Below are 136,971 nucleotides of genomic sequence, written 5' to 3'. Positions count from 1 at the left end.
TACGTTTCCTATACAAATTAAGTAATTTGTGCAGATGAAGAACAAGCTTGAAAATAATGTCTTCGGTGTTATATGTTTGTTTGTTTGTTTTAATATCGCCCAAAGCTACTTAAGGGCTATCTGCGCTAGCTGTCCCTAATTTAGCAGTGTAAGACTAGAGGGAAGGCAACTAGTCATCACCACCCACCGCCAAATCTTGGGCTACTCTTTTTACTAACGAATAGTGAAATTGACCGAAACATTATAACGCTTCTACGGCTGAAAGTGCGAGCATGTTTGGTGCGACGGGTATTCGAGCCCGCGACCCTTGGATTACGAATTGAATGCCTTAACCCACCTGACCATGTTTGGCCGTTCGCTGTTATATGCAAACATATTTTTCATTTTGATATATTGTAGAGAAAATTATAAAAGCGCAAGTATTAACTACAGGAACGCGAGAAAATATTCATGTATCATTCAGTATTTATTCCACATCTGAACATAAAACACGTTATAAGTTGAAAATAATCTTCAATAAATCATGAAAGCCTCTCAAAAACATTTATTGATGCAACGTCTTATATTTATACTCTTAAGTTATGGCTGCTTGCGCCGTCCCTAATTTTGAACTATTAACCAGAAAGAAAGAGGTCAAGCAACAAAATTTCTAATCCACCTTCCACACTAAAAGATTGAGTTTCACACTTATAACGCACCCAAGGCTTAAAATACGAAAAATATATTGTGGTAATGCACGATTTAAACCTGATTTACCACTTATAGAAATCCATAGCCATACCACAGGGCCGACATTTTCCAATCAAGGTAATATTAAATTATGGTGCATTTCAAAATTTCTACTCAAGTTTATTTTCTACAAGATATTTTGTTGTCGATATATATAAAATATTTAACGTGTATGTGTATCTGTTTCTGACATTGCGGTTTGATACAGTTTGACAAATGTTAATTACAACTACACTGGTCATAACTCTTAATTTTTATACGAGTAACATTAATACATATCAAAATTTCTGTAAGAACATGATTATTTAGTTTGGATTTCTTTATCACTTTATGTAACGGATTTACTATTACGTATTTATTTTAATGTCGATGTTTGTTTTAGTCAAATATATATTTAGAAATGCATGTAACTTATACTGTTAAATGAGTATTGTGAAATTCCCGCCTATTCCTTAAATTTGTAGAAGATTTTCTAGCGGTAGAATCAACAACATATGTTTTACGAAAGCACAAGCATATCATCAAGTATTATTGCCAACCGAACTTTCGAGAACCTCTCCTAACGTTTATAAATCGACGCGCCAAGAGACAGTTTTATATTGTCAGTTTGTTACAGTCAGTATACTATAAACCTCGGAAATTATAACTATGATTAACGCTTATTAATCGGGAAGCTACAAATATATCTCCAGGAACATTTATAGATTCCGAACATCACAAACCATGTAACTTCAGTGAATTAACCTCGGACATTAGTATTTCTACGAGGACATTAGATATTTTCGTCGGAGAAAAGTCATCTGGTAAACAGCGTGGGACCAGCCAAGAATATAGAGCTAGCTAATTAGTCGTTACGCAAACTGTACTGATATCAACTCTAAATTCATTCGTTTATCATGAACCGTCGATAAAATACCGAGTTACAGACCAGATAGTAAGTTTGTAAAACTTTTGTGTACAAAGCGTTATTTGTAATATGAATTGTATTGTTGTTTGTATATTAAAATATATTTGTGTTAAGAAAGAAAATTGTGTGTATTAATTTTGTTGGCAAATATCATAAATTTGATACATATTCACATTCAATGAACTTCTCAATTGAACTTAAAATTTTCTGTTATTTGAAATTGTAATACGTAACACAATAAATCAGAAACTCATTCGGGATAAATTATAATACGTAACATTTACAATAATATGAACTTGAAATCTTTATTCAGTAAGATTTTCAGTTTATTTCAGTGTCATACATTTTATTATGTTTTATCTGAAGTTAAATGTTTAAAATCAGTGACATTTTCGAGTAATTAGCAAGATAAAAGTGTGTGTGTGTGTGTTTTTCTTATAGCAAAGCCACATGGGGCTATCTGCTCAGCCCACGGAGGGTAATCGAACCCCTGATTTTAGCGTTGTAAATCCGGAGACATTCTGCTGTACTAGCGGCGGACAAGATAAAGGAACTTCATCAAACACATACACATACAGACTCTGAGTCGTAGGCAAGGAGGGTGTTTTAGGGATAGCTACCCTCCGAAAACAAGAAAGAGGGAGGAGAGCAAAAACACTTTTATCTATAAATTTTTAGGTGTTATATTTTGCTATATCACTACATTATTTTGTTTTAAAAAATTAGAACTCATTTTTTTAGAAAGGAAAAATACACAAAATGTTAACTATAAAGAAAATGGAGTGCTTGAAGTTGTAATTTTTTTTCTTCGGAGAATTAATTTTTCAAGACGTAATCCTTCTCCTGAATCTAGATCCTGGTAATGACCTCTGTATAAATTACACAGACTTGCAAATTTAGACTTCATAAAAGTTGTTTTGGGTTTTTAATAATGGATTTTCCATAATTCAGCCACGCAGATTTTGGCAATAATATATATTTCTCTATCACGTAAATATTTTTTACAAGTCGGGAAGAAAAACTCTTACTTATATTATTATTTCTCTTATTTCAATGAACATATATTATTGTTATATTTATTATATTTGGGTTCTAGAACGATCGATAAGATTCTCACGCTGTGACTGTAGAGAAATCTATTTCCATTGGTTGTCAGCATTTTAAACATAACAAAATGTGATTCGGTTTCAATAACAAATTGTGAAAAATTTGTATGTGATGAAGAAAAATGGATACCATTTTTGGATTCAGCTTACAAGAATCACTGTTGATAATAAACCAATCATAGACCTTTCTTACTATAGACATTGATAAATAGTCTGTGTATTTATTTAAAGAGCACTTTACATATTTTATTACCTTTTGATACTGACAACACATTATGTAATTAATGGAATTCCTAGTAATACTTTAATGACAAATACGATTTTTATTAACATTTCGTAAGCCAAATGCGATAAAGAAACTTAATGAAAATCAACCCTTTTGAAAGAATTTTATATTCGTAATTTATCATTGTAGTTTATCTTATTATTTTAAGGTTTAAGATTTTAAAGTTGTGAAACGTTAAGTGAGTTAATTACAACTGCTTAACTTTATTTTTGGTGAGTTATATAATTGTGAAGATGAAGAATTAAGATATAACTAAAGCTTTACAAAACAAATTTAGTTAGTATTGTATACATTCGGTTTTTACTTTCACGTAAATATGCAATGCAATATAACCAGTAGCCTTGTGAAAAATATATCCTCCCAAAACATGTTGCTTAAATTAGTTTTCTTAAATAAAATATACACGATAAAAGGACATTAAATTTATATTTCCTTCTTACTTGATCTAAACCACCTGACTTGGTGGACTCAGCAGATAGCCAAATGTGACTTTGCTATGAGAAAACACCCACACCCACCTGACTTTGTATGCATGTACAAAATACCAGTAGATGTCAGCACCAAACCAGATTTTAAACTTTGTTACAGTATTGAAAAAGTTATATGCAGAAAGATTTCAACAATCAGCTTTATATTATTATGCTGAAGACTTATGGGTTATGGTTTTTCTATTTTGAAATTGAGATTATATATGCTCATAAACAATTAATATGTCGTCATACACTGTTATATATAAACAATATTGTGTTGGTTAATTAGAAGTAACTCCTTAAATTAAAAAAAAAAGAAGACAAAACCCCCTAAATTATATTTGTTTCTATTTCATCTCCAATTTCTTAATGGCGCTTAAACTTGTGCTGTCTAGCAAATAATATTCATTAAAAATTGTGCTCTTCATTTTGCGTTTGTTATAAAAACGGTAGTAGCTGAGGAATTGTCAGTGTTGACTAACTGTTTTCCTTTTGCTTATCCCCTTCAAAATTAAATAGGTTTATGTAGCTCAGCACGTAATCTGACAAGACAAACAGTTCTTCAGTCTCATATTATGCTGAACGTGCTCTAAAACTATGGTACTGATGCAAGAAGTTAATGGTTAATCTGAATAAAGAAATATAAGATTACAATTTAAATACATTGTTTCAGATTGCATTGCGTCTGTTGACCAGTATCTCATAATATTCTTTCATTTATTTAGAATGACATAATTTTAATAAAGATTCTGGATGATTTTAAAACCTTTGACTAAGATTTTTGTTTTGAATTTCCCTTAAAGCTACTCAAAGGCTATCTGCGCTAGCTGTCCCTAATTTAGCAGTGTAAGACTACAGGAAAGGTAACAAGTCATCACCACCCACCACCAACTCCTGGGATACTCTTTTAGCAACGAATAGTGGGATTGACCGTCACATTATAACGCTCCTCCAGCTGAAAAGACGGGCATGGTTGGTGCGACGGGAATTCGAGCCCACGACCTTCAGATTACGAGTCGAACGCCTTAACCCACTTGGTCATGCCGGGCCTCTTTGACTAAGAAACAATCGAGTGCGATATTTCTTCATTTTTTGTCACTGAAATGCGAGTTTTTTATTCATAGAAGAAAGAATTAAGTGTTTGATATTGTATTTTAAGTTGATTTTACGCTCTCAATTATTAGGTGTGTGTGCATATGTGAGTTAGCATCTCTCATAAAGCAAGGAAGTTATGATGACTTACGATTTTCAGAAAGTTTCTCATCAACTACTGAGTTCTGGGAGAATGTTTACTCGTTCATGGTTATAAAAAATGTCTACTATGGTTCATTTACCGTTTGACGATGTTTCTCAGTATATCTAGGTTTAATTGAATCTCTGTAATTCTGTTATAAAGTCCTCAAGTCGAGTAGTTCATATTTTAGCCGGCTTCTAGTATTTAATGATATTGATCAACTTATATTTGTATTTTGGGTCTATTAAATTTCATTCTGAATTCTTCGTATATCGTTAGATTGGTAATTATGAAGAGAAAAACTGTACTTAGAACTACGATTGTGTGTTTATTCCATAATCGGCATGACATACTAAAACAGCTAAGCTACCTCAAATCTTTAGAAGTTTATGTGATTTCCTCGGGCTTTCAAAATATTAGTCAATCTATCTACATTACCTCGAGTTTCAACATTAACAAGGATTTTTAAAGTAATACAAAAATTTCAGCTAGATATTTAATACTCCCTCGTTTTCAGTTTGGCATCAAAATTATCACAATATGCTCTTTATTCATTCGCGCTATTCATTTAAATATTTATATCTGCAAAAACTATTCATTGTCCAAATTCTAGTTTATATTGTTTGTTTTGGAATTTCGCACAAAGCTACTCGAGGGCTATCTGTGTTAGCCGTCCCTAATTTAGCAGTGTAAGACCAAAGGGAAGGCAGCAAGTCATCACCCACTGCCAACTCTCGGGCTACTCTTTTACCAACGAATAGTGGGATTGATCGTAACATTATAACGCTCTCACGACTGAAAGGGCGAGCATGTTTTGGCGCGACTCGGGCGCGAACCCGCGATCCTCAGATTACGAAGCGCACGCCTTAACGCGCTAGGCCATGCCAGGCATCTAGTTTATAAAGAAAGGCATTAAGGTTAGTTCTTGCTGTATAGTTTAAACCACATAATAATTTCATTAATTTCTACGATTCGCTTAGTAACCAGACGTCATGATTATGAATCAGGTAGCGACTGCAAGCGTCGACTTTATATTAGAATTAATAACTAAACAATGTGGTAAGAAATTGTTACAAGAGTTAAACAAACAGTGACTAACACAGATTCTGTAGCCATTACATTGTGGTCAAATATTTTGCGGAAGAATAATTGTTCATTAGAAGGCCCTTAGCAGACGTTTGTTAATTTTAAAAGAATTACACACAACACAATAATAATAACGATCGTAGTAGAAAACCAAATTTACGCTTTTTTATGAGCCCACTTTTTAATCGAATCCAATCATACTGGTATGGCATAACCACGTGATTAAGGCACTCGACTCGTAATCTGAGAGTTGCGGGTTCGAATCCCCGTCACACCAGACATGCTCGCCCTTTCAGCCGTGGGGGTGTATAATGTGATGGTCAATCCCACTATTCCTTTTAGACTCACACTGCTAAATTAGGGACGGCTAGCGCAGATTGCCCTTGTGTAGCTTTGCGCGAAATTAAAAACAAAACAAACAATTCAATCACACTAGAAGTAACATAGGAGTTTTGCACTCGGATCTGATCTTGTTATATCAGCTCTCAAAGACACAATCTATACGATCCACGTACTATTCGTTTCATCTCTGATAAATTTCTGAGGTACCAATAAAGGTCTTCAGTGAGTGACACGATTTTGTATTAACATTTCTTAAGCCAAATGCTATAAAGAAACTTAATGAAAATCAACTATTTTGAAAAAATTTATATTCATAATTTATTATTGTAATTTATCTTATACTTTTAAAGTTTAAGATTTTAAAGTTGTGAAACGTTAAGTGAGTTAATTACGACTGCTTAACTTTATTTTCGTGAGTTATATAATGTTGAAGAAGTCTTCACTTGGGGATGAGGCATTGGCGTTAGGATCCGTCTTTCTCATTATCTAATAACTTCTACGAGATCTGTTAAAATATATGGTACAAAGAATTACAAGTAATAAAAATAATTACGAGTATTCAGCAAACTTCACAAGCCTCTATAAATACTCTGCGTTTAGGTAATCAATTTGGCACCTTCGCTATTAACGGTGTTTTCTGCCCTTAACTTAAGAACATCAAACAAGGTTGGGCCTGATTAACATATTAACACTTGGTTTGAACCGATTCCGTCATTCATACGTTCCACGAACTACCTTTTAAATTCAGACATCATAGGAATTTCCTGTAGTGTTTAAAATTAGGCCTGGAGCCCTTATAGAAGTTAGAGGCTCCATCTGGGAGACTGAGGAAAAGATGATACTTTCACAAGATGAAAATACAAGTATAGTGTTTAGTAAAATCATATATAGAAATGTACGCATGATAACAAGATGATATAAAAAAATCGCTCAAAATTATAATCGGCTCGACATGTTTTTGATATTATAGTGAGTACACTGGTCTCCTACCTCATCAGGACCAAATAAATGACATGAATTATATATATATATATGCAGATGAGACTAGGTCTAAATTAACTTGAGCCTAATGTATTTTTAATAATTAGATGTCCTGATTAAATAGGTAACCTTTTTGGAGTCACGGTTTATCAAAATTAGTGTTAAAATAATATTACGTTTCTTATTGACAGCTTAATCAAGCAAAATGTTTTTTTAGCAATAGAATACGATTGTAGTAGTGTTATACACCTTAAAACAAAAGTCTGAGGTAACTATAAAAGTTGATAACACAAAATTCTTAAAGTGGCCAGTAATACATCGGTCTTGTTTGGAAATAGAAGAATTGCTGTTAACTAAAACATCAAACCTATATTCCCACAGTCCAAACCCTGAGTTGAGAGTGTCTAGAAAGTGTAATACAATTGACAAATAAACCAGTTTCAAATGACTATTCTGTGACTGAAGAATTACTCTGTTTGTTATACATGTAAGTGTGTTAAACATCCTGATAGAACGATCTTCATCTAGTATATTATATCCTGTAGAAAGACCAACTTCATTTTGGATAACTTTAGTTAAACAGGTCAAGTAATACATAAATATTTTAAACGCTAGGTTTCATTTCAGTGTATGGGTATTCTAATATGCACGTGCTTAGGGCTATGCGAGGCAAAATTTAATATACGTGAAGATAAATACGGTTATCAGTTTTTGTAAATATTTACTTGTATTTAAATCCCATGTATATATGGTTTGAGAGAAAGCAGTTAAGTATATCATTTAAAAATCAATTTAATTTAATTTCATCGTTGTATCGAACAATTGCACATCAATACAAAGTCTTGTTTTTAAACTAACACATTTACTTGGTAGAGGTCAGATCGTGACAGAAACGACCGCATCCAAAGTAATGAGTAAATAAGAAAGCTTCTGATTACGTTGATTTAATATCTAACTGAAACATTTGACAAATATTACAACTATGCAAATCTAACATAAACGTTCACAATGTCATTCGGATTTAAACTCAAACTTGGTCAAAATTGTCGGTTATTCACATCCGTTTTGTAGTGTAGGCTTTAATTAAACTGAAGCACACATGCAGTCAAAGCCTAGATGACAATGATCTCGTAGGGTGTTTAAACAATAACAACAACAATTAGAGGCTTGATAAATGTCGTGTAAGAATAGTACTTGATAATGTTTTTTGAAAGACAGGAGTTCAGATAACGAAACTCACGTGTTCTAGCTATCATCAAAGGTCCACGTGATGTGAAAATTGGTGTTAAATCTTCATTATTTTTGTAATTTCCAGAATTCTTTTGTGAAACTTAACATGCAGAAACACATAAGCTACATGAAGGCTATTGACCCTAGCTGTCCCTAAATTAGCAGTGTAAGAAGAGAGGGAATACAGCTAGTCATCACCATCCACCGAGAACTTTTGGACTATTCTTTTATCAACAAATAGTGGGACTGTTTGTTTGTTTGTTTGTTTTGGAATTTCGCACAAAGCTACTCAAGGGCTATCTGTGCTAGCCGTCCCTAATTTAGCAGTGTAAGACTAGAGGGAAGGCAGCTAGTCATCACCACCCACCGCCAACTCTTGGGCTACTCTTTACCAACGAATAGTGGGATTGACCGTCACATTATACACCCACACGGCTGGGAGGGCGAGCATGTTTAGCGCGACGCGGGCGCGAACCCGCGACCCTCGGATTACGAGTCCCACGCCTTACGCGCTTGGCCATGCCAGGCCAATAGTGGGACTGACCGTTACATTATAACGTCCCCACGGATGAAAGGACGAGTATGTTTGGTGTTACGAGGATTCGAACCTGCGATCCTCAGATTACGTGTCGAACGCCCTAACCACCTGGCCATACAGTGACGCAAGAAGCTGTTTAATAAAGGTATTGTTTCTGAAGCCTCAGAGTTTTCTGTTAATATATATTAGATGGCTAAATCCATTTCTTACAGACGGATCCTTTATAGCAGTAGATTGCTCCCCAGTGGCACAGCGACATGTCTACGAAGTCACGACACTAGAAATCGGGTTTCCGTACCCGTGGTGAGCAGAACACAGATAGCCTGTTGTGCTTAATCTCAAGCAAAAATAATAGTAGATTATCCCCAGTACTCGATAAACAGATTATTATGTAAGAACTTGTATTGATTCCCAGTTATGCCTTTAGCAGATATTATCTTCTCTTATCTCCAAGTTATTTCATTAATATATATTGTTTGGTGCGAGCCTGTTCGCTACCGACCGGATATTTAGAATAAATTATACTTATTAATAACTAGATTATTTAAAATGTACGCTGATAATTCATGGAAAATCATTAATTTTTAAAGGAGAATTACATTAAATTAAAATATAAAATTAAAATTAAATAGTGTTTTACAGTGCATGTTGCTTTAAAAAATACTAAATCGTTCTAAACAAATTCAGATAATGAACACAATCCATTGGGAGCGTTTATAGTGATGAACATGAGACTCAAACTATAAGTAATCCCATATAATATTAAACACTTTGGGTAAATCAGCTGTTGCGCAAACTGTAAGAAATAATAGCACCTGTCAATATCGTTGATTTAATTTTTAAAAGCTTCGGCCCGGCACGGCCAAGCGTGTTAAGGCGTGCGACTCGCTATCTGAGGGTCGGGTTTGCATCCCCGTCGCGCCAAACATGCTCACCCTCCCAGCCGTGGGGGCGTTATAATGTGACGGTCAATCCCACTATTCGTTGGTAAAAGGGTAGCCCAAGAGTTGGCGGTGGGTGGTGATGACTAGCTGCCTTCCCTCTAGTCTTACACTGCTAAATTAGGGACGGTTAGCACAGATAGCCCTCGAGTAGCTTTGTGCGAAATTCAAAATAATAACAATTTTAAAGGCTTCTTTTTTTTTTTGTCCATCAGCGTTCATTGCTTTTCCATCGTGTCTTTTATTTTAAAGAGTGCGATGTTTGGCCCTTCGTTACAGTATTTGTTTATATTAGTAGTATTCAAACTTTTTTTTTTAATTAAAGTAATTCAACCTATATGTCATGTTTACTGACTCTCCTCTCCTTGCAATATGAATGGAAAGCTCTGTCTAACAGAATACTTTTTCACCGAGATAGATTTTGAATAAATATGAGGTTTCAATGTTTAATTGAAATAAATTAGAAACGTAGAAAAGAGAGAGCCATTTTTTTTTTTTTTTACTGGTTACATAAAGTCAACATATAGAAATGAATGAAAACTGTCCAGGCATTTTTCATTAGTCTTACTTAATGAGACAGATGGGATTGGCGAGGATTACATACTTGGGTGGGCAGCGGACAATCGCACTTGCCTTTCCTCTTCGACTCTTCTTACTTTTAAGGTTTGTCAGTGCCGGAAAGTATCAAATTCAACAGATCGAATGTTGAAAACTGCAAATAGCACCGCTAAGTTTTCAGTGAAGCATTTAACTAAGACAATAATATAATAGTAAATTATATACACGACTGTCAAACTTTATAACAATCCGTTGGTGAAACCTTTGTATCTAGACACATATTATATTGTGGTTTCGGTTTCTTTTGAATTTCGCACAAAGCTACACGAGGGCTATCTCCGCTAGCCGTTCCTAATTTAGCAGTGTAAGACTAGAGGGAAGGCAGCTAGTCATCACCACTTACCGCCAACTTTCGGGCTACTCTTTTACTAACAAATAGTGGGATTTACCGTGACATTATAACGCTTCCACGGTTGAAAGGGTGAGCATGTTTGGCGTGACCGGGATTAGAACCTGCGACCCTCAGATTACTAGTCAAGTGCCTTAACCACCTGGTCTTACCGCGCCTTATTTATATCGTGGCATCCACATCTGGATACCCATTGTATTGACTACTATGATTAGATACGCATCGCTAATAACCAGTAACGTCTTTATAGCCTCCTTTATTTTAATATGTTTTACGTTATAAATAACATTTTACTACATTGTGATTGAGTCCCTTTATGTAAGAAATATATTATTAGTATAAATGTAAATATACCATTATGTAATTGCTTGTCATTCATACTCACGATTTTCGTTCACAGATAAGAATGATTTAGAAAAAAAAAGTTATGAAAACTGAGACATAAGAGTCACATTGTAGTAGTAATGAGAAATAGCTTTACTCATGAATGAAAAGGATTTTCTAATTTTCGTCTAACATTTATACACATGTTCTAAATAAGTAAAAAGTATATTTTAATTTTTTAGATGATCGTAATGTAAGTGAAGATAAGTAGACATTTCAAATTGTTGATAAGTTTATCTAGTAGCCAGATAAATGTTTTAAATTCAATATATCGCTCTATCCAGGGAATAATTATATCTCACTTTAAGCTACTGAAGTGAAAATGACAAATGGTAAACAAACAAACTGAAATCGAGTGAGGTTCGACTTAGTGTCCGAGGACGTTTTGTGAATGCTTTAAGTTATTGAACTGCCAGAATCGAGCGTGTGTTTTTCTTATAGCAAAGCCGTATCGGGCTATCTGCTGAGTACACCGTGGGGAATTGAACCCCTGATTTTAGAGTTATAAATCTGTAGACCTACCGCTGTATCAGCGGGAGGTGCCAGAATCGAACTTATGAGCTCTAACCTCATATCATTGGTTTACTTAGACCGAGATTCTGAATGATTGGTTGCCGATCGACTTTCATCTTTCAGCTTAGTAAGTTATTCCTTCATCTGAGAGAGTTAACTTTTCCATTCAGTAAGTTATTATTTCAGCTGACTGAGTTAATCTTTCAACTCAGTTAGTAAGACCCATTATTATTAACATGAACAAGTGGAAATTCTTAACAGCCACGACACTTGAAATTCTTTCAGGTATGATTAAAAAGTAAATTAATGTATAAGACCTTTATGCCTTTTTATTAGCTATATTTTTGTGCAACAGCAATACCGAGTCTGGGAAACTCGTACACCCGATTCGGTTTGCTACCCATGAGAATCTCAACAAGCTTACCTTCAAATAGAAATGATTTTGGGCAGAATAAAATGAAATTAATCTGTGAGATCGGGGGCGTGGTTAGAGATATCAACCGAAAGGTTTGACATCCTGAGTACGAAACTGTGACCGAAAGGGTTTGACATCCTGAGTACGAAACTGTAGTTAGACTTCAAATCGATCAAGAGATGACGAAACTATGAGCTTAAAATTTGGAAAAACCTAAAAACAAACAAACAAAGTCGAAGCATTCTGTGAACTGTTAGGTTGGACTTAAAAATAAATCGACTAAAGCGTTTATTATGGTATATTACAATAAGTATCTCTAATTCTAAAAACATTGAAGAAACCGTAGCACTTTCGACAGGTGAACATTTCAGATTTATCTCTCACGAAGACACATTCACCTGACAAGTATTTAAAATTGAAACTGATTAAGTTATTTGACGTTTCAGATCACGATGAAGATGGGAAGATACTTCCTCTTGTGTAAGAAGTACGCGTTCCAATATGTTACGCCCTTCGTTTGAATAGAAAATAAAATAACGATAGCTATCTTGAAGAAAGAAACACGACGCAGCATTTTCAAAAAGGTGAAATTATTAACTAGTTGAAAAACGAAACTTGTTCTCATCATTATAAAAAACTTTATTATATAATTACAGATTGTATTAGTTCACGTACTCAGTGCATAGTTTAATGCTATTATATTGCTTTAGTTAGAGCTTTATTCTTAAATTTGTTTAGCAATATTTTGTTAAATACAGCCCTTGATTAAAAAAAAAGAAAATGTCTAGTTAATCCGAAATTAAATTTCATTCATTATATATCTCGTTTATTATATATATATCATGTATATATAATTAATGCCTCTACCATACTGGGGGCAGGAATGCTAATTTCAAGAGGTAAGTTTCATCTTACTTACCCCCAGACAGTAGTACATTATTTCCTTATTTTTTATTTTTATCTTTTTCTTATTCTTATTTTAACTTGGAAGAGCAGTCACCTTTCCACAACTGTCTGGAGGCAGTGAAGAGGAAGAAAGATGTTGGGCATTGTGGGCTTGAAAACCTACATCTCGCTCTCCTAATTTTAGTCTAATTGTGTCTATTTCTTATGTGAGCTAGCGAATTGGAGGTTAAGACTGACAGACGATGTATCCCCACCGCAATGTGGGTCCTATTTCTTCAGTCACCTCCAAAACCCAGGATACATTTTATTATCTCACGTTGTAGCTTGTACCCTATGATCTTTTTTTTTTTTGATGCAACGTATTCTGTTTAACTTTAATGTGTTTTGTTTTGGCTTAAAATTGTGGTTATAATATATCATGTATTTTTATATATACACTAAAGAAAGTGACACTTGTTTTAAATATGGCTACTTTCCTCAATAAAAATCGTTGTAATAAGGCGTCGGCACTAAGACACAGTCTAGCGTATATATGTGAAGTATTTGCTATAATGTCAGTGTTAATGGTCAGATTAAATTCATATATTTTTGTTTTCTCTATTTATTTATTTTTAAACTACACATTGGGCTGTTTGCACTCTGTTCATGGTGGTTAATCAGTCCCCAGATTTTAGTGTTGTAAGTCCATAAACTCACTACTCTCCTACTGGAGGACCTCATTTGATTTAAATTACTTTTCTTAGTCTGTACACAAGAAAAAATGTTTAATTTCTTCCGTAACATGATATATATTTTCACAGCAAAGTTAACTGTCCGACAATGTATCTCAAAACGTCTGGTATAAGTATTAATACTTATTGATAAGAAGAGAACAACGTTTCGACTTTCTTAGGTCATCTTCAGGTTAACTTTTTGTAAACATGAGATACATTATTATTTCAAGTGAGTTTCTCGTCATCAAGAATTAACTGTCCGGAGTTCTGTTTAAACCACGAATGGGGAGAAGCGCTCAAAATAATTGCCATTCTTTGTGAATTGTGCAAATTATACAACAATGAAAATCATGTTTTTGTTAATTCCTGTTACTGCATTCTCTTTAAGAACACTTAAACACATAATCTTGAGCTATAGTATGCTAGTATAATTTTTGGCGCCAGCAGTTTGTTTTATTTGTTCGAAATTAAGCCCTGAGTTACACAATAGGTTATCTGTGCTCTGCCCACCACGGGTGTCGAAACCCAGTTTATAATGATGTGAGTTCGCAGACATGCTGCTGTGCTAATGGGGGCAGATACCAGAAGGCTACATAGATAGTTTTTTTTTTTTAAATAACCTTTTGTTTCTAGAGGACGGTGTGAATCAAACTTTTGTTTCTATTTAAACAGCAGACATAAAATCGGTAACTCTGCTAATTATTTGGTTGAGATGTTATAAAGAAGAGACATTCATGCACCACAGTTAAATGCTATTTATCTTTACTTCATGCCACTCAGTAAGTCAACGGTACGTTTACGGTTTTGTAACTGGAAAATCAAAGGCTCCCGTAAGACAGCGGTAGTCTAAATGCCTACAACGCTATAATGTAAAGTTAGATCCCCTCTCCTGCATTGGAAACAACATTTAACCCAATGTAACTTCGCTCTAAAAAAACAAATGACGTACATGTACAAAGATGTACATAAGCTATCTAATATTTCTCAAGGCCGTAGATCCTTGGTATAAATATATATATGTGGCCTCGGTATTTTCAATGTTAGGAATATAGTTACACTTTTTAATATCCCAAACAAAGCTCTATTCTGTAAAATTTCGGTTTCACAGCTGAATATTATTCTGCGTGTTTTTATGAAGTGCTCTTAAAGATTGGAAAAGTTTTAGGGATTCTGTTAGTGTAGCTAAAATTGTTCGTTGATAGTGTTTTGAAAGCATGCCAAACAATTAGACACACATAATGTTTGTGTTTACCTTACGCAGCAAGATTTGAGTGGTTCTTCTTTTTATTGTGAAATAGGACACGTTTGTCCAAATTGTTCTGTGCTATGTTGTACGTATTTCCGAATAAAGATAACGAAAAGTTAGGATTATGGGTATAATCTGGAAGTGTACATTGTTACTAGTTTTTGTTTAGTTTGTTTTGGGCCTGGCATTGCCTAGCGCGTTAAGGCGTGCGCTTCGTAATCTGAGGGTCGCGGGTTCGCGCCCGAGTCGCGACAAACATGCTCGCCCTCCCAGGCATGGGGGCGTTATATGTGACGGTCAATCCCACTATTAGTTGGTAAAAGAGTAGCCCAAGAGTTGGCGGTGGGTGGTGATGACTAGCTGCTTTCCCTTTGGTCTTACACTGCTAAATTAGGGACGGCTAGTACAGATAGCCCTCGAGTAGCTTTGTGCGAAATTCCAAAAAACAAACAAAACAATTGGTTTGTTTTTGCGTAATAGCATTTCTTGAAAATTTAGAAGTGAACTAATACATAACCATACTTTTTATTACTTGTTCGGTAATCAAAAATGTTTTTTTCTTTCAATTGAATTAAATAGTTTGTTTTGTTTTGAATTTCGCGCAAAGCTCCATGAGAATTATCTGCGCTTCCCGTCCCTAATTTAGCAGTGTAAGACTAGAAGGTTTATTTGTTTGTTTTCTTATAGCAGGGCCAGATCGGGCTGTTTGCTGAATCCATCCAAGACTAGAGGGAAGGCAGCTTGTCATCACCACCCACCGCCAACTCTTGAGCTACTCTTTTACCAACGAATAGTGGGATTGACAGTAACACTGTAATGCCCTTCATAACTGAAGGGGCGAACATGTTTGGTGGAGTGATGGTTCGAATCGTGTCCCTCATATTGCGAATCGATCGCCCTAACCTCCTGGCCTTGCTGGGCTTGTTTGGTTTAGTATAAAAGCTCTAATGATAATGAATTGTTAACGAGAAAGTAATGAAGCGTATGGTCATTAGGTTGAAAAAATATTTACTTCAATCATGGTGTCATGAGAACGATGTACATATATATATATACATAAATAAACTGATTTAGCACAAAAGTCCTAGTGGTTAAGGATTCTTAAGGAAAACTAACAAATCGAGAATATACGACACAAGAAGGTAAATTATAATAACAAATAACTTTGACTATTTGTAATACATTACAGAGTATTTGAAAGCTTTTGTAGGTTTTATGTTTTTAGTACAGTGAATTTAGATTATATAGAACTATGTTATAGCATTTACTAATATTGCTCGAAACTATAAAAAGAGCTTGAAAATAATGTTTTAACCCAAACCTTTTTTCGAATTGCTATAAATACTAGATTTTACAGAATAGGGAACATTACTTGCATGCTAATTAAGTTTTCTAGAGTGAGACTTCAGATAATGCATAAATGGAAGGCTTTCAGTGTTAACAAGATTTATAAGGAAAGTTGCAGTTAAATAAACAGAAAAATCGTGTCATCGCAAACTTAATGGGTATATCTGATTATACTGACGCCATAAATGTTCTTGAACTAATGTAACAAACCCATAAGTGGATGTGATAAGTATCTATCAAATGATTTTAACTGGATAAATAAAGATATATATTCACAAGTTAAAGACATACTACTCTCGTTTTTATATTTCAGAATTTATTTCACATCAACCACTAATCGTGTTGACGCCAGGAAGTAAGCACTGCGTGTGTTCAGAAAAAAACTAAGTCGAAAATGCAAATGTGTCGCTAAAAATGTAACGAAGCTGAAGTTACACTAGAAAAACTAATAGAAAGAATGTTAGTCAGTGTAATATAGACGTGTAGTTTTAGTAGTAGTTAAAACATTAATGAAACTTACTGTGTCCTACAAAACTAATAGAAAGGACGTTAACTCAGGTATTATAAACAAATGATTTTTTGAGTCACTAAAACTATAAAGAAGCTTATCCTAAACTACAAAACTAAGAGAAAGGACATTCGTTAATGTAATACAGACATACAGTTTTAGTAGTTTTATAAGATGTAATTTTGAAGAGACGTATCGGTTTTGTAACTTGAGGATGAGTTATTTACCAAATTACATAATATGTTAAACAAAATGTACAGAGCACGGTGTTCGACATGTGGATAATTTTTTTATGAATTGCTCCTGCAGTGTTGTTTGGTCTTTCCGATAAAGCTTCAGACAATAACCTAATGAAACATTCGATAACTATGAATTATAGCCCACATGCTGTGAAAGTGGCATTAGTAATAATAATATCAAGGCGAAGATATTCCAATACTGACAAAAGTAATTGAATATCAGCACTATATTTTACAAATTGAGGCAAATGTGTTCTGAAAGACTCAACACGTAAGTTGATCAATTATTAGTTGCTTCTGTGAGGTTTTATACCATATAAAACTTCCAGCCATCAGAAGTAGTGGAGTCTGCCTTCTAGCTCTACAGTTCCAGTCGCGTACTTTAGCATAACTAAAGGGGTGTAAAAAATGTGGGTAAATATATGTGTGTGTGTGTATGTGTGTATATATATATTATATACAAATGTGTATGCATGAACAAAAACAAGAAACACAGTTTTATTAAAGCTTCATCGTCAGTGGTCTTATTTTTTTTCCAAGATGAATTATATACTGCTACTTTTTCGATATGTTTATTTTCAAACAACTATATATCCACTTAAAAGAAACAATGTCACAGTTCTGGTAATCAGATTATTTTACACAGCCATAAATAGACAAATATCACAGCTCTAGGCTTAGATAGGGTCAGAAGAAGAAGTCACATCGCAAACAAGTTTCATGCAGTCTTGAAAATAACCAACTTTTTTCACACTGCATCTGAAAAGTGTCACAAATGTTTTGTGACTCCTAGGAATAGAATATATAAAATCAAGTTTTTATATATATACTAACATAAATAAATGATACATAGCGCTCGAAATTGTTAACATCGATATATGTTATAGGATATACATATATGTTTTATAATTAGGAAGATTTTGTGCTATAACAAAAGGCCCGGCATGGCCAAGCGCGTAAGACGTGCGACTCGTAATCCGAGGGTCGCGGGTTCGCGCCCGCGTCGCGCTAAACATGCTCGCCCTCCCAGCCGTGGGGGTGTATAATGTTACGGTCAATCCCACTATTCGTTGGTAAAAGAGTAGCCCAAGAGTTGGCGGTGGGTGGTAATGACTAGCTGCCTTCCCTCTAGTCTTACACTAATAAATTAGGGACGGCTAGCACAGATAGTCCTCGAGTAGCTTTGTGCGAAATTCCAAAAAAACAAAAACAAAGCTATAACAAATCTTAAGATAGTTACTGGGATACAATAACCAAATTAGATGAACGGTTAGGGGTAAATAATTAATTATGAAAACATGAAGAATTTTATATGCAAAAATGTTTCAACTGGTAACGAATGGGCTATTGAATGAATTAAAATCACTTTAATTATTATAACTGTTGGTTATCAGAAGCCTTTTAGAGCTTCTCACGTTTTTATATTTTTATTACATCTTACGCTATTCTGATATCTATTTTGCGTTGCTAAAACAGGAATTAAAAAGTGTGTTACAGTCCATAAACAGTAGTTTGTTGTTTCTGGTTTGTTTGATAGGAACGACACATACAGCAAAAAAAATTGATAAGTTAACTGTGAAGATTGGAAAAGGCTCTAACTGTCTTTCACACCATGAGTCAAACATTATACTAAACCTCTCCGCGCAGCCTCGTGGCGAGATTATGTTTAACGGCAAAGCTTCGAATGGCAGCGAGTTGGAGGAGATGTTTTTACATATACGTTTATATTTTTCTTGTTATTTGCCTCCTTTAGAACATAGAACTGTTCCTACAATCCCCATTCATCTGGCGCTTAAACGGGGCATCTTCTCAGGTGCTTATTACTAATGCTAATTCCAGCCACAATTTCGATTAATCGATTATCGCTTGAATAAAACACTAGGACAATCTTTTAGCCTCTATCTAACGATTGTTGGTCACTATTTCCTAAAACGGGAAACTGCGATTAAAAAAGACAATGCTGGAGAATCATTTTGATTTTCTCTGTTCAGGACGTTGACGAAAGCCTTACAAGCATAACGTTCGAACAAGAAGCGGTTGAATTGAGATAGAAAAATGAAGAAAAGCAAAGTGAGGTGAGTTAGGCGTCATTACCACTGTAGCTTTTTAGTTTATTTAAAACCTTTTAGCCAATAATTTAGGCTTTCTTCACATAATAAAAACACGCATCACTTATTGGATTTCTGATACTTTCTGTTTTTTTTCTTCATAATAATCATGTTTCAGTTGTTTCTAGAAATAAAATGGTTAATAAGTATGAAAAATAATTTCTTCTCGTATTTAAATAATTCCTTTATAACACTTCAGGTGTTATTTGATCAGCCCAGTGTAGCCTGATTGTAGCCTGAATTGTAGTACCTTAAATAAAACATGATCAGATGTCAGGTTCAAGCATGGTTATCCCTAATTGAAGTGGACAACTATAGTCAGCAGTATCTGCCGTAAGTATATCGTAACGTCCCCAAAACTGAAAGCGAGAGGGGGGTGTTCAAAATTTTGTAGTTTTGGACTTTTTTATCCGAAATCCATTATGTAAAACTCACGTCCAATGTTATTTTAGGTGAATGGTTGTTACATTTTAAAAATGAAATAAAATAAGACTTAGGATTCTTCCTAACAAATTAATAAGTAGTTAAGAAAATAATGTTAGAGAAAACGTGCAGTGTAGGTTGAATAAATTTTACGTTTATTTGAGTATTTTGTGCAAAGTTGCTCAAATCCTTTCGTTGTCTAGCCATGCGTAATTTTAAACTAATTGACTAAAGAAAGCAGTGGCGTAGCTACGGGGGGGCAAGGGGGTACATCTGTCCCCCGGGCGCAGTATCGGGGGTGGGGCGCCAAATTGATGTTACATAATTAGGAATTATGGCCTACATTTTGTCACGAGGGGACGCGAAAACTGACTTTGCCCTCGAGTGCTGAAAACTCTAGCTACGCCTCTGAAAGAAAGTACAGATATTTGGGATACTCCTATCTGAATGAATAATTGGAATTTCACCGTTAATCTTGTAATATTCCTGAAATGGGAACATTGCACTAAAGTTCTAGGCGCATTGCAACTTGTAGGAAATTATGAACCTTTCAACCCGGACACCCTCGCCACGCACGACCATAGTTTGTATTATTACTGAATTAATTTTTATTTGTTTTCTTGCGTTTTACGATTGGTCAAATTGGTAGTAATAAAATTTGAGTTTACGGAATATTTAATATGAATATTTATGTTGTTGTTGTTTTCAATAATTAAAAGACACGCCACTGACAGACGTTTAGACAAAAACAGAAGTAAACACCTAAACTTAGGAACGTGTTATCAACTGCGAATATGTCTGTGTAATATTCAAGCAAAGCTCATCAGTGAATCAGGGTTAGGCTTGAGAGCTTCTAATAGTAAAATTCGACGTTCGCTTTTTGCTAAACGTACAACGCGTATTTTACACAACTATGCGAACAACTTCGTTGTGTACCTGTGCGCCAAACACACAAATCAAACATGCCATCAAGTAAATAAATATAAAAAACACACATTATAAAGGCTTACGTTACTGTAGTTTACATCTAATAGTCTTTAATACGAAATATTTCAAAGCATGCTTTTGATTCGAGTGATTATTGTAAAACTTCTCAGTACCAATATTAGATCTTGATTTTAGTTGAATAAGCCCTAACTAAATGTCCTTATCCTGACCCTTAGTCTATTCTGTAAGTTTTTGTTTGTTTCGACTCCCACTAGGGTGTTTCCAACTGAGATACTATATTGATATAACTTAACGATAAACTAAGGCCCCAGATTTGACTGAACCACTTATAGAAAAGTGTGAAAAAGTAGAGATATAAAATACGTTGGACAAACACAAAGTTCTTTGTTATTAAAGAGATAAAAAGTGCAAACTTGGTGTTTGTTTTATAGGAAAGACAGATCGGGTTATCTGTTGTGGCCACCGAGAGCAATTGAACCCTGATTTTAGTGTTGTAAATCCGAAGACTTACCGGTGTCCCACCGTAGCATCCCTATATTTGCTTTCTTCCTTATAATTAATGATGTATCCATTTAAATAACTGTATATCGAATATAAACAGACAAAAATTATTTGCTTGTTAATGTTAATACGTTATATGGAATTAATGACTTAAATATTTTGTCCATAACTAGAAAAGCATTCAACACTAAAAACAACAAACTATTTAACAGTAGAGAAACACGTTGTTTTAATATTAAGTTTCCACTTATTAGAATTTATTAAAATTAATTTTTTAAAGCAATTTAGAATTTAAATTTCTCAGCTAGAAAACTTTCTCATGTGGTTTAATAACAAGAAAAGCTCGAATTTGAAGAAAAAGTCTGACCTAAAAGTGTTTACCTGTTTACTAATTAGAAACAGTTAACTATAAATTTGATTTTGATAATTATCCACTAGGAGAAATAATAGAAGCTGGTACAAATGGTTAAAAGAGATAAAATATAATTACAATTAGGTAATGAGTTACATATATTTAATAATTTTTGTTTTTCGTATACCACTTTGGTTTCCACCAGCTTACTGTTATGTATAAGAACCTAGCCATGTAAGTGTAACCAAACTGTGAAATTAATTGCACTCATTTACAACCTTAAGGTCCCCCGCTGGTACAGCGATAAGTCTACGGATTTACAACGCTAAAATCAGGGGTTCGATTTCCCTCGGTGGACTCAGCAGATAGCTCGATGTGACTTTGCTATAAGAAAATACACACAAACAACCTTAGGGCAATGGTTGGCTCTGTGGTAGAGCATTGAATATTGGAGGTGGAGAGCTGGGCTTTAATCCATGTAATACCATAAAATACGACTTTCCCACTTTAACTTGTGACAACAAAATAATTAGCGTGGGTGATAGATGCTATCGAATAGATGGCTTCCATTTGACCAGAGCCCGGCATGGCCCAGTAGTTAGGGCTCTCGACTCGTAATCTGAGGGTCGCAGGTTCGAATCCTCTTCATACCAAAAATGCTTGCCCTTTAAGCCGTGGGGGCGTTATAACTGTGATAGTCAATCACACTATTCGTTGTTAAAAGAGTAGCTCAATAACTGACGGTGGGTGGTGATAAAAGGCTTGTGAATAAAGCTTAAATCTGATAGATACTGTGTATCCACTCTGTGTAATAATTTGTTCTAAGCTCCTCGATGTTTCTTCTCCTGAGCTTGTAGCGTAGTTTTTGTTTTTCATATTTTTTTGCGTAACATTCCTTGCATTTCTGTTTATTGTACATTCTTTTTTCTTGTTTTTTTTTTAAATCGTTGTTTCAGTGAATGCGTGTCACTGTTATTAGAGTTAAAGCAGGGTGCATCATCAACAACAGCGCTAATAACAGTGAATTAAACAACTAATAAACTTAAAAAATATCTACACAGGTGGTGTCAGGTATCAAAAATTCTGATGGGATGCATGTTGTTCTTTTAACAAATAGATTTACCAATGACATCGGTCCGAACGTGGTCTGGTGGACTGCGTGTTCGAGAGTCCATGGCTCTCACCTTTATTGCAAAATTATGTTCCGTTCGTGCGTTTTGCAAGAGGCGTTCAAATACTACTGTATTTGAAGTTTAACAAAAGTAGCCTAAGATTTAACTGTGGATGTTCTTGATTAGTTGCCTTTTCAAAGTAAACTAGGCATAAATAGCTAAGATAGCCCTCAAGCAGTGTTGCGTAAATACCCAAATCAAATCACAATATCATATTGCCGTGTGCATTCTCATTTTCCGATATATAGTTACAGTGTTTTGTATTTCAAAGTTGCGAAGATTGTTGTTTACTTAGGGCCAGGTGTAGTTCACTGGGTAATATACTGGAATTGGATTACATATAAAAAAGTCCAAGGTTCGAGACGCAGCCCTGCTGAACACGTTACATAGTCAGGTTATGAAAAAAGACAGTCGGTTCCGTTTTACAATTCAAAGAGTGGATAAAAAGGTTCTTGTGGAAGAGAATGCTGCTGGCTGGTTGTTTTCTCTCTCAGCAATATTTAGAAATTGGGGAGAGTTACAGTCAAACCATATGGGTCTCTGAACTGACCATTTAGTCCACTTTTGCGTGAAGTGCCGTTCAGATTTGTAAAATATGTACAAACACGCAAAACATATATATATATATTTATTGTTGTTGTTAATCGTGAATGAATTTATGCACAGTCCATGATTCTGATGAAGTTCCCTCAGTGGGATAGTGTTACATCTTCTGACTTACATCTATAAAATAAGGGTTTGATTCCCCTTGGTAGACACATCAGATAGTCTAATATGGTTTTGATCTACAAATACTCACACACTATAATGAAATTATAATGTAATAAAAAAAACTGGACAGTTCAAGGTAAGTTATAAGGTTGTTTTACTTTCAAGAATCCAGCAGACTTGAACTCCAAAATATCGAAAGCTCATATGAACAGCAGGTATTATTCAATTATCTTGTAAATAACCATTCAACAGTCTTGAAACCTAAGTGCGAGATTTATAAATAACTAACGGAAAAGAGGATTCTCAATCGCTGTCAAACACGACTGAACCCGAAGGTGTTGTATTGAAAAATGGTATTTTCTGATCAGTTTCAAAACCTAAAATATATTTTTTCTTTCGACTGATTTGTGAATAATTATTTATATGACAGTCTTGAGCATAGTAAAAAATAATAAGAAAAACAAACGGCGGTAACAACTTTCATTGTTTATAACTATAATAATATATAAATTATACCATAAGATATTTGTGATTACACTCTCTTTATGTTTCCATCAATTCACCAAATTAAACACTTGAAAATAATGTTTATATAACTGTGCACGGTACAGTTACAGTATTTTCTATCTTGTTTTTTACAATCATGGTTCTGTTTACAGTAAGATCCAGTCTTACAGACATTACATATATAACTTATCAAATTATGGAATAGCTGTAGTCCACCATATATGGCATCATTTGTCTGACGTACTTCTGAATTCACGATTCATGAACTTTTGTATACAATACTTTCTTTGCATAATCTAGCCTATAACAGTAAATAAAAATATATACACGTGTGAATTCATGTATAGAGCTGGTGTTAATATCGTATTGACGGAGGCCAAAACTTTTGATGAAATGTTTACTCAGGTTATAAAATATTAGCAAAAAGTAAAATCTGCAGCTGTATACCAAGCCAGCGATTTTTATTTCTATAGAAACAAAGAACATTGTGTTTGTCTAACGTGTTTTATATCTCTCTGTGTATTTACACTTTTCTTTTAGTGGTTCAGTCAAATCTGGATCCTAAATTTATAGTTCAGTCGTACTAATACAGTCTCTTGGCTGGAAACACCCTGGTTGGAGTCGAGACACACAAGAGCTTACACCATAGACAAAAGGCTAGGGTTTGGTTTGAATTTCTCGCAAAGCTACAAGAGGGCTATCTGCGCTAGCCGTCCCTAATTTAGTAGTGTAAGACTAGAGGGAAGGCAGCTAGTCATCACTACCCACCGCCAACTCTTGGGCTACTCTTTTACCAAAGAATAGTGGGATTGACCGTCACATTATTACACCCCCACGGCTGAAAGGGCGAGCATGTTTGGTGTGACGGGAATTCGACCCTACGATCCTCGGATTACGAGTCGAGTGCTTTATCCACCAGGCCATGCCGGACCGAAGGCTAGGGTAACCAAATGCATTTACGGCCTATTCAGTTAAAATCAAGATCCAATGTTGCTCTTGAATATGAATTTCACAAGAATCAGTCAAGTCAAAAGTAAGCTTTGAAATAGTTTTACCTATTAGATGTAAAATATAATAAAGTAGACCTTTATAGTGTATATATTTGATAGTTATTTACTCGATGGCGTGTTTGATTTGTGTGTTTGGCGAGAAGAGGCACAAGAAATATCTGCGCTGTAAGCATTACAAGGATTGAACCTCTAATTTTACCGTTAGAAGCCCTCAAGCTTACCGCTCATCCACCGGGAAGCTTTATGATTGTGGATTATTCGCATTTCAAAGAATGTTCATTGGTTTAGACATCCACGTTTTACGTAGCGTTTTCGTCCAAAACGTCTTTCATCACATAACATTCAAATAGATACATAATTAAAAATATTTTGGGCCCGGCATGGCCAGGTAGATTAAGACCGTAATTCAATGGTCGCGGGTTCGAATCCCCGTCGCACTAAACATGCTCAACCTTTCAGCCGTGGGGGTATTATTCGTTGGGAAAATGGTAGTACAAGAGTTGGCAGTGGGTGGTGATGACTAGCTGCCTTCCCTCTAGTCTTACACTGCTAAATTAGGGACGGCTAGCGCAGATAGCCCTCGAGTAGCTTTGCGCGAAATTCAAAAACAAACAAAAACAATAAAAATATTTTAATTAAAGCCACCCTATGACCACTAAAAAAATTAACTCTACCTGCTTCGAAGTTTCAGTGCCATCTTCAAAAGTGAGTTGTAAGACACTATCGTGTTTTATTTATACTTATTTTTGTTAAATATGTCATATGACCTACGTACAGGTTCACAATTCCCGCGTGAACTTTTTTATAGAAGGTCACCTCACATTTATGTACAGATATTCACCGAACCTTCACTTTTATTTAACAATGCATGATTTTAGTTTAGTTTATTTATTTATTTCCAGAGGATTTACGAATTTAATTTGCTACAATAAATTTTTACTGGGACAATATTACAGTTTTTCCTGCAATACCGTGTGCTGTGTTTCAGTGTATCTCTTTTATTAATGAGAAAGGTGTAAAACATTTATATTATCTATCCTATAAATACAATCAATTTTATTATATTCAGTTTAACCACTCATAAAACGCAAGAAGAGAAATACACTTTAATTCAGCAATGATCTTAACAATGGTCGGAATTAGCTAGTGTTTCCATATTGTGAATATGAGGGTTCGTATTTGTTACACGTTGCCCCATAAAGGTCCTCCGAACTTTGAAGCCATTGATGCTAAAATAATGAAATTCAATTGATACTATACCTAGAGATTAATGTGGCTCAAACCAAGTCTTTCGAGATTATTGGGTGTGCTTATAAAACAATGGAGTATCGCTGAATAGATTTTGCTAATACTATTTAGTAGAGTGTGTTAGAATACTCTGGTTAGTTAGATTTAACTAAGACTATTTAGCAGAGTGTGTTAGATGACTCACTCCGACTAGTTAGACTCAACTGAGACCATTCAGCAGTGTATAAGATGTCTCATATTTTCCAATTAGACTAAGCTATGTACTCTCAGCGTTGTCTAAGATTATTTACTCTAAATAACTTATATAAGATGACTCATTCTGGCTGACTTGACATTAGTAAGACCAAGAAGCAGTATGTAAGATGACTCACTGTAGCTAGTTAAACATGAATAAGACCACTCAAAAATACGTAAGATGAGTCAGTCTGGCTTGTTAGTCTGAAACAAGACCATTGATCACAGTAAGTAAGATGACTCACCGTAGCTAGTTAAACATGACTAAGACTACTCAAAAATATGTAAGATGAGTCAGTCTGGCTTGTTTGTCTGAAACAAGACCATTGATCACAGTAAGTAAGATGACTCACTGTAGCTAGTTAAACATGACTAAGACTACTCAAAAATATGTAAGATGAGTCAGTCTGGCTTGTTTGTCTGAAACAAGACCATTGATCACAGTAAGTAAGATGACTCACTGTAGCTAGTTAAACATGACTAAGACTACTCAAAAATATGTAAGATGAGTCAGTCTGGCTTGTTAGTCTGAAACAAGACCATTGATCACAGTAAGTAAGATGACTCACTGTAGCTAGTTAAACATGACTAAGACTACACAAACCTATGTAAGATGAGTCAGTCTGGCTTGTTAGTCTGAAACAAGACCATTGATCACAGTAAGTAAGATGACTTTGGCTAGTTAAACTTGACTAAGACCATTCAATAATATGGAAGACGATTCAGTCTGGCTAATTACATTTAAGTAAGACCACACATCAGGGTATATAAGATGAATCACACGACTTTCATTCAGATGTTTACAAGGATATATTAGTGGCTATAGGTAAAATCCCAATTAGCCATATTTCTATAAGCTAAATATAATGCGTTTTTATGTTATCTGAATATGTAGAATGTTAATATTAGGATAATTTTCAGTCTTAAAGTAGCACAATATACAAATACAGTAAATTCAACTTCTCGTTGGTAAAGAATAACCCAAGAATTGGCGGTGTGTGTTGCCAGCCGGTTGCCTTCTCCCGTAGGTCACAATATTCTCTAAGCAATTAAACCAGTATTAAAATGTAGGTATACATAAAAGTAAAAAATAATTTAATGGGAACGGGATACTACGTTACTTAAAAAAAGGCAGAAATTATCTGTACACTAACGAAATTAAAACAAACAACCGAGCAAGATTCAAAATCACGACCCTGGTTCTCAAGCAGATGCTTAGAAGTTACAAAACCACTGGAACCTGTAAGATCTTTTCAAATCCGATCTGAACCCATTAACTCAACATATTCTCAACTGAAACACCTGAAAATGCAGTGGAAAAGAAGTAGGTAAATAAAAGTAATGCTTCTCAATACAATAGTGGGTGAAGCACTCAATCTATCAGTGTTAGGATAGAATGTTAAAAATGTATACAATTGTTTTGTAATAAAATTGGTCATTCAGCTGGTCCAAAATGTATGTCACTGACGCTAAACGCAGAACAGAACAGGTGAGATAGACCGCTAGATGGTCCGAGGAGGGCTTTTTGTCAAAGCGAAGTGGTCAGTGGACAAAACGTTTGTGAACCACTGTTTTAAATTCATGCCGATCACGTTTCCTTTTGCTTTAGGACATCATACTGACTTTTGTTATAATATCCCACATTACTAACAAACTTGCATGCTTCAAAATGGCGCCTAGTTTACATGCATGGACTAAATGAACACAGAAAAACCAGCCTTAGTCTTTCAAGACAAATAAATAAAAATAAGCAATAACATATACCAGAACAAGAAATAAAACAAGGCCTGTTTATGCGAGAAACATCAAATGTCTAAATGGTTACACGAAGTCACAAGACATGTAGGTCCAGACGTATTTATAATAGTCCTCAAATCGTATGCCTAATCTTTGCTTTGCTTGGGTGGTTCGTTCATATTAAATTTCCAAACACTTGACTGTGGTGACGGCAATTACGGTTATAAAGATTTTAAACATTGTACATTATTTAGAAATATTATTAATTATTGCAGAACCCTTATCTTTACTCTTCTAATTCACTATTATCTTACATTGCTTTACTAAAAGCTTAAGTGTATGTATAGTGCTAGCTATTTGTGTGACTTAATGGATGTTTGTATATCATTAACATTTACCACCCGTATGAAAACAGTGTGATAACGTATGTAGCTGTTTTAATAATCTAATAATTATGATCACTGTTTAATGTTTATACGTTTGTGTCAGTGAACCCAGATGTACTGCAACCAACGATTTGATCAACATCATACTTTTGTTTTTCATAAAATGGCTGAAAGTAAAACACACGCGGAAGTAGGTTACCAGACAGTTAAAGCTAAACTAGTTGTTTCTATGTGGCTTCTCAATAAATTGTTAAAAAATGATTCTCACAATTTAGTTTAGCTGTAATATAAGGTATAGAAACGAATGCTATTATCGAACTTTGTGTGTGGTCCAAAATGGATTACTGTTTTTAATCACTTTTCTTAAAAGCCCATGATATATTACTGCTATTACTCGGTTATATGTAACTCAGTGTAGGATTTCAGGTATTACTCGGCCATATGTAATTCAGTAAAGGATTTAGTGATGTCGAGAAAACCCACTTGTAGAGAAATATATATGTAAAGGATTACTGGTATTATCCGGTTATGTGTAACTCGGTATAGGATTACTGGTATTAGTCGGTTATATATAACTCAGTATAGGATTACTGGTATTACTCACTTATATGTAACTCAGTATAGGATTACTGGTATTACACGGTTATATGTAACTCAATATAGGATTACCGGTATTATACGGTTATATGTAACTCAGGTTAGGATTACTGGTATTAGTCGGTTATATATAACTCAGTATAGGATTACTGGTATTACTCACTCATATGTAACTCAATATAGGATTACTGGTATTACACGGTTATATGTAACTCAATATAGGATTACCGGTATTATACGGTTATATGTAACTCAGGTTAGGATTACTGGTATTAATCGACTGTGAATATTGTTCTTAGCTCCACACCGAAGACACTACTAAGGAATATTCTAAATATGCATATTTATAACTACATATCGTAAGTCATGAACTTTTTCATACATTTGTAGCTAAAGTTCCATGCCAAAGAGACGAATTACTCTCCCTATATATCTGTAGTTAGAGTTTCACACACAAGTTATGGGTTACCTATTATGGATCTATAGTTACAGTTTCACACACAAATTATGGGCTACCTTCGATACATCCAAGTTATAGCTTCCCGTAAAAGGCATTGATTAGTATATTTATATCCATAATAATAGTCTTACACACTAATTCATGGAGTGTTCTACACGTATATATATATACTACGTTTGTAATTCCACTCCCACGTCATGGAATATTCTTTTATATATAGCTCTCCATAACACTTTGAATATTGGATCACATTATTTAGATATCCCATACCAAAATAAAATTCTGCCATATCCAGACATACACTCTCACAGCTCTTTGTTCTATAATGGTGTTAGCTCTCTGCCCTACGTTAAGAGTTGTCAAACGTGCACATGTGTAACTTCCCAGGGTAATCAAAAGTCTTGATTACATTTATCCCGCCCAACCTTAAATTTCCGCAAACTTAAAAATGTAGATAACTTCAAAATTCAAAGTTAAACACGAAAGAGTAAACAGCTGTGTTTACTGAAGTGACTGATGGTTCCAACCAGATCACCGAGTGTTTGGTTACTGCAAAGATACTTTATCCTAAACTTGTGAACCACGCTTATTTGGTTTTTATATTTATCGTGTTCTAAACTGAGAGGTTTATACGTATGTCACCACAGAGCTATAAATTCATCTCGCAGTATGCGAATTTTGAGCAATAAAAATATTTTTAGTGAGTAAAAGTGATGCTTCGTCATGTAAACCATAATTGAAAAAAACGTCACTGTATATGTAGATCTGCTTATAACTGACGGATTACTGGACTGATTGTCACCAAATTTAGAGTGATAATTTTTAGGTCCATAGGTGTGATCTACGTCATGTTTGGTCTCGTTAGTTGCATGGTTACAGTATGTATCGCCTCTTGTGTTCAATGAGAGGGTAGGCTTCAGCTAGTCTCCTTGCAGTTATGGAGAACGGATATTCTACATTATACTGTGTAGACTGGTGGATCTGAAACATGTTTGTTCTAAACCAAATGACGTTTTTTCATCTCGCAGACCATTCTAGGATTTATGCTGCTGTTTCCTTTTTTGTTATTATACAATCTTTCAATGGATAACTTGAAGAAAACTCGCAGAAAACATTGTTTTAAATTGCAGAAGGATCAGTGTAATATAATTTGTGTTTTTAAAAAAACACATTATCGTTAGAATTGCTGTAAAATTTCTGTATCGTTACCTTTCAAGAAATAGTTCATAAAATTTATTTTACTTTTCAAATAAGGGCGTGGTTTGGTCCTGTTATAAAGGTTTGGATTTCCGAGCTGGAGAGCCGAGTTCGAATCTATGTTGTAGCATATAATATTTCTCCCCTACCTTAAACTTTAAATTCTTTATAAGAAGGATGCCAAAACCTCAGCGTGAATGGTGGTGGTAAAATGGTGATGACTGGTTGCCTTCCCTTTGGTCATTAGTTCGAAATAAGAGACGGCGGTTGCCATAGATACAAAATACAATTACTTTTCAAATAAACAAGAAAATTCATACTTTAACATTATGTTTGCTACATTTGACGACTTGTAAACTATTGCATTCAAATTACAGATTATTCCGAAAATCTAGATAAAATAAGTTAACTATGTAAAATGAAATAATTTTAGCAATGTTATTTGTTTATAGGATGTTGGCACAAAGATGCACAAACGGATATGTACGCAAAGCCATCCCTGATTCTGAACAGATAGACCAGCCGAGAGGCACTTAGTTAACCGTCTTTGGGTACGCACACCTGACCAAACAGTGGGATTTGACTGCCACCCTTATAGAGCACCCACGGTACTAAAGCACAGAGAGTGTTTTTGTGACAAGCAGACATGAACTACATAACGTATTAACAGTCCACGCACTGTAACTTATTGATAGCACTTTAACATATATTTATTTTTATTACAAACAGCGAGAAAAATGATCCCATCTGTGATTAAGCACTACATTCAGTGTGTGTGAAGGCTGAAAAAGTGTATGTCAAACAGTGACCTTGGCCAGTAATTCGGCAACTCAGATTTCAGTTACTTAAACCTTAAAAAGTTTAAAACTCGTTATTTGGTGTGTTGGGAAATTTTCAGGGCTTAACTCTTTAATACTTAGCGTTAAGAATTTTTTTGTAACTAACAGGAAACAAATAAATGTGAAATACACACAAACCAAATAACCAACGTAAGTTCCATATGATGAAATAGAACGTGTCCTTGGTTTTTTGTTGTGGTTTTAAGTGGAATACTTCTGTGGAAAATGTGATAATTTTATTTTAAAAAAAAAAGAATGTTAGCGACCAACGCATGGACAAATAGCATCACGAACACCCATCATCACATGATTAGCCTATCTTTTATATTCTGCACTTGCAATACAACTTCATGACTCAACAGTGGTCAGAATCTTAATTTTCATAAAATGTATGTCAGAGCACACATAAATAATGCAAGCACACTTAGTGTATTGGAACTCAGGTAAAACTTTGTATTACGGACTTAAGTTCATAATACTATTATACTAGGGATAACGAATGATTATAGAATGAAGTTGTAAACTAAAAGCACATATAAAAATGAATAAGTAAAAGACCATTGCGGCTAACAGATCTGGGTCGGGTTGATTTCAACAACAAAGCACAATTTGTACTGTTACACATAACGTTTAGCATATTGCTGGGCTTCCTTGTGGCCTGCACAACGAACTGCGATATTTTGGGTAGCGCTGTTAATATATACTGTTTACTTTTAACATTTAAGAGAAAGCTATTACGCCAAGATTTATTCGTTTTCACATATAAGGTATAAATGTAGAGAATATTTCAAAATGATTTGAAATAAATTCGAAGAGTTGGGTAGAATTACATTAAAAACGAGTGTGTTTTCTTGTGTTGAAGCTACAGCTGACTATCTGCTGAGTCCACCAAGGAAATCAAACCCGTGATTTTAGCGTTGTAAATCCGTAGACTTACCACTGTACTAGCGGGGAACCGTTGTTTGTTTTTGTTTTTTGAATTTTGCTCAAAGCTACTCGAGGGCTATCTGTGCTAGCCGTCCCTAATTTAGCAGTGTAAGACTAGAGGGAAGGTAGCTAATCATAACCACCCACCGCGAACTGTTGAGCTACTCTTTTTACCAACGAATAGTGGGATTGACCATAACATTATAACGCCCCCACGGCTGAAAGGGCGAGCATGTTTGGCGCGACGGGGATGCGAACCCGCAACCCTCAGATTACGAGTCGCAGGCCTTAACACGCTTGGCCACGCCGGGAAGCGGGGGACTGTTAAAAACAAACCAAGGCATAATCTAGTATAAATGAATGCGTTTGTTTCATTATGACGTGTGAGGTTTGTCAGTTTTGGATGAATTGTCATAGAAAGAACAATTATGTTTGATTTTCTTTTTCTATTTATCAGCTTCAGAGTTTTCAAAATGTTTGTATAGTATCATGACTGGCTTTAGAGCCCCCTAAGTCTGTTGTAACTAATGTAATTGATGCAAGTAACCTTATTACGTCAGACTTGATTTACATTTAGTGTAAAAAGGGATTCAGCTGTTATAGCGAAAACATCATTGTCTCTCAGTTGGTATTCTATATTAATTTGTGTGGAGAAAAGCTTTTATTGAGTTGAAAATGTAAATACATCAGATGGCAGCACTATTTCGCATACTTTAATGATGATTGGACAAAAGAAAGTGGAGGATATGTCAGATCAGCCAACTTGTTGTTAACTAAATACCATTGATTGATTGGAATTAAGCACAAAGCTACACAATGGGCTCTGCCCACCACGGGTATCGAAACCCGGTTTCTAGCGGTTTGAATCCGCAGACATTTTGCTGTGCCACTAAGTGGCACTAAATACGAAGCTGTGCAAAAGGGTTATCTACACTTTGTCCGCTTAGAATATCGAGTTTCGAGTTTAGCCGTATAAGCTCTAAGCTTACCGCTGAGCCACTGGTAGACAAAATATTCCAGTGTATGAACTGTGAACTATGTCATGTAACCATGCCGTACACTTAGTGTTGACTCTACCCATGGGGGGTACACTGTGTTGATATCGCTAGTATATGTCGATCAGTCATGTTATAACATGTGACTTGTGACTTAAAAACCAAAAAAAACTATGGAAGACGAATGAATATTTATGTATTTACAAGTGAATGAATATTACGTTATCACATAAACATAAATGAAAAAAAAGAAAAAGACTGCTTGACGTCACATATGTGTAACTGTGGTACGGTATCACGTGCTGATGTCGGAAGGTGAATACTGCACATTAAAACTGTATGGCTCATTCAGCTCATTATTGGAATAGGACAACAACCTTACCCTGAACATAACCTCGCTTCATGTTTAACTGACGAACAGATAAACCTTGGTTTCTCTTTGCAATAAGTGCGTTGCATAAACTATTTTAAAATATATGAGCGTTTATTTATCTATTACACGGGATTTCACAAACTTTTCACGCTCAGATGTTAACAACTTACGCTCGAAAATTCGAAGACCACAGTCGGATGTGGCATGTGTCTTAATGTTGTTTTATATAATAAATTTCAAATCATTAAGATTTTAGAAGCCTATCTTGAAGCACAAGTTTCCTATAAACTTTTTTATGAAAATGGAGTTTATAAAGCATTGTTATATGTGAGTAAATTCGAACAGTGTGATTATAAAAACAATCCTTCTTCACGTATACATTGGCCCGGCATAACCAGTTGATTAGAGCGCTTGACTCATCATCTGAGGGTTAGCAGTTCGAATCCCCATCACACATTATCCCCTTCTCAGCCGTGGAAACGTAATAATGTGACGGTCAATCCCACTAGTGGTTAGTAAAAGAGTCCCAACAGTTGGCGGTAGTGACAGTTTTTACTTCTAAATTAGGAACGAATAACGCAGATAACCATAGTGTAGCTTTGCTCGAAATTCAAATACACACATTAAGTTTCACATGGTGACATCTTTTACCACGTCTAGCTGATTGACTAGAAAGATGAAGGTTTTATTAATCTAACAGTAAAACTTTGTATCTTTACTTTTACTTAGTTTTAAATAGTTTATCTCTTTGCTTGTATAATTTAAGTTATTTTTTCTTTTTTTCAGGTTTAGACCATTTACGTACCCTATAGAGATACTCGTCTTGATTCATTTCCTACACTTATCTTTTACAAGTGAGTAATTAGTAACTATTAGTCATGCCCTCTGTAAGTTACTGTTTGTCCTTGTATTTTACAATTGTGATAGAAACAAGGAACGTTAAGGGTGTGATTTGATTTAGTTTATAGTCTGTGGGTTCAATATTTGCGGTCTGTTATCACCTTTAATAAAAATGTTATCCGGCTAGCGATGTGAAAAATTAATGATTAATCCTAACAAAGTTGATGATAAACAGAAGAGACATATCATAACAGCATGGATATTCAGTGTAGCTACGGGACGATAAAAATAGTTCTGTAAAATATTTAGTTCACTTGGAAAATGTAAAAAAAAAAAAGGGAATAAAATTAGGCCTATTTGAAAACACGTAAGACTGTATCCGTTGTTATTTGTGTATTATGCACTAAACGAAATCGCACTAATAAAATAAACTAGTTCCACAGCATCTATGTGGTTTATACGCCTAACTAAAATTATACTTTTAAAACCTTGCATAAGTAAGTCCGCCACTGGAAACGCTCTGTTTTATTTATTCCATTGCACTTACCATATATACATATATGTAAACATATATACATATGTATTGTGAACTTCCACAAGCCTAATTGTAACAAAACATCTATTCAGGTTCCAAACTGTTAAGATTCAGGAACCAGTAACAGGGATAGGGTTGGATGTGCTCAAGCGCTTGTCTTTCTGCTCTCATACTCCTAAAGAACTCTTTTTTTTTTTCTCAGTCATATTAATTATCCTCAGCTAGTAAAATACACCCTTGCTCTGTATGAGGTTTTACGAAAAAAAATCCATCTTTTATAAGAATGGCACTCAGTATTAGTAGGTCTTTACAGTAAAAAATAATTATTATTATGATGTGTAATTAATTATTAGTAAACAATAATTCACTGTTTAATTTTAAATGTTGATAGGTATTTATAAGACTAAATTGACTTGGAATAAAAAAAGGATCTGTTTGCTTCATATGGCTTTTCTCTATGTGTACCAGAGGCAAACAATAACCCTCATAATTTCTCTCTGTGTACCAGAGGCAAACAGTAGTCTAATGCTCAGAAGAAAACTCTCCTACTTTACGATGCTTAAAAATTGTCCTCTTTTCGTCAATGATTCCCTGTCCTTGTAATATCCCCTGCCCATTGTTGGCAGGAACTAAACCTAGTTATACTGGTCTTGCTATTAATAAATAAGATTGACAGTTTGGACATGCCCGTAATTCAAAGAAGTATGTGTAGGAGTGGAAAATGAGTAGTCATTCAACCTCCGAGTCTTTGTTATGAATCAAAAATGTACAGTAACAAGTTTAGCTGGTAAGATAATTTAAAGAATTAGTTCACCAACATCTGGGGGTTCTGACAGAAAAACGTTGACGATAAACGCTCGTCACTCTCTGTCTTACGATAAATGGTTCTTTATTACCTTTTTTCTCTGTATGTACGTCATGATTAAACATACTTTATTATTTAGACGCAAGGCCACATTGAGACATCTGCTCTGTCCACTGCATGGAATTGAACTTCGGAGTTTACCATTATAAGTCTACAAACTTATTGCTGACCCACCAGAGGGGGTAGACGTGACGTACGCTTCATAATGGCCCTTTCGACAAACTTTGATAACAGATGATTTCTTAATTCGGGTTACAAAACAGGGAAAGGAGAAGATTTAACACTAAGAACAATTTAAGGTTAACATTAACATACAAGGTCACTTGGAACTTGTGGGTTTAAAACTGAATCTTGAACTTTATCAGAAGTATGTGACTATATATATATATATATTGTTTGCTTTTTTAGCCTAGTAGACCTATAGTTGATAACATTGTTTTCTGTAAATGAGAAATTAAACAGTAATGGCAAATAGGGAAAATAGAGAAAAATAATGGAAGACGGAAAAAATGTAAAGAAACGAAAATGTAATATACAATTAAACGGTTAGTGTGGACGCAGAAATATATGTGACTTCATGATAGATTTATGAATATAAACCAGTGAATGGCAAAATATAAAAAATGATATAGTTTTAATCCTGCTTTTATTCTAAGTGCTTTGGGTGTTGATAAACTATACCTTTGGGTGTAGGTAAACTATACCTTTTTTAAATTTTATTAATTTTTTCCAAGGAGTCACACTTGTATGTATGTTTCATTTTCTTTATTTACCAATGAAATTAAACTATGTAGGAGCCTATGTGAAGTATATGTATATGTCTGTGTGTGTTTTTATGACAATCATTCGCGCTTTGAGTACTTAGTATTGAGAATAATATTTAGTTTTTTCTGCACATTTGTTTTTGCATTGAATTCTTTTACTAAGTGTATAGTTGGGATGAGGAGAAATCTTTTAGTACATCAGCATACAAAATATTAAATTGTTTTTGACATAGCCTTTAGGCCTTCAAAAGGAAGACGTAAAAATGTCATTAGATATATGTAAACTTAAAATATATTTTGTTTTTATTTCACTCATGATTTGACACATGAGGGTGTCTGTCTAGCGTCACTTTTTGAGTTGGCACCCTCACACATAACATTATTAGAAATTGACTGTAATTATGGGTCAAGGACCTAGGAAAGGCAATTATTTAATACTGAAATATAAAATATACAGTTTCAACTAATTATGAGAAGTACTTAGATGGAAAGGCCTAAAAAACTTCCAGTTAAGTGTGTGTCATTTAAATGGAGAAAAAAATGTTCTTGGCTTTAGAACTACAATGATAAGGAAATGCACGTAAACTATAACGCACGCGGAATGACCAAAACGATTATTTTATTGCTTTAAATATATTTTTTCCACAACATTTTACAGTAGTATCATCATGAGTATCATCCATCTTCATTAAACTATATTGTTATAAACGTTTTATCATTTTCTGGTGAATTTGAAAAACACCTAATCTATTCAGCTTTCAACATGTAGACATCGTTTTAATATAAATAGATGATGTTTGTTTGAATTTAAACACGAACCTACACAATGTTTTACTAATAATTCTTAAAGGTGATTTTAATTTTTATTTTGTTATTATTTCCTATTGTTATTAGTACATAATGTAGGGTAATATTAGAAACTGTTTTGCAAAGAAATGACACGTGATTTTTTTTCCTACTAGAAATTCTCAGCGAAATATTCATTATTATAATATTGGTGTTATATTTCTGTTTTACAATGACATTTCAAGGAAAATACTGTGTATAATGATCCTCAACCAATGAAGTTTTAGTAAAAGTGCTATGTTTAATTATCTTTAACCAATAAGATTTTAGTAAAAGTGCCGTGTTTGGTGATCAGTAACTAAAGAACAGATATCAATGAGAAATTAAAATTAGATTTACGTTTGAGTTCCTCATTAAAAATTAGCCGCTTTGTAAAAAACGTAAATAATTTATATCAAAGACATGTAAACCTAAATTGAAACATGAGCTTTTCAGATTTACAGATGGTCAAATTTAGTAATTTTACTTTAGAAAACTGAAATGGTGATGGAAGTTACATTTCAAAAGATTTTAATTACAAAAGTTATGACGAGATCATCTTTAATTACCTAGAAATTTTTATATTAATGGATATTTTCTTGATGTTTTTTCCCTGTGATTAACCTAGAGTAATACATTTATCTTAAAATTATATAGTTTTTAATTTTTTCCAGCAGAAGGATTGAATAATATATGTCCCGAAATAAAGGTGAAAGAAAGAAATTTCTCAGGTATGATTGTCATTTTATTCTGACATAAGCTGATCATAAGAATTCATAATCATTAGAGTTTTTTCTAGTGAATTAAACGGGTCCACCATGGACAAGTGATTTGGGCGCTCGATTTTCAATCCTCGAACCACCATACATTCTCGCGAGGGTTTTCGTGAGATGACGTTAGCAAAAAGAGTCGCTCAAGAGTTGACAGTGCACTATTTCTAACCTCTTACTGTTAAATCAGGAATGGTCAGCTTTGATTGAAATTCAAACTAGCCGTATGTTGGAGAAAATTGTTCTCTGATAAGCGTAGATATATCATTAATAAAAGGTCTGCAAGAAGTTACCTCTGTTCACATCAAATACGTAGAAAATCGGTCTCTTTATAAACTTATTTTTCTAAACAGCTTAAAATAAACTGAGTAACAGATGGAAAAAAATATTGTTACTTTACATACCATAGCTGTTTGTATACATTTTATCGAAGAATCTTTTATTTAATATTATTCACATACATTTTTTAAAAATATTAAGTTTTTACTGTATATACTTGGCCCGGCATGGCCAAGCGCGTTAAGTCGTGCGACTCGTAATCTGAGAGTCGCGGGTTCGCATCCCTGTCGCGCCAAACATGCTCGCCCTTTCAGCCGTGGGGTCGTTATAATGTGACGGTCAATCCCACTATTCATTGGTAAAAGAGTAGATCAAAAGTTGGCAGTGGGTGGTGATGACTAGCTGCTTTCCCTCTAGTCTTACACTGCTAAATTAGGGATGGCTAGCACAGATAGCTCTCGAGTAGCTTTGTGCGAAATTTCAAAACAAACAATCTATATACTTTTTACTACCAATCACAGTTATTGTTTTTTGTCACTTTAATATAATTTTGAAATAATAAATAAATAATACTCATTGTTAAAATTGCATAGAAGCCTACGGAGTGGCTCAGATTTTTTTAAAGTTTTTAATTTTTTTCTGAGTACAAACTTTTAACTCATAGCTCCGTCATGTCTTAACCGATTTTAGTTCTAATTATATTTTTGGACTAAGGAGGTCAAACCCTTTCAATTGACCATTTGATCAAGTCCATGGCCTCATAAATTAATTTATTTTAATGCTGCCTAAAATAGTTTAAATTTGAGGATAGGATTGTAGAAATCGTGATGAAAAACAAAATTGTGTCGGGTATATGCGCTCCCCTCGCTTCGTATTGTTGTACCACAAGCATGTATTTAATAAAAAGGCGAATAAAGGTCTCAGAGCTTAACTTACTCTTATCCTGCCGCGGATATTGGGGATTCTTTCTTGTTTATTGGTAGCTATTTTAATGCTGCGTTATTTATTGTTTTAGTAATTACAGTTATTTTATTTCTTGTTATAGGCTTCGATTTGATAAAAGTCATTAAGTTAGATGGGTCTGCGGTAACTTTCTCGGGAATTCGTAAAGTGAAAGGCTCCAACAACATGCTCACCGCTTACCGTGTAGATCCAAAGAAAATTCAACTCCAGCTACCTCTGAGGTTAGTAGAGGTTTTAAATTTTGAAAGACAGAGAATGTCTTTAACGTTTAGATTTCCACCGTGGTATAAACTTGCCTGATTTGTAATAAAGTAAACAGCTGGTTCTTTAGTAGAAGGCTATGTTTAGATCAAATATGCTTTATTATACGATTTTATAAGATATATCACATTTTCTTTTTTTTACCTATTCTTTTTATTGTTAAATGCTTTCTAAATTAGTTTTATAAACATTATCATGAGAATAATTTAATAATATTTTCTTAATCGTATTAGTTAAATTATATTAAGTTTTAAGATTACACATAGATTGAATATAATTTAAATTGTGATTACTTTTGAGAATAGAATGAAGACTGAGATCTAACAGTACTGGAGACGTATTAGTTCAATTAGTAAAAGTTTATGTTATCTTTCACATCCGTGCGAGGCCCGGCATGGCCAGGTGATTAAGGTACTCGACTCGTAATCCGAGGGTTGCGGGTTCGAATTCTCATTACCCCGAACATGCTTGCCCTTTTAGCCGTGGGGGCGTTATAATGTAACGGTCATTCCCATTACTCGTTGGTAAAAAAGTAGCTCAAGAGTTGGCAGTAGGTGGTGGTGACTAGCTGCCTTCTCTCTAGTCTTACACTGCTAAGTTAGGGACTACCAGCGCAGATAGCACTCATGTAGCTTTGCACGAAATTCAAAACAAAACAAACCACATCCATGTGTTCAAATCCCGTTAGGATTTAACTTTGACTTCTGAGCTCTGTAGTGTAGAAGCAAATATTTATTCTTGTACTACGAATAATAGTATTGCACTAATATAGTACTAAAAACAAATTAGCTGGTAGAACGACAAAGTCTTTAATGAATTTTGTCACATACTTTGTGTTTGTAGTTCATAACAAATATAATTACGACAAAAACCATCTAAAATGAAAGTATGGTATTATCACATGAAAGAAAATTACACATTGATAAAAACCACTTGAAACAGATCTATACTTTTATAAAAATAAAAGTATGATATTATCGAACGAAATAAATTTACACTTTAATTAATAAAAATAAAAGTTTAATGTTATCGAATGAAATAAATTTACTCTTTAATTAATAAATATAAAAGTTTGGCATTATTACAGGAAATATATTTGCATTTTATTATTCATCTACATTAATGTCTGAAACTATCTGATCAAAATGGTAAAAATACATTCTAGTGTTTCGTAAATAAACAGTCATAATTATTTTGAATGGAAAGAGAGTGTATATCACAGTTTTATCTTCGTAGATTCGACGAATTATAGTTCGACAGCTTATAAAAGTCTAAAAATATATAAAACAGAAAAGAATAAAGATGACAATTCATTTGATATATATATGCAAAAAAAAAAAAAAGCGAGTGCTTATGGTTGACTTTTCTACGTCACCGTTTCTTGTTTGAGAGTTCGGTTTAATGAAGTTTATTTTATTTGTTGTTAATCTGTATTAAACCTTCTTTTTCTTCAGCTCACTGTTCCCTCTGGGCTTGCCAAGAGAATTCTCTTTGATTGCTACTTTTCGAAAACGAAATTTTCGAAAGAAACCTTGGTATTTACTGCGAATGAAAAGTCTAGAAGGAGACACCCATTTTGGAATAACGGTCAACTCGAAAAAAAGTCAGTTGGAGGTTTACATCGTTGATAATCAGAGGGAGTTGCAGACAGTCAGGTTTCGAGATATTAATGTAGGTCTATTAAATAAATGAATATAAAATAAACATATTAGTATTGAACTATGTATAATCTAGATACCTACCTAGTTCTATTCTTGACTAAAAAATAAATTATTCCAATTAAGTTATATCTCCTCACCATCTTACAAACGTAATGAAAGTTTCTAAAGGACAGTCTGAGATTTCCATTTGATCTACCAACGTGTATTTTCCACTGGCTGGTGTATATCTTTATAAGATATACGATAGGATACATTCAAAAACTGTCCATTTATCAATTCAATAACAAATTTTCGACTGAATATCTTATTAACGAATTTAGTAAACATCCTTTAACCTTTCTGTAGCGCCCGGTATGGCCAGATGGATAAGGCACTCGACTTGTAACCTGAGGGCCACAGATTCGAATCCCCGTCACGCTAAACGTGCTTGCACTTTCAGCCGTGGGGGCGTTATATAGTTACAGTCAATCCCACTATTCTGTGGTAAAAAGTAGCCAAAAAGTTGGCGGTGGGGTGATGACTAACTGCCTTCTTTTTAGTCTTACACTGCTAAATTGGGGACTGCTAGCGCAGATAGCTCTCGTGTAGCTTTGCTCGAAATTAAAAATCTTATTTATATATTGTTATTTTAATCATCCATTTATATCTTCTAATTGTCTTGTATTTCAACAGTTGCTTTACTTTCTGCCATTTATTATTTGAGTGTTAAATGGATCGTCCCTCGTTGATAGGTAAATAATGTTACACCTTCAATTAACAAATTTTTGAAATAACAAAAACTTAACAATGTGTATGACACAAAATGTTTTGTTTATTAAGAACAGTTGTTTGACATGTTTATGAAACATTTTCAAATTTAAAGAAAAACGTTTGACTCTTGCTAATTATTGAAATTCAATATTGAAAACTGGTAAAATCTGTTGCCAAATAATGAAAATATAATTTTACGAAACTTTCATTTAACGCATTTTATGTGGACAAAAGTTTGGTTTGTTTTGTTTTGAATTTCGTGCAAAGCTACTCGAGGGCTACCTGCGCTAGCCGTTCCTAATTTAGCAATGTAAGAATAGATGGAAGGCAACTGGTCATCACCGCCCACCGCCAACTCTTTGACTACTCTTTTACCAACGACAAGTGGGATTGACCGTTACATTATAACGCCCCCACGGCTAAAAAGGCGAGCATGTTTGGTATATGACGGGGATCCGAACCCGCGACCTTCAGATTACGGGTGGAGTGCCTTAATTACCTGCTCATATTGAGCCATATGGACAAAAGTAAATAAGAAATATGTGAATTTTAAAATTATAATGTGATTTTAATTTATGATTATTCTTGAAAGGTGGCTTTCGGGCTTCTATATATTCTCCCTCCCAGTGGCACAGCGGTACGTCTGCGGGTTTACAACGCTAGAAACAGGGTTTCGATATCGGTGGTGGCAGAACACAGATAGCTCATCGTGTAGCTTTGTGTTTAACTGCAAACAACAACACCAACCTTCTATGTATATATTTTATTCATCCTGGTGGAGAAATTGCAAATTAATATCCAGCAATAAGTCAAGTGAAGTTCTCATCGGGTAATCTAGCTTTAAAAACTTAAGTAAAAAAACACACCAAGTTTACGCTAATGTTCGATATTTTTGCATCAAAAAGAGAGAATCTACAATGAGACTGTGTGTTGGAGAAGAATTTACCAAACAGTTAAACATAAAAACAACTGAAACTATTCGATACGCTTTTGCAAGTAACGTATGACTGTAAAATATAAGAAGTAATGCAATCGACAGGGCGGTAACAGATACTGAAACAGTTATTTGTGTGCGACCCGTCTCCATGAAGTGAAACTAACGGTCTTCAGTAATCGTTAACTTAGGGCAAACTGGTAAGAGCAGTTTCTACGTGTTTGTGTAAACACATGTTTTCTCTCTCATGCTCTTCATTTTCGTTGAGCAAGTCATCAGAACGTGTATGTTGTTTCCCTTTGCTGTCTGTGGCACAGTTCATCAAGAAAGTGCTGAATTTTCTTGTGTATATTTTAGCTGCCAGTGGTTCCAGTATGATTGGTGCATAACTAATTTGCACACGAATTTAAAAATAACAAAAAACAAAACAAAACAGATCGATGCTCAAGAACAAGTAACAAGTTTCAGCCAAAATATATAATGAAGCCCGTCATGACTAGGTGGTTATGGCGCTCGACTCGCAGTCTGAGGGTTGCGGGTTCGAATCTACGTTATACCAAATATGCTCGGCCTTTTTGCCGTGGGAGCGTTATAAAGTTAAAGTCAATTCCACTGTTCGATGGTAAAAAGAATAGCTCAAGAGTTGGTGGTGGATGGTGTTGACTAGCCGCCTTTCCTCTAGTCTTCCACAACTAAATTAGGGACAACTAGCGCAGATAGCCCTCGTGTAGTTTTGCGTAAAATTCACAACAAACAAACAAATTAAATAATAACTACGTTTTGTATACCGAAACGTGGCGTTTCAGAAACAACGTAGAAATGATAGAATTATTATCCTGGACAGACATCTGGCCCTTTCTGTGCACGTGTTTAAGCTTAATGTAAATATATTTAAGGTACCTAATACTTATGTAACAACTTACGTATTTTTGTTTTTATTCAGAAATTTTTAGATAGTTGAGTTTAAATCAGTAATTATGCTCGTATTGCGAATCAAAGGGTTCGCGTCCAAAACATATCGACAAGAAAACGCATTTCGCACATTGAATATATAGTTGTATCCCACTATTTGATCAGACAAGAGTAACACAAGGTGGGTCGGTGGACACTGTTCACCAGCCGCCTTTTCTCTAGCCTATCAGTTCAAAATCGTGGACGGCTATATGCAGATAGCCAACCTTTGTGTAGTTTGCCTTATATTCTTGCAGCAAACAAACTATACGATATTTCATTAGGAAAAAAAATTTAAGCTGTAATTTAACAAAACAAAAAATATACCTATTAGTCACATTATTACACTGCTGTGTTTAAAACACTCCCTTAGATGTAATTTAACAAAACAAAAATTCTCCTATTATTCACATTACTACACTGCTGTGTTTAAAACTTTTCCTTACACACAATTTAAGAAAACAAAAAAGTATTCCTATTAGTCACATCACTACACTGCTGTGTTTAAAATATTCTCTCAGATGTTTTTGTTTTAATCTGAGATATAAAACCCCATGAAGAGAGGCGATAACAACATAAAATGCAGTATAACATCAAAACAGAACTTAACCACTTTAAACAACCATACAAGTAACATTTGTAGGTGTAACACGGTTATTTTGTAAACAATGGTTTATGCATCTATATGTAAAGTTTTAATATTACGCTACAAGCTACATCTAGCAAAGTTACAGAATTAAAAGCTAGTCTTGTATTGGAAGATAGGACATGCATTCCCCTTCCGGCTGATCAGGGTTTAAATCCGTAACAGGGAGTACGGTTATTTTTTTAATTTTCGTAAAGTTTTAACGATTACTTAGGCTTTTATAATCAAAGCGTGTAAAAAACTTTTATTGCGATAGCAACATGTTAAGAACGTTTCCTTTTGGACTTGGCATGGCCAGGTCGTTAAGGTACTCGATTCGTAATTCGCGGGTTCGAATCCTTATCACACTAAATATGCTCACCCTTTCAGCCGTGAGGGTGATGTGACCGTCAATCCCACTATATTCGTTGGTAAAAAGAGTAGCCCAAGAGTTGGCGGTGAGTGGTGATGACTTCCTTCTGGTCTTACACTGCTAAATTAAGGATGGCTAGCGCAGATAGCCCTCGTGTAGCTTTGCGCGAAATTCAAACCAAACGTTTCCTTTTACGTCATAGTTTTCGTACATTTTGTAAGTACATATTATCATATTTTCAAACTGATTTTAATTAATTGCTAAACCGGTTTGAAAAGATAGGCTTTTCCTAGCTTGATTTTTGTTTCGATGTTATTTAAATTTATGTTCAACTTAATATTAATATTACTTGGATCAAATAGTCCTCTTGTATAGACCTGTGTGAAATTCAACAAACGAACAAAATTATGACTTGGCATTCTGTGCGTAGTGTAATCAGAATATCTGATTTTGTCATATTACTTGGATGAGTTTTCTTCTCATTAATATCAGTGTATACAACGTATACAATTTTAAAAAATTATATGAAAAAATATACAATAAGAGAACATAATCAAAATTTGTTTATTACTTTTGAAGCGAAACCGAACTATATTCTATGATCCTAACACTTTTCACAATCATATATTGCGAGAAATACCCAGTTGTTTTTCTAATAGTAGGTTTTGAAAAGTAAATGAAATGTGATTACTCACTAAAGACGAAAAGTAACAAAATAAAACGAATTTTAAAATTTCCAGTCTGAACTGTTTGTTGTGTTTCTTGCTTATTTATTTATTTCGTTTATGAGAGAGCTGAACATTGAGCTACCTGCGCTGTACCCGCTGTAGGGATTGAATCTTAATTATTAGCATTATAAGTCTTCAAGCTTACCGTTGAGCATCTGCAGGGAGATCTTAAGAGCACGTGAGTTGAACGAGCATATGAGAGACCCATAGGATTCGAGTACATCTGTCCCTAATTTTGAACTAACGATCAGAGAGAGAGCAGGCATCCAGTAGCTTCCACCATTAGGGCATTGTCTGGCTCTTCGAACCAAATAATGGAATTAATAGTCACTTTTATAACACGCCTGTAAATGAAAATGCGGAGCTTGTTTAGCGACGTCACGTATCGAACCTAGGACTCTTGAAAACAACAGCCTGGCACACTAATTATCACGCCACACCGGGCCAAAATCAAAACAAATTACACACAAATACAGTAAATGTAAAGAATTATTTTCTCAAACATTTCTTCTCTTTTGCATTTCCTTTTCAAAGTGCACAAAAATACATAATATGTTGCTGCGACTCCAAAAATACTTTCGTCAACTTACAACTTTATTGCTACATTATTTCTTTAATGATAGAATATTTTGAATAATACGAAATAAGTTTAATTGCAGACACCGAAGTTTACAAGTTCACTAGTATAAGGCCTAACATTAGTAAAGGCTTAATATAGGCTTATATTCGATAAAAAGATAAATGATTTGTCTGAAGGTAAGCAAAAAGCTACACAATGGGTTTTCTATGCTTTACCCATCACGGATAACGAAACCTTGTTTCTAGCATTGTAGGTCCGCAGACATAATACTGCGCCACCGAAGGGCGAAAGATAAATAAACAGTGCTTCTTGTGTACGTTAATTGTTTTAATTTAGCACTACTAAACTTTATTCAACTTAATACTATCAGTAAATACATTTGTAATGCTATTCTTCGATCTAACGTTAGATCATATGAAAAACTCCCATAAGCTTTATATATGTTGTACAAAATGTTTTTTTAATTTACGTTAATTGTTTTAATTTAGCACTAATAAACTTTATTCAACTTAATACTATCAGTAAATACATTTGTAATGCTATTCTTCGATCTAACGTTAGATCATATGAAAAACTCCCATAAGCTTTATATATGTTGTACAAAATGTTTAATAAATACATTTACAATCAACTTTTGTTTACATTCGTTAAAACGAAGTGAGCGCGCTTACGTATTTAGACGGTAAGACGAGCTCACGTTCTTTGAACAGATAACATGTATTGTAACAAGAGATGCTAATGAAGTTTAATTATATGTGGTAGTAATGTTGACTACAAAACGACTAGAGAGGCAGACATGACCTAAAGATACCTGTATAAACCGGATAAAACTTTCATAGAAACCTTGATCTCACCGTTTTTATATATAAACTAATGCACATATAAAACGTGTTAAAACAAAAATCTTCCATTACGATCTTATCTCAACCGAGCACAGGACTGATCAAATTGATCTTTATTTGAGACGTTATAGGAAGTGTCGTTAGATCTTTTCTTGTAGTTCATGTCTTTTTTTTTTTTGGGGGGGGGGGGAGGGGCGGTAATCATTAAACGAGTTTGCTTCAGGTGATAGAATATAGGGGGCGATAAAACATGTCTTAAGTGTTCGACCACTTTGAAATATGAAAATGAAGTTTAAATTTCGATAGTTGTAAGAAACATAATCAAATTTACCTTGTGTAAATTTCGGTAGAGTTTGTTATAATTTCACTCTTATTTAAGTTAAGTGTATTTTGTTATTTTAAGAAAAGAGATACTGCTTCTTATCTATATTATTATGGGATTTTCACAACAATCCTTACTTACATGCAATACTATACTAGCTTAAAGAAAACACAACGATTCTTTTCAATAGTACCACGCAATCTTCAACATACAGACAAGGTTCTTATCTATAGTAATTTAAAGTATTCAACAAACAGACAAGGCTCTTATCTTTAGTAATCCAAGATCTTCAACAAACAGACAAGGTTCTTATCTATAGTAATCCAAAATTTTCAACAAACAGACAAGATTCTTATCTATAGTAATCCAAGATATTCAACAAACAGACAAGGTTCTTATCTATAGTAATCCAAAATATTCAACAAACAAGCAGATTCTTATCTACAGTAACATGAAATCTTCAACAAAACAGAAAAACGGATCAAAATGATCGTACCAAAAAATACTCAACAAAAAAAGGCAGAAATTATTATCTCTAGCACTACAGTGTCTGTATCAGCAAGCAAGGTTTTAATTATTTAACTAAAGTGGTTGTAATCAGTCTGTCTTGAACTACTGATTAGGTTTCTCTCAGTCTGAAGCCAATGAACTGATACTTAAGTTTTAAGTTCTTAATTTCAATCTCATACTTTTATGTTAAATTCTTGGACGTATCAGATGTATTATTTTAGACTTCAGTCACCATATGATTAATTAAAGGATACTGCAGTAAGAAAAAGTGGACGACTTTTACACGGTATGTTTAAAAGTTAAGTTTTCAATATCATGTGTCATGTGTTAGATTTATTATGATTTATCAAAAAAAAACTCCTTTTAGCTTGAACTGCATGGAATTGAGTCTTGCGAGGTGTAGATCTAGGTATAATCTTTCCATGCGTTGAGCTGGAAATCTCATGTTGTCTTTACACATCTTCACAGATCAATGACAAGAAGTGGCATAAGATAGCGATCAGTGTATTTAAAGATACTGTCAAGTTAATGATTGACTGTCAGGAAATGTCGTCCTTACCGATCAACTATCCTGCATTAATTGATGTGAATGGAGAACTTATCATCGCAAAATATGTCAATGGAAAGAAGAGTGTTCCTGTAAGTATGCGTTCTGCTCATGATAAAACTCGATAAACTGATAATTCTGTCTTGCAGAATTGGCAGTTCATGGCAGACTTTCTATGTGTGTCATGCTTGATATAATCTCAAGTTATAAGTCACTATTTTAAACTTGCTCTCCTTACAACTCAGTAATTACTAACAATATAAACATTGTTTTTATAGTAAAAACAGTTAGAGCTGATACCTTTTCAGTACTTTTATCAATTACAGTTTGCCTTCCTCAGTACTTTCTGATAATTACAGCTTACCTCCTCAGTACTTTCTGATAATTACAGCTTACCTTCTCAGTACTTTCCACTAATTATATCTTACTTTCTTCAGTACTTTGTGCTTTTTACTAACCAATCTTCAACTTTTGTTTTTAAACATATTTGAGAATCTCTTCTGTCAAGTGAAAAGTAAATTTATAGGTAACGTAATAAATTATGGTAATATTTTTTTTTATTTTCGTTTTATTTTAGATAGAGCTACAGTGGATGGTAATAAACTGTGATCCCTCGTGGCCAGAGATGGTAAAATGCAATGAGCTTCTTGTAAGTTTATTGATGTTTTAAAATCGTATTGAGTAAAATACTGAACGTTGTTAAATAAACGTCGAACTTTTGTGTACCTTATATATATAATGTTATGACTTTGTAACACTTTTTCTTTTAATTGGAGTAAGTTATATTGGTGTAATAGTTGATCAGTCTCTTGAGCCATCCAAGCAGTGTGCTGTTGGTATAGTGGTAAGGCAAATGGGAGTTTCGGTTGCATCTACAGAAATCATGAATACAAGTCTAAAGTGCTTATAATTACAGTGCATAGGTTACTAGTTAGGCCACATTTGGAATATTGTGTCCAGTCTTGAGTTCATTACCTTAGGAAAGACATTGAATTGTTGAAAGGGTTTAGTGGACGGTTAGGTACAAGAATGGTGCCTAAAATGGAAGAGTTGTCATAAGCGGAGAGGTTGAAATATCTCAGTTTGTTCTGAGTTTGAATGGACATGATTGATGTATTTAATATTGTGAAGGGAACTGATAGTGTTGATACATTAGATGAGACACTTTCATTTTTCTAATAGGGTGAGTGAACTTCAGAATGGCTTGCCTTCGGGTGTTGTGGAGGCAGTAGATGTAAGTGAGTTTAAGAAAAAACATGATGAGAATATGAATGGTAATAGCTGGTTTTAGGTTTTTAGTTCATTCATTAAGAGTTTTAGTTTAGTTTAGAGGATGAGACAGTTGAAATGGACCATTAGGTTCTACATTGTTCCAAAAATATTATGCTATGTTTGAAGTGAATATGATTTATTTATTTAATTCATTAACAAAGAATATTAACGTTGAGATAACAGAAAACGTTTTGAAATATTTAACCCTAAAATTATCAATTAAAGTCGTCTGTATGAACTCTATTAGTTTTTTACATATATTTTTCTGACAGAAAGGGCTTCATTGTCTATAAAATGTTGGTGACCAAAAAAAAGAAAACCTTATTGGGCAAAAAGGAAATATTTGAAGTTGTAACTGAACTATTTTAGTATGTCATTATTCTAGCGCCTTAATAAATTACTTACATAGCTTACTGCTTGTGGACCCATGAGTTTATTGGTTTCAATAGTTTTTAACACTAAAAGAGCCACTTAAATAAATTTAACGAAATGAAAGTCACCATTCCTAATTAATCTCAATAATTCCTGGGATTTACATACAAAATGAGCGATTTCGCACCCTTCCCTTGATTGGTCAGTTCATTACATTGAGTCTTGTAAGACATAAAATTGGTTAATATGATTGTATAAGAGCAGCCACCCGACAGTGATCAGTCTTTAATCAAGGCGGTAACTTAAGGGTTAAAGCTGTGTTTTCTATAACATATCAAAGTTACTAAATGTCAATACACATATGTAACTAAGAAACATGAATCACAAATAAAACCTGAATATGCTGTAGTAACTAACAAGATAGCCTCGCAAAATATATCCCTGGCGGAGTTGCACACAAAATTCCAGCTATCCTAGTGAGTTTTAAAATGCTTTTGAATGGTATCCATCTGGAACAAAGAACTTTAACTCAAGTGGTAATCTTTTTCTTTTTTTCTACAAGGCTTTTTTATTTTGAACAATTTAATATATTTTGACAAAAGCAAGAAGAGTCACCTAAGAACCTAAAGACGCTGAAAAGATGGTCTTAAGCGATTACATTTTTTTACCCGCTAATGTCTTACAATAAGTAGTGCTATGTTGTGTTCACTGAATCACTATGGTAGCTTCGGACGTTTAGAGTTTCTTGGCTGATTTAATACATCTTGCAAGTAGAAAATGAATTTCTTAAAGTTTTGCCATAACGGAGCTGAAAGTTTTACAATTTTCACTCCTTTATTAAATAATTCAACTTTTGCAATACGCTTTCCACAAAATGTAAATATTTAGTAAATTATGGTGATGAATCTACATCCTCCTTTATTATAAACCATTCACTTCCTAACAAAATATATCACTAACAATGATATATTATTTACATGGTCTAAACCTCTTGGAGTTTTATATCTTATTTTGACGTGTTTTGGTAGAATACACACATAAAATACAAAGAATATTATGCTGTTAAGTATTTTCTGTTTCCTTCTGAAACGTAAGTGAACAAAATCCCACATGGTTTAATTAAATTATTTTATATAATTATCGTTTCAGACCTCTGAAAAGTTTAGAAAACTTCAACGTGCAGTGAATAAGAATGATATTTGTGTGATGTGTCCATCCGGAACTTCAGGATTAAATGGAACTCAAGTGAGTTATTGTTGTCATCAAGGTTTTAATCATTGAGATACGATATTTATGAAACACTAGATGTTATATATATAGACAGATTATAGACACAATATAGTAAACAATGAGGATTAAGATAAAATAAGTGGGATATTCTACATACATGAAGATAAAGCTTAATACTTTCGGTTATAAATTTAAATAAAGAGCAAATTATGGATTTAAAATATATTCCTTTGAGCTCTGAAAACTTTCCATTAAACTGCCAACTTTTACTTATACATTCTTATAATTAATAATACAGTATTTTTATCGTTGACACTGTGGTTATTTGACCAGCTCCAGGAACAGGAAGACTGACTCTATTCTCCTGAGTGATAACAAACGTAATTAAATAAACTGATAAATACAAAAAAAGAGTAATAGATATTAGAAATAAAATAGAAAAATATTATTGCGTTATCAATCTTTACCCTAAAATGTAATTTGTAAATAACTTAAATGACAATTTGAAATAATCACAATTCAATTACCTACTTTTGTGCATATTATTAAGTCGTTGTTCATGAAAATTTGTGATATAAATACCGCCTAGATCAACCAACCGATTGTTTCTTGAATTTCGCGCAGAGCTACACAAGGGCTATCTGTGCTAGCCGTCCCTAATTTAGCAGTGTAAGACTAGAGAGAAGGCAGCTAGTCATCACCATTCGCCACCAACTCTTTGGCTACTCTTTTACCAAAGAATAGTGGGATTAACCGTAACTATATAACGCTCCCACGGCTGAAAAGGCGAGTATGTTTGGTGCGACGGGGATTCGAACCCGCGACCTTCGGATTACGAGTCGAGCGCCTTAACCACCTAGCCGTGGCAGGCCCGCCCAGCCAATTTGATGAGCCTTGGTACTGGACGAAAGACTTTGTCGTAATTATATATGGCAGATTTAGTGTGGTTGGCATATTATGAAATTGCATTATTTGCTTTAAATCATAAATTATCAGAAACTTTTAGGATATTACGAATTCAGAATGAAATCATACTAATTAAAAAAAGATAGTGAAAATTGTTTGGATATATTCACTAAGTCTGACGACATCTAAGCTTTTAATAAAAAACTGATAAAATACGGACTGCACTTTTTATTGATACATGTGTTACTAGAACCTAACCAATGAACTAATAATTGAAGTCAGTTAAGGTCTAATAGTATAATATACGTGTATGTTATTAAGAAACAAAATATTATTAAGGATTTATTTTATTGGCACCTATTTCGTTAACCGTTATTACAAAAGTAAACAAACTGACCGTGTAATAATTTTTCAGGGCCCGCCAGGTCTTCCAGGTTCACCAGGTATACCAGGTTTAGAAGCTGTGCCTGGTGTTCCAGGGCCAAAGGGTGAACCAGGAGTTTCAGGAGTTACAGTAAGTCATGAGACGTACTTGATTAAATAAGAAGACGTTTTACAATTTGTGACTCTTTCTTTGAGATATTGTTTTTTATCGTCGTAATGTTAGTTTGTTCTAGAGCATTTACAGCTAAGAAAACTTGGGTCATATCTCGAGACATTCCTGTACACCCAGAAAGTCGGAACACGGGAAACGTGCCAACGCTATATAAAACTGTGAAAACACTTTGAAATATTTTTGTAATATCCCAGTGCTTAGTTGCCAAATTTATACACTCGTATTTTTGTACGTTTCTTTAGTTTATTTTTAAATGATAAACGATGTACGTGTTTTCCCTCGAGAAAGATAGTTTATTCAAAGCTTATATAATAAATATTTTAAATATGGTTTTAATGCCACTATTGAAATGTACTTTAATCAATAATTTATGAAAGTAAGAGTTGAACATTTAGATATTATAACTGTATAACTGTACTTACGATTTATTTTTTCATTTGATAACATCTGAAGTATTAAATTGTAAATATTCCGCTTTAAGTAATGTTTAAAACCGAATATATAAGAAAAGCAACGCTTTATATTTACACAATTAAAAGTTTAGTAACGCCGTCACCATCTTACACTCAAACACACTCGACATGTGATATGTTTCGACGTACTTTTATACCATCTTCAAGAGGTATTTACAAGAAAGTTTACACTTTCTGCATGTCATAAAGTATTAAGTTACAGAGTTATTTACATAATGACTTGTGAACGTTTACAGTATGTCACGCCATATATCATTTAAGTGACTTGATGACCCTTCACATGAAGTTAATGTTTTTTGTTGTTGTTTTTAAAAAATATACCCAATGTTTTTTGGATATTTAAATCAGTGACATTATGCCGTTGATCTAAGATTGTAGTTTTGTCCTATATAATTTGTGGTGTACAGTTCGTAAGTACCCTGCTATAATTCAGTTTTATATATTATTGTGCCTCATATACCTGTACCCCGCTGGTACAGTTGCATGTCTACGGATTCATAACGTTAAAATCATGGATTCGATTATTCGATTCCCCTCGGTGGAGTCAGTAGAGAGCCGAATGTAGCGTTGATACAATAAAATAACACATCCTTACGTAGCCTTCATTTTCTTGTAATCTGTACATTAAGACCCTTTTCGTTTAACCAATATAAATACTACCATATTCACATTCTATTTTATAAATCTCAGCTTTGTTTTTAACCCTATTTTACCTCTAGTATTTCCTAACATTTCCTTATCTCATTCCATGGTTTAGAGATCGAACAAACGTTTTGTTGTTTCTCTAAAATATTAAATAATTTACTTGTTAATCATAAAATATATAGTAAAGAAAAGGTTTCTCTTTTATTTGTCTCATTAAGAGATTTTCACATAATGTTTTTTTTAACTAACATTCATTTATTACTAAATTTACTAAACGTTTGTGTTCTAGATGTTGGTGTAAATCCCCTTTCAATCGCTAGGTAATTAATTAGTAACAATTCATTACCTAAATATTTTGGTGTAAAACATTTTTATCGTTCTGTAAACTTATGTATAAAATGAAGGTTTTTTTTTGTATTTTTGTATGAAGTGATTCTTGCTATGGCGGAAGGATAACATCAAAAAGGTTTTTGTTTTTAAAAACTGACGTTGCTAAATCGCCAACTGTGTATTTTTTGACAAGAAAGAGTGTTATGTTCAGTTTGTTGGTTTGTTTGTTTTTTGAATTTCGTGCAAAGCTACTCGAGGGCTATCTGCGCTAGCCGTCCCTAATTTAGCAATGTAAGACTAGAGGAAAGGCAGCTAGTCACCACCACCCACCGCCAACTCTTTGGCTACTCTTTTACCAAAGAATAGTGGGATTGACCATCACGTATAACGATCCCACGGCTGAAAGGGCAAGCATATTTGGTGGGACCGGGATTCGAACCCACGACCCTCAGATTACAAGTCAAACGTCTTAACCCACCTGGCCATGCCAGGCCTGTTTGTTCAGTTTCGTACACAAATTAAATTCATGGTTCTACATTATCAAATAAATAGCTTTTTTTTTTAAACTTACTCTTGCCATGTGCTTGGCATGGCCAGTTGGTTAAGGCACTGGACTCATAATCGCGGGTTCGAATCCCAATCACACCAAACGTGATCGCCATTTCAACCGTGGGGGCGTTATAATCTGATGGTTAATCCCATTATTCGTTGGTAAAAGTGTAGCCCAAGAGTTGGCAGTGGGTGGTGATGATTAGCTGCCTTCCCTCCAGTCTTACATTGCAAACAGCTCAGTTAGCCCTCGTGAAGCTTTGCGCGAAATTCAAAAAACAAAACAACCTTTGCCATGCCGCTATACCATTCCTATACTGTGTACTCTTCAAGGTTCACTTCACTGAATGTTATTCGACAGAATTCTTCTTCATGGAAGGTAAACTGGATTGCTGATGTGAATTTTAAATCATAACGAGTAACTTATAGATACAGTATTTGATAAACACTCTTAAAGAGATGTAGAAAATATTAATATTTATATTATTTTAAATTACATTTGTATTTAAAAATATAAGTTGAAAGTACTCAAACAATGTAAGTTCAAAAATATTGGTTATACAACAAACAAATAGCGTGTATGTGTTAAAATAATAGATGTACTTCCACAGGTTCCCCGAAATGTTCTGTTTTAAGAGTAGATGAAACCAAAGTTAAGAGCAACAAATATTTTTATTTATTGCGTTTGTAGCTCATATGTCATGCTGTGTTATAATCTACAGAGTATATAATTCTTTTCGTAGCACGCTCACGTTTTACCGACATCATGACAGTGCAAATTGTAACATTAAGAGCCCTTTATGTGACGTCATTTTTAGTGTCCATTGACTGACTGACAGAAAACACACTACTGTATATTGGTGCAAATGTTTAAAATTGGTGATCCTTCCAGGCGGCTTTTGGCTTCCTTTCATAAAAAATACATCCGGTTATTTTTTTATTCTGGAGTTACTTTCATTTCAAATCTGAAACAGTATAAATTTATTTTAAAGTGTTGTTAGCTAACATTATTATTTTTTGTTGTTTATAATTTCAGGGACCTCCTGGAATAATTGGACCACGTGGACCTGTTGGGCCAGAGGGAAAATCAGTAAGCGTTGATCCTCCTTATTAAGCCTAAATATATTGTCTTTTTTAGTTTAATTCAGATTGACGTTATGTAAGTAATTTCGTGAATGAAAAACAGATCCTTTTCATATATCACGGGCTGGCAGAATGTACAATCTGAAGTATGAATGAGCATTCTAGTGTATGTTAGTTAATCTTACATTAAAGGATTTCGTGCGGTGTGGGTTCTCCAATAAAGTAAAACAACATAACTTGGCTTTATCCATTTTCCAGTTTTGTGCACCTCTGGCACAGTCTGGCGTGTCTCTGTTAGTTTGGAGCTTATGAATAGTTTTATGCATCTATAGCATAACCTAACTTAGCTTATTAGTTTTGAGTTATGAGTAGTTTTGTGCACTTTTATCAACTTTAGATATTGTTATTAATGCCGGTATATATGTACCAGCATTAATAATATATACATTACTTGCAACTGTTAGTTAACTTGTGCTTCCCCAGTGGCAGTCTGCGGAATTCGTAAAACGGGGTTACGATACCCGTGGTGGGCAGAGCACAGATAGCCCATTTTGTAGGTTTGTGCTCAATTCAAAACAACAAGTTAATTTGGCCGAATTTGAAGCAGCTAGATGAGATTTTTTAAACAATTGTCATGAAAGATATAATTCTGTTGAAATTGTTATCATCGCCAAATGCCAGAGAGAAGACCGAAGGCTTACAATGATAAGAAGGTTTCAAGACATATGGTGGACGCAACATCTATATCCCAGAGTGTAGCTTTGTGTTTGATAAAAAAAACTAATATTGAAAGGTGTTTAGTAAATTTAAGATTTGAGTGCGTTTTATTTCTTGCTTTTGTAGCCCATATTTTATATTGAGCTATAACCTACAGAGTATATAATTCTTCTCGTGATTCATGGCATGCGCACGTTTTGCTAACGTTAAGCGCCCTTTATGTGACATCATTTTAGTTTTTACTGGCTGACTGACAGATCACGCACAACTAGTTAAAATCGGTGACTCCAATATTTTGTAAGTTTAGGCTTTGGATGTGTTTGTTGTAATTTGTGAGTACATTACATCATATAACGTAGAGTTATATCCTTGATGACGAGAAACCCACTTGAAATAAAAATGTATCTCATAACGGCTGGTATGGATATTAACACCTTTATTGATAAGTAGAGAACAACGTTTCGACCTTCCTAGGTTATTACCTGTTAAGAATGTCGAAACTTCATTCTCTGCTTATCATTAAAAGTGTTAATATTCATACCATCCGTTCTGTTGTTGTTGTTTTGAATTAAGCACAAAGCTACACAATGGGTTATATGTGTTCTTCCCACCACGTGTATCGAAACCCGGTTTTTAGCGTTGTAAGTCCGCAGACATACCGCTAAGCCACTGGTGGGCCCATCCGTTCTGAGATACATAGTGTTATGTCATAACTTATAATAGTGTTGTACTAATGATTTGTATCGAGATCACGTTCTTAAGTTATAATTTTGTTACAATTTATTATGTTGAAAGTTGGTCAGGACAAAATTGGTTAAAATTTATGTCAAGTTATGCTTTTGTTTATTTCATTAATGAAATAACCAGAAATAGTATAAACATATCTATACGTTGCTTTAGTTTCAACCTAAATGTCTATCAGTTTCAAATGGTGTTCTAGGTCTGACTGTATTTATACTACATAGAGTCCAGCGTTTACTTAAACCGGCACATGTCTTGATGTTTAAAATGTTCCCCAGTGCGCCAACAGTAAGTTTACTGAAATACAACTCTTAAATGTAGGATTCGATTACTCGAGGTGGAGAGACCAAAAGCAACCTATTGTGTAGCTTTGTGCTAAATCAAGAGAAACGAATTAGAAACTAGTTTTAGCCGCAACTGAGCGGCTCATAGAACGGCTTTGGGTTTGTTTCTTCTTAGTTTCAAGTACAAACTTTTAGCTCATAGCTCCGTCATCACTTGACCGATTTGGGTGATGTATTTGACCACTTCCAAGGTCTCATAGATCAATTTATTCTAATTCTGCCTAAAAGAATTTCAATTTGAAGGTAGGCTGTTAGAAGTCTTGAGAAGTCGTAAAATCGAATCTGGTATACGCACGTCACACGTTTGGTATCGTTGACGCTCAAAATAATAAAAAGGGAATAAATGCCTAAAAGAAATTCAAGTGCAGCAGCTATTGAGGATTCTATCTTGTTTGTAGAGGGCTTCGGACAAAATGTCCTTTGAGCAGCTTATGTTTTAATTTAGTGACAAAACTTTTTGAATATAGCATCGTTTTGTCATGCTATCCAATTTGTTTTTGCTGACACAGAATTCTCAGTTTTCGGGGGGTTTGAAAAGAGCAGTTCTGATTTAAAGATATTCAGTTTCAAAGATTTTTTCTGGGGATCCCGCAGTGGCACAGCGGTACGTTATATTGCTAGAAAGCGGGTTTCGATACCCATGGTGGGCAGTGCACAGATAGCCCTGTGTATAGCTTTATACTTAATAACAAACAACAACAATTTTCTGTGGAATGTGGAGAAATATAAGAAATATCAAAGTTTTAGCATAAGGATATATTTTTTTCTCTTTTTAATTGCAACTCACTTTGCACAAAACAAATCGAGGTTAGAGAAATGTCCTAATCTGAGGGTCGCGGGTTCGAATTCCCGTCGCACCAAACATGCTCGCCCTTTCAGTCGGGGGGGGCGTTATTATGTGACGGTCAATCCCACTCTTCGTTGGTAAAAGAGTAGCCCAAGAGTTGACGGTGGGCGGTGATGACTAGCTGCCTTCCCTCCAGTCTTACATGCTAAATTACGGACGGCTAGAGCAGATAGCCCTTGTGTAGCTTTGCGCGAAATTCAAAAACAAACAAAAGAGAAATGTCCTGTTCTTTAGTGGTGTAGAGCTAAGGTTGAGAAGCGTAACATTAATGTTAAGAGTTTGAAATTCGCAGTAGGCATAGTACTGATAACCTATCGTGAGTCTTCGTGTTTGACAACAAATAAACAAAAAAGGTCAACATTATGAAAGCAGGAAATGAACATTAATGCTTCTAGCGGTAACGTTTACTAATAATTCAAAGAACACACTGTTAGGATCTCATAGAAGCGTTTGAAGGTTCTCACGATGTTCGTCAGAAGAAAAAAAACAAAAAAAAACGGTAAGACTCCAGACAGGCTCAAACTTGTGCATAACACAATGAACTAACTTTCTTGTATAAAGCTAACCAAAGGGCTAAGAATCGGTGTTTTAAGCCTGCTATGTTTTTGTAGTTCGTAATGAGTGGAGAGCAACAATACTGTGAGAAGATAAGCTAAAAATTTTGAGGTTTAGGTAAAACTTGAATTAGGTTCACAGCATCACCTAGCGCTTTACTAACTCGTCCTTTCTCCTGTTTGTATACATTGTCTCGGCGATGCTCTGCGTTTTCAATAAGATGCAAGATGTGATACATTTGTGGAATGGATGAAAATTAATGGTTCTCAGCATATAGTCACTTGAAGAATAAGTTCAGAACTTGAGATGCGCTCCTTCATGTCAGCGAGAAGTCGTCTTGAGAATCTAATATTCATATTTTTTTCCATAATTGATGGAATCCAACTATGATATTACATTTGTAAATGGAAAGTTCGGGTGTTGACCTATGTTATAATAACATTAATAGGTACTACAGTAGATGCTTGTAGATGTGAAAAGTTTGAAGTTGTAGAATGAGTTTTGCATAAAAACCTGTAGTTTACCTGCGAATGAAAAGAAGGAGATGAATATTCCTTGCCATATTTTATGAAATAAATTTTGTTCGTTTAAGCGTAAACCTACGTAGTATGCTACCTGGACTATTTCCACCATGTGGAATCGAAGTCTGATTTCACTGTAGTTAGTCCGTAAACTTACAGCCGTTTTTACATTTATATTTTTCTCTACAAATGGGTTTTCTTAACATCACTGATTACAGCTGATTCGTTGGGAGACATCTTAAAAGGCATCATAAAACGAGATCAACAACAAATAAGGAGTGGCTATATTGTAGTGTAAACCAGTATTATAAGTGATTAGGATTTTATGGGAAGTCTTAAACTTAAGTGGACTTTTAGTTGAATGTGTGTTTTGTGTTATAGCCCTGGCATAGCCTGGAGACTAAGGCGCTTGACTCGCAATCAGCAGGTCACGGGTTCAAATACATGTCATTGGGCATGCTCAACATTTCAGCTGTGGGGACCGAATAATGTGATGGTGAATCCCACTATTCACAGATAAAAAACTTCAAAATTTGGCAATGAGAGATGTTGACCAGCAGCTATCACTTTAGTCGATCACTGATGAATTAGGAACGGCTAGCGCAGATAACTCTCGAATGGATGTGCTTGAAATTCAAATAAACTACCTTGTTTTTATCAACAATAATTAGCTGGAAGTAGACTAATGGCTAGCATGCTGGACTGAGGAACTGAGAGTTCATGGTTATGTAAAATCTAGTGCTTTTTAGCTGTGGGTATGTTATAAGAGTGACGGTGCAATCTCACTTTCATATTAGAGCAGTACCAAAGCTGCCTCCCATTTGATCTATCAGTTCAAAATTAGAGATAGCTAGTTTAGCTTTGTGCAAACATAGGAAACAAACACACAAAAAAGAAAAAAGAAATTCTGTTATTGTTTTCATCTTTTATTTTTTGTAGGTAACGTTCTATGTAAACTATTAACAGGACTTGTCGTAAAATGTTGAAATTTGGTTGATGACTGTACATTATTATTTCTCATTTTCTCAGAAAAGTTACATTCTTTCTTCGAGTTGGAATATGGACATTATAATAAAGTTGTTATTATTATTGTAAGTGACATAAATTTCTGATTAAAACTAGTGTTGTGACTATTTCTGAAATCTCTTTATCTTCTAATAATTGAGATGAAGTAAGAGTTGAATTAGAGTATTCATAATGTTACATTTATCTATCTGTTGATTACTGTTACTAATATCGTAAGTCTACTCTTACATTTATATTTATCCATGATTCACGTGTACTTCAGGGATTGCAGGGACAGAAGGGTGAAGAAGGAAATCCTGGAAATCCTGGATCTCATGTAAGTTACTTCAATTCATCTACGTTGTGTAGATAATTCTACAACTCACAACGGAGCCTTTTTGAATGTATCAGATGTACAATAAACGCCGGTTAATAAAAAAAATTAACCTTTCGTTACTTTTATCAACACAGTGAATAAAAACAACAGTCTTTAGCTAGCATAAAATTTCATTAACCGTTACTTAGGTTGGGTAACTTTAAACAGCAAACAAGTTTTGTTAACTTTTAGTAAGTAGTTCGAATTAATGAATACTCGTCACTATAGAGAACTCCTAACATACAATAATTTTATATATTTTTCCCCCTTTATTAGGTACATCTTAAGGCCAATGAACATAAAGCAAAAATATGCATTTTGCGTTGTTAGACTCAACCATTTATTTGAGTAGAGCTTCAAACATTCGCTTTGGCATGGTAGATATAAGCGTTTGCAGAAGGCTGGCTGGAATGTTATTCCAAGTGGTGAAGATGGCTTCACGAAGATCATGCACTGTTTGGAATTGACGTCCATTTCTATAGACTTCCCTTTCCATCCACCCCCAAACATTTTCAATGGGGTTCAGTTCGGGCGAACACGCTAGATGGTGCAAAAGAATCACGTTATTCGCCATGAAAAAGTTTATTGTTCTGCTGGCATTGTGGATTGCAGCGTTGTCCTGCTGAAAGATCCAGTCACTTCCACACGAGCGAAGGCCTTCAGTCAATAAGGATGCTCTCTCCAACATGCCGATGTACCTAGCTGCTGTTTGACGCCCCAGTATAACCTAAAGCTCCATTGTTCCATGGAAGGAGAAAGCGCCTCAAATCACGATAGAACTTTCTCCACTGTGTCGTGTAGAAAATGTTTCCGGTGGGATATTCTTATCGTGTCAGTAACGTTGGAAGCCATCTGGATTATCCAGGTTAAATTTTTTCTCATCAAAGAACAAAATCTTCTTCCACTTTTCTACGTCCCATGTTTGGTGCTTCTCAGAAAAGTTTAACCGAGCTATTTCGTGGTGTGGAAGGAGGCGTGGCCTTTGAAGCCTTGCTCTCGTAGATGCTGTCTTATTGTTCTTGAGCTACATTCTGCGTCTGTAAGGGCCTTAATCTGGTTTGACGATCGGCTGGTATCTTGCCGGACAACCCGTCGAATCCTTTTGCCCAACTCCAACGAAATTTTCTTGGGCCGACCGCTTGAAATTCTCGTTCCATATATCTCAAGGTCTTTTAAGAAATTTGCAACAGCAGTTTTATTCGTCCAATCTCACCAGCGATGGCACGTTGAGAGAAACCTTGCTTTTGCAGCTCGACAATTCTGCCACGTTCAAACTCTGTCAACTTTTTAGCCTTTGCCATGTTTTTACCCAATGTAACACAGAAGATGTCAGTGGGAGATGTCGACAACGCTAATGCTTGAACACAAATGACTAAATTTCGTTACGTGTGTACCGATTAACGCTTCGTTTCAGTATAGTCTTGAACTTTTGACCAGCTAGTATTTAGAATAATTCCTCAGTGTTCACATTTTCCCTATTAAATGCTAAAAAGGTTTCTTAATTTTTATTTTCCCTTTTTTTATTTTCATCTTTCGATTCCAAACAGTGAAGCCATCTTCACCACTTGGAATAACATTCTAGCCAGCCTTCTGCAAACGCTTATATCGACCATGCCAAAGCGAATGTTTGAAGTTATTCTCAATGACAGCCGTGCAACTCATTACTGAGACCTCTTGTTGGGCATTTCCTACCCTGTTTAGAACTTCTTTTTGGTATGGTCTTAAACTTTTGACCAGCTAGTATTTACGATAATTTCATAGTGTTCACATTTTCCCTATTAAATACTAAAAAAGTTTTTTATTTTTATTATCCCTTTTCTTATTTTCATCTTTCGAAGCTCTACTCAAATAAGTGGTTGAGTCTAACAACGCAAAATGCATATTTTTCTTTATGCTCATTGGCCTTAAGATTTTGGCCAGCAGTGTATACTTTAAATTCAAATGACATCCTGGAAATAATGGCTTTTTAGGTTAAACTTCAAATAAAGATCTCGGAACATGAAATAAGAATCTGGGAAAGGGGCTATCCATAAAGTACATATGATCAAAGGGATGTTGTTGTGTTTTTTAAAAAAACATACAAAAGAGGTACAAGGGGAAGGGGTTTTGACAAACGTGTAGTACGCTTTTTGAGACTATCTGAGGAGCCTTTTAACTTTTTCCGCATTTTAATCTTTTTTATGAGACAGAAAAGAAATATCTTTTCACTCAAAACCCACTATCTCTCTCACTCTTGCCAAAATTTCTGTCAGCTTGATATTCTTTATATATACTTCTGTCGTCCTGAAAAGATGCCACCCGCTGGTACAGCAATAAATCTACGGATTTACAACGCTAAAATCAGGGGTTCGATTCCCCTCGCTGAACTCAGTAGACAGCCCTAGGTGGCTTTACTATAAGAAGACACACATGCCTGTAAAGTATCTCTTAACAATATGTTTTTTTTTTCTGATTTTATTGCTTTTTATGAATTAAATAAATCTGTTATCAAAACCGCTTCTGTGGGTGAGTGGGTGTCTGCTCACCACACAAATCTTATGGGAAACTTTCAATCCCTTTATTACTCATTGAAGGATAATTTCAAGGTTCCATTAGGTTAAACATCTTTCAATAACATTTTCACAACAGAAACCTTGGTGGTTTTAATTTTAAAATAGAGAAGGTGGGGTGTGGGTCTCAACAGATAAATCTAGTTCTTTGAAGAATATTCACCAGAGTAGCGCAGGTTAACTCAACCTCAGAACAGAGCGATCGTGTTATGGATTCCCATTTCATCTTTCGTAAACTATAGATTCTAGCAGTACTTCATGCTCTTTAAATTTTAGTAGTCATAAACATTGCGAAATAAATTGCATTTCTTAACCAACAAGCGAACTAGAAAAATCGAAAATAAATTCAGCATGCTGGCTGAAGTTAGTATACACTGGCCGATTACCCGTGGTGCCAGTAGTGATAACAGTACATGGTGACTCTGAAAGACATGTAGCATTGTATAGTCATTTCTTGTTCAAAGACAAAAACATGCCAAAGACAAAAGACATTTACTTAGCTATTGGTGATCAACGTGTATAGGTAATGTGCTAGTTAATGGTAACACTTACCTTGTCGTACACCATTCATTTGGTGGTGTTCACTGTTTGTTTTCTTTTTTTAAAGTCCTGAAAAATATTGTTTTCCAGAATACGATTTTTCTCAAGGAAAGGTATCAGTTGGAAAGGTATAATAAATCAAATATAAATGCAGACAATATAAATACAATAAATGAAGTAAAGAATCTTTAAAATGATAATTATTTTACATTGTTTATTTTACCTTTCACATTATGTTACTTAACAGTGATTTGAGTTGAGTGGCAGGCAGGGAGTTGCTCATCCTTCATGTTAATATATTCATGCCATTATCCGGGCTTGCAACCAGCAATTTCCCTCCCATCCTGCCATACATGTAGGTAAATAACCTTAATGTTTCACCAACGATGACACATCATGTATTTTGTAATCACCAACAATGACACATCATGTATTTTGTAATCACCAACTATAATGTTTCAACCACAACGACACCGATATCTTGCCATACAGGCCCGATATGGCCAGTTGGGTTAAGGGGTTCGACTCGTAATCTGATGGTCGCGGGTTCGAATCCCCGTCACACCAAACATGTTCGCCCTTTCAACCGTGGGAGTATTATAATCTGACAGTCAATCCCACTATTCGTTGGTAAAAGAGTAGCCCGAGAGTTGGCGGTGTATGGTGATGACTAGCTGCCTTTCCTCTCATCTTACACTGTAAACTTAGGGACGGCTATCGCAGATAGCCCTCGTGTAGCTTTGCACGAAATTCAAACCAAACATTTTCACACATTTAGATAAATTAACCTTTCATCAACAATGACACTGATAATGTATTTTGTACGATATAAAACGAAACTACAAACTGCTATATACATCTACAAACTAAATCAATGTGAATAAATAGGTTAATTGTTTTGAGAAACTCGTACTCAGTATAATGTAAAATTCAATCTTTTCTCGAATCTCAAAAAGCACCACCAAAGAACTGGAAATGACGTCACATGACGTCATAGATAATACAAAATTGTCTTTGACGCTATTTATCGCTTTCTAACTCTGTAATTCACGAAAAAAAAAGTTACATTGGCGTGTGAAGTATTCATGACGACATATACGCACCTTGCGTATTGTAAACAAACAGCACCACTTCGAGAACATTTTTCCAATTTTTTCTAAATTTCTGCCCACAAACAACAGTTTCTCGCTTGAATACTCGGTAGATACTTGAAAAACTGATAATACAGAACTGTTTCTGACGCTATTCATCACTTTATAACTACGTGAAGTCGAATCTCCGTGTGATCTCTTCACCGTTATTTTGCTCTACTATGCGCAGCAAATTCAGCTGCCAAATTTTTCTGTACATTCGAATGGAGAAAAATAAAGTTCTTCGTGACGGGAAACAGAGGGGAAATCTACATGCACATTTCGCGAAGTTGGGTCACACCATGTAATAAAAATGTTTTTCCAGTATTGTACATAAATAACCAATAGTTTCATTGTATATATATATATATACACAATATTTCCTGTCATAATATACTTATCAGAGAGTTCATTATTTTTAAAAATAAGAGCTTAATTGAATTATAAATACCAGTTTAGACTTGGCATATGAAAATATGCGCGTGCGCACACACACACACACACATAAGTTACAAAATAACATAAACAATGAAAATAATTTTATATTTCTTATCATCATACAGGGAGTGAAAGGTGTAAAAGGAGAAAGTGGCCCACCTGGACTTCGTGGTCCTCCGGTAAGAGGCAATAGTTATTCATCTATAAATACCGAAATAACGAAAATTATATTTTGTTTTGGTTAAAAATAGACTGTGTTAACCGTGTTTAAATTTGACGCTTGTATATATTATGCTACTGAAATAAGTGTAGTTGAAAAATAAAATTTTCTTATTAACTACAATATTGTGTTTTGTTCCTTTTTGTATTTTTAGATATTGTTGTTATTTTATTTATTCTCTGATTTCATTGTTAATCTTTCTGTAGTTAATGGGTGAATTTAATTTCCTGTAATTGCTGAAGTCAAACTTGCGCTACAACACTGGAAATAAACACCTGTTTACTTATTAATTATCTACTTTGTGTTAGATGACTGAGTAACTAACTACCATCTGTTTATTTCGGGTGTTACTTTGACTTCAATTATTCAACAAATTAGATTGTTTATTATCACATTAAATTCATATCCTATTTTCATAGGGTAATCCAGGAGCTACTGGTCCTCCAGGATCACCAGGAAAAATCGGAAGTGATATAGCAGTAAGAAATAAAACTAATTTTTGAATTTCAGAGCAACTTATTCTAGATTAGATTCTTTTAAAATCGAAAATGAGGCAGGTTTTAATTACTAACATTTAAGTGATGCTACAATCAAAATCAACAATTCTAGGGCTACAATCTACGGTTAGAAGCCTGCACTCTAACCACGATTCTTTAATAAAACATACAAAAATGTAATAATGTATTTACTTTCATCAAATTATTAACTCTGATTTAAACGTGGTTAGTAAATTAGATTTCTTGGAACTGGATTTGGAAGATATCTTTAGGTTAATTCTACCAAAATAATTATCTCGGATGCTGATTAAAAACTTGAGTACATTTTGTAAGTTCCGGTAATTAGAAAGTGTTGTAGGTATGTCCAACAAGAAGTTCAACTAAGCACATTTTTCTGGTAAAAATTCTTTACAGTTGTGAAAATTCTTGTTTTTAAGATTTAAAAAAAATTAGTCACAGTTGGAATTTTTTAAACTAATCTGTAATTTCCTAAACTTGTGTGCTTTGTCCTCACATCGCAGTTAGATGGACTTATTGGGCAAGTAGGAACTTCTGGACCTCAAGGACAAAAGGCAAGCCAAAAATGTTTATTTATATATACTAGTGTCTCGATGGTTGAATGAAAGACAGTAATTGTAAAACGTACAGCATACACAATAGACTAAATCATTAAGACATAATTCCAAAATTCAGTTCCCACAGTATTGACATTTCATTAACATTCTGTTAGTTTATATTAATTTAAAACTTTTTTTCACGTAAAATACAGGGCAAAACTGTTAGTAGAAGATAATATTTTTACATTCTTTTCATTTTATGGGGCTAATTATTCCATGCCATTAAATAATGTAAATTTCAACATTATGGCAATGTTTCATTTATCCCTCTTAACAACTGAATGAGCCAGGGTGAGAATACTTGTCATTTCTTAGAATTCCTATATACTTTTAATAAAGACATGTAATAAGGGTTCTACTTGAATAAACAGATTGATCAAGTTAGTGTCTGGAATAATTGTCATAGTACCTCATGCAGTGTCTTAACTATACGAAAATAAGCCAAGAAGGAGCTAGCAATTGGGTCTGGTACATGCTGGAAGAAATCAATTTAATAGCACTACACAAATAAGCCTTGACAAAAATAGTTTTCAACACCATATATTAAGTTTTGTTTCCATGCCACGGCCCAAAAAGCCGTGACAAAAATTGTCAGTAGAGCAGACAGTTCGCATAATAACTCTGTATGATGCTGGTTGGACTCTCCGACAACTTGATATAACTTGAAATGCTCCCCAAACACTGTCAAGTACACCCGAGATCGAGACACTGAGACAGGTAGATTTGAAAATAGTAAAAAAAGAAGCAGAACACCTAAATTCACTGATACTGATGTTAAGTATCTTCGTTTATGCATCCTTAGGGACAGAAGGAAGACAGCCACTGATTTCAAGTATGAGATAAACGACCATGTACCTAATGATAAAAACTGATAAAAAATGATAAATGATCTGTTATAGTATCAATATAAAAGATTTTACTACCAAGAAGATAATTACCTCAAACACTCATCCAAGCTACGCAAAAATTACTTAACTAAGAAAGAAGCTGGTGAGTCATTTAAATGATGCATTGACCTCCACAGAGATCCAGTTCAGCAAATCTGGATTTGACAGATTAAAAATTTGACAAATCAGAAGTTACTTCCAAAGAAACTTTATGGGAGTATTTTAGAGACGTTTGAAGTAAAATTATAAAAAAATACTTTGATTGAATATGTTACAACAATGCCTGAAAGACTGTTTGTAGTTTGTAGTTATTTGGGCAAAAGGGTGACACACAAAATATTAATTGTTTGCTGAACTCAAGTACTTCCACTGAGTCTCTGTTGAACTAAATATGAAGATTAATAAAGTTTTAATGTTTCATCTGTGATTTATCTTCCATTATTCTTTGAAAATGGCCTGAAATCCAATTTTTACTCTGTCCTAACACTTTTGCATTGTAATATTTGTTATATTTTATTCGATGAAAATTAAAAACAAAAGTTTGTTTATTGTAACTTAAGCACAAAGATACATAGTATGTGCTCTGCTCGCCACGGGTATCGAAACATGGATTCTAACGTTGTATGTTCGCAGACGTACCGCTGTGATACCGAGGGAGGAAAAACAAAAGTAATATTACACAACTTACCTTCAAAACAAGTACAATATATAGCGTTGTTTACATAAACTTCTAAATAAAGTTATTGCTTATTTTAGGGTAAACTCTGTCCATTACTTAGAATCGAACTTCTGAGTTTGGCGTTATAAGTCCGTATATTTGCCACTGATTGACCGACTGAAAACATTCTAAAAGTGTTTAGATAATATTCTAAATAAAAACCGTAGCACTGTTTAAGTAACCTTCCAAATAAAGACGCTTTAACAATAATTTAATACTTAAAAAAAAGAGACAACGTAGGTGTGTTTATAATGAAGCATAAAGCTATACAATGGGCTATCTGAGGTTTGTCCACCACAGGTATCGAAACCCGGATTTTAGCGGTGTGAGTACACTGACGAACCGCTGTGCCAATGGGGGCATACGCTTAGGTAATCTTACAAGTAAAAACAATGTAGCAGTATTCAATTCATATTATATATATGTATACACACAGTAGCTGTATTTGAATAATCTAAATAAACACTTTATTGTAGTGTAAATAAACATTACAAATAAAGACACTGTAATTTCGTTCAAACAGTCTTCTGGATAAAGACACTGCAGTGATGAATAAATTTTACAAATGAAGATAATGCAGCAGTGTTTGAATAATCTTTTCAGTAAGACTCATAACCTATTAAACTATTATCGGAAACTTTAACCAATATTTGGCAGTATCTTACAATAAAATACGATAGATTTGAAACTTATAACATTGCCATAATACCGTGTTACTTCAAATTTAAGACGCATCCTACTTTTAAAAAGGGATTTAAAAAGGATGATAATTAGAAAGGAATAGATATATTTTAAAAGAGTTTATTAATGAATCAATAATGTTGATGTTTTTAAAATGAAATATAATAAAATATATAAAATATACAGAAATTTTAAAATTTTCATCACAGTAATGTTTCTTCCTGCTTTCTTTATTTAATCAGAATGTTACTTTGATGTTTCTTCTGAGTCACTGTTATATTCTGAAGTTGAAGCATCTTCATCGTTCGATTCACTATTGTCTCAAAGAATGTCATCTTGCGTTCCATCTTCCGCATCTTCGAAATCTGACGGCAGTTTTTAACTAATTGTTGTCCTTTGCCGTAATGATAAACCTTTTTCTTTTCATAAATTTCTTACACCAGCTACGACTAGCCTTGAAATAAATACCACTGTTTTTTTTTGCATTTTCTTTTAAAATTAAGACTTCTCTCGTTACATTTGCTTCACTCACTGTATACTTTCTGTTGGCTGCACGATTTCCAGTTTGTTTGGTTCACAAAATAACTTTTCTTTTGGATTCGGCATCGTACGTTAAACGCTTTTCTATGGGTAAAAAACACAATAAGATAACATCTGAACAACAGTAAAGTCGGACGAAGACTGAGGACCGTTATATCCAACTTTACCGCTAGAGGCGCTGACATAGGCATTGTTTTTGTTGTTTTGGAATTTCGCACAAAGCTACACGAGGGCTATCTGTGCTAGCCATCACTAATTTTGCAGTGTAAGACTAGAGGGAAGGCAGCTGGTCATCACCACCCACCGCCAACTCTTGGGCTACTTTTTTACCAACGAATAGTGGGATTGACCGTCACATTATACACCCCACGGCTGGGAGGGCGAGCATGTTTTGCGCGACGCGGGCACAAACCCGCGACCCTCGGATTACGAGTCGCACGCCTTACGCGCTTGGCCATGCCAGGCCTCTGACATAGGCAAATTTAACGTTTTGTACGCTTTTTTTTTTTAAGTCTTTCTAAGCTAAGTTCTTTTAAAATATAGTCCAAGCTATTTGTTAATGCAGAATGTTTTTCGAATGTCTTTGTTGTTTGATAAAAATGATGTTTTCGAGACTTTCGAAAAGTGAAAATAATACCTCGAATTTAAGACGCACCGTAATTTTCAGTTCGGAAAAATGTGGAAAAAGTGCATCTTAAATTCAAAAGTAATATGGTATATACCCTAATAAAAATATATATTTATTTATTTCAGAAAATTAACTTTCTTTTGAATATTTTTAGGGAGAGACTGGTTTACCGGGAAAAAGAGGTCCAGCAGGTATTCCTGGAGAAAAGGTAAAGCCGTTGATTTCAAAACCTTAATTTCTAATCACCACTATGGATTTTGAACATTCTGAATTACTAAAGTATAGCAGTATTTTAAATTATGAAAATTCTACCAAACATTTTTATATGTCAGTTAGAGCTGTAAATTCGTCACCCCCATTTGTAGTTAAAGTGGCGTACCTCAAAAATAAATTACGTAATCAAATAAGTTTGTTTTCTGAATTTCGCGCAAAGCTGCTCGAGAGCTATCTGCACTAGCTGTCCCTAATTTAGTAGTATAAGACTAGAGAGAACGCAGCTAGTCAAAACAACCCATCGCCAACTCTTGGGCTACATTTTTATCAATTAATAATGGGATTGACCGTACGTTATAATGCACTCACGGCTTTAAGAGCAAGCATGTTTGGTATGACAGGTATTCGAACCCAAGATCTTCAGATTACTAGTCTAACGCCCCTAACCACCTGCCCATACTGGGCCATAAAATAAGTAGATTGCATTTCCTTCGTTAGTTTCTTTAAAAATTACTAACTATTATGGTCTGCGACTATTATTTTTTGTTGTTCTCCATAATATTTTCTACTTACACTCTTTAGTTCTTTACTTATTGGTTTGCCGAAAAGTTATTTCTATTTATTTTTATTTTTACCACGTGCTTTTTGATGGAAATATAAATATATAATAAAATATGTATAATGAAAACAGTTACACGTTTTATAAAACGCGAGACTACATAAAAAGACATGTTTTAAGTAACTATAGTTGGAACTCTTTTTTTTTTTAAGTGTTTCTAAAAATTTTTTTAAAATGATATACAGTAGTGCAGTATACTTGTCAGCCACTTTCTTTAGGGTATTACCAGATTCCATAAAATAAAGAACCAATATTTTGGCTGTGTGGAGTTTTAACTACAAAAAACAGGCAGACACTAAATCTGTCGCATGCCAAAACATCTCTGTCCAAAATAAACCTCTTCCGGCTCAAAGCTACTCAAAGTTTGCAGGATCCAAAATTTTTCGAGCTCATTTTAAAGTATACTCCAAGGATTTTGGATAAAGGTTTACTTACGTACAACCGTCTTTACTACTTAATTAAAAAAGAAAAGAAAAAGAAATTTCGCTGTTCACTATAATTTTGACCAACATACCTAATCAAACTATTGTTGGTGAACAAAGACGGTGAACCACCAATACTTCTTTTCTTTTACCACAATAGTTTCTGAACCGTGTGTCGAGCGAGTTTCATTAAGTTAGGTATCGTGCAAGTCAAGGTATGTGGATTGGGGTGTTGTCAGTGAAAAATGTTTGAGAGCCACTGTTTTAACAATTCAAACTATGCTCTCTCGGTAACTTAAAGGCAGAGACAGTATTACAATATTTGTCTAACTTTTTTTTTTTTTTGTCCAGCTTATACGTTCTGACATTTAGCAATGGTGAAAGTAAGAAATATAAAGTATTTGGGAAAAATGAGATGAAAATCAAGCAACATTGAGAAAATATATTTAGTATTACGAAAACGTTTACTAATATAATAAGGAAGGTTAACAGCTTATTAAGTTTCATATGTATTTTACTTTCGATAGGGGGTGTCCGGAACTACTGGGGAGACAGGTGCAATTGGTCCTAGAGGACTTAAGGTACGTATGCAGAAATTAAAATTAATTTTATTAAATTATACATGTGTAGGAACATAGGCGGAAGTCTATAAATGAGAGTTACTTTTGCAATAAAAAAAATGAAATGAGTGTCGAATCCATTATTATAACCCGGGAACCGTATTCTTCTGAATAAATGTTTTACTTTTTTTTTTTCTGAAAATAGCACCGTTCAATGTTAACTCGCATTATTTTCAAATCTTTAAAACACGTTTTATACATACGTGGATGCAATTTAGGGGATACGGTTCTACCTCTGACCCCTCTAGTTTATACATTTTGCAGTCAAAAAAAAAGTTCAATCATAATAAACGTATACTCGTAATTGTGTCTTAGAACGTTTGATATGGGTATTAACACTTATTGGTAAGCAGAAAACAACGTTTCGACTTTCCTAGATGATATTCAGGTTAACCTTTGCTCTGAGATATACGACTTGGCATGGCCAAGTGGGTTAAAAGCGTTCGACTCGTAATCTGAGGGTCGGGGGTCGAATCCCCGTCGCACCAAACATGGGGGCATCATAATGTGACAGTCAATCCCACTATTCGTTGATAAAAGAGTAGCCGAAGAGGTGGTGGGTGGTGATGATTAGTTAGCTGCCTTTTCTCTAGTCTTACACTGCTACGTTATGGACGGCTACCGCAGATAGCACTCGTGTAGCTATGCGCGAAATTCAAAAACGAACAAACAAACAAATACATTTTTATTTCAAGTGGGTTTCTCGTCATCAAGAATAACATATTATTATATCTAATACCTTAGCTATGGAACTAGAAGAAAAGTCTTAACTTCATTTTCAGTAATGGAGTGAAGTCAATAGTAGTGAAGGAGCTGAAGTTCATATATATATATATAATTTTTAGCTGTCTACCAGAGAGATGGCAATCTACTGGCAGCATCTTCAGATATACTACTGCACACTATTTTACCTCCGAATAGTGGGATTCATGGTAACTTCATAACATCCCTATAGTTGAAGAGATGAACGTGTTTAGCTCGGGTTTTTAAACCCACGACCTTTATACTATATGTGTAATGCACTGACCACTAGGCTGTAGCAGCTTTTATACAAGCATTCAACCTTTTAAGTACAGCTGTAATTCTACAAGACATGTGAACATCACATAAAGAAATACACATTACAGGTACAAATATCATAAATGGTACACTCATCCGGGTTGATTGAATATATTGCACGTATTGTAACGGACTAAAAACACTGCTAAACTCGACACCGAACATAAAATCATTTTATTAAACTTCAACAACGACGGAAACCCTAAATAAAACTTTCAAAAATTAAAATACAGATTTTATCACTTACATTAAAAAACAAAATGAGTAAATCCGTGCTCGCCCAAGACTTAATCAAACGTTAATAAACAATACAACATAAATATCAATGCTATTAATTTTAATGAATAAATGAATTAGGAAAAAGAATCAGAAAAATAAAAACTCTAATTCTGAAAAAAACAAACAGTATTCCAAAATTAAACCTGTTATTAAGATCAATAACAATTTGTAATAATTTTATTTAACTAATATCATGAATTAACTCCTTTAAGTTTAAGGAAGGGCAATTATTTAGTGGTTCGTCCATGAGACTAGCTAATTTACATAAATTTTACAACATGAGTAGCTGTAAGTTACCACTAGGGAACAACATTAATAGCTGTGGGTTACTATTCGGGAATCGTGTATTTGATAATATAAACATACCCAAATTCAACATAATCTAGTTAGTATTTTAGAAGATGAGCTAGCGCTTTAATATTATTAAAAAAATCATATTTGAATGATAACAAAACCACAACAAACAAACAAAAAGTAGAATTCGCTATCTCACTGAAAATTATATGACAAGTAGCGTTGAATATCATGTTCTCAGTATTGCTAATTACAACTTACGATTTGTTTTTTTTTTTAATTTCGCACAAAGCTACTCGAGGGCTATCTATGATGGTCGTCCCTTATTTAGTAGTGTAAGACAAGAGGGAAGGCAGTTAGTCATCACCACCCACCGCCAACTCTTGGGCTACTCTTTTACCAACGAAGAATGGGACTGACTGTCACATTATAACGCCCCCACGGGTGGGAGGGCGAGCATGTTTGGTGCGACCGGGATTCGAACCCGCGACCCTCAGATTATTAGTCGAACGCCTTAACCCACCTGGCCATGCCGGGCCAGCGGCAACTTACGAAACTTATGACGAATACTAATAAATACTAGATGTACTTCCGCAGAATCCCTGAATGTGTTCTGTTTCAGGAGTAAACAAAACCAAAATTAAAATTAATAAATATTTTTATTTTGTTTTTGAAGTTCGTATATCATGCATGTGATGTTGTAGTTTACAGAGTGCAAATTATCCTCGTGATTCATGCCATGCGCACATTTTACTGACTTTACGACAATACATTGTAACGTTAAGTATCAATTATGTGACGTCATTTTAGTGCAAACCAGCTGACTAGCTGACGACACACTACTGTATTTTGTTGCGAGTGGTTAAAACAAGTGACCCCTCAAGCTGGCCTTTGGCCACCTTTCGGGGAATTACTAGATTTTTCTTCTCGAAATAGTAACAGTCACCATAGCACATAAATTATATAGTCATATAACAGGTATCTATATACACAACCTTTCTTTGAACTCGTGAAAAAAAATACTGTGAATATTAATTGTATAACTTTAGGTTTGACTTGTAGTAAATGACATTATACAAAGACATATAACAGATATCTATAAAGACAACCTTTCTTTGAGCTCAAAAAATACTACTAATTTTAATTGTATAACTTTAGGTTTGATTAGTTGTAAATGACATTTTTGCTTGAGGTTAAGAATACACGAAGTATAATGTCAATAATCAGGAATTACTGTTATTCATTAGTAATTGCAGTTTTAACTTCAATGTTAGTAATGACATTTTCCCCGTTTTCCAGTTAAAGTGGGAAATGCTTCACATTTGAGGTGTTTAAATATATATTTTATAATTGATATATAAGCCATCAATTCTAACATCGAACCTTTCATAACACCAATCCTTAATTAAACCAACGTTGTCATATTAACATCACCAACTCTTCTGATGTAAATTCATCCACGCTTCCTTCTCAGGGAAGATAATATCCAGTCACAATTTATCTTACCGTTAAGTTGTATCTAATTTTGTGAAAACGAGGATTGTTAGGTTCATTAAAGTTACACGCCAATAGTTGTTTCTTATGACGCAAAATTTTTTTAGTAGTGAAAGGTAAATTTCAGAATAGTTATAATAAAATGAGTTTTAGCTTCTTGATTAAAACAATGTGTTTTTAGCTAAGAAATAGAATATTTTGTATTATAAATATTAGGGAGAACCAGGAGAGAAGGGTTTCCCTGGACTTTCTGGACCCATAGGCCCACCAGTATGTTACAATTTTTCTTTCAATTTCATTTTAATTACTAATAGACATGGAACTAACTGAAACTATTTTATATTAAGATCATGTAAATACGTTTATTTATAAGGGTTTATATTTTTTCTCACAAACAGAAAGCTACTTAAATATTTGTATCATGATAGATTAAGCTGAAATTGAAAAATGTTTCTTTTAAAAACTCAATGTTCACATGCAGTTTTAAAATGTAAAAAGAGGTATAAACAAAGAGTTTTAAATTCCTTCGTAGAATCCCAAGTTTCATTCTAAGAGTATGTTTTTATATACATTTTTTATGTTTCTCTGAGGGTCCACCAGGCAGAATTGTACTGGGAGCTGAAGAGAGATACAGATTTTTCTACCATGTAAGTTTTAATATTTGTAGTTATAGATCTGGATCATTATATAAAATAGTATTACGAGAAAATTTACATTTAAGATATTTGTCATTTACTGCCTTGAAATATATTCTGCAAGAATAAGTACACTTCAAAATCTGAAGAAATATGCCCATACGATAGTATTTTGTATTCGACTTAAATTTTAAAGTGGCATAGTTATAGCAGAATTGGTGTTTTCATGAATGATCTCTGTCGTGGTTTAGGAGGTGGATGATGTTTCTTTCTCAGTTATTATTAACTTTTTTTATTAACTACAAATGGTTTCAGTGTAGAGATTGAAACATTGTCTTCTTGAATAGCCAAGATAGAAATCATTCAAAGGAAACTCCATTCTCAATATTACATGTTATTCATATAATTAAATTTGGAAATGTATGATATATTGTTTTGTTGTAAATTAATTCTTTGATAATTATATGCATATTTCATACTTTTGTCATAAGAAAAGCTTATAGGTGGCTTCTGGTACATCTAAATTCTAGTTAAGTTTTTCTGTTAGTTTTAAACCATGTAATTAAATACATTTGTTACTGAAGTAAATTTAGATGTAATTATACTTCAGTTTAATATTTGTATGCAATTATCAGTATTAAGAATTTCAAGTTTTTGTTGATTATGTTGAGGCTTACCTATAATTTATATTATTTTATAGATCAAGTTAATTTATTCTCTTTTTCTAGTAAATTTTCAATGTTTATATAACCAAATTTGTGAATTTTCTTTATTAAACTGGGTAGTTTGTAACATCATATAGAGAGTGTCGCTATTTGTCTCTTTGTATTTGATAAACTGATCACCTAAAGTAGTTGAAAATAAACAATACTCCTAAAGCTCATTGGAAAATTATTTAAACAGGTGAATAGAAACTGAAAGCAGTTATAGTATTTGAAAATGGCTATGTACAGGTTGTAATTGATAAAAATAGAGCTAATTAATGAATGATAGTTTCATAGTTTTGACAATTTGTTAGCAGAATTTTTTGCTATTCATTTTGTGATATGTGTCTTTGATGAATATTGCTTATACTAAATTAGTTGGTGTTTGAGAGCAACATTTACATATCCACATTTTTACAATTAGTGGGTAAGTAGTCAGCTCCTCTGGTGGTAACAATCTTCTCAAGATAATTTGCTGTGGATGTGCTTGTCTAAGATGTTTAATAGTTTAAACAAGTTCATCTGCTACTATTATGACCACATTTTTTTTTGTTACTTGCAGTCTTTGACGTGACCTGAAAATTTCTAACTTTGACCATTTATATTTTTCATAATTGCTTGTCCACATGTTTTGTAAATCCATACGAAAAATTTAATATTTAATATCTGTGTGTAAATGTACTCTACTTTTATGTGGTTCTCAGTAATTTTGAAATAATTTTAGGGACCAGCAGGTTCAAAAGGTGATCCTGGAAAACAAGGCCAACCTGGATCTCTGGTAAATGTTTCAGTTTTTTTTTTTACCTGAAGTGCCATCTCTTTTTTTATTATTATTATTTAAGAACAAAACAGATTTGATAAGATAAAATTTTTAGTTGGTTTTAAACTGGCATTTGTTTTGTAGAAAAGAAAAAGTTATTAATTTTTATATTGCTGAATGCCCAGTTGTAAAACAAAGTATAATCATACTTAATAAGTGGTGGGTCTGTATGCAGAGGAATAGAAGGTTTTTATAAGAGTATTTCTATGTTGTTTTGTTATCAATCAGCCATCACATAGTGCTTCATTTTCTCTCAGTTTATAATTTTGAATTTTTTTTTGATGTAATTTAACTCAGCTAGGTTTATAGAAATATTCAACTGATTTAATTTTAGAAATTGCATTTTTTCAGTCTAAGAAAATCCACAATTTGTTTTTTAAATCCTATTTACTCTTCACTATAAATAGCTGCTTGGTAGAGTTAGAATTATTTCAAATAAACATTTTCTTTGAATCATTCATAAGTGCTGATCTAGAATATAAAATAACATTTATTTCAGTGATTAAGATAAATAGATTTGTGTACAAATACTTTTAGTTTATACTTGTTGAAGTATTTGTTTCATCTAAATTCTAACTTTATTTTAGGGAGAAAAGGGAACTTCAGGAGTATCTGGATTTCCAGGGTCAAAGGGAATTAAGGTTGGATTAGTTTAACATCGCTAATTATTTCTAGCTTAATGAAAAAAAATGTTTTTATTTGAATTCTTGCTCATGAGACTCGTATAATTTGTTTGTACTTGTATCTAATTATAATTATATTTTAGAAGTTTTTGTTCCTTACTCTTATAGATTTTTTCAATTGATTTTATAGTTATTATAATTCAGCTTAATGTTTTGCATATTTATTATTCGTTGTCTAAATGTTTACACATGTACTTTGTGGAGAAATATTTTGTTCCTACTGCTTGCTGTTTTGAAATTGACTGACAAAATTATAATGTGGTGCTCATAATTTCAAAAGAATCTTAAGACACACCACATGTATATTTTCAACGAGTGTAAAAACGTATCTGTACAAGTACCTGTTCATACAATTTAGAAATGAGAGTAATAAGAAGTCTTTTATTTCAAACATATGAAAATGATTTTATGATGCTATTATAATTTCAAAAGGACTATAATGAATTAATATAATTTAAAAATGAGCATGTAACATATTTATATGGCTTGAAAAGAATTTACAATGTACTAGTATAATTTTAAATTGAAATTAAAAGTCTTTTGATTTATTCAAATAATTTGAAAAAGGAGAGTATAAGGGGAATTATGAATTCTATTTCAAACTTCATCATCCAACAGTAAGACTACTGAAAAAAAAATTATTACTATATTACTAAACTAAATTTCTACATGCTGAAATGAAACTTATCTTAACACAAACAAACATTAATTTAGTTGTTAACTATGAATAGATGTGTTAATGTTATATTTCACATGAACTATATTTTACTAAATGTAATCTTGACCAAACAAAATTAAACTATTAAAAATTATTTAATGCCAAGTTTAAAGTTCATTTTTTACTGAATAACATAATTTTGTTTCTTTTTGAACAAATAAATATTATCACAGTTCTTTAAAAGGTTGTCAGTAGAATTCCAAAGTTTGTTTCCTTCAAAAATAATAATATTCAAAATTGTTAAAAAATATTGTGTTATAATTGTACCATAAAGGATAAAACATCACTGCTTATCACAGGAAAGACTATTAAAGGAATTATATAAAGCTAACATGGTGTTTAGTTCAATAATGGTTCTGTATGTTCATTGTAATATGTGTTGCAAAGAAGCCTCAAATATTTCTTTTGCAACAAATACAGTTTTTACCTTAGTTTTATACGTATTTCACATGTTTTACTTTCTGTAAAATATATTTATTATTGGATCTTTTTATTTAAATTGCTCTAATATGTTTATTTCAAATTATTTTGTTATCAAAATAAACGTTTAAAAATTTAGTAATATTCACTTTGTCAATTTCTACATTATCAATTATCAAGGCTGGATTGGTGAGGGGGTGAGGTAAGAAGGAACAATCTCCTTTACTGAATAAGGGAAAAAAAGGAATAAAAATGGATATCTCAATGAAAAATATCTATATTTGCAACTTTGTTACTATGATTTTAGAGATTTATGTAATTTTATATGAACCTGTTATTTTGTAATTTTTATTAGAATATTTGTGCAGTTTGTTCTTTCATAAATATTTGCTCAGCCATTTCACACAAAAATTGTTATCATTACTTTATATTTATTGTTAGTATTAGAATTAATATTTTGGGTATTATGTGTCCAACATTTGTGGTTGTGCATTGTTCAAACTGTAGTTAATAAATAACATCAAAATTTATTTGACTTATGAAATTTAGTACTGAGAGTCCTTATTTTACAAAATGTGCTCTGTGTTCCCCAAGTCAATTACAATAAATAAAATTTGAGGAACACATTTATCATAAAACAAACTGTTTTTTATAACATTGAATGATAGTTCACTTTAAATAATATATTTAGCTCTGATATCTTTTTGTTGTGTTTACTAGGTCAACCACATTATCTTCTGTGTAAGAGATAATTGTATCATCTGGAAACAATACATGCTTTAAAATTATTAATATATTAACTGCATTTTATATATAAAATTATGAAATACATTAATTGTCCACAAGTGCATGAAATCAGCACTATAAAACAATAATGAACTTAATAAAAAGCATAAACATTATAATGAGATTAAAATTCAAAATAATTTATGTCACCATTCTTTGTTGTCATTCATTTGTGTGTGTGTATGTGTATGTATATATAAATTATTTTATATATTATAGTAAAATTACATTAACCTAGAAATGTTAATATTTGTTCTTTTAGTTCAATAAGAGCTAAAGAATGAGAATGTTTTATTTGTAAAACTATTATGTCTGTGACAAAATATGTTGTTATTCTTATTAATAAATGAAATAAGTTTATTGTTGAACATTTTTTCCAAAATCTTTATAAATTGTAAAAGTAATGAATAGATTTATGATTTGTAAATATATGTTGGTTGATTATTTTTTATTGCCATATGATTTTAAAATAGTTATTGATTAGAAATTATTTTTATATTACTTAAAAGTCTACTCTTCGTTATTTCTTAACATATGGCTGATTTCTTATTAAATAAAGGTAGCAAGCATAGGTAAAGAAAGTAAAACTTAGGGAGAAAGCCTGTTTAGTTATAATTTTCTCACAGAAAAAATGTTTGCCAAGCAGACTGATTTATGTTTATATGTTACTTGAAAATTTGTTATAAAAATTTCAATTTTCAGATACTTTACTGCTTTTCTATTGGCATAAAAGGTATTATGTTTTAATTAAAAGTGTAGTGTATCAATTATACTATTATATAAACTGTGTGAATTGTGTTAATAATCTTCATATAGATTTTTATCTATGTTTTGTTCTCAGGGTAGTAAGGGAGAGAAAGGTGGCCAAGGAAGAAAAGGATTTAGAGTAAGGTCTAAATTTGGCCCATTTGTTTTGTTTATTTACTTTCACATATAATATACAATTTATTAAAAACACTAAAATGAAACTAAAGCAAGCAAGTAATTATTTTACTTTGATTGTTTATTATTTTTCATGTAATTAGTTAAATGTTGCTTTGCTAATCATTTATTCATTTTAAGCCAAACACTTGGAAAATTTACACTCTTTCACATTAAGTTGTTTGAGACATCTAATAATAAAAATGAGAAGTTTTCTTCTTGAATATACAAGAAATAAATATTTTTCTCTCTTACAAGTTGTTCAGATTGAAGAGGATGGAGAGAGAAATTTATACATGGTTACATTTCATTGTGTTTCGGTTACTTAGAAAAAACACAAAATAAAAACATAAAAGAACATTTTAAATGAAAGAAAGACACACATAATATATGTTTAATCATATCTGTTATAATAATACTCAGTTTTTGTCTGTCATAAAAATGCATATGCACTTCATTTCAACAGATGTAAACAAAAGGTGGATGTAAATATATTTTAGTAAACATTTTATATAGCAACATATTAAAAGCTTATCAAAGTTTTTCAAAAGATCTAACATTAGGTCATAGGATAACATTATAAGTTTATTTTTTAATAGTATTGAGTATTGTAAAGTTTAGCTATAACTAAACTAAAGCACAAAAGTGTACAAAACTTACAATGCTCTTTTATCTTTTTATCAAATGTAGGCTATACTGAATAAAGGCTTAACTTTTGTTAAGCCTAAGATGTTTGGACTTCTAGATTTCAGTGTCTGCAGTTACAGTGCTTTTGTATTATCCTAGAAATTCTTCGTTTAAAAAATCCTGTTGCAACAAAGATATTAATTTGACTCCAGATGTTTTGCAGGTCTCCATTAGTCTAACATAATTTTCTCAGAGTCAAATCTTTCAAATCTCACTATACAAAGCTCTGTACATTCTCATTCTAGTCTTTTATCAGTTTGCATGTTTGCTACTGGCTAAAATAATTGAGGAAGACGCATACTCCGGTAGACTCTTGTAAACGTCCTCAGCAGGAATGTTCACTGAGAAAATTAATTAGTAAAATAAATAAGAATGTGAAGAAAACTTTGGATGATAAGCTATAAATTAATGGCAGCTATATATAAAATTAAAAACTTAGTGCTTTTTCATTAAAGGCTTTTTATAAATGCTAAATAGTTTGAAGGTCTATATAAAATAATTTTAAACTCATTTTTATAATAAAATACTCAGTGGTATCTTTCACTTCATAGAATGTCCATAATAGAAGTTAATGTCTAAAAACAGTCAATAATAGTATTAAATTAGGCTGTCATTTTTTAACAAGTGATTATTCATAAATACTATCTAACACACAAAAAGAAATCTATGCATTTTTACAAGACAAACATCTTTTGTAGGAAAAACTTTACTGGTAACTTAATAAATAAGTTAAAAAAACATGGTGGATAATTTTTTTGTATGTATGTATTTATCTTTGTTCTTATGCACTGTGTGAGAGGGTTTGAACTTTCCAACTTTGAAGTTAGATTTAGTGCTTGAGTTAAGTTCATCTTACAATGTTCAATACTAAAACATTAATTCACACGTACACATATTTGATAACATATCCCATATGATAATAAGCAGAATAAAACAGCTTAAAGCTATATCATCTCTCTTATCAGCCTTGCTAGAGAACCTAATTTAAATGTAGGAAGCAGTTTGGTACAGGTCTGTTTTTGTGTGTTTCATTTCAGGCCCAGTTTGTACATATACCTTTTAACATCCTTTTTGTACATACATTTTTTCTATTTTTCCATTTCACAATCTGAGTGGTAGTATGTACTACAACAAGTGTTTTTGTTGTTGTTGATTTCTTGCAGTAGTTAAATCACAACACTTATTTGAAGTTGCATTATTCTTGTATGAAAAAAACCATGAATAATAACTTGAAATGTCAAGTTATATATAATTTTCATGAACACTTCCTGCTGAAAACACTACTACACTCCATATAGTGTAGAGAGAAGAGTAGCTATATTACTCACATAAAGATTACAAATGTTACATTGAAAGCATATTTATAAATAACACATTAAAGACATTGGCATTTATGACATGCCATTCTTGATGCATCTGACACTTGCCAAATGATTAAATAGATAAGAGGAGGGAGACAAAATTGACATCTAATATGGTTTTAAATATAATCTTTTTTTAAATGAAAGTGGTTTATTAAGATATGAATTTAAGTTTAATTGTAAATAGTAGATCCTTTTGTATATTACTTGTCAATTTAAAGAACACTATTAGACCAAAATATCTCTTTCCTGCTTATCTTTAAACAAAATCATCAAAACTTTGAGACTGAACTTGAAATATTACTACTGATGAAAAATAAAATTGGGAATATGGTGGTTACTGTTTATAGCTTGTTGTCAAATTAAGTAATTGTAACTACCACCTATAAAATGTTTAAGTTCCAACTCTATCAAAAAGACTTTTGGCAGAATGTATCAATTCAGGTTTTTATTTTATTGTAAACACTGTTTAAAATTCACACTAGGGAAAAAGAGGAAAGCGGGGTCAAATAGGAAGACAAGGAGCAGAAGGAAAAAGGGTATGACTCTCATTCTTTTCAGTTGTACTGTATTATTAATATTTAGGTTAATTATAAACTTGGAGAAGTAACTTGTTATTCCTATTTTTTGTACATCAGTTTATTCAGATATGAAACCTTCATTTCATTGATATTTATTATATTTAAGAGCACTATGGCTTTAATTATATAAAAGTCAAAACCTGAAATACTTGGTACTTGGTGAAATTGATAAAAACAAAGACAGTTGTGCCTTTCACAAATATTACATTTATTATGACCATGGTTTCACAAGTAAAGATACCTAATGATACATTTAGTGGAAAAACCATAGTTGTAATAAATGAGATATTTTTGATGTGTAAAGCTGTCTTTGTTTTCTTGAATTTTGCTTTAATTTTATGTAAATTTTTAATGTTATAATTATTGGATATTCTGAGCCAAATTCAATCTTTTTGAGTTGTAGCTAAATAACAATTTTGTGCAAATATATTTGTATGTAATATGGATACTCTCTTCAGCACAATGAGCTCACTTTATTTCATATTTTAGACAATGTTAGACTCAGGATTTATAATTTGATTACCCATAATTGTGCAGACTGGTTTCTGTAACTGATGTACTTAGAATAATTTTAGTTTATTCATACACTATAATATATTTCAGTTATTGTTTACAAATAAATTATTGAACTACCATTGTACTTAATATACCTGGAACATCCCAATAATATCTCAAATTAGAAATTGAAGTAAGTACAAGAATATCAGGCTGGCACGTTATTTTATTTTCACAAAAATGTTATTCAGTATTTGAAGCTTGACACTTTTAGGATAAACATAGTTTTATTTCATTTTTTTAAAGAAATCATAACTATATACATTATTATATTTTAGATTTCTAATTTGCCTATTTTATGAGTGACATTGTTACTGTGGGTAGATTTTCTTTTGTTTTCATGATTTAGTATAAAGGCTGTAGAACGTCCTACTCATTGACGTTATTTCAGCAAGGTAAACTGAAGTTTATGACTGTTGCAAGTTTTATGTCATAATTTCAGAAAAAATCAGAATGTTGCTATATTTCATTACACTTTGTATGTTATGATCTGTCTTTAAAGTGTTCTTCTGTTTGTTAAAGTTTATGCCTTTAAAACTTGTTCTTTGCATTAATTCTGATATACTTTAGCAAAAATGTTTTAAACATGAAGTACAATAGTCTAAAGGAAGGAAAGGAAAAAGGTAATTGCTATGTGTTCCTACCTATTGCTTGGGATTTATAAAGAAATCCATAACAAGTGCTTTTCAAAAATATAATAGTTTAGTGAAATATATGGTTTTGTATCCTGTATGAAGTATATAATTTAATGTTTTATAATATAAGGGGACCCATGGCATATTAGGACAAATTGGACAAAAAGGACTTCAAGGAAAACCTGTAAGCTATTACAAATATTGTTACATAAAGGAACTAAAAAGATAACATTCAATGCATATAATATTAAATATAAAAATAGGAAAATCTTAAGCATTTTATTGTGTGACTAGATTATTTCATGTTTGCATATAAATTGGGGTTGTAGTAGTGTAATTCTTATCTGTTATAATAACTAAGTATCTGAAGTACAATTAGTGGCCTTCAATTCATAACCAAGTTTATCCAATCCACATAATCGTTATTATATGTTCCTTTCAGTTCTGATGTGGTCTTATTTTTGTTATCACAAAGCTATCTTGACCTTCTTTATGCTAACAAAGAATTGTTGAAACATTTTTATGCTCAGTGCACAAATCTATATACTCCACACATTTTGTGCCCTTTTGAACATGTATATAGCATATGATCACCCTTCACTTATAGTGTGGTGCCACCTATATTGTTCAGTACTCACTTTCTTGATTGGCACAGCATCCAACCACCATTTATGATTATACTAAATTAACATTTCAATACCTTTTTCAACAGTTTTCCTTGACAGTGCTTGCATTCAGTTGTTTTTAACTATTTTTTTGTATTTGTTTATTGTAAGCAATTTATATGGTACTGCTGTTGATTGCACCTCTCAAAATGAATTAAGCTTGTTTTACTTTTTTTTTCCACCCATGTTAGAGTTATTTCCTTCTTATAGAGCAAAGAGCATATCTATTACAAAAGTAGTGCAGTACCACACACATGTACTTTGGTTTAATTTCTGAGCATATCAGTCATTTCTAGGCAATTGGTGTCCACTTGTTTTCACTGCTCAGCACCTACACTGGCCCATCCACCTTTTTGTTATGGGATTATAGCTTTGAGTGAGAAGAGGTAAGACTGTATTGAAAGTTAATATTTTCTCACACTGAAAATGTATTTCTGATAGATTTTTTCCCACTTCTCACACACTTTTCACCATTTTTCCCCACTGCTGATGTAATTCATATTAACTCCTGCTAATGATCAAAGATGAGGATTCAGTTGGAACATCAGAGGGAAATAGCTTTCTCAGTGTAGGTGGAGGGTAATCAGCTGTTATATAAATTTTCAAAATAGTTGCAAAATTTGAGGAATATATAGACTAGTGTGCTGAGTGTAAAAATGTTTTACCATTGTTTAGAGGGCAGAAAGAAGATCAATATAGCTTTATGTGAGGGAGGTAAATACCTATCAGAAATACATTTTCAGTGTAAGAAAATCTTAACATTCATCCACAAAACAATTTTAACTCACAAATAAAGTGTAGTAAAGGGTTCTTATTCAAATAATTCATTTAAGGAATACATTATGGCCAGAACTTTTCCCCACACTATTCATTGTGGTTGTACATGGATAAAAGGTTGTATAATCTAAAATCATAACATTGTAAATTCACATGGAGGTGTAGTAGCTCAGTATGTAAAGTCATTCAAAGGATCTAAGTTTACATGTGATCCTACTTCAATAATAAATTATAGCTCTAAACAAATGAACTGACATCTGTTTCATTAGTTTAAATGGTATGTAAACTACAATAATAAAAATCAGATATCACATTTAACACGTTGATTCAGTGAGTTAACTAGTGGCAAAGCTGTAATATCACATGCTTTAGATTAGTTCATTACAGAAATTCAAATTATAAAGTTCATATTTGTTTTTGTTTTTTTCACACAAAATATAATGTCCAATGGCAAATAATGTTCTTCATATTAATATCAACATAGACATAGCTTTTCTTGTGCTGGAGCATATTTTAAATACATTATGTCACTGGGTTCATAAGAAATTAATCTACAGTTTCTCTTTATAGAATAAGCAATAAGTATATGAATGTACAGTTTTATTAGAAGTAGATAATTAAGGGTCTATAATAATAGAATGCAAATAAAATAAATTGTTTTGGTAATTATGGCTGAACAAACTGAGTCACAATTAGCATAATTTGATTTTTTCATTTGGTTATAAACCTTTGAAGTATTTTGTGTTTCTTCAAAATGCATAAGTGAATTCGAATTTTGTTTTTCATTTTTATACAGGAATATGGAAGTAATATTCATATGTATATACAGATTCTACTTTTAAAGTAACCAAGTTTCAGATCCTTATTTGACCAAGTTTAATGTAATTTGTTACTAATGTACTAATAATTACATGTAACAGGGCTTAATAGGGAAAGATGGATATCCTGGAACACCTGGATTGAAAGGAGAAAAGGTAATTGTATGCAAATTCTTTTAAAACATATTAACAGAAAGTTAAGATACTTAAAATATTCATTATAAATTTACTTATATTTTACAAATCTCTTTCTCCTGAGTTGTGTGTTATTTATATGTGATTCAAATGAAATTCTAGTATTCTTCCTACACATCAGGCATTTAACATATTAGGTATTAAAGAATAATAAGTCATAGTAGTTATCATATCAGTTCAGGACAATAAATTGTTATTTATTTTTTTATTCAAATGTGTTCTAAATTTCTAAATGAAAGAAAAAATCATATGTATTGCTTTTGAGTGCTTGAAATGATAATGAAACCTCATGCATTTGGAAAATTTAACATTTAAAGGTTTATAAAATCTTTGAAGTAGCATATCCATTGAAATGAATGGTAAAAGAAGCAGTTACTGTGCAGTGAAATCAAGTATAACAGTATTTTGCTAATGAATATACCCAACTAAGACAAGTACATGCATTATTTATATAAACACAGTTTTATTTTAAAATTCATTCATTACATTACATAACCTATCTCAAGACTCAGTTTTTACTAAACCCATACCTGAAACTTTCTGTAGAAATCTCAACTTCACAGTTCTTTGATTGGCTCATAGTCTATAGTGTTGAGCCCTGGAAAGATTAAATCAACTTTCTCTACTAAGATTCTGAAAACTTCTTTCAAAGTCTGTCTGAGCTTGCATGTATTTATATTTCTTAATTAGATATGTTTTTATATAAAATAAAACAAGATAAAACATATGCTTAACAGTTACAAAAGGTTGTAATGTTCTCTTAACAAATGTAGGCCTAGTTTGCTACAAATAATAAATATTTTGCCATTTTTTTAGGGTAGTCAAGGTGAACCAGGACAAGCAGGAGAAGTTATTATGGTTGATGGAGAGGTAGATGAAAACATAGTTGTTTTGTATAGTTGTTCAAAGTTTTGCTTCGAAGCTAATTCTTTATCTGTATTATTTTATGTTTTATTCTAAGAAATACAAGTATATCTTTAGTGTGGAAAGAATATGCCTAAATTTGATCTTAAATAAAAAAAGTACTCTTTCAGCTAAAAAGTGTATTTAGTGATTAAAAGGTTTGTTCTATAGTATAAGTAGAAATATCACAAGATATTTAATTTATATATATGTGAGAATTAATTATTTTACTTTATAAAAAGTTAGTTCTTTATTTTTGATGAGTAGTATTTTTAATACCTGTTTAATACCACCTAATTATATAGTAAATATCTCTTTTGGATTATTTTTATTTCATTTTTATTGTTATGAATATAGTAAATGTAATATTGTGAATTTTGGTTGGATAAAAATAAGAGTATTTGTTTATTTATTATTTTGTTTTCTACAAACATTTATACCACTTAATTAATCTTACAGAGTATAAAGTTTGTAACTTTTTGTAGTTTGAACACGGAAGCAACCTACTTTTAACTTTTTATTTCAATTGTATAATTTCAATGTTGTGTTAATGTTAGTTGTGGTGTAAATGTGTTTTTTAAGTACCATCACTTAATTATAATACTGGAAAGAAGGTTCAGAAAATAGGCAGCAACATCACCACTGTTAAGTTTCTTAATAGCAAAATCCTATTTGCGATACTAAATTGTTTATATGTTCAACAACATTTATATGGGGTAGAATTCTTTAGAGTTTGGTCATTCTTTTGTTTTGATTGGTTCATTTGAAACAATCTAATTTTGAGGAATACCACCTCTTATTACTAATCTTACATAGGTTAGGCTGAATGCAAACTCTGTGTAAGATGATGGATTTAAATTGATGTTAATGGTATTTTTAGCACTATCATATTCTCTAGCTGCCAGAGGGCCTCACAGGTGTGTGTGTGCTTTTACTAATTCTTATTGCTGGACACCATTTCTGTTTGCAAAATTTATTTATGTTTAAACTTTCTAATTTCATCTTAACCAGGATTGTTAGTAAAAGTTGAAATATCCCAAAACTTGAAATTGCAGAAAAGTTAGTTAGAGACAAAAGACGGATTCCAATATAGTACTTCCCTCTTCTTACAAGATTAGCTATTCCCATTTGTTACTGCTCTCTATGTATGAACGTTTTTATTACACATGCCTCAAGTGTTTTGCACCCCTCTATTGGAGTCAAATGATTCCAACATATGTCTTGTGTAAATCATCGTGTGTCACTTGCCCCTGGGTAGGAGTTTAGTACACTCACGTGATGCATGTGACTCCCTCTATGTGTCTCTGTAGAACTATCACTCTTGTTCAGTAGTTCTTGCACTTGGATGTTTTACTCTTTTATCTAGATTAGTGTTTTAAATTGAATTAGTTGTTGAAGCAGTTTCAATTTAACATACTCAAAAAAATGTGAAAGCAATCACGTATACTGATCCTTATTCTGGTCTCATTTATTTTTCCTTCAAATACTTTTGTCAACTGCTACAACATAAATTTCGAAGTTAATATCAGAACCTTGGGTGTCTAACACTTGACAGATATTTTTCCACAGGCTTCAGGTGCTGGTGACCCATAGGGAGATTTAATGTTATGTGGGTCAACTTTTATCTCTAGATGTTGCCCCACTTCTTTTTGAACATGTAGAACCTGGGCAACTGATGAGGACTTTGATCACTTTTTTATCCAACTCCAGAATTTGCTGTGCCTTCCCATATCCTTCCTGAGGATTTTTTTCAACCTTCTACTGTTTCTTGAGATTTGATTGCTCAAGAATGTGATGTTTTGTTCCATGCTTCTATATCTTATGACCTACGTTATTCATTACTGTATAATTATACTTCCCAACTCTACTTGGTTTTTACCACATCCCTTAATATTTGGATTCATGCTGTGCTGAACCACTTGCTTCTCATTTTAGCAGTGGTGTTAGTATGCCTTTCCCCCACAGACTTCAGATTAATATGCCTTAGCATATCATAGGGCTGACTATCAATATCCTGACCAAAAAAATGTTGGGTTTGGTTTACTTGCTTTTGGGGTAGACCCCAAATCTCCTGCTAGTTTCACCTATGCCCAATTTTTCTATCTTTATTTTACCCTCTCGACTCCTTTTGCAGTACTTATTCACAATCCATCTCCTCTCTGAGACTTCACAGAAATACTAAGGTATTTTCTGGGGACATCCTCTCCCACCTCACCTCCACATTGGCTCATTTGTTGTCTTTATCTCTGGCTTTGCAAATGTGGTTTATCTCTTGTTAAGACCTTTTAGGTCATGTAGTTGTCTTATCTTAAATCTGTTTACCTGCTCTTCACCTCTCGAATTTGTATATGGCTCCATTTTCAAGATATTTCATTTTTGATACAGTCCCAGAATTTTTGAAGTCTTGGGCAGCATTATTTCAGTAATCTACCCTTTTACATCTGGTTGTTCATTTATATTTGTTAGAGCCATTTCCAGCTTCCCATCTTTCCCCTTCCCAGCCCTTACCTATCCTTTTTTCTCACAGTGCTACGATTCAGTAACTACCTGGTGAGTTACAACCTAGTGTAGCTCAACTTTCAGCCTTCATTTATTAGTAGCATTCTACCTCCACCAATGCTTGGTTTCTTCAGGTTTTGTGAGAATAATTCAAAATTCCATTTCTTGCCCCACCTCCCTTGTCTCTGGTATCTGTTTTCTTCCCTTCTGCTTGGGATCCCATAACTTTCTACTGTTTATCAGAGGCAGTGCAAAACTTCCTCGTCCAACAGGCTATTGAGCCTGTTCCATACTTTTCGTTCATTGGGTTTAACTTGACTGTTTGTGGTTCTCAGAAAAACTGGAGACAAGAGAACCATCATTGACTAGTGTCAGTGGACTCGGCAGATAGTCAGATGTGGCTTTGCTATAAGAAAATACACACACTCATCAAGAGGTGGTGTACAAATTTTTCATCCTGTCCTTCAGACTGGCTTCTGCTTCTTATGTTTTTGTTGAGTAGTGAGAGCTTTTGCTTTTCATCTTTATGCTCTGAGGCTGATTTTTATTTTTTACATGGTTAACTGGTTATTTTGGTCCCATTTCAAATATGAGTCAGACAATCATATTTGTCAACTCCTTCTAGAAGCTCCTCAGGTAGGCTGGTTGATAAAATTAAGAGAAATTCTTCCTGTGTCCAATCCAATACCTTGTGCATTTCAGTGTTTTCTCCTCTCCAACTCTGTTCTATGGAATTGTCAATTTGCCATGCTCTTTTTGTTCTCTCACTTTTTGCATGCAAGGTTCTGCTGAGTTTGGGGATGTGGTTTTCTATTACAAGGTTTATCCCTCTTAGCAACACACACCACATGTGCATTCCCTTCAGTGGCCTCTCTTACTCAATTGGACCTTGCTTGGGATCTCTTGAATGCTTCCATTACCTTTCTTTCTTTGTAGATGATCCCCTTTGGTGGTTGGACAAGTCTCGCATGTCAGTGGGTGTCCCACTTCCTCCTCCTCATCCATACTTACATCTGATTATGGGTGCATCACTTTATGGCTGTGGTGCGTGGGTTGATCACCAGAAAGCTTTCAGGTCATTGGGCTGTTGACAAACAGTTTTTACATATCAATATCCTAGAATTAACCATTTTTCAAGCTTTGAATTACTTGATTTCCATTGCCAGATATTGTCTAGTGATGACACATTCTGTCACTTCAGTAGTGATGGGCTATATCAAGCACCAAAATAGCACCTGGTTAAAATTCTCTGTTTTCATGGATTGGATCTTCTATATTTGGTTCATGTGCAATACATTCACTTAATTGTTGGTCACATTGCAAGTGCTTTCAACTTTGTGGAGAATCATCTCTCCCATTCTGACAAGATTTAATCAAATGAGTAGTTGTTTCATCCTCTTGTTTTCAGATGGCTTTGCAATTTGTGGATTTTTTCCTCATGTAGTTGCATTCTCCACTCTGAATCACCAGTTACCTCTCTTTAGGTCCCCAGTACTTTTTCCTCAGGCCTTAGATATAGATTGCTTCATTGGATTGTTTACCTTATTCATGTCACTCCATGCTGGGTCCTTCTGATTGCTTACTACTGGCCAGTTCAACCATGGCTTACTCATTTACTCCAAATGCAATTATTCTCTCCTGTACTACTTCCACATGCTACCTGACCTCCTTCATCAACCCCAGTCACTTGCTCTGCATCCTTCACTTTATGTTTTCCATTTTCACACATGACTTTTGTCCAGTCCTTGGCAAGGAGATCTGTCTTGGTTTTCCTATCATGTGGCTCTTCATTTGGCTCAATCTATCCATCCTTCCTCCATGGAAGTGTATCAGTGAAAGTGGATAATCTTTTTATACGTGGATTTTTGATTACGGATTTCCTATTGCTTGTTTTACTGTTACTGGAGTCTCCAAGTTTTTCACATGGTTGAGAGGTGTCTTCTGTCTACTCAATTTCAGGTTTCAGCTTTCTCTAGGTTTTGCCTTCCAGCTGTGACTATACTTCAAACTTTGGTCTGACTCTGGCATTAGGTAGGGTAGGTCTTTACTAATACTATCGTGCTTTATACCTTGATTACATTGATCCTACTCTTTGATAAGTATTGCCTGACCAGGTATTCTTTATCACTAAATCCACATTTTATGCAATCTTGACTTGTGCTATTTTTTTCACGACTTCACATGGTTATCTTTCAGATGGGGTGTTTCACATGATCAGTTATAGGTGAATAACCTTGCAATGTTTTGTTTCATATATATGCCTGTTTCAGACTGTACTACCCATGGATTTCATGAGTAAAGCTGTTTATCCTTGCCATGTCTCAAATGAATAAATCATTACATTATAGTCTGCATTTCAGAATAAGATTTCATGATCACCCATTGCACTGTCTTGGGCAATGATGTTCCTTCAGACTCTCCAATGCATTTTCACCCCTGTATTTTTCTAGTGCAGTATGAGAGTCCTCACCACTCACCAGGTCCAAGTCACTGGGGTGGTCAACTAGAGAGGCATCCTCCTGAATGGGTTCCACAAACAGATGGCTCTGACCTTTCAGTCAGGAGAAGAATGGTGGTGTTCTGCTGATCTAGTCTAGATGATATGTAGTCTTCAGAGGAATTGAGTCATCACCTGCTGGCTGCTGATGCCTCTAGAGGAGTTGAACCATCACCTTGCTGGATGACATGGCTTCCTGATACCATTTACACAACTGGTGGAGTTGAGTCATTGAAGATGCATTTTACTCCTTTGATTGGGAGCCCTCATTCTACAGCAACATAGACTGGTACCTTGTGGTCTGGTTTTGGATTTAAAGAGAAGTAATCAACATACTGCATTTTACCCTTGTAAGGCTTACTTTTGTTTCTTTAAAAATACCTTGAAAAATCTCCATGCATCTTCCAAGATAAAAGTGATGTGTTAAGGCAAGAGATTAGCTTAGGGTCTACTCCAAAAGGCCTCTCATACAGAATGTAATCTGATTACTTACCAAGCACAAGTATTTTCAATAGCATAAAACATTCAATTTAACTAATATTGCTGATATATTGTAAAGAATATTATGCATTTGACTGTATTTACTCACCAGCTTGAAAAAAGTCAAGGCTGCAACTGGGTGTTGGTTGCTGAGTCAGAATATTTTTTTCTTAGAATTGTCTTTTCAAAATTAGAGTGTGTCTTACAAGGTGTAAAATTTGACAAGTCCACATATAGGTTTTGGGTTGTCTATCTTCCTCCCTTGACTTCTTCCATCTGCTTTGTAGATCACAGTGGTGGTATGTGGGATTATTTTGGTTCTGTCCTTGGCTATCCCTTGTTTTCTCTTCTTACAGGATTGTTTTTGCCATTTGGAAGGCTCCAGCCTGTTTCAAGGCTGGAGGAATTAATTGCATATGATAGCCATCCTCTGATACCGAATGTTAAATTTGTGGATAATTAGCTCTGAGCTTATCCTGTGTCAAACCCAATGAGCAGAGTAGTTTTTCAATTCCCAGTTTCTTGGGTTTCAATGAAAATGGTATGATCCACATCTTACCTTTGTGCAGTTGTTGATGCCTTCAAGGAACTTTTAGATGTAGTTGACTTACCGAGTATAGTCCACCACACCATAGCCGTATCACAGGATGCATTCCCATTTATCTACTTTTGTTATTGTAGAATTGAATTACTATATCTTTCTCTGGTTAGGATTACTTTTCTACCACATTCTCTCCCAATTAATTTACTACATTTATTTACCACCCTGTTATCTTACATGCTATGCATATGAAGAAAGAATATTCTAGGATTGGAAGTGGTATGGTTTCCCTCTTCAGGTCTTTGGATCTGCCTCTCTCACATACAGAGGTATTCTTTAGATGCTTTCATGTGGCACATATGCTTTTCCCTTGCACCAGTCCCTCCTCCTAATTGATGTGTGACTCCAGCTAATTTTGTAAGCAGAGGGAAGAACAGAGTCATAAGTTATAAATTTACTATTCTGAAAGTGGATTTCTGATAGGTACTACCCTCTTCTCACACTTTCCTTTCTCCACACTCATTTCTGGTGCTTCTGTCATATTCCAAACTTTAAAGTGATAGTTTGGTAGAGGCACATAGACTTGTGGAGAAATGATATGTGATAATTTACATAAGACACAATTTGGAATCATTTGTTTCCATTAGGGGTGTGTGGAAGTTTTGTGGCATGCATAATAAAAATAAAAAGTTGCATATAAAGGATATGAATAAAAAGAAGTAGCTAATCTTGTGAGTAGAGGGAAGTACCTATCAGAAATACATTTTCAGTACAGGAAAATCATAACTTCAATCTGTGTGTTTTTGGGTTTACCATAAAGTTAATATGAAGTGTCCCAAAATGTGTTCTTATTTAATTTAAATATAATCATTCGTTTCTTGAATTTTCTAGTTGAAATTAAGGTTTACATTTGAAAACAGTTTACAGGAATACATATGACCAAATAACTCAGGTTTTCTTCATTCATACATATATTATTTTAGTATTATTAACTCTGATCTCAGCTGCATGTATAAAACTAAGTACATTGTTATCAATATACATTTAAAACTTAAAAATAAACATTGTTAAATTACCTAGTGCTCTATTTAAAGGTCTTTGGAACTTTTACTTAATTTATATTCTGGGTGCTGTTTTTTAATTTATTTAAAAGTATTTGAAAATGTTAGACATGCTTATTTACATACTTTCAGGTCAGAATTGGTCAACAAGGGCCAAAAGGGGAACCAGGTATTGATGGATTGAAGGTAGGTGAAATATACCAGCCATTAAATTTTCAGTAATGTTGTAGCAGTTAATAATTTATTTTCCCAATCATCTGTTATTATTATGGTTTGACACTATTAATTAAGGATTTGGCACCAGGTCAAATAACTCACAGTCATTAACACACATACATTCCTGTATTGCAAGTAATTTTAAATTAATATTCTAACCAGTTCTGTTAATTATTTGAGAAAACTAACAGACTGGTATATTTGCTTGAGATACTCATCCAGTATATGTTAAAAATACAATATATTTTAATTTTTTACTGAGATATCATTTTCAGCTAATTTTTATCATTATACATATCAGAAGATTTTGTTTTATTTTATTGAAGATGCTGATATGTTATGACTCAATTTTTTCTTATGGTAAATAACTAGAAAAACCTTAACTAAGCATGATGATTCAACTCAATTTCATTGGTATTTTTGTCACAATTTTGTCTGTATATTATTAATCATTATTACTAAAGCATATGACTTAGGGTAATCAGTAAAATATGAAACATAAACATTTTAATTTGTATTTGTGAAAAATGTACAACGTGAAGTTCTTAATGTAAAATAAATATTTTCTTTGTTTTTAGATACTTCTTTCAAACATTATTTTGAAGTATGTGTATGATATTGTAAACCATAATAATATAAATTATTTATCCATTTATGAAACAAGTAAAGCTATTTCAGAAGTGTAGAAAAGGTACATTTATTTATTTCTACTAGCATATTATCACTTCTTGAAGGTTATGATGCAAATAATTACATGTGAGTAACATAAGAGGAAGCTAATCAGCTCCAATTCGTGGCTGAGCTACTTTCTTTTTGAACTTAAGTATTTAAATAAATACACATCTTTCCATTTTGTGTGTTAATTCCATTCCTCTTTACTTTATTCCACATCGTATGGGAAGGATTTTCACAGTTGAAAATCATTTAGCTTGAAAAGAAATGGATGACACATTGCCATAAAATTCAGAATACATCAGAGTATAATTGTGAGTGTGTCACAAATATCTCACAATATTTTTAAAGCGTTCATTAATTCAAGACAGTGTTTCTGTAGCTTATGAACACTATCAATGTTAGTCTAGTAAATGTCACAGAAATAATCTATTTTCTGTTTTGTATTATCAAATTTGTTCAAATTTCGACTGTGTTTATCCATGTATCAATATGTCAGTAATAATAAATACAGTATGGCACCATCTATTGATTAGCCCAACAAATAACAATTCATAAAACATTTTAACAATTTGGGTATTAAAGATTCAGATAATTAGAAAAATAAATATATGTGCAACAATAATTTATTTATCATATAACACAATTATAGATAAAAGTACACTATTCACAAAAACATGACTCTCACTGAAACTTTATGTGAAGGTTTAATTATATCTTTATTGATATAATTTATAAATATAATACTGAAAATGGAGTTTTTAAATTTTGTTTTTTTAATAAAGGGTACCGTTTTTACTGTGTAAAAACATTAAATTTACATCAGCATGATTCAAACACTTCTCCTATGCAGTATGTCCCAGAATAAATCCTTTTTTTAGAAAAATCTTATTTTTAATTTTTTTATTATGAGTTATGAATACAAACAGCTGCCTGTATGTTGGTGTTTTGCTAATATAAGTAATTTAAGTAAACTTACAAAGAAATGCTAAATTACACACACACACACACACACACACACACACATAGTATTCACAAATTTGGGAGTGTCATGTTCTTAAAGTATTCAAGTGTATATCAAAACTTTATGAATTGTATTAGTTTCAGTTCTACTTTCTTTAACTTTGAATTAATGATCTTACTATTAAATATCTTAATTTCTGGCTGACTAATTAAATAGGAAAATGAATTCCATTAGACTTGACTACAATGATAACTTCTCTTGTACGTTAGACTCTTGATTTCAGATGTAGCAATTTTATTTTAATGTACTCAATTATTAGTATATTATTAAACATAATTTATTGTAATATTTGTTATAGCTTTCTAATTATTGAAGTTTTTTTTTTTATAAAACTTAGGTTTTGTAATATTTTTAATGTTGTGTAAATAATTGTGATATTTTACTACTAGGGAGAACCTGGAGAAATAGGACCTTCTGGAAAGCCAGGACCTCCAGGACTGGTGGTTTGTTGAATTTTTAGTTGTTTTTTTTTTAAATTAAGATAGTAAATGGTGTCAGAATTGTTATTTTAGCAATATTATGTGACTCATGTCTACTTTTCACATTTTGTGGGAATTTAGACATTTTATTAATGGTGATGTTATTTTTATAACTGTATTCCATAATTTTCTTACTGGAATTGAGTATTGAAGCCATATCTGGCTTATTGGAAACATTTCTGTTAATGTTTACTTGTGTAAAGTTTATTTTGTGGTCTATTACTAGTATATTTTGAAATGTGATTTGTCATAATATGTTTCAGATCTCTTTAGATGTGTGTTAAAATCTTTTTATGATATATATTTTTTGGATATTTCTTGATATTGTATAAATATTCAAAATACATGCAAGTGTATAGAGACAACTCAGCAAGTTTTTAGCCAAGTGAATCAGTTTTTGACAGTGAGAAAATTTAAGAAAGTTATTATTATTTTATTCCTGAATAATATTAAATGTAAGATACTTAATTCCATTAATATTAGTAATTGATTTGTAAACTAATATGTTTTTATTTTTTTTAATGAATTCAAACACAAGCTATTAAAACCATATATTTCTTGATAGATATTTATGCATATAATATTTTACTTGTTAAATAAAAACTAACTCTAACAACAATAATACTAGTATTCTTGTTCCATGTAATCACTCAGATTCATAGCTTTACATATCATGGTTGTCTGGGCACTTGACTTATGATATGTGGGTCACTTGATCAACACCTGTTCCCAGCCTTATTTTTCTTTTACTTTCTGAGGGCATTATAAAGTGTCAGTCCATCTTGCTATTCATTGGTAAAGAGTAGCTCAGGAATTGGTAGTGGGTGATGCTGACTAAGTGCCTTCCCTTTTGTCTGTCACATCAAAATTATGGATGGTTAGTGCAAGTAGTTCTCAAGTAGCTTTGCACAAAATTCATTAAACAACCAAATAAAATTCAAGGAATATGTAATTGGAAATTTTGTTATGAAGAATGATTTAAATTGACAAAGTCACAATAATATGTACGATATAATAAAGATATTTTAACTTAAAAAAACATCAGCATGTAACAAATTTTGTTTACTGTGTGAACAAGATTAGGATTATAAATATTTTGAGCTAAGATTAACAAAATACAGCAAATAAAATTCCTTAAAGTGTAGTATTCAGTAATAATTTGTATTTTGTTTCATCACAGTTAGACTTGTCAAATAAACACATTATATATGCTAAGTGTAATAAATAAATAGCTGTTATACAGCTTATTCTTTTATTAGTAATTATGTAAAGAATCGTAAAGTTCACATCAAGCTGTATTTTATTCTCGATTTATGAATTTTAGGGGTTTCAAGGACTCCCTGGACCATTAGGACTGCCAGGTCAACAGAGTGAAAAGTCCAAGGTTTTATTTTTATTTGAAACCTTAATTTTTTTCTGTAGAACAGTTTTCTTATTGCTACAGAACTTTGTGGTTACTGTATGTATTGAATGTTCGTTTATGCTAAATAAAAATAAATACATCTTAGTTTATTTTTATATACTTCAAAAATAATTTGTAGACTGCTTATTTTATGTACTTTCAAAAAAAACTTTTGTTGAGCATTAGCAAAAAATATGGTGAGCCATATATTGTAGATATTTGATACCTGATTTTCTTATTATATGAAAATATATGTTACTAGACCTATGTCAACTTTAATTATACAAAATTTATCCATCTTTCATTATGTTTACATCATCCTTAAAACAACACTGTTTAGTTATGAGTAATAAAGCTAAATGAAGCAAATTAAGTAATTTGAAATATTTTGTTCAGTATCAAAAGAATCTTTGTTAAATATTATAAGATCTCTCCATTTCTCTTATCAGTTATTTTCAAATCTTATCTATAAATTAAGCAAATTGTTAAGTACTTTTGCTTTAGTTTTTAAAAGCATTTTTTTCATACATTTTTATCTTTTATTTAATTATTTAGAATTCTATTTATAAGACCTCTCTTCACTCAAAATTAGTTTATCATTGTTGTAATTACTGTGGTATTTTGGAACATATATGATGATAAAGTTGGAATATATTGTATGCTGAAATAGAAAATATTAGATATATTTATTTTTTGAGGTTGCTTGTGGTAAATAATTTCTTTAAAAAAATTAAAACTTAGAATTTTAGTTTAATATTATGACTCACATTTCAACAATAATTCAAGCATATTGATGTATTTGAATTAATAATGTTTTTATTATAATAATTTATTTGAAAGACTGAGTTTTGATGCATTTTAACAAGAATTTCTTTAAATGTTATTTAATGACTCAGCAATTTCAGTGGAAAACTTTATTTCTGTTTTAATTTACTCTATTTAATGTACATACCATTCAACATATGAAGAAGGCATAGAAGCTCCTGGAGTGTTGTGTAAGGGTGGTAGATCCAAATGCTACCTAATGCCATCAAAATAACATATAAGCCATTATCTAGATACTGGGCCCTGCATGGCCACGTGGTTAAAGCACTCGACTCATAATCTGAGGGTCACAGATTCAAATCTCTGCCACACCAAATATGCTCGTCCTTTCAGCTGTGGGGGTGTTATAATGTGATGGCCAATCCCACTATTCGTTGCTAAAGTAGTAGTCCAAGAGTTGGCAGTGGGTGGTGATGACTAGCTGCCTTCCCTCTAGTCTTAAACTGCTAAATTAGGGAAGGCTAGTGCAGATAGCCATTGTGTAGCTTTGTGAAAAATTCAAAACAAACCAATCTAGATACTGAATGTTGATCAGTCTGTTCTAGTAATTCAGTTACCCATTCATATGTTTTCAAAAATTAAAATCATTATATTTTGATCTTTTGTAAATGTTTACAAACAGTAAGATACTGTCATTCACTGTCATTGAATAATTATATCTAGTATTTAGTGATTATGTTTTGTGAATTAGTTTAAAATTACTGTTTATTTTAATACCAAATATATTTTATATCTTCACAAATTAAACATGTCATTTTTCTAAACTGATTTTGAAGTAGTAGTTACCCTTTTTTCATACAGGCTATATTTAACGGAATCTAGAGAAAGCAAAAACTATTTGTTTTTGTTATTTTGAATCCATATGAATTATCAGAACCCCTTAATCTAGTATTTGCACACTTTTTTTTTAATCTTACCTTCTCTGTATCGATTCCAGAGGAGGCTTTTTTTATAGGTTATGTTTGTAAAACAGATGTTGTTAAGAACATTGTATGATCATAGAATAGTTAGTGATATGGATTTTTATCAGTTTTAGAAGAAAGTACAAGATTAATTTTTACAGGGTCCCAAAGGTTCTAAAGGTGACCCTGGACCTCCAGGTAACATTGGACCTATGGTGAGTTGAAAGAATGTTTGTTTTGTTTCAATTAAAATATTTCATACAAGATATGAAATATCAGTATTTGAACTTACATTGCATGTTTTATATACAGTACCAAAAAGATTTATCCAGCAAGAAGTAATGAGAAATTAGATTTTATTAAATTAATTGGTTGATTACATGGTGAGGATCTTATAATTCATATTTTGATAACCTACATGTAATATCTTGCATTTATCATAATTAAAATCCACCTGCCATTTATTTGCCCAACACACCAAATGATCTAAACCCTTTTGTCAAACAGAAGCATCATTTTCACACCCAAGATCTTAATATCATCAGAAAATGTAAGTAATTTATTTACCATTCCCTCATCAATGTCATTAATGTAAATCAAAAAGAGCAAATGTCCTAAGATTGAGCCTTGTGGTACACCACTTGTGACATTAATCTAGTTTGACTGAACTCTATGTATAACAATCCTCTGCTTTCTTCCATCAAACCATTCTTTTATTCAATTAGTTAACTTATTCTCCACACCTTTAGAGATAAATGTTTTTGCAAGCCTTTTATGTGGCACCTTGTCATATGCTTTCTGAAAATCCAGATACATCAAATGCACACCCTTACCCTCATCTACACATACAGTAACATTTTCAAAGCATGTCAAAAGATTTATGAGAAAGATTTCCTCTTAGTGAAACATGTTCATTATCTGATAAAATTGTAAACTTTGTTAAATGACTTTGCAAAGTATCTTTTATCAGACTTTCCAAAACTTTTCCCATAACTAGTGTAAGACTAATAGGCCTATAATTGCTGAGACAACTCCTTTCACTTCCCTTGAAGTGACATTTGCTAATTTTTAGTATATTCATACTTGTCTTCTATTCAAGGATTTGTACAAAATTGTGGCAAGTGGCTCACATATCCAATCCGTGACCTCTTTTAAAAACCTTATGGAAATATTATCTGACCCAGGAGCCTTATCATTCTTTAAGCTTCCCAATTTTATTTTAACAAGCTCAGAATTTATGCAGTTGGCTTGTTCAGCTTTGTTTTTGTGTATCAATTGCTCAAGATGAGGAATATTGCATGTATTCATTAGTAAAATCTGAAGAAAAAACAGAATTTAATAACCTAGCCATTTCACAATTATCAGATACTAGTCTTCCTTTATCATCCTTAAAGGGCCCTATCCCCATCCTAACATTTTACTTACCCTTAATGTACATAAAATAATCTTTACATTTAATTGTTGTATTTTCAATCAAATTGTTGATACTTTTACATTCAGAAATTATTTCATCTAAACATTAATTGAATGTGAATAATTCTGATAATTTAAATCTTAATCTATCGTACGCTAAATAACTACAAATTAATTTGATTTGAGTTAATTTTATGTTATGTAATATATAATAAAACGAAATATTTGCCATGAAACTAGTAACGTGACATATGTGTTTATGTGGTAATTGTAACTTAATCACATAATGTGACAAAATGAATTTTCATTTGTGACAAAAATTACTGATGCTTATATACAATAATTTATTTGTTTCACATAGGGAGAGTCTGGATACCCTGGAAAAAGAGGACCAGTTGGTAAACCAGGTCAGAAGGTAATTGCTTGCTAAAATTTTAATTGAATTTTTAAATACTAATCTTCTATATCAAGTCAAATGAATAAAGTATTTTTATATAAAACAAAAATATAAGCTTCTTAAAATATACATGTAAGTGAGCTATATACTTTTAATTTTAATTTTGATGCATAAAGAAAAGTTAAATATCAGAATTTGGTATTGAAAACAAAAAGAAGTATAGTATATTTCTCATACAGTACTTCCCTCCTCTCACAAGATCAACTATTCTCATTCAATTCTGCCATCTATATGCAAATTTTTATATTACCCATGCAACAAACCTTCCACATCCCTTTATTGGAATGAAATAATTCCAGTGTGACTCCCTCTATGCATCTCTACCAAACTATCACTTCTTATTTGACAGTGTTTGCACTCAGACACATTTCTTCTTCTTCTTCTTTTTTTTGTTTCAATTAGTGTTTGAATTATTTCTCAAACTGGTTCAATTTAATATACTCAATTAAAGCATTTTGGCTCACTTAACCCTGTTTTGGTCGCTTTTGTTATTTACTTCTGATGCCTTTGTCAACTAAAACAACATGAATTCTATTTTTACATGGACAACTTGCTACTTCAGGCTATCTTCAATAAGGAGTTGGCCAGTAATTTTCAGCAGCTTCTCCTTAGTGCTGCTTGGGTAGGCTGGTTGATCAAACTGAAGGAGCCCTTCTTACATCCTTCCTAAATACTTTGTACATTTGGGTATCTTTCTTCAAATCTAACCTTCTCCTCTCCAATTCTTTTCTATGGAATTTTCATTTCACTATGCACTGTCTCCACCCTCAATTTCTGCATATGAGATTCTGTTGCTTTTGGGTATGTTGTCTTCTATGACACTGCTATTACCTCTTGGCTATGCACACATGCACTTTCTTTAGTGGATTCTGCATGATTAATGGAATCTTACATGAAATCCCTTGGATGCTTTCATCACATATCCTCCTTCCCTTACAGACACTTTTCTTTAATGGTTGGACAGGTTTCACACATTGGTGTCTGGATTTACATCTGTTTAGGGATGCATCCCTTCAGGACAAGAGTGCATAGATTGATCACCAGGAGGCTCAGGTCATTGGTCTATTGATGAACTATCTTTACACATGAAATTTCAAAGCTTCTAGCCATTTTTTGGGCTTTGGATCCTTTTCTTCCCATTGCCAGACATCTTAGGGTAATGAACCATTCTGACAATTCCATGGTGGTGACATATCATTCACTAAAGTAATCCTCATTTGAGATCCCTCTGTTTTCATACATTGGATCTCCTGTATTGGGTCAATGCACAACATATTTGTGTCATTGTGTATCATGCCCAATGTGCCATCAATCTTATGGGGATCATCTTTCCTACCCTGATAAGATTTACCCAATGGAGTGGTCCCTTCATCATCTTGTTTTCTGGTGGCTTTGTGATATTTTCCCTCACATCAGTGATTTTTACCACTACACTCAATTCTCAGTTATCTCTCTTTTGATCCCTGGTGTCTCATGCTCAGGCTTTGGCTATAGATGTCTTCAGCCAGAATTAGTCACACCTATTCCTATGAGTTTATTCTCATATTTTATTGCTTCATTAGGTAGTTTTCCTTATTCAGGCTATTCCATGCTCAATCCTTCTGATTTTCTTCTAATGGCCACTCCACCATTGTTTCCTTGTTTACTACAACTATAATTATTCCTTCCTATGTCGCTTCTCGTATTACCAACCTCCTTTTTCAATCCCAATCACTGATTCCATATCTAACATTTCACATTCTCTGTCTTTATACCTGGCTTTTGTATGGCCCTTGGTAAGGAGATCTGGTTTCCCCCATCATGTAGCTTTTCCTTTGGATCATTCTATCCATCTTTCCTTCATGGAAGTGTATCGGAGAAAATGGAAGGTCTTTTGCACATGCTCCCAGGCTCAGAGATGTTCTACTGCTGACCCTGCTGTTGCTGGTGTCTCAGGGTTTCTGACATAGCTTTTTGACCACAGGTTTTTGATCTCCACAGTTTCAGATTATCAGACAGCATTATCCCATACCTTTCATCTTTCTCATAACTGTAGGTTTTTCTCTTGCCTGTCCTCACAATGTTAATCTGTTTTTTCTGGATTTATTGACTTCTTTGGTGACCTGCCCTTTTGGACTGGGATATTAATATGGTTTTTCATTTCTCTTCCTTCACCTCTGTTCAAACCTCTTGTGTTCTTTGTTTCACCTGTCCCTTAAGGCATATTTCCTTCTCCTTTAATTCAATGGTCTGAATTTTTGCCATTGACATTACATGCACACTTTACCACCATGTCTATCTTCTCCTTTATGTGAATCATTCCTCCCTCCCCAAACTCTAGCAGCTCATGAAAGTAATTTCTCCTTTTTGCTTATGCCCCTTCCCTCCATTTCTCATTTTGGCCCCCATACAGATCCAGATATATTTCTGTGTTGTGTGTGTCCTTTGTTGTTATATTGCCTGCACAGCTTCCTTCCATGATTCCCATTCCCATCTCTTCATCCAGTGGCAACATTCTTCATCCAGAGATCTCTCCTTCTTACTGTTATGAGTTAGATACATTGTTTGATCCATTTAATTTATTCCTTCTTGTCTCCACTGCACCATATTGTGTATTGTGTTACCTCTCATCAAGTCCAACACTTCACCTTTTTTTTACTTCTCATCTTTGTCAATCTTTGGAGAAAATTGTACAATCAGGTACGTGGATCAACCCTAACATGTTTGTCTCCTATTATTTACATTTTATTGCAGTTTTGGATTTTTGCTTTCAGTCTGTGGTTATACCTCAGACTTTGGTGCAACTTTGATGCTGTGTAAATCTGTTAATGCTTTATTTTCTTTCAGGGGCCCATTTTTTATACCTTCATTCCTTGAATACCACTTTGAAGTGAATGGTGCCTGATCAGGTATTTCTTACCTTTTAAATCCATACTGTATGCCATGTTTACTAGCACTTTTTTTTCAATAGCTCTACATGCTTACCTTTGAGATGGGGTGTTTCATAAGATTACTTGTAGGTGAATAACCTTGCAGTATTTTGCTTTGTAAACATACTTGTTCCAAACTGTACCACCAGAGGATTTTATGGGTAAAACATATCGGGATAATTACTCATTCCTACCATGCCTCAATTGAATACATTAGTATGGACTAATTTGGAAAATAGGATTTCATGATCATCCATTGTGCTGCCTTGGGTGTCGATGTTCCTTTGAGCTCTCAAATGCATTCTCAACTCAATTCTTCTAGTGGAGTATGGGAGCCCTTACCACTTACCAGTTCTAAGCTGCTGGGGCAGTTAGCTATGGAGGCACCCTGCTGGATGGGTTACACATAAGATGACTATGGCTATAACCAATTAGTTCAGAGTAGGGAGATGGTATTCTGCCAGTGTAATGATGTAAGATCCTCTGATTGGTGCTTAATCATGTAACAGAGTGAGACTGCAAAATACAGTTCATCCCTTTGATTGGAAACTTTCATTCTACTCTCCTGTGAATATTGATACCCTGTGGGCTGGTTTTGAATTTTGAGTGAACCAATCAACATAAGTCTTCACACAGGTTTCAGATAGTCTATCCTTCTCCTTCAATTGCTCCTTGTGTGTTGTCATTTACACAGGATTGTTTCTGTTCTTTCCTAGGATTTCCTTTGTTCTCTCTTATTATATGGATGTTATTGCCCTTTGGATAGTTCTGAGCTGTCTTACAGTCATGAGAGTTGATGACATGCAGTAGAAGTTCTTTTGATACTATATGTCAAATTGTCAGACTGATAACTGAGCTAATCCTGTGCAATACTGGAAAAGGAGTCGTTTTCAGTTCCCCAGTTCTTGGGTTTGAGGTGAAGAGAGTATGATCCTCATCCCACCCTTATGCAGTTGTCACTACCTGCAAGGAGGTTTCAGATTTATTTGACTTATTGAGTATGGTCTGCTTCACCCTAGCCACTCTACACCATGGGATGCATCCTCGTTTACCAATTTTCATATTGTGGAATTGAATTACTGTATCTATCTGCTTAAGACCTCTTTTTTTATCACATTCTTTCCCACTTGGATGTGTTCCTCTTATTTTTTTTCCTGTTTTTTTTTACACATTACACATATGAGGGGTACAATTCCCCATTTCAGATCTTTAGATCTGACTGTCTTTCCTAAAACCAGTCCCTCCTCCTAATCAGTGTGGAATTCTAGCTAATCTTGTGAGTTAAAATTGTAAATTAAACTTTTCCTGTACTGAAAATGTATTTCCAATAAATACTTCCCTCCTCTCACACTTCCCACTAACTTCCAGTGTTTCCATCATCTGCCAAACTTTGAAATGATAGTTTGATAGAGGTGCATACAGGAAGTCAAATGTGCCACAAGAATGTACTATGTTACTATTGGTACATAGATGGTTCATTATTATTTGCATGAGACACATTCAAATAATTGATTCTGGCAAGGGGTTACAGAAAGCTTGTAGCATGCATAATAAAAAAAAAAGAGGGTTTTCATGTAGAGGGTATCAAGGAACAGGAATAGCTAGTCTTGTGAGAGGAGAGAAATACCTATCAAAAATACACTTTCAATGTAGGAAAATTATAACTAGAAAAAAAACTTGCTTTGAAAGCATTTCCAAGTTGCATAAACATCTAAACAGATAATATAGCATTTAAAAAATAACTTAATCATTGTAACAAACAACTTAGCATTTTATTTTTTTTGTTACATTGGAAGTGAGTCTGTAAACATTTAACTTAATTTGTTGTTTGTGACAAATCACACTGTTACTGATTGAAATAATGTGAGAAATACTGTCAGACTGATAATTTGTGTGTCATGTTAAAATGATTTTGAATATGAAAATAAGCAAGTTGCATGCAATCATAACCAATGCAAAGTCAGAGTGGTATAAAATTCCTCAGAACTATATAGTGAAAATTGATAGTAATTATAACAACATTTTTAATACAAATATTCATGCTTAGATTATAAAAATATGCTTAGATTGTGGATTTAGAAATTTGAGAACAGGGATATCTCCAGGAATATAAATCAATTTGAGAAGCAGGGCTACTTACAAAGAGCCCTTGAATATGTCATTCTCCAACTATAGTAAGCAAAGTGCAAGGTTTTATAACAGTTTGGAATTCGCAAACAAAAAAAGTCAGTGGTAAAACCATAAACATACTCTAGGCAAAAATATGCATTATAATCAAGAGGGATCTCAATCTGTATATGAGTCCAACAGGGTATAGGATCACAGTGTTGTACCTCCCATTCTATTGTTACATAGTTCAAGCATCTTAAAAATAAATTAGGTATTCATGCTATTCTGTAGGAAGATAAACCAGTCAAGTTGGTAGATGCCATGCCTATGAATTTCTGTGTGATTGGAATATTTAAACAGGCACTGAGAAATAAATATCATGCAACGGATGGATTGAAGGCATTCAGTTAGGGTTGGTGTATTTTGGACTTGATAGCCTTATGGTATGGAGCCTTTTCCCATGATAAATGTACTGACAAACTATTTTCGAAATATACTTTGTGAGACAGAGCATGACTAAATATGGTAACACAGAGCATAATGATACCATGTTCGTATAAAGTACTCTACACGTGTTGGAGCTTTTGAGTTGTTGCGTTGTACTAACAGCTGCTTGTGGTTAACCCTTTATATCAGTTGATAAAAATCTCGTGTGAAAACTCTGAGTTCAATTCTGCTCATATAAGAAACAAAAACTATACATATTATGATTGAGGATGTAATTTTAAAGAATTTTTATATCTTTTTTTTTTACCATTCTAAAAGTGATCTACATAAGCATTTTTATACTTAAATTTATTCTGATTTCTAGTCAAAGATTCATATGACAGATTGGCTGACTTGTACATATACTTGGCCATTTAATGTCTTCTAGGGTGAAAATGGGGAAACTGGACTTGTAGGACTAAGAGGACCTCATGGTTTCATTGGAAACGTGGTAAGCTGTCAGTTGGCTGTGCACAAATGATTGTTATACAGAATCACAACATAGTAATATTGTAGTGAATGTTTCTGGTTCTAAAAGAGATTAACTGATATACATTTTTGAATAATAGTTCTAAATTTTTATGCATTGTAAGATGAAGATAGGTCAATATTAATTTGATTAAAACTGTAATGAGTGTTTAATATATATATATAAATATAAATCTTAGGTGTCCTGCAATTGGAATTAATATTTTTTTGCAAAAATATTTTGACTTACAATTTAAACAGTGTCAAAGTACATATGATCATGGAGTAAGATATGAAATAAATTAAGCCATGGATTTAAGATTGAGAAAGATATTGTTAATTGGAGGCATTACAGGATATGTCTTGAAACCATTCTTTTCATTTTTATACATTTTGAGGGATTATTGCCTATTAAATACGTAAGTGTCAAGCACTAGAGAATGATGGTCATTGAATGAGTTCTTAATCATTTAAGATTGTGTCCATAGTTCTAAACTTAATCACTAATTTTTGGGCAGACTAAACTGGAATTAGTGAATTTATAGGACATAGTCATACGTTACATCTAACAAAAAGTTGGAAATTAAAGGCCAAAATGGTCAAAAAAATTTCTCATAAAAGGACATCCTTGAGTAGCTCAGTGGTAAGTCTGAGGGCTCACACTGCTAAAAACAGGATTTTGATATTTGGGGTGAAGCACAGACAGCCAATTGTGTAGTGTTGTGCTTATAAACAGACAAAGGAACTTGGGCATTAGTTTTATTTTGTGTTTTCAGTTATATCAAAAATGGCATAGCTAAAATTAAATGAAATTGTTTCAGGATTATGTGTAGTATTTAAACAAAAGCCCTTTCATCACATCTAATAATGTATCAGGCTGATAGAAAATTATTTAAACCTTTGGAAATATTTTTGTTATAAACAATATAATTGATCCAGATGATGCTCTCGTTCACTTTTACTCCTTTTTTTTTTTTAAATTTAGGGCTCTCATGGACTGATTGGACCTCCTGGCTTTCCTGGCAATAATGGACTACCAGGAGAACCAGTAAGATAATACTCATAATAATATATGACTATTTTGACAATTACTCAAAACACAGAAAAACTAATGAAATCAGCAAAAGGCCTAGCAGAAGTACAAGAGGCACTTGGTTTATCACAGTATAGAATAAGTCTAAGGAACAAGATTGATTGGGCTATTACAGAAGGTTTGTATACTTCTGTATACAAATCTAAAATAACTACACATTTTTGAATTTCACTAAGGTTTGGTTTAGAAGATACTGTGTGTGGATGTGTTAAAGTGTTAAATTGGATCAAAATGCATTTTGATTGAATTGATTGTATTTGTAACATCTTTTTTTCAGTACAGATATTTATACTTAGACCATAAAGATATGCCTAGATTGTAGATTTAGAATTTTGAAAATGGGGACATCTCTAGGAATATGGGTCAATTTGAGAAGCACTAAATAAGTAATAATTGAATGTCTTCTTAACATTAATATAATACACATTATAACAAATAAACAGACAAAGGAACTTGTGCAGTGTAACACATTTTGTACTTATTAATAAAATTACGTGACTTATTCTTGAAACATCATGTATATAACGTACCTAATACTTCTGTAATGTATATTTATATAGCTACAAAACTTTTGAATTTCTTTAAGCTTTTATTTGGAAGATGCGATATCTGGATGAGTTAAAGTGCTAAATTCAGTCTGAGGTGCTACATTCTTCAGCAGGGTCCATCTAAGAACCGTTACAGTATAGAATACTGGAATTCATAAACAATGTCCATATCAATGAACATGTATTTCTGATTTGGAATTAATATTTTTCAAGAAAAGTATTTTGTCTTATAATTTAAACATTATCAAAATGCATAGGATCATGGAGCAAGGTATGAATTAGATTAAGTCAGTTCTTTTGTTCTTACAAACAAATAATAAAAGATAAAGTATTCAATGAATAATTTCTCAATCACGGAGAATAATGTGGACTTAATATCTTGATGCATCAGGTTGATAGAAAATTATTTAAACTCTAGAAATATTTTAACTATAAACAATAAAAGTAATACAAATAATATTCTTGTGAACTTTTCTTTCTTATTTTTATTTAATTATATGCTTATGATCTATTTTTGCTATAAATGATAAAAATAATTATTTAACCTATCTGAGGTCTCTTACAGGAAAACCAGTATGATGCACTTTTATATATATGTATATGACGTTTACAATGCTTAGCCACTGTGTGTTACAATTTTTTCATAATTTTTAATGAACATATGGTATGTTGTAATACGTACATGCAACAAGTATTGGGTTAGTGTGGTATATAGACTGACATTGCAAAATTGAACTTGCCACTAAGGCAAATCCGTAAATACACTTGCACAAATTATAATTTGAGTAATTATTGTGTTCTATGCACGTTTCGAAAGGTTGATGTTCCTTTATGTTTTCTAAATTATTTTATGCCACTTTGTTTTTTATTCTTCCTACATACCTCTGATATGTGGTGGTCATTGTGTAGGTTATACAAGTTTGTTTTTACATCATTAGCAAACATGATTTTGTAGAGTACAGTTCACTACAATCTTTAAGCCTTTTGTAGCTTTCTTATCCATTTGTTAAGTATAAATAGACTTGTATGACTTTTTTTTTCATATTATTAAAATTATAAGGTCAAGGTTTTGTAGGATAATTTGTTAAAATGGTGTTGTCTGTGCTTAATAGTATAAAGTTTGATGCTGCTTTATGTATTTCTTCCAAATGTATTTTGGGTACACTCTAACACTAACTTAAAAATGTTGGCTTCTGTAAGATCTTTAAAGGTGGAGATTCCTACACCATTTTGGTCTTAGGCCCATTTTTAAATGTTACTTGGTTGAGGACTCCACAACACTTAACAAGTACCTGTCACAATATAAAATGTCAGTAGTTCAATGGTGAAATATATGGTTTTAGTGAGGATTTTTTGCATTAAAGCACTGTTGGTTGTTCTTTGTTCTGTGCTATAGCCTGTGAGGTGTAACAATGTTTTGATGAGTACAGTTGTAGTAGAACCTTTGATCAGTTTTAAATTGATGTTTCATATCTTTTTAGTTTTATCTGACTGTGTAACTAATATTACTTATGAGTAGTGCTTAATTCAAGGCAATGGCTCATTGGTGAGTTTCTAGTTTTATAATTGTTAAAAAAAAAAGATTTTTCAACACCTGTGATTGATACAACACAAATAACCATTGTATAGCTTTGTGCTTAGCAAACAAACAGGCATAATCAAAAATGGGACAGATAAGGCTTTGGTACAACATAAGCATGTGAAATTTTCTACTCTACTTCCTGCTGCAATTTTTATTGCATTGATGCCTTTCATAGTTCTTGTTAATATGGTGTTAATGTGGCTGATGGAGTTGTCTATAAAAGGTTACCTACACGTAATTTATTTTTTCTTCCAAATGGATAGCAATACCTATGAAAGAAGGTCATGGTGTATTCTTATTGAAATGTTTGTTATTGAGGGTGGAGAATGTGTCTGTGACTCTGATAGGACCTATGACCAATCCTGTGTCATTGCAACATGTGATCACATTTTAAGGGATGATTGTATTTTAGATAAATTCTAGCTTGGATATAACCTCTTCTATACACTAGGGTGTTGTTAGCAACAGTTAGCACATAGCAACTGGTTTGACTGTTAAATGAGCTAGATCCATGATGTTGAGGCTCAAGAGAACTGACAAGAGTGGTAATCCTTAAGGCATACCAGTGTTGATGGTGATCTAAGTTAATTATCAGCTTCTTTACCTCACAATAGCTATTCTGGTAGTTAGTGTAGCTACAGTTTACCTTATGCATGCTAAAATAATATCTGTCTTGAGCATTTTGTCAGCAAGAATAGATAGGTGTACTTTGTTGTAGGCATCTTTCAGATTTAAAGGTATTATAAAAGTGTTCATTACAGTTTCAACTTATTCCTTATATTAGCTGAAAATTTAATACCACTGGTCCAGGGTTCATTTCCACTGCAGTGTCTACTTAGTGATAATGGTAGTTATGATTCAGTCTGATATGCATGTCTTTTAACAAAAACCTTCTCTAAGATATTGTTAATGATAATTTGTAGGATTATTTGATGGTCTTTATGAAGAGAGTAATTCTTCATAGGCTTGGATAGGAATCAGTTTGTATCCCAGGAACTTAAACATGTTGGCTTCTGTAAGATCTTTAAAGGTGGAGATTTCCATGCCATCCTGGTCTATAGATCCATCTTTGTAGTTCATCCATGCTAAAGATGACTTCCATATCAGCATGTAGTTCTACCTCAGGTAGGGTCCATTCAGCTTAAGCCTCCCCTGCATGCCATCATTGGAACATTGATTAATGTATCTGAGCATAAAAGTTTTGCCTTGGTCTTCAGGTGTTTGGTGTGGAGTATCATCATCATCATCAGATAACATCATATTTTGGGATCCTTTGACAGATATAAGTTTGTTGAAGTAAAAAAATAAACTTTGGCTTTTTTGCAAAATTTATTAATTTTATTTCACATTCTTTGGAAGTTAATTGCATGTAGAGTGCAGGATTTTTTTTGTTAATGCAGTTCTTATCTACTGTGCCTAGACTGGGTTGTTCCTTATCTGCATAAACATAGCCATTATTTGATTTTATGTTTTCCAGGGTTTCTCAGTATCACTATTTCATTATTATGAGGCTTTCCTTTTGGAGAAGTAGCTGGATTGATTTTGTTCAATGGTGGACAGATGCTTGAAAACACAAGCAATTCTAGAAAGTTTGGTGGTGCTTTATGTATTTCTAGATTGTTTTATGCCACTTTGTTATTTTGTGATTAATATGAAGGAACATAAATTGTAGGTAAACTATTGTATAATTAGCTAGAGTGGTGTCTTGAAGTTTTTAAAAGAACTCTTTTAAATAGCAGAAGTATAAAGGTTATGATTAGCATTTAGATATTAATAAGGTAACAATAGCTTGATAATTCCATAAAACCTTTTTTCATTGTTTTCCTCTGCATGTACATGTTTATTTAACAACATACGAGATGTTGTGAACCTTTTTTCATATTGTTAAGATGTTTGTAAAATTTATCTATAATGTGTTGCTTCTTTTCTTGTGAACAAGCTTACACATGTGACGACTATGTATCTTTAGGCACAATTGAACCTAACGTCTAAACCTTGACTGTATTTGGTTGTAACAGTGATGCTTGTTTTTAAAATCCATAAACAAACAGTATTCTATAATACACAGTTAGAATATTTATTTAAACTGATCATCAGTTGTAAAAGTCACTCAACATGTTTAAATGTGGTTTTACATCATCTTCAGTAACTGTGTGCTATCTAAGCACAAATGCTGTGGGTCATATGACTACTGGTTTATATTTCAAAAACGAAAATCATGCCATGCACACATTTTCCAACCATTCATCCTTATTTAAGATCAAATTATTTTTGCAGTGTTTTATTATTTTAGTGATTTGTCTAATATTTCTAGCAGTTATATATTGTTCAGTTGATTAAAAATAACTGTTATGTCCCACTTGTTGAAATGTCAGTATAATTTACATGTTTAGCTGTCACAATGAATGAAATTAGTCAAATATTAAATAAAACTAAATATTAGATAAATCTAATGGAAGAAAAAATGTAGATAAAAATAAATACGAATGTCATCATTCACACATTAGTCAAACAAGAATAAAAAAACTTAAAATTCAGAGTAAAAGAATGTAAAACAACAACAAAAAAAAGATTGTTTTGGCTCAACTGAATAATATGACTGCTAGAAACATTAGAGAAACTACTGAAATAATGAGACACAGCAAAAACAACTCAAGCTTAAATAAGGATGAAGAGCTAGAAAACCAGAAATTGTGTAGATGGCATGATCTTCTTTTTCAAATATAAACTAGTAGTCACCTGACTATGGTTGTTCTTATATAGCATACAGTAACTATTTTTCATGAAGTGAAAACACATGGAAACATGAAGAGTGACTTTTACAACTGCTGAACAGTTTAAATAAAGTTTGTAATTGTGTATTATAAAATAATTTTCAATTGTAGATTTTAATGTTTAAGATATATCAACACAAGTTCCTTGAATTTTAATCTTTTAATATGACTGAGTATTCCAGTTGCTACTAGAACTTTTATAGAAACAATAAAATTATACAGCTTTTTTACATTTGTTTTTAGGGCTTACCTGGTTTACCAGGATCTCCAGGACCCAAGGTCTGTTGTCATTTTTGTTTAACATTAGGCTATGATAATTATAAGTAAACCTTCAATGGGATTTTTATTGGGATTTATTAATTAACTTTACCAATATATGAAAATGTTACCAGACTGAACTTAATTCTTACTTAAATTTTTCTAATGCCTTATTTTTGAATTGGGTATCCTCACTATTAGCTGTATTTTCAACAGTGCTATAGAATGCTAGTGTATCACACCTCACTTGTATGGGAACAACTACTGTAACCAAAATAAATTAGTAAATTTGATTATTGTCAAATTTAGTAAAGTTGGAAAAGAGCTAACTGATTTGTAAAGTTTTTAAATACATGGTACATTCCAGTTAAGTTGGAAACATAGGTAGGGAGTATGCTGCAAATAATGCTATGATTTTTTTTATGACAATCAAGACTGCTGACAAGTTTTTAGCCTATTTTATAAGACCAGCTATTAGATATACATGACTGTTTTAATTTAAGTATACTTTGAGTGTTAAATTTAGTTATTTTTAGAAATAACAGCTTATCACAGGTTTATTTATGCAGTCCCCCACTGGTATAGCAGTAAGTCTACGGATATACAATGCTCAAATCAGGGGTTTGGAGGACTCAGCAGATAGCTCAATGTGGCTTTACTATAAGGAAAACACACACACATACACTTGCTTATGCAACTGTGATAATCATATGTTGTGTAGATATCATAGCCTCGTAATTTTTGTATTATTACGTAAAATTTTCAGAACCTTCTAAGTTTTTATTGAGCATTATTACATCATAATATCTCATAGTGTGTAGAAAGTTGTAGGCCATAGTTGAACTGTCTATAAATATGCATACAAAATGTAGTTTGACCAAGAAAGACAAAGTTACATAGATAGATCTAAAATGTATAGGAGTAGTTTCTAAGTTCGATTATCACAAGTTGTGTTGTAATAATAGAGTACAGAAGAATAACTTGTCTTAACAACTGTATTCTAAGATAACTGAAGAAACCTTTGTGGAATTTTGTTGAAAAGAAACAAGTATCTAAAGCTCTGGCTACAGTTGTTATAACCAACATCATAACATAAGTGAAAGTAAATTATCACTGATTGTATTGTGACAACAGAGTGGAGGAGAATTATTTGTCTTGTCAATTGTGTTCTAACATAACTAAACCAGACTGTGTGGACTTTGATGAAAAGATATAATTATTTAAATCTCTGGATACAGCTGTGGTGATTCACTGTGTAACAAACATTTGTTCATACATCTGACTTGTTTTAATATGTTGTTTGTTTATTGTTGAAATTTATTGCCCAAAATTACAGACACTTACTGTAAAGAATCTGGTCCACACGTACACAAATACCTAACACCAGCATATGGTATACTGAAAACTAAAACTGATATGTTTTGGATTGTGTATACCTTGTAACGTCCACATAAAAATAGAAATATTTTTTGCTAACTTAACTATCTTTTTTAAAACAAATAATTTTGGTTTAAAACAATTCCTGTAGGGAGACTATGGAACAGTGGATTTTAAATTGAGAGGATATGGAGGGATGCAGGGGCTAAAGGTAACAAGAAACTTCCATAGCCTAGCAAATTTCTAATATGCATAATGAACTGGCTTAACTGTTTTATGCAGTGTCAAAGGTAAATTTTCTGGTATGCTTGTTGTAGATATTTGTTGTCACAATATATTTTACTTCCTGTATAAACCTTTTATTAAAATATAGACTGAAAGTTATTGTACATAAGAACATATAATTGAACTCTCACTGATATAATATTAAAATTAAATCAATGTATAAACTTTAATGATAATTCTAAAAAATTAAGTTAATGTTTATTTTTCTTGTATGTTCAGTGAGAATTCTTTATTAATACAATACATGAAACTTTTATGAGAATAATAGAAGATCAGAAATGGATTAAGCTTATGTGATGTCTGAGATAATACAATCATGAATCTGTCCTCCCAAGATTGCTAATCATTTTTGTACAAAATTAAAATTTTCTGGCATTATCATCAGAGAATTTTTTCATTCATGAAACTGAAGCTTAATGTTCTTGCTTCAGTTGGACATACAGGTTAAAAAAGAGTAAATATATTTTATTAATTTTGATTGTTTGTTTTAAATACACATACCTATTTATTTTGACAAGTGATTGGTCAATCTAGCAAAATATTTCTTTCCCAGAAAGTTAATTTGATGAGGGAACTTTCAGTCTTTTGATTTAGAGTTTCTGGAGAAACTACAGTTAATTTTCTTAATATTTTTTGTTACATTGTATGTTTAAGAGAACATTAAGAAGGTTCATTTATCTTAGGGTTCCCGTGGCCCTACAGGTCTTAAAGGAATGGTGAGTTAAGTGCCAATACAGTTCTATATCAAGACTAACATTCTGAAATGGACTTATTGATGTGATAAAAATTTGTTAAACTGCTTATGTGAATTTTTTTTAACATTGTATTTATGTATAGCTTATAAGAGCAATGTCTTATACTAAGTAGTCATTTCCAAAGTATAAAATGATTTCATTGGATTCATTAAATATATTCTGTTAATACTATAACTATATATATAATTAACATAAATAATGAAGTATATCAGTTAATCCATGAAAAATACTTGTATGTTCTACAGCTACATAAAACAGTAAACTGCAGTATCAACTTATATTAAAATAGATTTCACTCATAAATAATGTTTAGAATTACATATTAAACTTTTATTATACAACTAAACATTATATGGTAAAACTTAATGTCACTTTTAAAATAATTTACACATCAGAACAGTAATTGTCCTGTTATTTGAAACTAGCCAGGTGAACGAGGAAAAAGAGGCTCAAGAGGTCCTTCAGGATCTACAGGAATGCCAGGTACCAAAGGACCTTCAGGAATCCCAGGAGCTCCTGGAACTAAAGGCTCATCAGGCATGCCTGGACTTTCAGGTCCTCCGGTAATTTTTGCATCTTAATTAATTCATATTTTTAATATAACAGCTCAGAAATTCTAAATTTTTTTGCTTTTACAATTGTTATTTGAAATATATTTGAGTTTTGAATTTCCTGTTATAACAGGAATGATTATGGTGCTATGAAAATTAATATGCTTCACATGTTTAGATATAGTTGTGATGAAACTGAATATATATATATTGATTAGGTCGACTGGATACTGAGAAATTATTGATTACATAGTAATGTTAAACCTCTCAACAAGTCAGTGTGAAATGACATAACAAGACTGGACATGAAGTGTCAAACATAACAAGTAATAATGATTGAAATGTTATAAATGTAAGGAACTTATCTCTTCTTCAATACCTTATTTTGAGGTTGTTGACTGGAACAGATAGTATGTTTCAGTGATGACGAGAAACCCACTTGTTGAGAAATTTATATGCAAAAACGGCTTATTTGGGTTGAGAAAATATTTTACATAGAAGGTCTAAACATTGTTCGCTCTTCTATGTAAAATATTTTCTCAACCCAAACGAGCCGTTTTTGCATATAAATATAGTATGTTTGATTTGATAGTAGAAAAGTACTTAGGATGTAACAGTAAAAAACTTAAATTCAGTACTTTAGTATTTCAATAGTTATTTACTAATTTTTGTGAGACTATTACTTTATGAAAAAAAATGCACAGGGTTTGTTCAGTATTTAATTTCTGAAAAATCCCACGAGTGTGCTTTCAATTAGGTTTCAAAAAACTTTTTTTTTACTTTGAGAAAAAACATTGTCTAATCCTTAATTTTTTTTTTTTTTTTCACAGGGAAAACATTTTGTAGCAGAAGAAGTGAGAGAGATCTGTACTGCAGTTCTTCAAGGTAGTTAATTTTTGTCCCAGAAAAAATAGTACTGTTTTGGAACTTCAAGGCTATTAAATTTTTTCTTGTGTTATATGTGTTACTCTTTCATGTAACACACACTTTTTTTTATACAAGTATATATGAAGCTCTAATACGTTTTCATGGTATATTTGACATTTTACTCTGTTTGCTTTTCAGTTCATATATTTGCAGAAACCTCAATACTTTCATATCTTGTGTCAGTTGTCAAACATGAGGTTTATTGAGTGGCAGCTACAGACCACTCTCAATCGTTTACTGAAGTGGACCACAGCAAATAATTTTAACTTTTTTTTCTCTAAAACAGTTTGCATGCACTTTTGCTGCCAACAGGTATTCACCCTGATCCTGAACTTTGTGTCTGTGAAGCTGTGCTTCCTGTGGCCCCTGAGGTAAAGTTCTTGGAGCTTATCTTTTGACTGTAAGCTGACCTTTGTACCACAAACAAGCAGCTACAAGTCAAGTGTACAAGGGCACATAACATCCTCCATGCCCTCTTTTCCATATCTTGGGGAGCAGATCGATGTTTCGTGCTAAAGATCTATTGTGCCCTTATATGATCAAAACAGAATTATGGGCCTCTGGTCTATGGCTCTGCCAGGACCTCAGCCTTGAAGATGCCTGACCCTGTTCTTCATCAGGAACTTCAGTTCTGCATGGAGGCTTTCTGTACTTCCCCAGTCCAGAGTTTGTATACAGAGTCTCATGAATCCACTGTACACATCTGCCATTTGCAACTATTTTTAATGTATGTTCCAAAACATCAACCCTTACTAAAGCATCCCATGTGCGATTGTGTTTTCTTTTCTCGGTGGGCCATGATTTTTCAGAACAGACAATTTGCCATTGTTCCTTTTGCCTTTGTATCCAGGTGCAGTTGGGTGAATTGGTTCTGTCCTTGGTTGACATTTCTGTATCCACTGGTCAGCCTAATCCATCATGGCTTATTCCCATCACCAAGTGTGATCTTTCATATGAGAAAGTCAGATACTCCTGATTGGAAGTACTGTCTTCTATTTGCTGAAGATCTTTCAAACCATCTTTCCATTTCCATTTATGCAGATGGTTCAAAATCATGTGACTCTATGGGCCTTGTGGTTTGGTGGTTGCACAGAGAATCCTTTCTACACTTTCTGTGTTCACTACTAAATTGTATGCCATTTCTCTTGTCCTGGATCACATAGAAACTAAGCAGTACTCAAATTATACTATTTATACTGACTCATTTAGCTTTATACTGGCCATGAAATCCCTTCCTGTTAGTTCTCCCCTTGTTATTGCCAATATTCAAAACCAACTGGCACACTTCTCATTAACATCTACTCCTATCCAGTTCTTCTGGACACTAGCCACGTTGGTATTCACGGTAACTGTCTGACTAACACCACAGCTAAGTCTGTCTGCTCTGGTTCTATCACTGCTGTACCTGTTCCATGGTCCTCTATCCAAGGATTGGATAGAGTTCCAGTTTGTAGTCGACTTGGAATGAGCAACGTGATGACAAGCTTTTCCAGTTAAAACTCTCTATTGGAATTTGGCCATCCTGTTTCTGTAATGATTAGAAGGAGAAAGTTGCCCTAACTAGGCTACACGTTTGTCACAGTTTTTCAATTCATTTTCTTTTATCTAGGACTGATGCACCAATGTGTGGTCTGTGTACACTCAAGTCGTAAAAGCCCACATTTTATTGTCGTGCTGTTGTTACAACTCTGAACAAAGGCACCATTTTAGACGTTTTATCCACATGTATTTTACCCCTGATCCTTGACAATGTCATTAGCATGGTGACATTATCTACCTTACAAATGTTTTTAATATTTTAAAAAAAATAGCCCTTTTTAATGCTATTTAAGTTTTTAATTCAAAAATTAGACTTTGTTTTGATTTAACATGATTAATTTTCATAAATGTGAATAATTTTGCTTTATTTTTAATTTTTTAGCAGTTGTTTAGTGCAGATAGCCTAGTTGCTTTGTGCCATAAAATACCAATCAATCATCGAAGACAGTTTAACCAATTTTCAGGTATATTGTATAGAATATAATCTATCTACATCATGCACTGCTACTGTAAAAAATTGGAATGTTTTTATTTTTGTTTTCTACAGAATGGATGGATGAATTAACAAGTGGTCTTCAGGGTCCACGTGGTTTTTCTGGCCATGGAAGGCAGGGTACACCAGGTCTGCCTGGAAAACAAGGAATTCCTGGTAAGCTCAAACATAGTGTTATCTGTATGATTGTCTAATATCTACAAGCAATGAACCAAATAATAGATTGTGCTTCACATTTATTTCTTACTACTATAAACAACTTGTTTGTCTGAATAATTCACAATAATAAATTAGTAGCACTAGTGCTGTATGCTCTTAAAATTTCTATATAAATACAGGATTACTGTTTTATTAAAAACACTTCAAAACACCATAAATATAATATATACTTTCATTTCTAAATGAATTTTACAAACTTTTTATTTTTAAGTTTTTACTATTTTTTTATTGAATTATGTGTGTGATGTATATTATCAAAGGTAGAATCATTCATCTATCAGTTATTTACTTTATGAACTTAAGGAGACCCAGGAAGTCCAGGTTTACCTGGAAAAAGGGGATTTATGGGAATGCAAGGGCTACCTGGTTCTCTTGGACATGCTGGTTCTAAAGGTAAAGGAATAGATGTTTTTTTTAATTTGACAGAGTCATAACGTTGGATATAGTTTTGTTTTCGGATTAAAATTTATATACTGGTGTTAACTATGTGATTCTAGTTGTAAGATGCTTGGAGATTTAGAGAAAAAAGGTTTTATAAAAGTCGTAATGTATACTACATTTCATCATTTATTGTAAAGGTTTACGAATGTTCATAGAATTTCTCATGATGTATGGAAATAATTAATATATCCAATGCTACAACACTGCTAAACTAGATTGTAAACGTTAATAATTCTTTACTTAGTGTCTTGTGAAAGCACCACAGATTACCTAAACAATTTTTGTTGGCAAATAGTTCAAATACACGAGTGTTTTATAGCACAAAATCTTCAGAATTTAACATGTCTTTACTTATCCATAAAGGAAGTACGTAAATCTGAAACCATAGAAATAAAGTTCGTGAATTTAGTATTTGACATTAAAATCAGTTAGTCCAAAATAAAAGTGTTCTTACTGTGTTACTTATAGTGTATCTTTAGGGCTTTGTGGTAATTTAAGGTTAGACCAGTCAACACAACAATTAGAGATTTGAGGACCTAATATGTAGAATAACAGGTGTAGTGACTTGTTATAGATGGAATAATAGAAGACATTGTTAAAGTTGAAATAAAAAATAAACACTACCTTTTGAGGGGAAACATAATGGAAAAGAATACTTAATCTGTGATATGGTAAGATGATTATTTCTTTGTAATGGTAAAGTCAAATGTGAAAATGAATTAAGGAAAAAACTATGTAGGGTGAGAAGCAAATGCAAGGTTAATAGCAGTGAAGCTTATCACATAGATATGACTTCACCAGTAAAACTTGGATCTACCAAGTTAAAAACAAACCTGGTTTGAAAGTGGCAAACTACATTTACAATACATTTACTGTCTCCAACTGGCCAATCAGAAAATTGGATTGCACAAGTACCTTTGCACTCTGTGGCAGTTTTAAGGAAGTTGTCTTTCTTCAAGGTAAAGTAAAATACATGAAACAGTAGATAAGATCTTTGAATAGAGCAACTATAAATTGAAAATAATATCTTGGACTGAATTTAAGACATGACCTCAACCAGATTTAGTATGTTTGAAGTCAAAACTAAGACAGAAATGTTTTAGTTTTTCAGGTATGAAATGTACACCATAAGAGAGTAAGATGTATAGTACTTGCCTACTACAGTTTGCTAATTTTTTAGCAGTTGTTTGGTGCAGATAGCCTAGTTGCTTTGTGCCATAAAATACCAATCAATCATCAAAGACAGTAACTATGTCAAGTAAGATAGTAACTATGTCAAGTAAGACAGTAACTATGTCAAGTAAGACAGTAATTATGTCAAGTAAGATAGTAACTATGTCAAGTAAGACAGTAACTATGTCAAGTAAGATAGTAACTGTGTCAAGTAAGACAGTAACTGTGTCAAGTAAGATAGTAACTGTGTCAAGTAAGACAGTAACTGTGTCAAGATGAAAAATATTTTTGAGCTGACTTTATAAACTTCAGAATTTCACACATGTTTACTGTTCTACATGGTTACAAAATAAAATCAACAACACTGGTACATTTTCCAACAGGAGAGAAGGGTGATAAAGGAGAAAGAGGCTTGGAAGGAGTGGGCATTGAAGGACCAATGGGTATTCAGGGTATACCAGGTAAGTTTTTTTGTTTTTTTTTGCCATATAGCTAATAATATGTATTTAAGTTTGTTTAATGCTTTAATGTATGAAATACTTAAATGTCGTACCTCAACATTACTTACTGTACTCTTTCAAACTTGCTTTTACGCATGCTAATTAAAAGTTTTTGTTTGTTAAATTTACATATACATTATAAAACTACTTGGTCATATAGGACCAGTCCTTGATATACTGTACAAGCTCTTAATTTAACAGCACACCAGTCAGATGGAATTTATATACTGGTTTTACAATTAGGACTTCTTAACCTTGCTATCTCAAGCTTTGTTATATGGAGGTATGTTAGTACAGTTCTGCATTATTATGGCTGAAAAAGTTTAACTTATTATTTCAATGGTCTAAATAATTATCTACTGCAGTATTGTTTTTATTTTGCTTTTCCAGTTTCATCAGAAGAAATTACCTTCCAACATCTGGACATAAATAGTGAATAACCAGTTATTCATTAAATGTTGTTGACTAAATCATCCTCATTTTCTTTGATTTTAATATTCACTACACTGATGAAACTTGCAAATAGAGTTTGATCCTTTCATATGTATTTCCACTGCTGTGTAGTTTTTTCTTTCACAAATATTTTTACCATTAGTTTGTATTTTACTGTACCCATGGTTCATATGCAGGTATCTGCATTTTTGTGTTGACATTGTTGGATTTAAACGGATACACATAATACCAATAGCAATAACAGAAATTTATGTGATGCATAATCATATAAAATTAAATGTTTCGTTTATTAACAATATAATATATTTTTATAGGTCCAGTGGGACCTCAGGGTTCCAGTTTCTCTGGCCAGACAGGTGAAAGAGGACCATCAGGAAGGCAAGGTTTTCCTGGAGTCCAAGGTCTTGTAGGTCCATCAGGACCTCCTGGCTATTGTAAACTCTGTGCATAATTACTGACTACTAACTTCTACAGAGAGAGACACAAAACTCAAATTAAATTAACCTATTATTGTGTATTTCATAGACAAATTTGAAAGACCATTCACTATGAAGAACCACAAAATGTTTAATAGAAACATACAGAAAGAGAAGTGCTAACTCTAACAATGGTATTATGAAACTGTAGTTTTCAAATAGATTAATATTTTGAGAAACAAAATTTGAACATGTCTGATTGATTAGTACCATAAGACAAAAGATATATCTAGGAATGATATGGGAAATAATTAACTGAACGTGTTCAGAAAATATTCTGTATTTCTATCTAAGGATGTTATGTTGTACATGCACTCAAGTGTAGACACTGCCAAACCTTATTTAAGGCATAAGCCAGCTCTAAGTCATTCAGAATTTATCCTTGTATTGTGTATATTTTATAAGTTTTTTGACTGTTTAAACAGTACAAATTCATTTGCTGTATTTACAAATAAACTGCATTTTGCTTGTTCAGAATATCTTTGGGTTTTGTGTAAGAGTAGTTTTTAGTGTTTTAGGCTAAATAATGTAAAAATTAAAAAAAATAGGCTTGATTATTAAAAATGCAGCTATAAGTTTATATGACTTAAGCTCAGTCAAAACACTAAAGGATGTCTTGGAATGTTGTTTGAGGGCAAGAGTCAAATTCAATGATCTGCCACTGAATTGGTACTTTTGTGAAGAAGGAATGGTGCAATGTGCCTGATATCTGCCAAAATTTCTTTCAAAGTTACTCATGGTTTGTGCCATGATTGTTGCCAAATATTGGTCTATATTCTATTAGAATATATGATTGGAAGTTAAGGACGTTTCATATTTCCTTACCATTCCAATACTTTTGATAATGTTGTACATGTGTTACTGACAGATATTTGAGGACAATGTATATAAATTTCATTGAATTTTACAGGGATTAAAAGGAGCTTATTAGCTCATCAAGGATGTCAGTTTCATCTCCCAAGTATAACCATACCTTACTACTTATGTATTCATACAATCTATCCTTGAACTTGGTTAAATTCACTGTTCCCACAATCCTTAAAGGCAGCTCATTCCAAAAGTCAACCACCCTGTTTGAAAAGTAAAAACTATCTAAGCTGCAGATGGCTCCTAAACTACCAAACTTTGAATTTATGCCCCCTTGTCCTATTGTTTTTATTGCTAAACAGAAAAAGTTTGGATCTCTGTTATCAATAGCATTAATAATCTTAAACTCCTCAATCACATCTACTCTAACACTTCTTTTTTTTATAAGAGAGAACGGTTTGAGAATTTCAACCTCTCCTTACATGATAACCCTTCTATCTCAGGCACCATTCTTGTAACCCTCCTCTGAACTATTTCTAACAATTCAATGCCCTTTCTAAGGTAAGGAGTCCAAAACTGAAACAATACTCTAGATGTGACCTAGCTAGTGACCTATACAACGAAATTATAACCAAGTTACAAAAATCTTTTCAAGCAATTGAACTTGCTGTGTCAATCAAAAAATCACTTTTATTACACGTTCATGAAGGCCTTATCGGATTGCTTAAAATGGATTTCATTCACCTATTCTGTGTTTAAAAATCTATAATGACTATATTTCAGAATTAAAACTCTTGCAACTGGTAAATGAACAAACAAATTAAGCCCAAAGGGTTCTAGGAGAAGAAAAATTATTTAATAATGCCTTATGTAGAAAGAAAATTCAAATTGACATTTTAGACTGTGAATTAATTATGCTGAAATTTAATGTTATTTGAGTAAAAGGTTTTGTTGATAGTTGACTCCCATCTTTACTTTACAAGCAAACAATATCACATGAGACGAAACGTGTAGTGAAAAAATATTTTGTTATATTAAAACTATTTTAAATAATTAATTTTCTTCTAAATCCTTCCAAAATTAAAAAAGTTTCTAAATCTGTTGCTGTTATCTTATTAAAAGAGTACAATGTTATGTAAAGATCAAACAACAACTACATGAATAATTTGAAGTAATAAATTTAACCTAAGTGGTTTTTGTTTTGGTATAGTTGGTAGTCTAGGTAGATGGTTTTGTTTTAACCATCCAATCTGGTAATGGTTGTGACTGAAAGACAGCAATATTCATCAATATTGCAAGGCTTTCTTTTTCAGATAGTATACCGCTTTTAGCTGGTCCACAAGTGAACTCTTGTGATGACATATTCAAAAACTTAACATTTGGTAGTATGGGTGATAAAACTTCTCTTTGATTGGCTGATGTAGGACTTTTTCCATCACTTTTACATTTCTCTTTGGCCCATTCACAAAGAACATTCCATAAGGTAATTTCGTTTAGATCAGAGTAAATACTTGGGTAGTTGATTAAGCCTGTACGTCTGCTTCTACGTTCTCCCTGCATGTAGGAACGTTGAGTTTCAAATAACTTCTTAATGACATTCGTTGATGCAGTTCTGAATCCAGCACTTTGAATATACTTACGAACGTTGTGTAAAATGGTTCCAAAAGCTTTGTTAAAAAGGTTTTCGTCTTCAATATCTAGAGCAAAGTCACACACAATCGAAACGTTGGCAATTGAAATTTTTTCTGAAATAAGATTTAAACATGATGTTTTGAGTCCGTCAATCAAGTATTTATCGGCTGCATAATATATTTCTGTAGCAAAACTTAATGTTACTCTCGGGAGGTTCCGTCCGTACATGTACCTTGAAAAACAGGAACTATGATAATGTTGTAAAACTTACATACAGAATTACATTAAGCATAATATAAAGTCAGTTATGTCAAATAATAATAACTAGACAGCATACAAAATGTTCAAACCTTACGGTGACGATATATGTCAAAATGGAATGCTAGAAATGTATAAATAATGGATCTGAGAACAATATAATCTGATTAAAGAAATATTACTATGGGAAGCATAACAAATATATATATATACAGAATATTATACTTGCAAAGTAACATGAATTTGACCTTAGAACATAGTATAAAATAAAAACTTTAGTTTCAAAATATGCATGTTCGGTAACTTACCCATTTTGTAAAAATAGAATAAATATAATTCAATAGAGTTATTCAATACTTTAAATAGAAATATAATCTTGAATTATTTGGAATAAAAATCTAGGCATATTTTAGCTTTTATATATAATAATCTCGTTTTCGAGCATTTAATGACATACAACTTCTATTAAAACAATTACATTTGATTTATTTTAATGATCGTTTTATTAAACATTTAAATCAATTTTAGCGTTTTAATTTATTGCCCCCCTTTAAAATACCACCACCGACTCGGCATGGCCAGGGAGGGTTAAGGCCCTCGACTCGTAATCTGAGGGTCGCGGATTCGAATCCCCGTCGCATCGTCGTTAGGGCGTTATAATGTGATGGTCAATCCCACTATTCGTTATTAAAAGAGTAGTCCAACAGTTTGCGGTGGGTGGTGATGACTAGCTGCCTTCCCTCTAGTCTTACACTGGTAAATTAGGAACGGCTAGCTCAGATAGCCCTCAAGTAGCTTTGCGCGAAATTAAAAAAACAACAAAAGAAACACAAATACTTACATCAGCAAGTATTCAAACACATCTGGAGTTATATCCACGATTTCTACAGTGTCTTTTTCTTTGAGCTGGCCAAAAAACATAGCCTTAAAGACGTCACTGGACATGGAAAGTATCAGTCGATGTGCTTTGAAAACTTTCTTACATTTTCCTTGTCCAACACAAAATTGTACATCACTTAAATCGTAGCAATCTTGAAACATGTTTAACTTTTCTAGAATCCATCCCTAAAGTACAAATAAAGGTAATATGAATCTAAGTTAACAGGATCCATCAGTAACACAATATTGGAGTCAATAAAAATTGAATGTGATTGGAATAAGTGACACCTTTGTTTAAGACGTTTTAATTAAGTTCAAAAATAAACTTCTATAAAATTAGTACGTTTATTTTCATTGTTACTGAAGTTAATAAAGGAAAATATGTCTATTGTTTTTATACATTAAAAGGCAAATAATCTTTTATTACAAATAAAACCACTAAAACGCTTTAACCTATATATAAAGTGCCAATTTTCTAACCCGCATCCATATTTGCGTAAGAGATGAATATATTTTGCATAAAAAAAGCGAATACGGTTGACTGATATACAAAAATTATTTCAGTTAATAGGGAATTACTGTGTTGGTAAGGGTTAAGTTTTGATATGCATGCGAATATCCGCAGTAAAAATCATACTGAAACCGAAACACTGAGATATATGCATTTATCTGCTTTTTTTTCCCTTTTCTAACTAACATATAGATATATTCACTTAAACGTCTCATACCTTTTTCATTTTTATGTAAACTTTAGATACTGCAAGGGCTTTCCAACCCACAGAAACTTGTTTCAGCTTGAGCCTATGTTTGTATGGTAACTAAATAATTGCACAGTATAGTCGGAGTTGGGTAAACTGAGGTTGTCTTCTTGTTGCATGTTGTTTGACGTACATATTGTAAAGATTTCGATATATTGCCCAAACAATAGCTTGACTAAAAATTGTGCTAATTTGTATCTTTTATCTCGTTTTTATCTCGTGCGGATGTAAACTGTATCCTTCATATAAACTTATTCTACTCTTTAGTTCTTGCAGTAAGTGAAAATTTACTACAGGAAATTAAGAATTTTTATGAATAAATATTTTGTTATATTTATTCGCTTGCACATTTCTGTTACTGTGTTTACCTTAATAGCTGTATAATGTTTATGAAACCTACGTTTTGTTGATATTGACAGTGATAAATTATCCTGAATACAACACTTTCACTTACATTACGTGTGCGTGAAGTAAGAATCTCATGACGAAATTGTGTACCGCAGAAAATATAAAAAACTGTCAACATCTCAGAAAATAATTTTTTCTGAATTTAACAGATAAGTTTAAAGCAAGGAATCCGAAATATCAAGAAATATTTTATGTCAAAAAGCAAAAAAGCAAACGTGAGCTATAAAAACCATAACATTTGTCCTAAAAAGACTTGAGACGTCAAACTGAACCAAAATAAAAATGATTTTTCTTGTACGAAACAAACTTACATTTTGATTGATACTATACTCTTCTCTTTCTTGTTCATTCATGTTCACGATGTTGGTGACCGAAAAGGTTAAACAACCTTGTTCAGAAGTTCTTCCAATCATTGTTGCCATCTCTTATACCATGTAAGGTTACTTAATAAAACAGGAATTTTGGGCACTCTTATAACACTTCTATTTCTACAACTCGTTCGGTATGTTGAAGGAAAATGGCAGACTGGTTTCAGTCGCTCAGTGTATTTAGTCTACTAACTGCGAGTAACGAAAACAGAACCAGTTGAATGGTTATTGTAAAACAAAACCGTTGCCAATTCGATCTCGTAATCTTAAAACATGAAATGAAAAGCGGCAGTATATAAAAAAACAAAAAACAAAATTGTTCTTAAATTTAATTGTAGTCTTGAAAATCTAACTAAAACTAATACTATATAAATTATGAAATAACCACCAGCTGACAAACAATATTTAAAGCATAAAATATATAATTCTATTCTACAATATATTTTTGGTTTTTTTCTAAACCAAATGTTGTAATTTTAACTTCTAAACTGAAATAGTTTTGCATTTATTTATTATATCTAAAGAAAAACACGATTTAATCACATTTACGTCAAAACTGATTTTCATGTAAACTCATCTCTATCCCACTTGAGAACATATTCATCAGGGATCATGAAATTAGTTCAACATAGGAAGTGCGATTATAAAAAATAAACAACCTTTTAATAATTTATTTTCACTTAGATCCTTTAAAATGATGTTTTCTGTTATTTTTTTGAGAATAAAAACAACTTTCTAGAAAAATAACCTAATAAAAAAGTAAACTGTTTATGCAGCAGCCTCCCGAAAGTATGTAAATTGAAGTTTTAAGATAAAGAATGTTAAATATTAATATTAACCCAGTAATTTGGGAATAATGTTGTAAGCCATATTTTTGTATTTTACTAAGAAGAAAACTTATGCTTTGCAGATGAAACATTTTTTCTTTGTGCATTTTTTTATTTGAACGAACAAAATTTATAAAATATTAAGCAGGCTGTGTATTTAAGTCAAATAAACAGTTAAGTGACCTACCTAAACTACTCACGTACGAGGTTAGGAACGTTGAGTTCTGAACGAATTTGATGGCCGTGTAGGGCGTCTCAATGATTTCAAGGTTAAACCGAAGTGGGTTTAGCCTATTTCACAACATGAAATACCATTAAACACTTCTAGTACAAAAGAAAGTTTGAGCCGAATGGTCTGATCGAAAATTATTTATCTAGTAAAAGACACCCGATGTAGCAACGCTTTCAAAACCTGAATATCCAAGTGTTAAAACGAAACATGATGACAGTACCATAGTCTAAGAGTCCATATACAAATCTAGAAAATAACAAACAAATCTATAATATGTACACATTAGCATGAGAGATGGGACTCTGGATATACATATGGCGACGTCACCCGTATTTTTCTATCGCTAGTTTCGTTTATTCATAGTTTAATGAAGTTTAGCAAAAATGATAACACTGTTCATACTCTACTATTGTTAATTATATTTTTGTGTGCTTTTAAAACGCTTAAAACATTCTCACCGATCTATACATGAAAGCAGAGACGTTATGTTTAATTAATGTCAAATGTTTCTTTGCTTATCATGATGTGACACGCATGGCCAGGTGGGTTAAGGCATTCGACTCGCAATCTGAGGGTCACGGATTTGAATCCCCGTCGCACTAAACATACTCGCCATTTCAGCCATGAGAGCGTTATATAGTTACGGTCAATTCGACTATTCGTTGGCAAAAGAATAGCCCAAGAGTTGGAGGTGAGTAGTGATGACTAGCTGCCTTCCCTCTAGTCTTGGATGGATTCAGCAGATAGAGCTAATGCTATTGGGAAAAAATCGATTAATACGTTATAATTACATCATAGGCTGGACTTAGCATTATTTTTACCAAATAATTCAAAAGAGCCCACACAAAAATAAAACTGCTATCAGAAATGTTGTTATTTTGGTGACAATAAAATAGAAGCTTGACTAAACTTGAAAATGACAATACGGTAACAATGAAAAACTGAAAAACTATGCTGAAGACGACACAACATTGTATGCAGAAGATTATAAAGAAAGAAACTGAAATTAGAAGAACGAGACAGAAAATTGATGAAAAAATAAAAAAGAGGAAAAGATTGAACTGACAAAATGTTGTTTTGAAAGTATGAAAAAATGAAAACATGAAATAAATTTACAGATAAAGGAAAACTGTACGTTTTTTAATAAATATTTTGTTACAAAACTCATAATCAATTACAAAATCTATAACAACTGCTCTTCTTAATGTGTTTACAGTTTCATTAAAGCGCAAGTACGTGCTAATTATACATGATCATTGTGACTTGCGAGAAAGGGAATACTCATTACATTTTAAGAATGTTATTAATCGTTCATTACTTAACGTATTAAATGAAGAATATTAATTAGAACACGAACCGTTTAAACGAGATGATGACTGAAAAGTTAAGCATTTTATATACATATATATATACAAAGTATAGAAGTCTTTCATCAAACTTACCTGGATGAATATTTCGTACAAAACTATTTTAGTTTAACGGAAGTCTGATTATAAAACCGAAGTTTAAAGGTTCGGTAACATAATTTAACTGATCACGTGATCACTTGCGGATTACTAAGAGACAATGTTTGATAACATATCATACAAGGTTAGGTGAATTAGTGCATATGTATCTGTACCAGCTAATAAGAACTTTGTCACTTTGAAAAGTTCCAAGTGTTTACTTCATCTAAATACAGCTCTGACCTTGTTGATAGAAAAACTTTATGATCTTAATGAGCATATTATAAGTAGAATTAATTTATAATAATTCAGAGCTTGCAAATAGATACTGACTAGACCAGAATTATCATTTATAAACAATACAGTATTGGTGCTGAACTACAAAACTGATACAGAGATATGAACTAGTGTTAGTAAATACAGACAAATTATTTCAAATTTTATATCATGAACAACAATTTCACCTCACATACAGTAGGTTATTTATATACAAAGGTAGAATTCATAAACACATTTTACAGAAGACGCTTCGCGTGACTAAAGAAGAAGCACAATTATACGAAAAATTAAATTACAATAATTAAACTATAGTGAATATCGGACGTCAATTGACGAACTAAGAAGCTGGGGAGAAAAAGAAAAAGTCAGAAATCTATTGCTTAAATAACTGTTAATCCGACCACAACATTTTAATAATAAATTGTAATATGTAATTAACAAAACTGATTGAGTACTGAATATAAAGAATTTTATTAACTTGCTAAATCAACCTTTACTACTTGTACTGTCATTTAAGCACTTTTAGAACTATCTTGACTTCTAATAATCAGTGATGTCGAGAAAACCCACTTGTAGAGAAATATATATGTAAAAACGGCTCGTTTGGGTTGAGAAAATATTTTACGTAAAGGAGCGAACAACGTTTCGACCTTCTTCGGTCATCGTCAGGTTCAAAAAGAAAGAAAAAGGTAACTGACCGGAAACTGACCATATGTTTGAAAGGAGGTTGTGTAACTGAGTGTCGGAATGTAGAGAGCGTGCTTAGATGTTTGAATGTATACATTTCGACACTCAGTTACACAACCCCCTTTTAAAAATGTGGTCAGTTTCCGATCACTTACCTTTTTCTTTCTTTGTGAACTTGACGATGACCGAAGAAGTTCGAAACGTTGTTCGTTCCTCTATAAAATATTTTCTCAACCCAAACGAGCCGTTTTTACATATGTATCTTGACTTCTGTGATAACCGATGGCGTGTACGTCGCAGTCTAAAGTACTGCGCCTTTTAACTATCACTGAATAGGATACTAAGGCCTGCGATGATGTTATTGGGAAACTGATCCATTTGAAAATCTGGGTGCATACATAATTAGAAATCTGAATATTGGGTGTTATAAAGTGAGTTACTTAAAAACATTGTCAGTCCATTTCCTGATGCTATTGCGGTAATATAAAGTAAACCTGATTTCTCAACAAGAATAAGATAAGCAAAATTACAAATAACAGCAGATTCGGTCAAGAAATAAGGTGAATTTTCTGTAATTGATAACTTGACTAAATTCCTTTAAGTGCAAACTGACAAGTTTGCACAAGTTCGAATAATTTAAGAAAAGCTTTTGTTTTCATAAACAAACAGAAAAAAAAGTGTGTGCGTACCTACCTAGACGAAATGACGAACCTTTCTATTGTGCTATATCTAAATCCAAAGTTTCCTCATCATAAAGGATAATCTCCAAAACACTAAACACGTTGCACTTTTCAACAGTCCTCACATGACAAGAAAGTACACCTGCTTACAAGTGGTAAACTCACTTTCTCAATCCAGTAACGGCCCGGCATGGCTAGGTGGGTTAAGGCGTGCGACTCGTAATCTGAGAGTCGCGGGTTCGCATCCCTGTTGCACCAAACATGTTCGCCTTTTCAGCCGTGGGGGCGTTATAATGTTTTGGTCGATCTCACTATTCGTTGGTAAAAGAGTAGCTCAAGAGTTGGCGGTGAGTGGTGATGACTAGCTGCCTTCTCTCTAGTCTTACACTGCTAAATTAGGGACGGCTAGCGCAGATAGCCCTCGAGTAGCTTTGCGCGAAACTAAAAAACATCAACAAAAAACAATCCAGTAGACAACATCACCTTGTGATTTCCATTGTCTCACAACATTGGTTGAATGATACACTTAGCTAGTCATAATTGGCTAGCAAAGGATATTCCGTACAATTCACTACTGTCGTTCAGCATGGAAACTAAATAGCTGAATTTTTTTTAAATTCATGTCATTAAAAGAGGTAGAAAACATATGATATGCTTGGATATCACACTTTTCAAACTTTGTTTCTTTCATCATTCTCTAAACTGAAAATAGAAACTGATCTTTAAATGCTAAAGAAAACACTTAAAATTTATTCCTAAACGTCAAAGCATGATAAATAAAAGGAAATATAATTTACTACTTCTAAAGGTAACAGGTAATCCAAATTGTAATATTCACACTGTATTCTGTTATATCCAACAGACTATAAAATGTTAGGACAATTAAACAACTGGAAGACTTCACCATGACTCTTTGTTTTAAGAGCTATTGATTACTATTGGAAATATAATGTATAAAGTGTACTGAAGAGTTACTTCTCGATTTTCAAAGCTGAAACAGTCATCCGTTTACTTAAAAAAATGATTAAAAGGAAATAACTTCCAAGCTTTCTGAATTAATGGGTAATAAGGTACAATGCAGGGGGGTAACTTATTTTTCATGGTGGCCATAACTGTGGCTAATGAAAACAACGCTGGCTACACTATTAAAAAAAAATAATAATAAAAATTGAAAGTCGTTAGTTTAATCAAAATAATTGCATTTCAACTAACCTTCAATGTGAAAATTGATGGTGGTTTTCCTCAACAAGTTTCGTGAAATTTGGCTTAATATCTATGCTCAATGAGCATCTTAGGTCTGCCTCTAAATTTATGTCAGGAAGCCGAGATCTGTATCTAGACTTGAGAAAATCTAGTTTAGAAAATGTTGACTCACACATCCATGTAGATATAAACATGAAAAATAATTTTGAAATTGTTATCTTTAAATTGGAAGACTCTAATTTATCAGAATAGTGAGTCACATCTCTCTGATAAAACATTTTTCTTTAACTTTTATGTGTTCTACACTTTGCAAGGTAAGCATCTCATCTTCAAATCCACACTTATCCAAAGACAAAAAAGATGTAATTTCCTATGTGAAATTGAAATGAATCATGCAAAAACTCAAATATCAATTTCAATTTTTTTTTAAATTCGGAGTAACGTGATTCAAATTTTTAAGATAGATTTTTGATCCAATTTACATAGAGATCATCTGTAGCATCAGAGAAATCATAGTCATTATTTTCTAGAAAACTATTCAACTTTACAAAATGTGTCAAATCATTCTTTTGTAGTTGTTCTGCAAGGAGGTTTAGCTTTAATTGAAATTCATGAATAGACTGTGATTGCTCGTTTATTATTTTACCTCTTCCCTGAAGCTTCGTATTCAAATTATTCAAGTGAGCCATCATGTCGCACAGGTGTGCAAATCACACTGCATGACAAAGTTTCAATTTCAGGGAAATTTTCAATGTTACCTTCTCAAAAAGATACTCTTTTATTTGAGGAAATAAGGAAGTAAATCGTTCCAAGACTATTTCTCTACTTAACCATCTTACATTTGCAAAATCAGTAAAATCATCAAAAGTACAGCCACTGCTTTTCTTCAAAAACTCAACAAACTATCGATGGATAAGAGAGCTTCCGCTTCTAATATAATTCACAATTTTTACAACAATGCCCATCAAACTCTTCAGTTCATCATATTTAGACATCTGAGCACATAAATTTTCCTAATGCAAATTACAATGGAAAGATGGCAGCGTGGACTTAACATTGTTTTCAGTTAAATGCTGCTTCAAAAGAGAAACAAATCCTAATTTCACCCCAGTCATGACGGAAGCACCGTCTGTTGTGACAGAAACCAGTTTTTTTTAATCCAGATTGAATTATTTTGACATTTCAAGAAATTTTTCAAAGATGTTTTTTCCACATGTTCGATCTCGTAATCTACAAAGGCCAAACATTTCTTCCCTCACTTGAATATCTGAAGTTACGTATTGAACTCAAAATATCAACTGTGCAGTGTCACTAACATATGTTGACTCATCTAGTACTAAAGAAAAATGCAAACAGTCTTTTGGTTGTTCAAACAACTGATTTTCTCTCTTTCGCTAACTTTAACATTCTGCGGACAATAGTTCTTCGACTTAATTGCAAATTGTTTACCTTTTGAAGAATATCGTCTTTTATTTTTGAATTATAATTCTCCAACAGAGTTTCAATGACTACAATCAATATTTCTTTTACTAGTTCAGCATCAGAACATGATTTTTTTAACTAGAATGCAAGCTACTTTATAGATAGCTAACGTAACTAGTTCTATCGATGATAAAAATCTTTTTAGGCCTCCCTTTTGTTCCTAAAGTTGTGCTTTCAGACGGCTAATTTTATTCATACGATTTTTGTTATCAACTGAAATTTCACATCAAATTTGTTGTAAAAATTGTTAAAGTGTTGCTTAAGGTTGTATTCTTTATTATTTCTAAAAACCTTGTTACATAAAAGAAACACTGGCTTATTATTTGCTTCAATCACTACAAATTTCAACTCCCAACTTTCATTAAATTCTCGTTTCACGTTTTTTCAGTCACGTGTCATTCTCTTTTTGGCAGTAATGCCAGAATCAATTAAATTGTCTTTATTTTCTGGGTGTTCACCATCATCAGGATTATTTAGTTTTCGAATTAACCACTTATCGATATTATGGGTTTAAAAACAAAATATGTTTGAATACTTGAAAGTTGCACAATAAAAATATGTTTGCAAGCGCAT

The 136,971-nt window shown here is 32.9% G+C and overlaps 2 protein-coding genes across 19 annotated transcripts; one reads left to right on the top strand and one right to left on the bottom strand.

Moving 5' to 3' along the window:
* Nucleotides 1-18,734: 18,734 nt before the first annotated feature.
* Nucleotides 18,735-124,926, top strand: LOC143255719 (uncharacterized). 7 transcript variants are annotated; one of them, XM_076511818.1, is made up of 41 exons: nt 18,735-19,163; nt 34,600-34,667; nt 38,320-38,373; nt 39,737-39,875; nt 41,370-41,586; nt 48,660-48,830; nt 49,316-49,387; nt 51,532-51,627; nt 52,934-53,032; nt 56,108-56,161; nt 61,168-61,221; nt 66,043-66,096; nt 66,557-66,616; nt 67,156-67,206; nt 70,860-70,913; nt 72,487-72,540; nt 75,922-75,975; nt 76,296-76,352; nt 77,769-77,822; nt 78,452-78,505; nt 81,313-81,357; nt 83,926-83,979; nt 85,342-85,395; nt 87,574-87,627; nt 88,483-88,536; nt 95,780-95,833; nt 97,949-98,002; nt 99,363-99,422; nt 101,329-101,382; nt 102,942-102,995; nt 108,930-108,992; nt 109,995-110,057; nt 115,250-115,285; nt 116,793-116,852; nt 117,610-117,642; nt 118,107-118,244; nt 119,063-119,117; nt 121,246-121,347; nt 121,714-121,803; nt 123,408-123,485; nt 124,292-124,926. In XM_076511818.1, the coding sequence occupies exons 1-41, from the start codon at nt 19,144-19,146 to the stop codon at nt 124,426-124,428; spliced, it is 2,928 nt and encodes a 975-aa protein (XP_076367933.1). In that variant the 5' UTR covers nt 18,735-19,143; the 3' UTR covers nt 124,429-124,926. The 7 variants fall into 7 exon arrangements, with proteins under 7 accessions (XP_076367933.1, XP_076367932.1, XP_076367935.1 ...); XM_076511817.1 differs by having other exon boundaries at nt 38,317-38,373; XM_076511814.1 differs by lacking the exon at nt 18,735-19,163 and adding an exon at nt 24,658-24,843 and having other exon boundaries at nt 38,317-38,373.
* On the bottom strand, nt 121,204-132,995 carry LOC143255720 (BTB/POZ domain-containing protein 6-A-like). 12 transcript variants are annotated; one of them, XM_076511822.1, is made up of 6 exons: nt 132,838-132,994; nt 132,065-132,178; nt 130,578-130,681; nt 129,507-129,828; nt 127,992-128,215; nt 121,204-127,124 (listed from the first exon to the last, which is right to left on the bottom strand). In XM_076511822.1, the coding sequence occupies exons 4-6, from the start codon at nt 129,615-129,617 to the stop codon at nt 126,479-126,481; spliced, it is 981 nt and encodes a 326-aa protein (XP_076367937.1). In that variant the 5' UTR covers nt 129,618-129,828; nt 130,578-130,681; nt 132,065-132,178; nt 132,838-132,994; the 3' UTR covers nt 121,204-126,478. The 12 variants fall into 12 exon arrangements, with proteins under 12 accessions (XP_076367937.1, XP_076367947.1, XP_076367948.1 ...); XM_076511832.1 differs by lacking the exon at nt 132,065-132,178 and having other exon boundaries at nt 129,507-129,755; nt 132,825-132,995; XM_076511833.1 differs by lacking the exon at nt 132,065-132,178 and having other exon boundaries at nt 129,507-129,755; nt 132,838-132,995.
* Between the last annotated feature and the right edge of the window lie 3,976 nt (nt 132,996-136,971).

This window comes from Tachypleus tridentatus, chromosome 7, assembly GCF_004210375.1.
Source record: "Tachypleus tridentatus isolate NWPU-2018 chromosome 7, ASM421037v1, whole genome shotgun sequence".
In the NCBI taxonomy this organism is placed as follows: Eukaryota; Metazoa; Arthropoda; class Merostomata; order Xiphosura; family Limulidae; genus Tachypleus; species Tachypleus tridentatus.
The sequence above is the reverse complement of the archived record's forward strand: the minus strand, read 5'-3'. Positions and strand labels throughout refer to the sequence as shown.

Bases quoted from the DNA above. Each gene is read 5' to 3' on its own strand.
- LOC143255719 (XM_076511814.1), top strand. From the start codon at position 24,761: ATGCATTTACGGCCTATTCAGTTAAAATCAAGATCCAATGTTGCTCTT. The intron at 49,388-51,531 runs GTAAGTTTATTG...TTATCGTTTCAG, and splicing joins TAAAATGCAATGAGCTTCTT to ACCTCTGAAAAGTTTAGAAA. The intron at 117,643-118,106 runs GTGAGTTAAGTG...ATTTGAAACTAG, and splicing joins CTACAGGTCTTAAAGGAATG to CCAGGTGAACGAGGAAAAAG.
- LOC143255720 (XM_076511832.1), bottom strand. From the start codon at position 129,617: ATGGCAACAATGATTGGAAGAACTTCTGAACAAGGTTGTTTAACCTTT. The intron at 128,216-129,506 runs GTAAGTTTGTTT...TTTGTACTTTAG, and splicing joins AGTATAGTATCAATCAAAAT to GGATGGATTCTAGAAAAGTT. The intron at 127,125-127,991 runs GTAAGTATTTGT...CTGTTTTTCAAG, and splicing joins GTGTTTGAATACTTGCTGAT to GTACATGTACGGACGGAACC.